This window comes from Bubalus bubalis, chromosome 24 (genome assembly GCF_019923935.1).
Source record: "Bubalus bubalis isolate 160015118507 breed Murrah chromosome 24, NDDB_SH_1, whole genome shotgun sequence".
Lineage (NCBI taxonomy): Eukaryota > Metazoa > Chordata > Mammalia > Artiodactyla > Bovidae > Bubalus > Bubalus bubalis.
Window position 1 is genome coordinate 38634267 of NC_059180.1, and position 111799 is coordinate 38746065.

General features: G+C 58.9%; 4 protein-coding genes and 1 long non-coding RNA gene across 9 annotated transcripts; 3 read left to right on the top strand and 2 right to left on the bottom strand.

Moving 5' to 3' along the window:
* Nucleotides 1–2163: 2163 nt before the first annotated feature.
* LOC102406687 (coronin-7) lies at nucleotides 2164–55094 on the top strand. Of its 2 annotated transcripts, XM_006054875.4 has the most exons (28): nucleotides 2164–2342; nucleotides 4703–4799; nucleotides 5616–5690; nucleotides 9252–9322; nucleotides 9705–9888; nucleotides 13157–13233; nucleotides 21163–21213; nucleotides 26766–26852; nucleotides 27308–27390; nucleotides 47292–47346; nucleotides 47742–47799; nucleotides 47888–48033; nucleotides 48115–48207; nucleotides 48328–48459; nucleotides 48883–49009; nucleotides 49323–49498; nucleotides 49975–50083; nucleotides 50197–50283; nucleotides 50364–50506; nucleotides 50582–50686; nucleotides 50764–50849; nucleotides 51768–51909; nucleotides 52006–52095; nucleotides 52882–52998; nucleotides 53262–53397; nucleotides 53812–53900; nucleotides 54215–54301; nucleotides 54429–54571. In XM_006054875.4, the coding sequence occupies exons 1-28, from the start codon at nucleotides 2283–2285 to the stop codon at nucleotides 54432–54434; spliced, it is 2769 nt and encodes a 922-aa protein (XP_006054937.4). In that variant the 5' UTR covers nucleotides 2164–2282; the 3' UTR covers nucleotides 54435–54571. The 2 variants fall into 2 exon arrangements, with proteins under 2 accessions (XP_006054937.4, XP_025131120.3); XM_025275335.3 differs by lacking the exon at nucleotides 53812–53900 and having other exon boundaries at nucleotides 54429–55094.
* Nucleotides 31427–42046, bottom strand: VASN (vasorin). Its single transcript, XM_025275339.3, has 2 exons — nucleotides 41891–42046; nucleotides 31427–34002 (listed from the first exon to the last, which is right to left on the bottom strand). Exon 2 carries the CDS (start codon nucleotides 33991–33993, stop codon nucleotides 31978–31980), a length of 2016 nt encoding a protein of 671 aa, XP_025131124.3. The 5' UTR covers nucleotides 33994–34002; nucleotides 41891–42046; the 3' UTR covers nucleotides 31427–31977.
* A 2248-nt stretch (nucleotides 55095–57342) lies between the features above and the next one.
* On the top strand, nucleotides 57343–63061 carry PAM16 (presequence translocase associated motor 16). Its single transcript, XM_006054872.4, has 5 exons — nucleotides 57343–57499; nucleotides 61212–61296; nucleotides 62090–62226; nucleotides 62561–62626; nucleotides 62907–63061. The coding sequence occupies exons 1-5, from the start codon at nucleotides 57497–57499 to the stop codon at nucleotides 62991–62993; spliced, it is 378 nt and encodes a 125-aa protein (XP_006054934.3). The 5' UTR covers nucleotides 57343–57496; the 3' UTR covers nucleotides 62994–63061.
* A 621-nt stretch (nucleotides 63062–63682) lies between these two features.
* Nucleotides 63683–84065, bottom strand: GLIS2 (GLIS family zinc finger 2). Its single transcript, XM_025275340.3, has 7 exons — nucleotides 83930–84065; nucleotides 69921–70170; nucleotides 68881–69053; nucleotides 68180–68356; nucleotides 67969–68102; nucleotides 67752–67870; nucleotides 63683–66425 (listed from the first exon to the last, which is right to left on the bottom strand). The coding sequence occupies exons 2-7, from the start codon at nucleotides 70090–70092 to the stop codon at nucleotides 65626–65628; spliced, it is 1575 nt and encodes a 524-aa protein (XP_025131125.1). The 5' UTR covers nucleotides 70093–70170; nucleotides 83930–84065; the 3' UTR covers nucleotides 63683–65625.
* A 7960-nt stretch (nucleotides 84066–92025) lies between these two features.
* LOC112581760 lies at nucleotides 92026–105687 on the top strand. Of its 4 annotated transcripts, none has more exons than XR_003106388.3 (4): nucleotides 92026–98438; nucleotides 101592–101832; nucleotides 103211–103294; nucleotides 105324–105687. It is a non-coding gene; the product is annotated as an uncharacterized LOC112581760 (long non-coding RNA). The 4 variants fall into 4 exon arrangements; XR_006548179.2 differs by having other exon boundaries at nucleotides 101617–101832; XR_006548180.2 differs by having other exon boundaries at nucleotides 101617–101832; nucleotides 103214–103294.
* The last annotated feature ends 6112 nt before the right edge of the window (nucleotides 105688–111799 follow it).

Below are 111799 nucleotides of genomic sequence, written 5' to 3' on the forward strand. Positions count from 1 at the left end.
AGTCTGCAGCAGTCTTCCAGGTCTGAACTCTCTACTAGAATCATTCTCTCCAGCCAGAATGGACCTGGCTACATGTGGGATGGTCACTCTCTGGGCCTTGATGATGTTCCTCTGGCCCTTCCCTCTCCCCTGCTATGGCACTCAAGTTGGTCACTGTGGCAATCGAAAAGTTGACATTCTTCTAGTTTTTTTCCACCAGCCCCTAGTTTGTAGCAAGAGTTACATGACCCAGCACAGCCAGGGTCAGAACTTGAACCCCTAGAGGTAACAAATGGACATGTTTAGTCACTCTGCTGTGTCTGACTCCTTGCCACCCCATGGATGGCAGAACGCCAAGTTTCCCTGTCCTTTACTATCTCCTGGAGTTGCTCAAACTCATATCCATTGAGTCGGTGATGCCATCCAACCATCTCATCCTCTTTTGCCCTCTTCTCCTGTCCTCAATCTCTCCCAGCATCAGGGTCTTTTCCAGTGAGTTGGCTCTTTGCATCAGGTGGCCAGAGTATTGGAGTGTCAGCTTCAGCATCAGTCCTTCCAATGAATATTCAGGATTGATTTTCTTTAGGATTGACTGGTTAGATTTCCTTGCTGTCCAATGGGCTCTCAAGAGTCTTCCCTAGCATCACAGTTTGAAAGCATCAAATGGACATTCCATGGGCTAAATTTGGTCTACAGATATGGGGACCTTACACCAAAGGAAATAAGCCAGTCACAGAGGGATAAATGGTGTAGTATTCACTTAGATTTGGTATCTAAAGTAGTCAAATTCATAGAAACAGGAAGCAGAATGATGGTTACTAGGGGTTGGGGAGAAGGGGAAATGGGGACCTGTTGTCTAATGGCTATAGTTCCAGTGTTGCATGAAAAAGTTTAACACTCCTGAACTGTATAGGTAAAAATTATATTTTTTTTGCCACAATTTTTTTATAAAAAGCACAAGCGATGTCTGCAATAATTGAGCACCACAACCAACCAACTCAAGATTGCACTAATGTTTCCTTTTGCAAAGCTGCTGGAATTCCACTGTCTGAAGAATATGTCGCGGGAAAACTACACTTCGGTGGCTGCCAGCCCGCTCAAAATTCAAAATCCCAGTTCAGTCAACTTAACCTGACAGTCTATGGAGATCAAAGTTCCCTCCTAACTCAGTAATGGCCTCTGAGTGGTCACAGTTTACCTGTGAGAACTGAAAACAAGAACTTGGATTTTAGGGATCCATGCATGCGTGTCGCCAGGCTGAGCTTTCAGAATGACCCTCTAGGCATTCTGCCTCAACTGAAGCTGTTGTCTGCAGCCGGCTGCGGAAAGCGAGTTTTCACAGCAGCTGGCCACTGCGACTGATCATTCGTCTTCCTCAGATCAAAGTCCCCTTTCCAGACACGCCTGAGCAGGTGTTCTGTCTGGTATCAAGCAGAAAGCCTATTCTGGAATCACAGAGTCAATTTTCAAAGCGAAGAGAAAGGCTTGTGGAATGAATGACCCCAGGTTTGTTCGGTAACTAAACAAGAAGCGCTGGTTGGGCAAATTGGCCATTCAAGGGATTCTCCATAGCTCTTATCTACTGCCGTTTCAGCTTATCTGTAATTGATTGATTGCCTACCAGGAGTCTTGGCCCACAGCGCCCAAGGCCTGCGGCCAAGACTTGCCCTTATAAGGGACGCTGAAGGCTCCATTACCCCCTCCTACGGAGCCCACCTGACCTAAGCAGGGTGGGTGAGAAGCGGAGCCTTTAGGTCCCACCGGCAGGGATTTGCATCAGATACGGGCTCTCCTCTGCTGCCATTCATTATCCCTGTGACTCGGTGCCAGCGGCGCCTGAGAGCGTTCCCTGTCTCCGAAATGGAGCTAGTTCATTTCTGCTTTCCCTCCTCCCGGAGAAGGGCGTGCCCCTAACCCTGGAAAGCCTCCCGGGGACAAACCCTGCCCACAAAATCGCAGCCGTGGTCCAGGGTCCTGCACGCCCAACCCGACCGGGGGCGGACAGCTCGCCGCACGTGACCTCTCAGTCCGCGACTCCAACCCTCCGGCATTGGGGCGTGGCCTCGAGGGGCGGTCGAGCGGCGATTGGCCGGAAGGTGGGGCCTGCGGCGTGCGCGCGGAGTGAGAGGGGGATGGGGGTGTGGCCCGACAGACCGGAGAGGGCTGCGATTGGCTTGGGGGCGTGGCCACGGGCGGCAGGCGGCGGGTGGGGCCGGAGGCGGCGGGAGTCCCGGCCGCGAGCCGTGCACCTGAGAGCCGACGCCCGTGTCCCCGAAGCTGCACCCGCTGCTGTCCCCGCCGCCATGAACCGCTTCAAGGTGTCCAAGTTCCGGCACACGGAGGCTCGGCCGCCCCGCCGCGAGGTACGCCCGGCTTCCGTAGCCCCTTGCCCGGCGGCAACCCTTCCCCCGCCCCTGGCCCAGCGCGGGGACCCCCCCCCCCGAGCCCGCCTGCCCCGGGGGCGCCCCCTTAAGGCCCGGGTCAGGCGTCCAGGCCGCCCTGTGGCCGCGCGGCGGTCAGAGCCTGGAGCTCCTGGGACATTCTGGGCTCTCGTTGAACACCGAGGTCCTGCCTCGCAACGGGACCCCCGAGGCGGCGCCGCCCGCCCGGTGGGGCCGAGGCCTGAGGCCTACGAGGCTGCCTGCCTTCCCGGCTTCCGGTCGGCCTCGCCTGGGAGCCACAACCCCTCCTCCCCGCCTCCTCGGTCGCCCCTGCCCGGGGCTGGGGTGCGAGAGAGATGCCCCTTTCTGTCCTGGCCTTGGCGAGTCCGGGTGTGTCATTGGAGAGGGGGAGCTCCTCGACCAGAGACGCGCCCCTCCCTTGGGTTTCCGCCGGCGCTTCCTCTCGCGGCTGGCTTGAGCTCTTCCCCTACTCAGGGTGATGCTGCCAAAGCCTGGGTGGGGCGTGGGAAGCCGAAGCAGGTGGAGGCCAGAGAAAGAGCTGAACCAGGTGGCGGGGGAGTCCCCACGGCCCCCCGGAAAGGCAGGAGGCCTGATGAGGGATGTTCTTCAGAGTCGATGCCAACCCGGGTCTGCAGTGAAACATTATTTGGAAGGCCTGGGAGTGTCTTCCAATAATGAAGAGGAGAAACTGACCTCTGGTGACCCCATCAGAGGCCATCTCACCTCAGGACAACCTGAGGCAGAAGCCTGGTTCTAATCCTCTGGACAGTGTTTCCGGGGCACGTCCCACGTGCCGTGTGCAGCTGCTGGAACCACAGCGGTGAACACAACAGCAATTTCCTCCCTCTCTGGTGCTTACAGGCTCAGGAGAGAGACAGACAGCAAGCATGCAGGCAGGCAAGGGCAATGCAAGATTTAATAAGTGCACTGGGGAACACACACGGTGGCGCTGGGATTAAGATGGAGATGGACCTAGAGGTGGAATTAACCTCAGTAGGGTAGTCCAGGACGTCAGCTGGGAGGAGGTGACATTTAAGCTAAGGCAGGAAGGGTGAGAAGCAGCTGGGCATTCGGGAAGAGGGGTGAGAAGGAGCCAGGTGGAGGAAGGAAAGTGGGGCAGAGTGGTTGGAGGGCAGTGAGAGGGAAGCATGATGTCAGATTAGTGCAGAGTGGGCCTGCAGAGCCCAAGAGCCCCAGGAAGCAGCTGGGTTTTCTACTGAGTGCAGCGGGGAGCCGTCAAAGGGTTGAAGGGGTGGTGGCGGAAAGGTTCTCACATTTGCGTTTAAGACCGTCACTCAGTGTAGTCAGTACACTTGGAGAGGTCTAGAGTGGACTTGAGGGGCTCGAGTGGACTTGTTCCTGGTGGACTTCAGTCCAGCAAGGCAAGCAGGCAGGTGTGGAACTAGAGATAGCAGAGAGAGCTTAACACGGTTTACATGTTAGGGAGATGGGAAGACAGGTGGTCTGTTCTCTTTGTCAAAACTATTGTATTTCCTGTCACTGTATTTGTACAGTAAACACGACTCCAGAGGGAACAATAATAGTGGATGATAACATCCTACCCCAGCAGGTGAACATTGAAATAGAAACTAGGGGAAAAAAAAAAAAGAAACTAGGGTGGTGGGGGTGGTTTCCGGGATGCTGTCAGCGGGTGGGCTGGGACATCTGGGTGCTCGATGATCGTCAGGGATGCTGTGAGGTGCTGATACAAGACATGTTGGGACCTCGCCGAGCTCAGTCTTAGAAAAAGAGTTGCTCTGCTCTTCTGCCGTGGGTGTTAACATTATTGTCTATTCGTGGGGGTGCATCGTTCACCTGACTATAGGACTTCGTGGAAAGGCCTTGACTGTCCCCTTTCTGAGCTTGTGTATTTTCTCCCTCCAGAGCTTGGAGGAGACTCGTACTTGGTGGAGACCTTTAGTAATGCCGTTGAGGAAGTTGAGTCCATCTATCTTAGATGCTCACTTCTCCTTTCTCTGCTTCTCTCTCCCTTTTAACAGAGTCAGTCCCCACCCCCAGCCAACACATACACTGCCCAATTAGCCCCTTGACTTCGTTCAGCCTGAGCTTCCTTCTGACATTTTCCTGCCCCTTATTAGAGAACTTATTTAATACTCAAAATTGACCCCCTTATGACAGGTTGTTGTTTCAAGGACATTTTTTGTATTTTCTAAGGGACTGTGTGTGGGGACAGGGTTTGATCCAAAAGCTGCATCTCTAATGGTGCAGCTTTAAGGTAGAGTCTCCCTCCAGTATGCCCTACTCCCTGCTTTAGGCAGAGCCCTAGCCAACCCTTTTTTTCTGTTGTTCTCTATTTACAGGCCTGGATCAATGACATTCGAGCAGGCACTGCCCCCTCATGTGGGAACCATATCAAAGCCAGCTGCAGCTTAATTGCATTCAACTCTGACCGTCCAGGTAGGGAGGTGAACGTGGATGTGGAGAGTCAAACGTTGTCACCCTACCAAGGGCAGAAGGACAGGCTCGTTGTAGGCCAGAGGCTTGGAGGGACCTCTCGGGGTTCAGAAGTCAGCACCATGAAGGGCCTTAGACGCCTGCAAAGCGGTCAATGTGCAGTAAGCAGATGGACTTCAGTTTGGGCGTTTGACCGCACATGTTGTATAAACGTGTTGGCTGTGGTCTTCAAGAGCTTGGTCTGGGGTGGGGGTGGGGGGCTGTTGCTTTTGTTTCCAACAGTCCCCATATGCAACCCACTCCTCATGTCGGGGCAGCTGAGATCAATAGGGAGGTAAAAGCTCCCTGTGTTAGTTGGGACTCTGAAGGTTGCTAGTGATGACTCAGACTTCAAATTGACTTAAGCAAGAAACAGATAAAACAGATACAATTTGGTTTATATAACTAAATTCCAGGGGGTTCAGGCAAAGCTGTATCTCACTGTATCCTGTCCCTCAGCTCTGCTGCTCTTGGGTGACGGCTTCTTTCTCAAGTAGAATTGGGAAGGTGGCAGCTGGTGGCCCCGAGCTGACTACTAAGGCCAAACAGCACCGTAAAGAGACAGCTGTGTCTTTGCATAGTCGATATCACGGAAGAGTCTTGTGTGGGGCAGGAACCGAACCCGGGCCAACCACTCCGTCCAGAAGGATGTGGTCTTACTGTTGGTGGAGGCTCCGGGAAGGTCCGAGGCCAAGCTTTTGGGTCTCGTGTCCTCTGGGAGCCCTGGGCAGTAGATCCCCCATTAGGCCTGAAGTCAGAGCCCCTGTGTTTGTTTGATAGGTGTACTGGGCATCGTGCCTCTGGAAAGCCAGGGAGAGGACAAGAGACAGGTGACCCACCTGGGCTGCCATTCAGGTGAGTAGAGACTGGACCCAGGAAGCCTGGAACTCACCCCTCCTGCCCTGGGGCCAGGGATTCCTACTCACCTGGTCCTGCACCCCCGTGGTTGGCTGGGCCCCTCCTGTCATCCTCTCTGTGGGAAAGCTGTTGCTGGTTGAGAACTCCAGCCTGGGCAGAGAGGAGGGAAGCTGGTGCTCCAGGTGGTCAGGCTGGAAGGAGGGGGGTGTATGCACTGGCCTGTGGTCCAGGCTGATGATGGCTCCCTGTCACTGTGGAAGACTCAAGCTCGTGTGGTTCTTAGCCCTGTGTGCTCGTCTAGAGCCCAGCAGATCACCTCTCACAGCAGGCATCCTCCCAGCCAGGCAGGCTGCTGAGGGCCCTCCAAGGAGGGGGCGGGTTGGGCTGCAGAGCCAGAGATGGGCCCTCACAAAGAGAGCTTTTGTCCACCCCTGCAGCTGCTCTGGGGGCGCCCAGCAGTCCGCCTGGCAGCCTGCCCGCATCGAGGGAACAGTTTGGTCTTCTCAGGCTGCAGCAGCGCCTCTTCTTTCCCCGTCCAGCTGCAGTGGCCACGGGCCCAGACCCTCTGGCCTGTGTTCCTGGCCGCCTGTTGGGTGGCCTGGGGTGAGAGAAGGGCGCTGATCCTTCATCCCCAGTCTGGGTGTGCAGCTCAGTGTCTCGGTCCTGATGCAGAGGGTGGCGGTTAATAAGATGATGGTAGTGAAGAATGATGGAGCTTTCCGTGGGCGCTCAGTGCTGTCTTCATTTTCTTACCCCATCCTTGTTTAAAACTTAAAACTTTGTCAAGGTATTGTTTACACACTTATAAATATTGCTTGTTTTATATGACGCATTTGATGACTTTTGTTAAAGTAACAGGGTCGGGTATCCCACCATTGAGTTTTAGAGCATTTCCATTATCCTGGAAAGACCCCCCTCATGTCCCTTGGCAGTTAATGTGTTTGCCTCGGGCGCTGAAGCCTCAGGCATTCATGGACCTTTCTGCCTCTGCAGGAGGGGCTGCGAGCTACTGTGTGGCCAGAACTGGCCCGCTGCCTGTCTTTGTAAATAGTTTTATTGGAACACGGCCACGCCTCTTCATTGACTTACGGTCTGTGGCTGCTTTTCCCAACAACTGCAGAGCTAAGGAGATGGGTACCGTATGTCCCTCGAAGTCTGAAATGTTTTCTGTCCCGGCCTTCACAGAAAACGTTGGTTGATTTCTGCTCTGTGGACTGGCCTTCTCTGGACATTTCACATAAATGGATTCACGTTATATGTAGCCTTTCAAATCTGGTCTGTTTCATTCGGCATAATGTCTTTGTGATCCATCTAATGTAGCCCATAGACGAATTCTGCTTTCTCATACCTTTCTGAAGTAGGTTTTTATTTTTATTTTTTATCTGACTGCGCCATACAGTTTGCAGAACCTTAGTTCCCCAACCAGGGATTGAACCTGGAACCATGGCAGTGAAAACACCAGGTCCTAACCACTGGACCACCAGTGAATTCCCAAGAAGTAGGTTTTTAAATAACCGATTTTTCAGCTAAGAAAACCAAGGCTCAGAGGGATTATTAGGAACTTAGTGATGTTGGCATTGCTGCTGGCAGAGCCAGAGTCAGAACCCAGGTATTTTAGGTACAGTGCTGTTGGCTTTGTGATTCTTCTTCACAGGGAAGCAGCCCCAAGTTGGAGCTGCATATAGAGTGGTGAGGGCCCTGTTACTGGAAGCTGGACTGGGCTTTGTTGGTGGATCATAGCCTCTCTGTGGCTCCAGCTTTTCAGCACCTCTGCCCAAGGGAGCAGCCTTGCCCGGAAACTGCTCCTGGGGGCGCTTCACTCCAGCTCCTCAGAATCTACCCTTGGGGCACAGGCACTCCTCTCCCCTTTGGGTGCTGGTTGAGGGTAGGGGGGGACTACAGTGACAGGGGTTTTGGCTGTTTCTCTGACTTTGGGGTGCCCTTCCTTCTGGGACACCTTCTGCCTCTCAGCTCTCAGGTGGCGCTTTGGTCCGGGGAGCAGAAGGCTGGGCAGTATCTGGAGACCATTTCTGCAGGACTGGGCTGGGAAGCAGTGGCCAGCAGCCTGCTCTGATGTGGGAAAGGCCGCGAGCTGTTGTGCTGAGGTTGTAGGTTCTGAAGCTGGGCTGACTGCCTGACCCTCAGCCTGGCCCCTTCTTAGCTGTGCAGCTCTGGGCAAGTTACTTAACCTCTCTGTCCTCGTGTTCTCATCCTCCACTTGGGGATGAGGTCACACTGCCATCCTGAGGGTCATTGTGAGGATTTGGTGAGATGTAGGACCATGGTCAGGCCACGGTCCTACAACCCAGCACAGCTGGGTGCCCAGACTGGCTGCTGCTCATTCCTTTGGGGAGGCCAGAGTCTACACCCAGCCTGGGCCCTGCCCCGTCCTGTCAGGAGCCCACAGGGTTGGGTGGCAGGGATTCTGTGATCAGGAGTCCAGATTGGGATTGTCCCAGGAGTGCCTGTCCCTGTCCACCCCTTCTCTTCCTTGTCTCCAGGGTCCGCTGGCCTGGGATGACAGTGTATCTGCTTGGCCCTGCCAGGGAGGCTGGCAGGAGGGTGGTCGCTGTGCTCCTTGCCTTGGTGACTCAGGCCTGGCTGTCCTGCTCCCATCTCAACCAGCTCTACCCCGCTGAAGCCCCCAGTCTCACTTCCCTTCTGGGCTCTGGCTCGTTCCGTGTGCTCCATCCCCCCTCCTCATCCCCCCAGAGCTCAGCAGTTCAGGTTTTTCAGTTGCAAGGATCTGAGACCAACTCCAGCTTTCATAAGCCACAGAGGGCTTTATTGGGAGACTCTTGGGAAGCTTCCAGAACTGAAGGCGCAACTAGACACACAGGCCTTGGGAGGGTCCTGCTCAGAGCTGACCGCCACCTCCCGGCTGGCTGCTCTCCACCCAGGCCAGTCCCTAAGGTGCCCTGCCATTTGGCCTCCTGTTCCCAGTCTTGTTCCCTTCAGAGAAGCTGGCACCTGGGCTTGGGGAGGGTGAGCTCCTAGGTCGGCAGTGCCACCCCAGCCCCCTCCTGCCCGGTGCCCTGACCTGTGCCACCCTCAGTGTTCTCCCGGGCCCGGTGTGCCCCTCCAGGAAGCCCCCCTCCATGCTCAGCCCTCCTCTGGCTGCATCCGCAGAGAAGTGCATGTCCCTGTGGAGGTGGGGAGGGTCCGTGAGCGCTGAGTGGCCTGTGGTCTGTCCTGTTTGTGATTCCCTTGGGGGCTGACACTTGTGTCTGTTCACCCGAACTGGGCTCTGGATTTCGGGCGAATGCAGGTGCCTGGTGACGTGGGGAGCTTCCTACCCATCCTGCCAGTCTCCTGCTGCTGGGCCCTTGGCCACTGAGGGCAACAGGGCTCTGGGCCTGTGTCTGGCAGGTGGGTACTGTGGTGTTGGCCCACCATCTCTAGAGTGCACTCCCCTTGAGGATTTCCAGCCTGCCATCGTGTGGGCAGAGGGGTCAGCCCAGAGGCCCTGGGCTGTGGTTCCACCTTGGGAGAGGGCACAGTGGATTGGAACAGGACATTCGTCCTCGTCTGGCCATGTCAGCTGTTTCTCTCCCACAGACCTGGTCACGGACTTGGACTTCTCCCCCTTCGATGACTTCCTCCTGGCCACGGCCTCAGCCGACAGGACGGTGAGTAGAGCAGCTGGAAGACCTGTTTGAGGCCTTATGAGGCCCAGGGCCCTGCTGGTTCCCAGTCCAGCCCCTCCTGCTAAGTCCCGCCCCCGCCCAACATCAGCTCTCATGCGCCTCCAGGAACTTGCTCTGAGCCACGGCCATGACCTGTGCCCTGCTGCCCAGCTCCTGCAGACAGGAGGGCCCGGGTGGTGGGAGGCCTGGAGGGAACAGAGCAGAGCACCTGGCTCCCCCACTCCCACATCTTCCTCTCGGCCCCCGAGCCCGCCCCCTCCCTTCCCCTGGGGTGGGGGCACCCCGGACAAGGCTGGATGGAGGCAACGAGACCCCCTCCTGCCCCCTGCCAGCCCTGGGCTTAGAGACTCACTCTTTTCTGCAGGTGAAACTGTGGCGACTGCCGGCGTCTGGCCAGGCACTGCCCTCGGGGCCCGGGCTGCTGCTGGGCCCCGAGGACGCCCAGGTGGAGGTGCTGCAGTTCCACCCCACCGCCGACGGCGTCCTGCTGAGCGCGGCGGGCAGGGCCGCGAAGGTCTGGGACGCCACCAAGCAGCAGCCCCTCACAGGTAGGGCCGCTGCGACGGCCCCTCCCCGGGCAGCCCCGTCTGGCAGCACTTTCTGTCTGTTTGCAATTTTGGTAACGTGAGTTTCAAGACACGTGTTGGGTTTCATATGTGTGTGATATATGTGTGTATGTAGCTACGTGTGTATTTGTTCATCTGTGCATGTATATATAATTTACAAGACTTGTTAACAAGCACCCTGACCCTCCCCACTTTCCATAGACGTCTGTTTTCACCTCATTTGGCTGTTTTTTCTGCTTTCTCTTTCATATGTCTAAATAACTTCCTTATACTGTTATTTCTTGAATTATGTGTCATTTCAGTTTTGAAAGCAGACTGCTAATTTCTCCTGTAGGAGATAAGAATTTTGCTGTCTCCACTACTTGCCCCTCCCCCCTACAGAGCTGCTTCTTCATTTCCCCCAGTGTAGTGTCCTGGTCCATTGGACTGCTACAACAGAATCCCACAGACTGGGATTATAACTGGGTTGTAAGCAACATTGATTTCTCAGTTTCGGAGTCTGGAGGTCTGAGATCCAGGCACTGGAGAGGACCTGGTTCCTGGTTTGCAGGTGGCCGTCTCTTCACACGGAGGCAGGGGTGAGGGAGCTCTCGGGGGTCTCTCTTATAAGAGCACCGAGCCCTTTCATGAGTGTGACCTCATCACCTCCCAGAGGCCCTACTTCCAGATTCCATCCCAGTGGGAGTTAGGTTTCAACCTGTGAATTTGGGGGCACACCAACATTTAGACCACGAATAAGTAGCGACGGCTGTGGGTTAGATTCTTTAGTGTTTGTGTGGTTTTGACCCATCAGCATGACCCACCACGGAGCCTAGGCATTTTCTGTGACAGCATCACCAAATCCTTTCTGTGGAGTCCTCCTGGACAAGCTCATCCCCTTTTTAGGGGAAAGATGTGAAGCTCAGAGAACTGAAGGACAGACTTGCCCTGCAGGGCTGTGCAGACTGTCCAGGGTTGGGCAGGGTCACCGTGGTGGTGTCCCCTCCTCTGGGGCAGGACAAAGGGCCAACAGTATAACGGAGTGTCTGAGGGACCCGCCTTCTGACAGCATCAGTTCCTGAGAAGTCACTCAGTGTTCACCATGGAGCCGTCTTGTGCCCCAAGGGACCTGAAATTCAAGGTGCTCCTCACCCCCAGCGTGCTCCTGGTGCAGCTGAGACCAGCCCGACCTTGCAGTGGAGGTGAAGGCCACCAGGTGGTGTGTCTTCAGGGAGTCGCCGCAGCTGTAACTTCCGTCTCAGGCCCTCCTCGTCTGCCCAGCGCTGTGCCGAGGGCTTCACACAGGGGGCTGTTGCCATTCCCGTGTAGTAGCTATGGTTAAATAACGTGACTGAGGCCGCAGCGCAAGCGGGTGACAGGGCTGGGATTAACTTGGGGATAGACCTTGGCATGGTAGTTACCTTGGGCTGCAGAAAGAGTTACCACCAAACCCAGAGGCTTAAGAGAACTGAAAACATTTATCAGCACCAGGGATTTGGGAGCAGCTTAGCTGGGTGGCTCTGGCTCAGGGTTTCTCATGAGGTCAGGGGTCCCACTGTCAGCCGGGGCTGCTGTCACCTGAAGGCTGGACTGGGCCAGGAGGATCCGCTTTTTAGGTGGTTCACTCTCCCGGTGCAGGCTGTGGGTGGGAGGCCTCAGTTCTCCCCTGTCGGCCTCCCCGAGGGCTGCTTGATCACCCTCACCACCTGGCAGCTGCTTCTCCAGGGGACAGTCCCAGAGAAGCTGCAAGGAGGAGGCCACGGCGCGGTTTATGCCGCAGCTTTGGGAGGTGCACGCCCTCTGCGAAAAGCCAGTCACCAAGTCCTGCTCACACTCAAGAGGAAAGGACTTGGGCTGCACATTTTGTTCATGTATATTTTACATTTGTTTGGCTGCACCAGGGCTTAGTTGTGGCACGTGGGATCTAGTTCCTTGACCAGGGATCGAACCCAGGCCCCCTGCATTAGGAGTGCCCAGTTTTAGTCACTGGACCACCAGGGAAGTCACTGGGCTGCACATTTTGAAAGGAGAAGGTGTTAGTTTCCTAGGGTTGCCATAATAGAATACCACAAATTGAGCAGCCTGAACATAACATTTATTATCTCGCAACTCTGGAGACCAGAGTCTGGAATCAAAGTGTTGGTAAGGTTAATTCCTTCTGAGGCTGCGCAGGAGACTCTGGACCAGGTTCCCCGCCCAGTGCTCCCATGGCTCCCATGCTCCACGGCTTCCGGTGCTCCCATGGCTCCTGTGCTCCATGGCTTGTGGTGCTCCCATGGCCCCAGGCTCCATGGCTTCCAGTGCTCCCATGGCCCCAGGCTCCATGGCTTCCGGTGCCCCGTGGCTCCCGGGCTCTGTGGCTTCTGGTGCTCCTGTAGCTCCTGAGCTTTGCAGCTTCCAGTGCTCCCATGGCTCCCATGCTCCGTGGCTTCCGGGGCTCCCATGGCCCCATGCTCCATGGCTTCTGGTGCCCTGTGGCTCCCGGGCTCTGTGGCTTCTGGTGCTCCCGTGGCTCCTGAGCTTCACAGCTTCCAGTGCTCCCATGGCTCCCATGCTCCATGGCTTCCAGGGCTCCCATGGCTCCCGTGCTCCTTGGCTTCTGGTGCTCCCATGGCTCCCGTGCTCCGTGGCTTCCGGTGCTCCCATGGCCCCTATGTTCCGTGGCCTGTGGATGGCTGTCTTCCCTCTGTTCATGTCTTCTCTCTGTGCATGTTTATTTCTCGGTCTGATTTCACAAGGGCACCATTCATACTGGATCAGAGTCCGTCCTAGAGTTATCATCTTAACTTGATCATCTGCAAAGACCCTATTTCCAAATAAAGTCGCATTCACCTGTGCTGAGGATTGGGACTTTCACATCTTTTGGGGGGGAGACACGATTCAGCCTGTAACTGGAGGGGTGTCAAAGAATTTGTGGACACATTTTAAAACTGTCATGCTATTCGGGGAGGGAGTGAGGAGGGCCCGAGCAGGTGCCCAGGGCAGGGGTGTGTGTGACACTTCCATGGGCTGTGTGGCCCACTGCAGGGGGATAGGGAGGCATGTTGGTGGCGGAGCGAGCGAGGTGACCCAGGATCAGGGAGCTGGCTGGGGACGTGGCCTGAGAAGGGTGGAGCTGAATGAAGCCTCGCCCCCAACCTGGAGGCCCTGCTGCCCTGGCAGAGCTACCCCCAAGCCAGGCCCGCCTGCACCCGCTTCCCTGAGACCTTCACTGCCTGGGACAGAGTGGTGGGACCCTGGACCCCTCCTGACCTTGGCTGCTTCTCTGCAGAGCTGGCGACCCACGGGGACCTGGTGCAGGGTGCCGCCTGGAGCCGGGACGGAGCCCTGCTGGGCACGACATGCAAGGTAAGGGTGGGCGGTGAGACTCGAGAACATGCCTGCCAGGGCCTGAGGCATGCCCGGCTCTGCCAGGGCCGTCGCGTCGCAGAGCCCAGGACCCCAGCAGTACCTGTGAGGCTCCGCGGTACTTGGGGAGCAGCAGAGAACTGAAGCCAGGATGGCTATTCCTCTCTGCTACCCTCACTCCTTGGGCTCATACTTGTCTCTCGAAGCCCCCGCCCCACTAAGGAAAGCCCTGCACTGGCCCTTGGGGGCTCCCTTCATCACCCTCAGCCTGCGCCTCCTGGCTGCTGGCCACTTTGTGACCATGGCGGAGGGTTGTGTCAGGCAGCATCCACAGCGGGGCACTGTGCCCGCCCCTCTCCCCTACGCAGTCAGCAGGCCTTAGGATCCTTGGTGACGTCAGGTCCTGTGCTGGTGGGGGCGGCCCATGTAGGTCCGGGGATCATAGATGAAAAGACAGTTGTGACCCCTGACGGTGACCCAGGCTGTTTAAAGAGGGACCAGAGGTGCTTTGAGTGGTTGGAGAGGCCAGGGAGGCCTGGCCTCCGACTGGGGGCTGGGAGGGGAGGGCTCCTGGTGCAGGGCCGGGGGAGCGGGCTGTGGCGGAGGGCAGAACTGTGAGCACACCGTCACGCTTGTTACTGTAGAAGCAGCTGGAAAGCAGCGGAGTGTTTAAAGCCAGACAGGGTAGGGTGTGAGGGGAGCAGGTCTGCACCGTGAGGCTCCCCGGCCACAGTGTGGACAGGGGAAGGAAGGAGGGGTGTCCAAAGCAGAGGTGGAGCGACCTTCAAGGGAGGGAAGGAGGAGCCTTCTGGGCAGGGGGCGATGCAGGCAAGACAGAGTACCCGTGAGGGCTGGGGGAGTCACGAGGCCGGCTCCCTGGTCGCAGGCTGGAGGAGAGCCTGCCCCCAAGACTGGGGTCGGAGGCCCCTGGGACGTCCCAGTGATGTCCGTTGAGTCCAGGGACTGGGCTTTGGGCAGCGGTCTGAGCTGAAGGTGGGGGCCTGTGTTCATGTGGCACCCTCAGAGGGATGGGAGCCCCGAGTGGGAGGGAAGGGGTGAGAGGAGGGAGAGGGAGCAAGGAGGGACAGAACCTGTGAGGAGACAGGGAGCCCCCAGTGGGGGGAGGACGCATCCGGGGAGAAGTCTGCATGGAAGCAGCTGACAGCGTACCCCGGGACTCGAGTCTTGCACGACCTTCAGGAGCCTGTGGGGTGTCTTCTGCCTGAAGCCGCCCGTGAAAGAAGGAGCCTACACAGGCTCTTATGGGAAGTGTGGCTCAGGCTTCCCAGGGACAGTGAGGTCGGGGCTACCCAGCTGAGGAGGGGACAGGTGTCCGAGGCAGAGGGACTGACCTAGACACAGTCCTCACAGACACCGAAAGAGACAGGGAGGGAGGAGACATGGAGACAAGGAGGGAAGGGGATTGTCACAAAGTGTTTCCTTTTGATCACCCAAATACAGTATTTTGCTGTCACTTCAGTCGTGTCTGACTCTTTATGACCCCATGGACTGTAGCCTGCCAGGATCCTCTGTCCATGGGATTCTCCAGGCAAGAATGCTGGAGTGGGTTGCCATTCCCTTCTCCAGGGGATCTTCCTGACCCAGGGATCAAACCTGCATTGGCAAGCAGGTTCTTTACCACTAGCGCCACCTGGGAAGCCCAAGTATAGTGTTGGGTTGACCAAAACGTTATATCTGGGTTTTTCCATAGCATCTTTTCTCTTTTTTTTTTCCCCCCTTAATATTTATTTATTTATTTGGCTGGGCTGGGTCTTAGTTGTGGCATGTGGGATTTTTAGTTGGGGGCTGTGGAATCTAGTTCCCTGACCAGGGATCGAACCCTGCATTGGGAGTGCAGTCTTAGCCACTGGACCACCAGGAAAGTCCCTCTGTACATAGTATCCACATTAGTCTACCCTGTACTTTTTTTTGTCCAGCATAATAATCATTTTTTCTTTCAGCTTATCAAAAATTTAAGGCGTGTGACAGGAAACATTTTATCACATAGATTCACAGTTTGCTTAGTGGAGCCCTGCTCTCAGAAGTGTGGATCACTTCCACTTTGCCTCACTGTGTAATAAACTGTAACATTTGTATGTATCTCTATAGACCGTTGTTTCCCTGTGTTCTCTGTGACTTCCTTAGCCTGGAGCAGGGGCCGACTTTTTCGGTGAAGAGCCTGGTGGTAGAGACTCCAGGTTCTGCAAGCCAGACTGTCTCCCTCAGTGCCGCCTGGTAACAAAGTGGCAGCCGTGGACAGTACATGTATGACGTGAGAGCTGCAGCCTCGTGGCCAGGCCAGCCTGTGGCCTCTGCCCCACGTCCCCTCGGCTCCAGGCCCCCACCCCAGCCCTAGGCAGGGTGTCTGGGGAGCAGGTGTCCAGGGGCTGGACATGGGTCATTTCCTGTGGAGCAGCCAGAGGTGCTAGCCCTCCCCGGAGCTCATGGCCCAGCTGGGCCTGGTGTGAACCGGACCGCAGTGTGGTTGGAGCCCCCAGAAGGGTCACAAATGAGGCTGCAGAGGGATTAATTGGGAGGCAGGCGTGTCTCCCGGGGATCCTGCCGTGTTCAGAGGCGGCCAGTGAAGGCGTGCGGCCACGGGGAGGGGAGGGTGGGCTGAGGGCAAGTGAGGATGTGTTTTGAAAGGCATTAGGCACCCTGGCTGGGGGCCTAGCGTATGGGGTGACCTGATCAGATGGCGCTGTGGGGGTGGGGTGATGGCGAGGAGCACAGCAGCCTGGGAGGGGGCAGGACAGTGAGGAGTGACTCCCTTGGGAGGGACTGCCGGAGCCCAGGAGAACCTAGAGAAGCCGGGGCGGAGTGAGAGCCTCCGGTCTGGGGCTTGTGTATGGAGTGCTTGGGGGCTGCATGGGAACCGTCCCTGTTGAGACAAGGGGCTCACGTTGTCCCCACGCTGACCGTGTGTGTGGCTGTGGGTGGCGATGTGGGAGGGGTCACCGCTGTGGGCCCTCAGCATCCAGGGCTGAAGGCCCTCACTACCCAGCCTGCGGCCAGGCTGCCCCTGAGGTACCACCCCCAGGGGTTCCCAAGCTCCAGACTGGCCTCCTGCTTTGCCGGGCTGGAGGTAGGGGGATGTTGTCCAGCCCCTTCTCACCAGCAGTCTGAGCTCCATTTAGCATCAAAATTGGGTGCGAACTGGGGCAAGTGGAGAGAGAAGATCCATCTAGTCATAGAGCCCCACTTCCCCATCGGGTCCCAAGGCGATGACTCAGATCCTTGCCTACTTGGTGTCTTCGTGGGGAGGATTGGTGCGGCCATCCAGCTCCGAGTCTGGTGGAACTCTGGCCCTCTGCACCCGGAGCCCAAAGGCGCAGGGACAAGAAGCAGAGATTGCCCAAGGGCATCGCTGGGGTGGTGCCCGGTGGAGGCCCCCCCGCCCCCTCAGTTGCTCTGCCTGTGGGGCTGGCCCGCGCAAGCCCCTTCCTGCTCTCCTCCCAGCTGCTGCTGCCGCGGGAAAGAAAAAGTGGCCGCTAGGGGGCACACTGCCCCCACAGATGGTGGACGTGTCCAGCTAGGCCCCCTCGGCAGGGTGGGCTGGGCCCGTGAGCCCAGCGCTGTGCTGACCCCGCTGCCCAGCCCTGCAGCCCCCACCGGCGCCACCCCAGCCCCCAGTGCCCTGTCTGAACCCTGGTCTGGACCTGACACTGGGATTCTGCACTCCATGGCCCAGCTCCCCAGGTGCCTCTGACCTCTGAGAATTGCTGCCGTCACGCCCAGCCCACCCTGGGTTTTCCCAGGTCACAGAGCACGTGAGTGGTGGAGCTGGCGTCCTAACCCTGGCCCTTTGGTCTCCACGGTGGGGGGAGTGCCCTTTGCTGCCAGGAGGCCTTCTCTCTTGCCTGTCACCTCGAGATCCAGTCCCTGCCACTGCTTAACCCGCCCTCCGTCTGGCTCCTGCTGCTGTCTCTGTCCTCAACCTCCGGTGGTTCTTTCCTGGCCCCCACTGTCTTTTCTGAGTCTATTGCTGTCTCTCTCTGTGTCTCTGTTTTTCCCCATTCTCTCTGTCTCTCACTGTTCTTTCTGCCTCTGTCCTGTGTCCCTCACTGGCCCCGTCTGTCTGATCTCTGTCTCTAAGCAAACTTGTCCCGAACCTGAGACTGTGGAGTGGACAGTGCCTCAAGGTTAATCCCTGGACTGTGCCTGGTGCCCACCTGGCACATAGCAAGGGCTCAGTAAACTACAGCCGCAAGGCTGTGCTGGGCGAGACCCGAGAACCCTGGGACCCTGCCGGGTGTCAGGAAGACGTGGCTTTCAAGGACTTTCCAGGCTGGACCCCCTGCCTTGTCCATCTGTGTGCTTGCCTGGTCCCCCCCATTTATGCCATGCCCTCCCCGCATGACTTTGTCTTCCCTGCACGTCACGTGCCAGCAGACTCCCGTCTCCTCATGTTCGATCATGCTCTGTCCCTTTCCTCGAATGCCTTTCCCTTTCCAGCCCAAGCTCCGCTTGTCCTTTGGGCTCAGGTCAGGTCTGGTTCCTCCCCAGAGTTAACCTGTGACCACCTCTGAGTGGCAGACACCAGCACTGTCTGCATCCCAAGCACCCGGGAGGGACCAGGCAGTCAGGGCCGGGAGTCGTATATCCCCTTCCATCCCCGCTCCATCTTGCATCAATGAGGTGCGCTTGTTACAGTTAAACCAATGTTGCTACAGTAACTAAAGCCCACAGTTTACATTAGGGTTCACTCCACGTACTTCCTGTGGGTTCCCACTAGTGCACGACGTCATGTGTCCCTCCTTACAGCATCACACAGGATAGTTCTGCTCCTCAAAGAAGGTGGGCCGTGCTTAACCCGTTCACGCCTGCCTGCCTCTTCCCAGACCCCCGGCAACCACTGATCTTTCTGCTGTCTCCGTAAGAGATTCGACTTCTCCTGGATGTTGAGTGTCACATAGGTGGAATCATGGAATGTGTAGCCTTTCCAGATTGAATTCTTTCATTTACTTAGTAATATGCATTTATGTATGGGTCTTCCCTACCTTTTTGTGGACTGATAGCTATTTTATAAATGTTGGCATAAAAACATATAAAATTTACTACTGTAACCATTCTAAGTGTACAGTTATCATATTAAGTATCTTACATCGTTTTGAAGTTGAAACTCTGCACCCATTGAACAACTTCTCTTTGCCCCCTTTTCCAGGCCCTCGTAATCATTTTACTTTCCACACCTAGGAATTTGACTACTTTAAATACCTCATATAAGTAGAATCATACACTGTTTGTCTTCCTGTAACTGACTTTATTTAGCATAATGTCCCTCAGTAATGTTAGTCGCTCAGTCGTGTCCGACTCTTTGTGACCCCATGGACTGTAGCCCACCAGGCTCCTCTGTCCATGGAATTCTTCAGGCAAGAATACTGGAGTGGGTTGCCATTTCCTTCTCCAGGGGATCTTCCTGACCCAGGGATTGAACCCAGGTCTCCTGCATTGCAGATAGATTCTTTACTCTGAGCCACCAGGGAAGCCCGTAATGTCCTTAAGCTTTATCTATATTATAGCATGTGACGTAATTTCCTTTTTCATTCTGAATAATGTTTCATTGAATGCGTTTTGTTTATCCATTCATCAGTCAGTGGACCCTTGGATTGCCTCTGGATCTTGGATTTTGTGAATAATGCTGCTATGAACATGGGTGTGCAAATATTTCTTTGTGACCTTGTTCCCAGTTCTTTTGGGTTTATACACAGAAGTGGAATTGCTGGATCATATGGTAATTCTATTTTTAATTTTTTGAGGAACTGCTTGACTGTTTTCCATATCATCTGTACTGTTTTATATTCCCACAAACAGTGCATAAGGGTTCCAACTTTCCACATCCTCACCAACACTTGTTATATTCTGTTTTTTTTTTTTTTTTTTTAATTAATTCATTTATTTTTGGTCACACCCAATGGCATGTGGAACTGGCCCAACTAGGAGTCAAACCCATGCTCCCTGCATCGGAAGGGTAGAGTCTTAAACTCCTGACCACAAGGGAAGTCCTATTCTGGGGTTTTTTGACAGCAGCCATTCCGTTGATGTGAGATGCACAATCTTAACCATGATTTTGATTTCTGTTTCTCTGGGGATTAATCATGTTCAACATCTTTTCACATGCTTGTTGGCCATTTGTGTATGTTTGGAGAAATGTCTATTGAAGTCCTGTGCCCATTTTTAATTGGATTGTTTGTTTTTTGTTGTTGTTGTTGTATGAGTTCTTTATATTGTCAAACGCAAGGTCACCGAGGTTTTCTCATATGCTGTTTTCTAGAGGTTTTATAATAAAGGTTTGCACGTTAATGTTTAAGTCTGTGATCCAGTCTTAGTTGATATTTGTGAAAGACGTAAAGTCCATGCCTAGATTGATTTTTTTGCCTGTGGACACCCAGCTCCAGTGCCATTTGTTGCAAAGACTGTCTTTGCTCCTGTGTTGAAGACCAGCTGGCTGTAGCTAAGGAGGTCTCTCTCTGCTGTGTTCCGTTCCGTTGGTCTGTTTGTCCGTCTTGTGTGGACCCACACTGTCCTGATTCCCAGAGTTCTAGAATATACTCCAGAGCAGCCATCCTCCTCCACCTTTGTTCTCCTCCTTTTCTGCTGTGTCGACATTGTGAGTATCTTCCCTGTCCACATAAAGTTCAGAATCAGTGGGTTGATATTCACAAAGTAACTTGTCGGGATTTTCATTGGGATCGTACTGAATCTGTATGTCAAGTCGGGAAGAACTGATATCTTGACAATACTGAGTGTTCCTGACTGTGAACATGGATTAGCTCTCTGTTTAATTCTGTGATTTCTTTCATCAGAGTTTGGTAGTGTTCCTTGTGTACATCTTATACATATTTTGTTAGATGTATAGCTAAATATTTCTGGGTTTTTTTTGGGGGGTGCTGATATAAGCAGTATTGTTTTTCATTTCGAATTCCAATTGTTCATCGCTGGTTGATTGTTGTTTGAAATAAGAAAATATGAACTGTGCTGATTGAAACAAAGGGGAACCATGCTAAGATGTAAAAAGGAAAAGCTGACCGCCCCTCACCTGCCTCAGCCCTGGTTCCCAGTGTTAACACACGTCCCGTGCCTGTCAAGACCTTTCTCCTTACTCAGCACTCTTGCAAAACATACAGGAATGTGGTCAGACAAAGGGGGGTTTTGTTTATTTTTAACCACAGTAGAATCACACCACCACGAATTACTGGGCATCTTCCCTTTTGCATTTAACAATTCATCACGGCCAAGCCTGTAAACAGTCAGTGGATATAGATTCTGTCCCCCTCCCCCAGTTCTTTATGCATGTGTGTTTGTGTACACGTTCACACACTCACACACGCAGAGAGATTGTTCCACAGAAATAAAGCTGTTTAAAGCATGGGCATTTTATTTTGGTATTTTTTATTTCTTTTTCTATCTGTTCCCATCCCCACCCTTGGGTATTCTGAACCAGTAACTGCATGCTGAGTGGACAGATGTGTAAGCTTGCCATCCTGGTTAGACGCCAGGTTCAGTGTAGAAGTGATGTTGTCCCATGAGCCCCTCTAGCCTGGACAGGCCCAGACACGTGCAGCAGCTGGGAACCTCGAGTTTGGTTCTGGGCTTTGGTTTCTCTGTCTGTGACAGGGTCGTAGAATAGCACAGCTTCGCAAGGTGGTTAGAAAGATGGGGTGAGATCATATGCATAGTAGGTGCTCAGGAAATGTGAACCCTTGTCACTGGGTTCTCTGTCGTGGGTGCTTGGGGCTGGCAAGGGGGCCTGCCCCTTGCTGTGAGGAGGAGGAACCCGGGCTGGAGAAGGGTTGTCTGGTGGGTGATGCCTCACCCTGTGTACTACGGGAGGACCATCAGAGCCTGGGGTTGGGAGAGGCTGGCCTACCGGCCCCCAGAGACCCTCCCTGCCCTAACTGTGCTGTTTTCTCTTCTCGGCTTTTCCAGGACAAGCAGCTGCGGATCTTCGACCCCAGAGCAAAGCCCGAGGCTGCCCAGGTGAGTCGTGTGGGCAGCAGGGCTGGGTTGAGGCTGCAGCAGTGTGGGCAGGGCAGCTGGCCTCTGGCACACAGGTTCTGCCATGCCCATGCCCTGGCCCAGGCCCAGCGGGCACATGAGGGTCACCTGGGTGGTGGTTCCTGCTGCTCAGGCTGCTTCTGGGAAGCGTGTTGGGCCTTGGGAAGGGAAGGTCCAGCTTTGACCACAGGGTGGGGCGCAGCCAGGCTGCCCACAGGCCTTCAGTGGGGCCATCCTGTGGCTTCAGGAAGCTAATTTGAGAGGCCAAGTTCCTCTTCTTTGAGACCCTCATCCCCACCCAGCTTTCCTGGTACTGTCAGCGGAGGTTGGCCACAGAGGAGCAAAGAGACCCAGCCCCTGCTCTCTGCACCCCTCCAGGTCCCGGGCCCTGAGTGTGTTTGGTCCAGTGTCCCAGCCAGCGCTGGGGGGCCTGCCCGACCCACAGGCCGTGGGCCCTGAGCATGTTTGGTTCGTGTCTGGCTGTGCACAGGTGCGTGTGGCCCCTCAAGTTCCAAGAGGGAGGCCGGGCTGCGGGTTCATGCTGCAGGCACCGAGCCACTGGGGACTCGTTCAGTCATTCGAGGGCAGCCCGCTGCCAGGCACGGAGTGTTCCGCAGTGAACAACACAGGGCAGTTGCTGGGGGCTTCTCTTGTGGGAGTGCTTTGACGCTTCCCTGGGGAGCTGGCTCGGGGCAGAGGCTGGGGGCTTCTCTCGGGGCAGAGGCTGGGGTGATGCTGCAGACAGCCTGGGGCAGGACAGGCTGGCCCAGGAGCCCGAGCGAGGGGCCTGTCACCTGTATTGTGGGAGCCGTCGGGGTTATAAGGCAGCAGTGAGGTGGATGGGTTTACATTTTTCAAAGTTTTTCTAGAAGCTGAGGTGCTATCTTTCCCAAGGAAGGTGCAGTGCAGTTCAGGGTCCTGGCACCAGCTGGTGGCAAGAGCTCCCCAGCGAGGCCCCAGGCCCAGCACAGATGCCTCAGCTCCGTATCTAGAGCCTGTTCCCCGCCCGAGGTCAAGGCTGAACCACCAGTCTAACTCCAAGCAGCAGTAGCCAGGGGGCTGTATTCCCTGAGACACACACACACAACACACAGACACACACACACATCCACCAGTCTAAACCCAAGCAGCAGTAGCCATGGGGCTACATGCCCCCGACCCAGTACGTACACACACACACACACACAGTCTAAACCCAAGCAGTAGTAGCCAGGGGGCTACATGCCCCCGACCCAGTACGTACACACACACACACACACACACACACACACCCCTTCACACAGCCAGCTGCAGCTCTTTGCCTAGGACAGGGCGGTCAGCTCCACCTCCAACTGGCCAACCACCTAAAGGAGGCCCCGTCCTGGCAGGTGAGCCAGGCCCAGCAGAAGTGGCTTTGGCCCCACCCTGGCCGTGCTTCCACCCACAAGGCTGGCCCCTGGTCCTTTGGCCCCATCGCCCTGTGACCAGTGGGCCAGCCGTTTGAGCCTCAGGGCAGCCTGAGCAGCTAGCCTCCCTGCAGCTTTCCGCGGCACACCTCCAGTGTTTGCCCGAAGAGAAGGACCCGGCTCAGCTCGAGGAGAGAGACAGGGCACTGTCCGCTCAGCTTTCTCCAGTCGCCCTCTCCTCGCCAGGGTCTGTGCAGGCCCCGGCGCAGGGCACCCCCATCCCAGCCCCAGCCAGGCAGAGCCCCTGGCCCGTCCCCCAGCTGAGCGCTTTCCTCCCCTCCGTCCCCCTCAGTGAGGGGGAGGCGGCAACGGCACTGAGGTGGAGATGCGGTGGCCGCCGTCCAAGGGCTGCAAGTTCAGTGAGGCGGGGGGAGCCCCCCTGAAGGGGGTTTCTGGGCCAAGGAGACCTGGGAAGAGCGTGGGTGGCTGCCACCCCCTCGCCGCTCCTGGGCCCGTGCCTGTGCTCGGCCCCTCAGCCTGCGGGCGCGGGGGCAGCGGGGCCTGGAATGCCGCCCTCCGCCCAGCCCTGCCCCCCGCTTCCGCCGGGGCATCTGGCCCGCACCTGGCTTCCATTAGGAAAACCACTGCTGGCGGCCAGGTTGGCGTGAGCCGAGGGGCCAGCTCGGGGGAGAAGCCTTCTGGGAGCACCTCCTCCCGGGACCCTCCTCGCCCACCAAAGCGGGCACTGCCCTCCCTCCGGCCTCTGCCCCTCCTGCCCCCCGGGCCATCCCTGTGGGCTGGGACCTGGGGGCTCCTCCCCCTACTGTCTTTTCTGGGCCTGGCCCCTGGCAACCAGAGCTTGGAGCAGGAGATGCTTGGGCGGCTCCCTCCTGCTCACGCCCCCTGCTTTGTGTTTTGGGTCCATTGATGACGGATTACTGTGTCCCAGGCCCTTGGTGTGCACAACCTCCTTCCACCCTCCTGAGCATCCTGTCAAGTCAGCCCTTTGGTCACTTTTGTCCCCAGGGTCACAACAGCTCACGGCAGAGGCAGGTTCGGTCCATCTGACTCTGGAGCCCCGGGGCTCCAGAGCCCCTTCACTGTGCCAGGGCCCCAGGGGCTGGGGAGAGGGGATGGCTGAGGCCCTGAAGCCACGGCCATGCCAGGGAAGGTAGCTGCCGTGGTGAGGGGGTGCCCAGGGATGGCGAGGCTTGGGCTGGCCGGTCTGGGCAGAAGCAGCCAAAGGACCCCTGGTGCGGACAGAGGCAGGTCTGGGGGCCGGCATCGTGACTGAGAAGGGGCACGGGTGGGTGATGGGGGGGTCTTACTGCCGGAGGAGGTCCCCTCAGCCCAGACCAGCTCAGGGCTGCTCCTCCAGCCGCCCTGCCCCTCACAGGAAGCGTTGCCGTGGCGACAGAGAGGGGGTTTGGCGGCACTGCAGCAGCTGGAATGCCGGGTATGCGCCCGAGCTGGGCAGGCGCTGCCTGGCCGCAGCCCTCCTGTTCTCTCCTTGGGGCCAGGTGTGGGGGAGACATGGACGGAGGAGGGGGGACTCCTCCGACTGCAGGACACCCAGCCATCTGTGAGAGGGGAACCCCAGGGCCTGGCCCTCAGGCTTGGCTCACCGTCAGGGGCTCCCTGTGACAAGGCTGGGTCCATGCTGCCGCCTGCCCTCTGCCCCAGGAGTAGGAGAACCTGGGGATCCCTAGGGGAGGCTCCTTCTCTCAAGTCCCACTGAGGTCAGCAGAGAACTTGGCAGGTTTGAAAACGAAAGTCACTTCAGACCTCTGGGATAGAGGCCTCTCCTAGTTGCTGGGGCTTCTCGTGGTCCCTGGGCAGACTGAGTCGGGTGTACCCACAGCAGGCGCGCTGGGCCCAGGCTAAGCTCCGACCTGGCCTCTGCTTCCTGAGTGCTGTGCCCTCTGAGGCCCGAGGCGGGGATGGAGAGCCGCGGGGCGAGCCGGATGGGCCTGTCCGCACTGCCCTGCCCGCCGCCGCCTGCTTCCCCGGGGCGGCAGCTGCACACCCGAGCTGCCTGGGGGGCCGGCCTGCCGGGCAGCTCCTGGTCAGCGCTGTTGCCTTTGGTCGAGCCTGTCCCCTCGCCGGTCCCCTGTCCCCTCGCCGGTCCTCCGTCAGCTCCGTCTACTGAGAACAGGAAAGGAGGTGGGCGGGCGGCTGCCCTGCTGGGTCACTGGGGGCAGACAGCTTCCCCTCTCTGTGCCTTTGGTTTCTGCAGGCCTGGAATAGGAAGGTGGGAGACACGGGCCAAGGAACGTTCTGTCCAAACCTGTGCCTCTAGAGGGAAAGGCTCCCCCACTGCCCACAACCTCTGCAGACCCTGGGTGCCACCGCCTCCCCTGAAACCCCCTCCCCTGAGACCCCCGTGCCAGCCGTGCCGGCCTCCTGAGTCTCCGAGGCCCCACCCTTCACAGATGCCAGTCCCCACGCTGGCTCGCGCCCGTCGATCTTTCATATCTTTCAAACCCTAACCCTTTTCTCAACTGTACTTCGTGTGCCCCGTGACCGTGCTTCTGAAAAGCGCACATCGCCGTGTGTTGGACTCACCCCCAAACACTTCTGCCGTAGCAAGTCCGTTACAGTGCTCAGGTCACAAAACTGACCTGCACAGTCAGGTGAGACCCCCCATCAGCCACCCGCGCCCTCCTCAGTCACAGTGCGGCTGTCAGGCACACGCTGCTGGGAGCAGGGCTTTCTCCTAGCCAGTCTGACCCGAAGCTTGCGCCCTAACCTGCTGACGTCGTTGCTTCTCTTTGGTTCACGTGGGCCCTTCAGCCTGCGTGTTCCGAGTGTGGGGACCCTTTTCTGTTTCACTGTGTCCCCAGTGCCCAGTGTCACGTGCAGCTTGGATATTCACGTTACGAAAGAACAGATGAGTGCACAGTCCTGCCTCACCCAGGACGTGAGCGTCCATCTGAGAAGTGTCCAGCCCCACCGCCAGCACCCAGCGTGGTGCCTGGCCAGGGAGAGGGCTGTGGAATGAACGAAGGGTGTGTGAAAGCTGTGCGAGCCGTCTGGCACTCCTTACACGGGATGTTTGCACACTGATGAGAGGGCGAGAGAGCCCAAGTGACGCTGATGACTGACCCTGGGGTGCCGGTTCCGGAACTGACCCTCGCCCCGACCCCTCAGCCCATCTTGCGTGAAGCGAGGGACGTCGGGCCCCAGTTCTCAGGCTTCAGCCTAACTTCCTGTGCCGACTCCAGCCGGGTGGGAAGGGAGCAGTGAGAAAAGCTACTCGAACGACACGGAGCCGTTTCCGACGGGCTCCCACGCCGGGGTCGGCCTCCGCGGGCTGAGGAGGGGGTGCTGGGCCAGCTCTCCTCAGCCGCCTCCCTCCCTCATTCATTCCCAAGGAGATCGTGGGAAGCCTGGAGGAAGCTGGCCACGGTTTGGGGTGAGCTATTTTTGGTAACAGGGTCTTTCGTCTCAGGCTCTAGGGGCCAGGGTGACTGGGAGGGAGCTGTTTGCATTTCCTCTGGCCCCCTTGGCTCCCCCCCACCGCCTGGGCCCCAGGGACAGGGCCGCCCGCAGTGTGAACTTGCCTCCCCTCCCCAGGCCCGGGAAGCCTTCCTACTGGCAGCCCCAGCACCACAGGAGGGCCGTGCTCTGCCCCCTCCAGTGACTGTTCCCTGCGCTGAGCACCAGGCCCTCTCCCCGGCCCCCTGGCAGTGTCAGGAGGCAGCAGTAATTCTTGTAATCCCCCGATTTGCACGCCGCTTTGTGGCAGGCCTGTTCCTATCACATGTGGTCTCAGTTGATCCTCGCGACAGCTCTGGGAAGCAGGCGGCTTGGGCCATGAGCCGGGAAAATGAAGTTCTAGGAGGGCACTGGGTCCCAGAGCCTGAGGACGGTGACCGGCAGAGGTCGGTGACCAGCACCCGAGCGCCCCCTCTGGGGCACCCACAGGGACAGGGATGTGCCACCATCCCGAGCCCCATGGCCGCGTCAAGAGGGGCCTTGGCAGTGCACAGAGCAGCCAGACAGAGACTAATCCCAAGCTTGGTGGCCAGGTCGGCCCTCTGGGTGCAGAGCTGGCCCCAGCTGGCCGCTCCTGCCCTCCAAGGGGCCCTCGGGCGAGTGGACCCCTGAGGAGGGCCCTGGAGCTCAGTGCCGTCTTTCTTCCCCCAGAGCACATCAGCCCATGAGAACAGCAGGGACAGCCGGCTGGTGTGGACGGGCACCCAGGAGCACCTCGTGTCCACTGGCTTCAACCAGGTAGGGCTCCTCGTGGCCAAACTGGACATAAACACCACGAGGGCGGGATGAGCCCCTCTGGGAGGCAGGGGCCGCGGCCGGCTCCAGGCCTGTCCATATACGGCCCTGCCCCGCGTGCAGCTGGGTCTCAGAGCCCCAGGGGACCGACGGCCGCTGAGAACTGGCAGATTCCATTTGCAATAGCTAAGCCTGACCCTGGGAACTGTGATGGACACCCCCAGGGACCAGAGTCCACAGAGGGCCCCGCCCCCTTGTCACCTATGGGTTCTTAAAGGGGCAGGACATGAAAATCCAAATCCTCCCTCCCTGGCGTGCCTCACCGCCCCCCCGCCCCCAACTCCCGTGACTGCCCTCCAAGCTCTGCTCTGGGGCAAGTGCCCCCGTGCCAGCCCGTGTCCTTGGCCCCGGGATTCCTGCACGGGCCCTTCTGAGCCCCTCTCTGCCCCTCCTTGCAGATGCGAGAGCGTGAAGTCAAGCTCTGGGACACCCGGCTCTTCTCCGCTGCCCTCACCTCGCTCACCCTGGACACCTCTCCCAGGTAGGAGCGGCCGGAGCGTCGGGTCGGCTGGCGGGTGTCGAGGGCCCCGTGATGTGTATAAGTGCGCGCCGCTGGTCGGGGGCAGGCTTCTGCACGGGGGCTTGTGCCGGTGTGTTTTGGCCTTCGGGGAGGAGACTGTGATTCCGCAGGTGGGGGATAAGGTACGTGGGGATGCACTTGATTTTCTGTGAGCGCTCTGGTGGGGCTGAGGACTGGGACACCGAGGCTCCGATCGAGAGGTGGACGTGGGGTGACGTGGGGTAACGTGGGGTCTGGAGGCAGGCCTTGGACCCGCAGGCTCAGTGAGACCCCAGCCCAGGCCCCACGCTGTCACTGGTAGTCCTGGCCGGGTCGGGGGTGCGGGCAGTCACTTCATCCTCCCACCCTCCTGCAGGTGCATACAGGAGGGTTTACCATGGCATCCACGGGGTCCTGGCCGAGCCAGCTCGGTGCCGGGACTGCCCAGGCCTGAGGAGGCCGGCTCAGGGGATCAGGTACAGGGGGCTGGGGGAGGAGGAGGTGGAACCTGGTCCCCGAGCTCTGACTCGGGGTGGCTTGCTGAACCCCCTACCCAGGCAGGGACCCGCAGAGCCAGGACAGGGCCTTGGTTCTTGGATGTCCATCCAGCCCCTTTCTCTCCCATTTTACAGCTGGGGAAACAGTCACAGGTGGCGCGGCACTCCGCCCAAGCTCCAGGAGCAGGGTGGACCGTGAGGGGGCAGGCTGAGTGCCCAAGGAGCTCCTGCCAGGGTGGCCCCGCTGAGAGCCCCAGGGAAGGGGAAACGGTTGGGGGGCAGGGACCCTCCACTCATGTCCTCTCTCACGACACAGGGAGAGGACGGGGAGCTGGAAAGGCCCGTTTTGCAGATGAGTGGGGCGAGGGTGAGTGAGGCCCCCCACCTTCCTTTTAAGTGCACAGTGGGCATGAGGCCTCTGCCTGCTCTTGGCCATGGGGATCCCAGGGGGTACTACCAGGACCTCCTCCCTGCACGAGAGGACTTAGGGCTCTCAGGCCTCCTGGCTTCGTGTCCAGCAGCCCCTCCCCCAGCCCTGATGCTGCACTGGTATCTCATCCCCTAGGCCTCCCCAGGCCAGACACCCCCTTCCCTGCGGGCCCCCCAGCAGAGGGAGGGGACTGGCCCAGCCTGGACAAGGGAGTCCGCACTGACCAGCAAGGGCTCATCACCCCACCACTTCCTGCCTTCTAGACTCCGCCCCTGATCTGTGCTGGTTACCCACCCCCACCCCACAGGAGCGGCCCCCGCCCAGCCCCAGCGTGGCCCCTGGGGGAGTTAACGATGCCCAGACCCCATGGTGCCACTGGCCAAGGCTGACCCTGTAATTATAGCAGTTAAGAATAGCCTCGCAGGGCCAGTGAGGCCTGGAATTTCTCAAATCACTCCCAGATGGGCGGCCAGGCCAGTGTCCCGCCCCCTTCATCCCCCAGTCCTGGCCGCTGCCCCACTGGGCCCACGCCCTTGGCAGAGGAGCTGGGACTCTCCAGCCCTCTGCAAAGCTGGTGGACGCCAAGGCTGCATGCCAGCCTCCAGGCTGGCCCGAGAGCTGGTGGGCCCCCTACCCCCAGGCTCCCCAGAAGCCAGAACCCCACAGGGACCCCCTGGGACGTCGGGGGCTGCTGACTGGGCTAAAGGTGGGAATCGTGCAGGGTGTCAGCTGCAGGCATCACCTAGGCCTCCACCGCACCCTCTCATTGTCTTTATCTTACAGATTTTCCATCTTCATTTGGGTAGAACAGTAAGAGCCACAGGAGGCCAGGGAGGGGTCAGGCACATGCCCCTGCCTGCCCCCTCCCAGGGAGGACCCAGGGCCCCACCCTCCCAGGGGTCTCTGTCTCTGCTCTCACCTGTGCCCTTCCCCGGGGGCGGCAGGTCCTATCCCTAAGGCTGGGCCCAGGCAGACGGCCACCCCACACTTCCTGTGCAGGGTGGAGGCGGGGGTTACCGTTGGGGCTGACCTAGCAGCTCACACTCCAGCCCTGGAGAGGCAGAAACACAACCTGTCCCGGGTGCCCTGCCCCTGGGCTGGGTGAACAGTCAGCAGTTACTGGCCCCGGGTGAAGGCTAATGGAGGTTTTTCTCCAGATGTTACCAGTGCATAAAAGCTGAAGCCAGAGAAATCAATTCTCTGTTGAGGTCACCCCGGGAGCCATCCTAAGGGTGGAGACTGGGAGCGTGCTCTGGCCAGAGGCACCCATCCCACATCCCAGCGTGTTCCCTGGAGGCCTGGAGCTTCTGCGGCCCCTCCCAGCTCCTGGAGGCAGGAGGCTGACCGCCCCTTGAGGGCCAGGGAGCAGGTGTTGGCTCTGCGGTGGGCAGCCCGGGAGCCCCTCCTTAGAAGGATTGAAGGGCATGCGTAGCCCCGGGGTCTCGAGGACCCGGTTGGGGACTGGTGTTTCCCCACCCAGGGTCACCCTGGGTCGCGGCTGCCTCCTGGCTGCATACCCCACTCGGTCCCCAGTCCCCCCTTCCTCTCCCAGCCCCTCCTCTGATGGGAGCCCGAAGACCTTTTCTGGGGGGGCTGGCATGAGTGCCCCGCCTGCCTCTTGCAGGCCCTGCCACCCACCCCCCTTGCCGCCCCACTCGCCAGGTTTAGCTTTGCAGCGAAAACATTCCCTCAGCAGCCACTGCGCTGAGCAGCAGCCCACAGGCCCACAAAGGCCCCTTTGACGGGGCCACCAGAGGAGAGGGCCGGCCTTGCCAGAGCCGTTCCCCTAATGGGACCCAGGCCCACAGGAAACCCACCTGGGCCGCCGCCGCCGCCTCAGGGGGAGGGCCCCACCCCAGTCCCTCTGCCCACCGCGGCCCCCCGCCTGCCTCCGCCTTGCTCACGCCAGAACCCTCTGCAGCCGATAATTGAATCCAGAGCCTCGCGTGGCCGGCACTGACATCAACGCCCAGAGCCGCAGGGCCTGCTCTGCAGGCCTGGCCGGGCCGCCTCCTTCCCGCCAGGGTGAGCCCGGGGGCCAGGGGGCCACGACCTGTGTAGGGTGGTGGGCAGGGGCCTGGGGGAAGCTCGCGCGGGCCTCTGCAGGACCTCCGTGGCCCCAGGGCCACCTCCCTTCTCGCCAGAGAGTGACCGGAAAAGGTGGTGGCGTGTGTCTGTGTCTGTGTTGGTTCCTCTCCCCAAGCTCCTAGCGCCTGGTCCAGCCAGGGCTGTGCACAGCCTCCCTGGTCCTGCCCTGTCTCGGCCGGTGGCTTCCAGGAAAACACTCAAAGTCCAGGGTTTCTGGGAAGCCTGGGTACCCCCCTAGTGCAGAGAGTAGAGGGGAGTCTCGGGTCAACAGACCTCCTGCCCGTGGGCGCTGCCCCTCGCAGCCCTGGCTGGGCCCCCGCCTGCTTGCCCACAGGGTTCCTGCCACTCAGGACCTCGCTTTCTCCACCACAGCCTCGTCTCTGTGGCTGGAGCAGAAAGCTGGGCTGGGGTCTCCCTGCCTGAGCCCACATGGAGGGGCCAGGGGGCCATAGGCAGGGCTGACCCCGCCTGGTCCAGGGCCGTCGTGGGCCTGGGGGACACAGCTCAAGGCACCCCTCCCCAGAGGAGGGCAAGCGGTGCGCTGCTGGTCAGACCCATCCCTGAGGAGGGGCCTCTGGGGGTCTGTGTCTGCTGCGAGCCTCTCCCCAGCTTCTCCCAGGAGCCTGGCAGCTCCTGCTGGCAGAAAACTGGGCCTGGGGAGGGGAAGGCTGCCCTCAGCGTTCCCCTGCCCCGAGGCCGAAGTGGCCCCTCTCCCTTCCCTGCTCCCACCTGGTCCCGTCTCCCCGGGAGGCTAGACCGGGCACCTCAGATGAGCTGGACAGCCCAGGGCATGCCGACTGGGGCCCTGCACCTGCTGGGAAGCGGGGTCCCGGCTCCCAGCTCCCCGCTTTAGGCCAGCCCTGCGAGCCCTCACCCCGCCTCCACGCAGGTACCCTGGGGCCGTGCCGAGAAACACACGTACTTCTTTTCATCTTTTATTTTTCTTACAAAAGGCCTTCATATCATCATTTGTCTTTAAAAAAAAAACCAAAGTCCTTGTCTCTGAGTTTGAAAAACATTTTCCCAGAATAAATGGGAAAAGATCTTTTATAAATACATTTAAAAAAAAAAACAAAAGCGAAACTTGTTCCTAAAGCATCTTTCTTTCCAGTTTCTTTTGCTCCTTTGCTCCCCAGGGCCGAGGCAGGATCACCCGCCCCCATCCCCAGACCCACTCTCCCTCTGCTCTCTTTTCCGGGGGCTTCCTTCACGGGCCCCCCAGAGTCTCCTTGGGGTGTGGGGCTTGGCAGCCCCAGGCCTGTGTTACCAGCACACAGCCGGGCCAGCCCCACCCCAGGGGCTGCCCATTGCAGAGGACGAGGTGACACCATTCTCCAGACACTCGGGCAGGGGGACCCTTAGAGGGTCATCCCCTGGGTTCCAGGTCTCACAGAAGAGGAGACCAAGGTTCAGAGACGGACAGGGATGTGCCATGGTCACCCAGCCCGGGTCCTGATGTATCCTCATGGTCCGGATCTGAGAAGCTCCTTGATGTGGCAGCAGGAACCAGACCTCCTGGCTGGTCCCAGCCCTGGTGGTCCGTCCCTCCCAGGCTTAGATGTAGGGCTTGGCTGGGAGGGGCCCCTGTGGGCCAGGCCCCGAGTAGCCCATGAGCGGCACCTCACACTCCAGCCCTCCAGGTGGGGCCTCCCCACCGCCCTCCAACGCCTTGGGGTCTGGCTGCAGGGGGGCCTTCACGCCCTCCAGCTCCAGGGGGCCAGCCCCGGGTCCCCCTTGGCCTTTGCCCTGCGCCACAGCTGCAGCGGCCCGCCCCCGCCGCACACAGAAGGCCGCCCCGACAGCAGCCAGCACCGCCAGGAGCACGGCGGCCAGGGCGGGCGCAATCAGGAGCGGCAGGTTGCCCTCGCGGGCCTGGGTGACCGGTGCGTGGTTGGAGCGGACGGCCGGGGGTGTGCGGGCCTCCCCGCAGGCCTCCTCGCCCTCAGGCACCCTCCCAGCCCCCAGGGCCCGGACGCAGATGGAGTAGGTGGCGTTGGGCCGCAGCTGGGTGACGGTGTACTCTGCGAGCGAGGCGGGCAGCCGCAGTGTCACCGGCCGCTTGTCAGGGCCCGAGAGGTTGCGATAGGTGAGGCGGAGGCTCTTCAGCTGCACGGCGCTGCCCTGCTGGAAGCGCTGGAGCCCCACCCGCAGGGACGTGGGGCTGGCGGGCTCAATGCCCAGGGGCAGGGGCCGCGGCGTGGCCGGGGCGGGGCTGGGCCTGGGTCCCGGCCTCACCCGGCCCTCGCAGTACAGCCCCGTGAAGCCCTGAGGACACAGGCACTCCAGGTGGCCCCGCGCCCCCAGGTGGCAGGTGCCCCCATTGAGGCAGATGGATGCCGGGCAGTCCTGGGGCGGGGGCACAGGCCCCGCAGTGGGGGGCGCGGGGGGCGGCCGGCTCGGGGCCTCAGTGGCCAGCTCTGTGGGGCGGAGCTGGGTGGGAGCTGGGCTGGAAGGTGGGAGCGTGGGCTCCCGCACAGGGGCCCTCGTGGTGGGCACCGTGGCTGTGGTGGTGGTGGCCGGGCAGCCAAAGTCAGCGTAGTCAAGGTCCAGGAGCAGCCGGCCGGCATTCTTGGGCGGGAAGTGGCAGCGCGTCTCCTCGGGGCTGGCCAGGGTCAGGCGGCTCTCCCGGACCCAGGGGCCGAACCAGCTGAGGGGACACACACAGTTGAAGGGGTTGCGGGCAGCCTCCAGGAGCCTCAGGCGGGGGAAGAGGGTGGAGAGCTCGTGAGGCAGGGCCTGCAGGCTCAGGTTGCTCAGGTCCAGCTCCTGCAGGGCTGCCAGGCCGGCCAGGTCCTCCAGCCGCAGCTGGGCGATGCGGGTGTTGCCAGCCAGCCGCAGGCGTGTCAGGCCCCGCAGGCCCCGGACGGCAGGGGGCACGCGCTCCAGCTGGTTGTCGGCCACGTCCAGGTTGTGGAGGTTGCGCAGGCGGCCGAAGAGCCCCTCATCCAGGTGCCGCAGCCCCAGGCCAGCCAGCCGCAGCGTCTCCACATTGGCAGTGTCCAGTACACCGGGCTCCAGGGCCGGGAGGCCGTTGTGGCTGAGGTCCAGCAGCAGCAGGCGGGGCAGGCGCAGCGGGGGCAGTGCCCGCAACTCGTTATCCTGCAGCTTGAGCTCCAGGAGGCGGTCGAGCGCGTCAAAGGCACCAGGCTGGATGTGGCGGATGCGGTTCTTGCCCAGGTAGAGGCGCTCAAGGCGGCGCAGGCCGCGGAAGGTCTCGTTGGTGATCTCCCGGAGCCTGTTGGCAGTCAGGTCCAGGTTGCTGAGGTTGGCCAGTGGCTGGAAGACCCCCCCAGGCAGGCTGGCGATCTGGTTTTGCGACAGGTCCAGGAGCTGCAGCCCCGGTAGGCCAGCAAAGCTGCCCGCGTCGAGCGTGGTGATGCCGTTCTCAAAGACGTACAGGCCCACGGTGTCGGGCGGCACGTCCAGAGGCACGGTGGTCCCCCGGCGGGCGGTGCAGAAGACGGTCCGTGGCTGGTTGCACTGGCAGCCAGATGGGCAGCCTTGCACCCCAGGCCCCAGGGCCAGCAGCAGCAGCAGCAGCAGCAGGCGCAGGGGGGCCCTGGAGCGCATCTCTGGTCCCTGGGAGCAGAGAGGGAAGCGGCAGATCGTGAGTCAGGGGCCCCAGGGGACAGCCACTCCAGGAAGGGTCAGGAGGGGAATTCCCAGCCCCCCTCCTCTCCCCACCCTCAGACCCGACAGCACACAGGAGCTGTGAGTCAGGTCCCTTGAGCCGGGGCCGGGCTCCTGGAGCTGCCCCATCACTCCCTCGCTATGTGACTCTGAGCGGTCACGTGGCCTCGTCATGGTATCAGTTGCCATTTCCTGCACTGACACCAGGGTTCAGTGGGCTGACTGACGCACACAGAGGGGGTCCGGCCCCCAAACGCTCAGAGACCACGAACAGCTGCCCCCCTTCCCCTTAGCTCCAGCCCTCCAGCCTCTCTGCAGCTCAGAGAGAATACGTGTTGGTCAAAAAGCATCAGGCTCTGTGCCCTCCCCCGAAACACCGCCCCCCCCCCCCACAAAAATCTTTGCGGAGGCAGACGGGAAAGGAGGGAGAACACAGGTCCTGGAGCAGCAGCCCCTCCCGCAGCATCCGGGAGAGACGGGCGGGCAGGCGGCCGAGCGCGTAAGTAGAGAAGCTGGCTGCCCCCGGCCGCCGCCGCCACGCTCCGCATCCTGCAAGTGAGGAGAGACCACAGCAGGAAGACCTCATGTGGAAACTATGGGATCGGTGTTTTTCCACTTGTGAAGTCAGACCTGCCCAGGACGCAGCCAGCAGGAGAGTTCCTGGGGAGGGGGAGGCAGGGAACCTCAGCCTCCAGGCGCCCCCATCTCTGAGCCATGATGACAGAACTAAAGGTGGGGGGCTCTGGCCTCCCTGGAGTGGCCCAGGGTGCAGGCTGGGGGATACGGTTTACGTGGTGGCCCCAGAGAGAACACCAAGCCTGGAGATGCTCCAGAGTGGATCCCCCGCCATTTCTCAGGATGCACTCTGGGCCAAGCGTGGCACAGGAGGGGCAGCTGCCGTCCCCACGCGCCAGCGGCACCGAGTGTCACCCAGCAGCTCCTCCAGGTGGGAGCTGTTCTCCGTGCTCCCAGATGACAGAAGAGGGGCTCCTGGAGGCACAGGCACTTGCTGCCTTCACGTCGCCAGGAAATCTGAGCTGGAGCCCAGCTCCTTAACCATGTCCAGGTGCGGCTGGGCCTGCCCTCCTGACGCGGGGCCCAGTCCTGCCCTTGTGGGGGTAGCTCTCCCAGCGGCTCCAGCTCCCACTCGTAGCCGGAACTGCCTGAGACAGGATGGGGCCACAGCACGGGCCCCCTTCACTTAAGCTTCTGCGGGGAGCCGGGGGCCACGCTAGCAGCAGTCCCCCGGCCCCGTAGGCCCCTAGACCCCCTGAGAGGCCAGCACACGTCCCCTCCAGGTGTCTCCAGCTCACACAAGGGCCTTTTGTGCTGAGGCTCAGCCTCCCCTCCCCCACACTGGCCAGCCTTCCAGCCACGCAGGTAACAGGGCCCCCCGGCCGGCGTGCTGCCCACTGCTGTGCATTGGGCTGCCCTCTCTGGGGTCGTGGGCTCCTGGACCTGAGTCCAGAAGGGGCAGGTTGTCCCCCAGAGGCCGCGATGGTGTCGGGCCAGCTCTGGGTAAAAGCCCATCACCAGGTTGGGCCTGCCTAGAGCTGCCCACCTGCAGGGTCCCCTCTGACCCTCGGTCTTTAACGCCGATGACCACCCTCCGGAGGCCTGACCCTGGCCTGTGCCCTGGTCTTTGCTCTCTAGGTCCTGCAGTCCTCTCCCCGAGGGGTGGCCGTGTCGGCTTTTGCTTCCCTGCGTCCCAGAGAACATCTCTGCTGAGTGAACTGCGGGGAAGCTCGGCCAGAACCCAGAGGCCTGGCGCGCCGTGGCCCCGCTGGCGCCATCCCCAGGGGGCTCTGGGCCGCACCCAGCCTCCGCCCCCGCCTGGGCCCGCTCCACCCGTACTGACTCAGAGGGGCGGGTACGGCCTGGCCACCAGATGTGCTGGGAGCGACCCCCGCCCCCTCACCCGCGTCTGGGGTGAGCCGCCTCTCCTTGAAGTTGCCCTCCTGGCAGGGGGCAAGCAGGGTCAGGACGGGAGTAGGCAGGCTCGGGGACAGGGGGGTCCCTACCCACAGCCAGCCCGGCCACCCCTACAGCTTCAGCTCCCCCTGGGCCTTACACAAGGTCACGGCTAAAAGCCCCACACTCCAGTCTGGCAGCCCTGGGTCAGGGGCATTCGAGGTGTGAGGTCACAGGCAGCAGGCTCCTCTCGGCACCCCAGTTTCCCCATCTGTGCACCCGGGCATTTCAGAAAGGACACCTCCCAGGGCTGGGGTGCTTGGCACCAAGAGGCCAGGCATGGTCTCTGGGGGCCTGAGATGCGTATTGGGTGTGTTTCCCATTCTGCATTGAGGAGAGGCCCGGCATGGACTCGGAGCTTCCCTCTATAGTCTGCTGGCCCTTTAATCAGTGAAGTCCTCCTGGGCAGGGGGAGGCAGGGATGCTGGGGGTCTGTCTGGCCGAGCTGGCAGAGGGTAGGGGGTGGCATTCTCTGCTGGGGAGACCCCACAGGCAGCAGCCACCCTGCCTCCCAGCCCTAAGGTGCAGGGCTGAGTGTTTTCACCTGAACCCCACTTCCCCCATCCAGAGAGCGGCTGGCACTGAGGCGTGGGAAGGTGACAGCTCGGGGCAGTCAGCTCTGGGGGCTCTGCCACCAGGAACCAATGAGAGGGCCCCAGAGGGTAAAGGCTGACCATGGAGGGGCAGTGGTGGGGCAGCCGAAGGCCAGTTCCGCCCCATACACGTTCTGAGCTCCCTCCTCACCTGTGGACTGTGTCTCCCCAGCCCTGCTTCACCTGGACTTGGCTCTGAGCACCCAGGGTTGTGGTTCCATGTCCTCCTGTCTGTTTGAAATGGGGAAGTTCCTTTAACAAGTTCTGGGAGCGATTCCGCCCGTCTGGGCGCGTGCTGGCGTGTGTTTGTGCGTTGGGGGCGGGAGCGTCTCCCCGGGGTCACGGCTGCCCTGGCCCTTGCAATTTCAGCAGCTCTGAAGGACCAGGGGCCTGGGCTTTGATATCTGATCTGCTGACTCCAGCAGGGCGGCGGGACCTCGCCCTCTGCAGAGGGTGTGTGGGGGTGCTGGCAACAGCCCTGGGGTGGGGGGCAGAGTGTCCAGGGCCTGCCCACTCCTCATGGACTTGCCTTGGCCTGGCCCCACTACAGGGCCCGCCAGGGGACCGAGCCAGGGTGGGGCTTTGGGGTCCAACTGCCTGTACTGGCCGCCTGGCCCCAGCCCTTCGCCTCAGTTCCCATCTGTGAAGCAGGGGGTGTGGGGTGGGTACAGCCCCTGAGTCTCAGGTCTGTTTAGTTTGTATTTGGAGAACATTCTGAGTGGTTTCTAAATAAGTGGGTCGGTAAACATTACCTACTGAGGGTGTCACCCATGAAACCTCTGCACGTGTGGGGTAGGGGAGCCATGATGCATACATTTCAGCACAGACAAGGCTCCTGTGGGCCCAGGGTGGGGCCTCCACACACGGGCTGCCCACCGGGCTTGGGCATGGAAAAGTGGGAGAAGCTGGAGCAAGCAGGCTGGGGCGGTGCTGGGGGCATCTTTCATTCTAAAAGGAGGTGGGGAAGTGAGCTGTCCTTTGGCCGGCACTTCAGCATGTGATGGGGGGTGGGGAGCAGGAGGAGGGACTCTGTGAGTAAGAATGTGGTCATTTCAGCTCTCAGGGACCCAGAGTGTCCCCACCCACCCCTTAGCATGGGACACACCTGCGGGCACCTACTCACACACAGGCCCTGGGTCAGGCAGGACTGGCGAGCGGGCGGGACCCAGGCTCCAGACCTGAGGCTGAAGCGTCTTCCGTGACTATTCACTGGGCAGGGGTGGGTACAGGCAGACAGCAGTGGGCACATGCCCCTTCCTGCACCCGATGCTTCAGAGTGGGTACCCAGGGTCTGGGCTGTGGCTCTGACCCCGCAGCTCCCAACGCCGGCCGGCTGGGCCTGGCAGTAGCCCAGCCCAGGAGTCTGCCAACCCCCCAGGCAGGCGAGACTGTGCCGGCAGCCAGGACGGCTGGCTCCGGTTTCGCTGACGTGTCTGAGGAGGCTCCGGGTCCGGGTCGGGTCCACCCGCCTCCCCATCCCTAAGCGGGCAGCAGCCCCTGGCCCAGCAGGCGGGGGTCTTGATCCTGGGCTCTGGTGGAAGGGGCCGAGGGAACTGAGCCTCAGGTTCCCCAGAGATAGCCCTTGGGGTGAGGGTGGGGGGGTCCTCGCCCTGCCCTGTGATTAAGCCAGTCAGGGGTGGGCCCACCACTCTTGGTGTCACCACCTCCAGCCGGTTCTGTTCTTGCTGTGCATAGGGCCCGACACACCACACCACGACTTCATCCAGGTCCCTTCCCTTCCTTTCCCTTCCATCTCCCACCTGTAGGGCTTCTCAATTGTAGGGCTCCATATTGAAAATCACCAGGAAGCTTTAGAAAAGTTCTAGTGCTCGGACCCAGCCCTCCCCCAGGCAATTTAGTAAGATTTTCTGGGGTGAACACTGGGCAGAGTTGTGTTTCAGAGCTCTTTGGGTGGGTGGGTCTCCTTGCCTAGCCTGGCCTCAAAGATCCTCGGGCAGAGGGTCGCCGAGGCAGGCAGTCTGTATGGCAGCCTGTCTCCCTGTCCCCGGAAGCCTTGATCCCTGAGCTGGCAGCACCGGAAGAGCCGGGCCAGGCCCCCTCCCTGCCCCACTCCACGGCAGGAGCTGCTGGCTCTGGGTGGGTGCCGTCTGGGGCACTGTGTGTGACTTGGCAGCCGCCGGACCTGTCAGCCCAGGGGAGGGAAACCGGTGACTAAGGGCAGTTGCCAGCTCCAGGAAGCCCTCGGGGCAGCAGGACGCGCCTTCTTGGTCAGTGCAGGTGCCACCCTGCAGGACACCTGCGGCCCAACTCAGAATGGGCTGGTCTAGATGCCACCATCGGCACGTGCCAGTGTGATGCCACCGGGGCTGGGCTCAGAGACGGGGCCTCCTCACCGCCCTGTCACCACCCAGGGCCAAGACACCCATCAGGTAGGGCCCTAACCCTGCAATTAACCCTGAATTTGCCAGGGGAAGACAGACCTTAGTCACTAAGGGAGGCCACCAGCCCCAAGTGAGCTGGGCCCAGGCTGTGTGCAGCCTAGACAGGATGTGAGAAGGAGGTAGAAGCCCCTACCCCAGAGGGATGCTTGCTCTTCTGATGCCCTCATGCCTGGGGCTCTTGGTCACCCTGCCGCAGAGGAGGCCCTCTGCAGGGTCTGTGAGCTGATCGGTGGGCAGGTGGTGTCAGTCGAGGGGCGGGCCACGACCCTGCCTCTCACCTCTCACTGCTGCCCATGTGGGCCCCAGGGCCACCGCAGCCTCTTCTCAGCTCAGGCCAGCTCCCTCCTTCCTCCTTAATTAAATCTCTCAGGCAGCCTCCAAGGAATGTTAGAGCCTTATTGCGTTCCCCGGGAGGAGACTGGTGGGGGCTGTCCCCCACCTTAGGAAAAAACTGGCCCCTCGCCTGCCCCCACTTCCAGTCCTAAGGTGGCCTGGTGCATGTGTGGGGGCGCCCGCTCCAGCCTCCTCATACCCGGGGAGGCTGGAATGAGGAAACGCGGGGGAGGCCCACGGGCCTGGCCGGCCAGGCGGCCCAGCCAGCTGAGAGAAAGCAGTCCGGCTGCCTCTGGAATGTGGAAACCGATAAAAGGAAGGAGGCCGAGCCCCTGCCCCCCCTCAGGGCACCCCTGCCTGCCCCTAAACACAGCCGTGCTCTGGTCACGCTCGCGCGCAGACACATGCCCACGCCAGACACACGCCCACTGGGCTGTGCTTTGAGACACACACACACACACACACACACACACACGCCCTCCCCCTTCTCCAAGAACTCTCAAATTCCACAGCAGTGAGGGGAGCTGGTTTTCTTGGCAGTGCAGAGCCTTGGGCTCCTTGGCCCAGGGAGGGGACTTGGAGGGGGGCTCCAGGAGGGATCATTAACCCCGTAAAGTGGCACTGCTGTCCCTCCCATGAGCTCAGGGCCTGCCAGTGTCAGGGTTGCTTCTGTGGGCAGAGGGCTCACCCAGCCTTCTCTCCGGTCACTTAGAAGAACTGGCTGGCTGGCCTGCTGAGGTGGGAGCTGCCTCCAGGGCCCAGCTGAGACCCTGCCCCCCTGATCCCAGGAGCTGCCCGGCCCAGGGGTGGTGTCCACTTAAAAGTCCCCACAAGGACTCAGCTCTCTTTATCTGGGACTTGACTTAGCTCCCCAACCAGTGGAGGTGGTCAGGACCCCTCTCCTGCCCAGGCCATCTCCCTGGGGACATTTGCCTGGGGCAAGCACAGGTGTGGGCACTGTCTGAGGGACTTTATCATGTTGAACCCCTCCTCCTCCACGTCCAGGGTCTGGAGAACGTGGTGCCATACCAGCTATTGCCCTGGGCCACCCGCCCAAGGTGACCCTCTGGACCCTCAGGTCCCAGTCTGCAGCTGCAGGAGGCCGGGGGAGGTAGGGACAGTCAGTGCCCAGGCCCCCAGCCTGGCACGTGTGTGCTCATCCTCCCTGGGCCGGAGGGGGGGTGGGGGGTCAGATAATGGTCTGGAGGGAATCCAGCTGGGCTGCTCATTACCAGAGCCCTCTTCCTGCCTCTGACACTCTGTTTACAGAAGCTCTGGGGGCTGATTCCCTTGGGAGAAGACCGCAAACTCAGGAGACTGCTCTCCCATCCCCCTGCGCCCGCCTGCTTCAGCCCTCTTGGGCCTTGCCAACAGCTGGGCCCATACTGGGCATCATGGCCCGCTGAACCTGCTGACCCCACTCAGAGGTCACCTGCCCAGCCACCCCTCTGTGTCCCCAATGCCCAAAGTCTAGCCTAGTTGGATGGGACCTCGAGATTTAGTTGAGTCCCCCCCGCCCCCGGCCCTGGAGGCTCTTGGCCTGGAGAGAGGGGGCTCTGGGTCTTGGTGCCACACTCCATCCGGAGCCTCACCTGCCCTTGGTGCAGAAGTTGAGCAGAGTGACCCTCAGGGCCACTTCCTCCTTCCCACCTTTCACACTCCACCCCTCAGCCCCAACGGGAGGGGTAGTCAGCGACCCTGGTGTGGTAATCGTTAACGAATGAGGGTGAGGCAGAATGCTTGGCACCAATCAGCTGGCCTGCCAGTGACCACAGGGGACCTCGCAGCCTTCAGGCCCCAGGGCTGCCAGCCCAGGGACACAATAGATTAGGCTGGCTCCAGGCCACTGGGTTCTCAGCCTGAGCAAAGCCCCTTCCCTGGAAGAGGCAGAGATGGGCCAGCCTAATACCTGGAGTACGACCCCAGCCAGCCAGGCAAGGTCCATACCCGGCTCCAATGGGGCTGCATGCCAGTGGCCCCCATGCTCTGCCCTGAGTGTCAGGGGCCCTCAGCGCCGAGCCCAGGCCGTGGATCTGCACAGGGGGGCGGGGATCGGGGTTAGGGGTTATCTGTGACCAGAACCAGACTGTGTCACTCCAGGAGGTAGAAGTAACCTAAGACTGTCCTAGCCAGCCCCTCAAAGGGGTTTGATTCATAAAACTGGTCATGCCGGAGGGCCCAGCCGTGGGAGGAGGAAGCGAGGGAGGGGGTGTTTATTTCGTCTGCTCGCAGCCCCGCAGGCCGGTGAGCCGCGTACGCGCGCGCGCGCGCCCTCACCCCGGGCTGTGGAGCTGTCGGCGCCCGAGGACTGCCAGATAGGGGGACGGGCTGGGGCACACGGCGAGTTGGCCCAGGTGATCTTGCAAGGACTTGGGGGCCCGCGTGCCCGCCCTGGGTGCGTGTGCGCGCGGCGGACGGGGGTGGTGGAGGGGGGAGGCGGTGGCGGGAGGTCCGCGCGCGTGATCGGCGCGTGTGCACAGCCCGCCCGGGGCGCCCTGCGTTCCCACCCCGCAGCCCCCAAGCCCAGCAGACACTCACCGGGCGGCGGCGGCGGCGGCGGGAGCCGGGCGGGACGCGCCGCGGCCTCAGTGCTTCCCAGCCCGGCTACCGGGGTCCCGAATCGCTAGATCCCGAAGCAGTAGGCGTCCGTGTCTCCCTGCCCCTAGCTCGGGCTGCGGAGTCGCCTGGCCCGAGGCGGGTCCCGCCTTAAGAGCCGGGGGGCGGGGCCGCCGCTGCCGGGGGCGGGGCCGCCCCCAATTGGCCGGGGCGGAGCCGGCGGAGACCCGCCTCCTCTCCTGGCCGAAAGGGTCTTCAGGCCCGGCAGGCTGGTCCTCGCCCGGCCGCCCTCCCGACCCGGCGACCGGGAGAGAGTCATAGGAGTCCCGCGGTCCAGCCCGGTCCAGTTTGCAGACCCCTGTGTTTTGTGGGGGAAAAAAAAAAAAAAGAGCGAATATCGAGTGAGACCAAGCGTCCCAAACCTAGATGAGGTAGGACACACCAGGCAGGTGATTTAAACTCAAGGAATGCCCCCCAACCTGCCCAGAGCCTCTCGAGACCTAGGGAGGGCAGCCCCGATGACCTGTCCCAGCCTGCCAGAACTTGCGATTTTTCAGGGAAAACTGGAAATCTGCATTTTTAGGTGAAATCTCTTTAAGTGTGCTGTTGTTGGTTGCTAATCCCAATTTCAAGAACTTCTGGGAGGCCGCACACACACAGCCTTTCTCCGAGCCTCATAGGCACAACCTCGATATGCCAAATCTGAGTCCTGGGGTCCTTTTGCCCGACCTTTGCTCTGGACCGCTTTCCCTGTGTCTTAGATGGAGGGGCTGAGACACAGGAAGGGAAAGTGACACACCAGCCACAGTTACTGGCAGCGTCAAGGCCAGATGTGCTGGGGGATGCTGGGTTGAAGCGCCAGGTTGGGCCTCACTGTCAGTAGGTGGGGCCTGAGTGCCGCTGACAGTGGCCCTTTGATGGGGCAGAAGGGGAGGGTGCCAGGGGCTGGACTAGTCCAGAAAAATCCCCTGCCTTGGAGGCTTCCAGGAAAACACTCTGCTCTGCCCTCCCCCCGACCCCACCCCCTCGGCACTTGTGGTCAGAATTGTGCCTTGGAGCCTTTAGGGACCAGCTCAGCTCCTGACTTGCAGCCAGGCTCCAGGACACCCACCACCCCATCCAGCCCAGCCTTCAGCCAGCGCCTTTGGCTGGGCCAGCTCAAATCTCGGGGGGCCTGATGGCTTATCCCAGCAGACGGCCACACCAGTTCCGGAGGGAGGCAGTTGAGTGGCTTTTGAAGAACTTGATGGCCCCCAGAAGGCAGGGTGGCCTCCATGTCTAGTCTCTAGCAGGGCTAAGCGGGATTCAGCCACCAACAGTGACCTCCCAGACTTTCTTTTTCAGCTCTGCTCCTCCTCAGGACCTCTCCCCCCACAGGGCCGCCTTCCAGGATGGGCAGAGGTCTGCACCCCTCGTTTTTGCTGTTTTATGTGGATGTGGGCTGTGCCTTGCAAACCCCTGAATGTCTGCTCCTAGGTCAGTGTGCAGGCCCTCAGGTGTATTTCATTTGACTCACGCGGGACTTTTTCAAAGTTGGAAGCTACTGGCCACACTGAAAAGTCCAATGCTTTCACATTAGAATGGAACTTCCCGGCTTGCCTTGAGCGGAAACTGTCAGCCGAGGCTGGGTGGCTGCTGCTCCCTGTGACCAAGGCCCAGACTCACAGGTCGCCCCCGTCCCCGCTGTGCCCCGTCACCCCACCCCAGACTGCTGCACTCCCCCTGCTCCCTTCAGGGTTTGAGTCTGCGGTCGGTACCTTGTGGCTCTGCTCAGACTGTCCCTGTGCCTCTGCCCTTGGGCCCCATGTCCCCCCTAAGGCTCTCAGGGAAGTCCAGCCCGACGCTCCTAAAGGAACAGGACTAACTGACAGGTCCTGGGCTTCTCACCTCTGTGACCTGTTCTTGCTGGTAGTGAGATACCCCCTGCTTAAAGCATCCAGCCCCCTCCCTGATCCCGAGCCTAGGCTCACACTGGCCATGCTCCCGTCCACCCAGAAATTGAAGGAGGTTCCAGGAGACACCACCCCCCAGTTTCTCCATCCTGTCCTCTTTTGGTGTCAAGGCACTACCCTGTCTTAGGGCCTCGTTCTAAGGGAGCAGGGGAGTGGGGGTGGGGGTCAGGGCTTGATTTGGGCAGACCCCACTGGCCAGCCTGGGTGATAAGAACAGAACCAAGGGAGCTGGACTGCTTTGGACCAGTGGCAGTGCCTGGATGTCTAGGTGGTGGGTCTGAGTAGAGTGATGGGCTAGCGGAGAGAACTAGGGGAGGGTTCTTGAAGCTGCTTTTCCTGGCAGGCTCCCTGCAGTCCTTCCTGTGTTATTTGCAGCAGTGTTGGGAAAGCTGGTGGGATTATCAGAGGCTGACCCCTCTCGACTCAATGGACGTTTGAGCAAGTTCCGGGAGATGGTGAAGGACAGGGAAGCCTGGAGTGCTGCAGTCCATGGGGTCACAAAGACTAGGACACGACTTTGCGAGTGAACAACAAGCCCTCCCCCACAGGACCCACTTGACACCACCCTTGTTCTCCCATCTTTTGGGACCTGGGCTCAGAGGTCGGGGGCAGATCCAGGCTTTAGACTTTCCATGGCTTTGAGTCCAGAGCAGACCCCCAGACCCAGGTCAAACCCATTCCTAGTGGCAGTCCCAGATTCCAGCCCTTCCCCCGGTGCCACAGCAGCAGGAGAGATGCCCTCGCCAGCTTTCATGCCCTCTGGCCCCGTGCCAGGCTGGGGCTTGGTTCTGCATTCCAGATCCAGACCTGGCTTGGCTGTCTTTACAAGGCCTGGGGTCAGGCCCGTGCCAGCTGTTGGCCAACCCTCAGGACCGAGTGCCATGACCCCGTTTCCTGGCCTGTGCGACAGCAGGGGCAGGATGCTCCTGCCTGGCGGAGCTGCTCAGGTAGCTCTGCCCAAGGCGAGGAAGACTGGCCTGACCTGTCAGAGAAGCCAGCCCTGCCTTCCATGACTTCCTGCCCCCGCGCCCCTAGCATCTGAGTCAGTGGGCCGGCCAGCCAGGGCCAACGGGGCTGGGGGGGGGGGTGCCAGGTCGAGCCTCTACAGGAGGTTGGTTTAGAGCACCAGTGAGCCACCAATGCCAGGGTGGAACCGGCAGGCCGCTCCCACCATTTCTCGCCATGGCAGCAGCAGGATGGCAAGACTCCCTGCCCAGCCCACTTGCTCTCAGACTCTTGTTTTCATTCCTCCTGCCCGTCTCTACACTGTGATCTCTGCTCTGCACAAATCTAATCCTACCTTTCTCGAGATGTGTCATTTGCTTCTTTGTTGCTCACCTGACGGGAGGAGGCTGAACTCCCTTCCTGATGCCCCAGGCCTTGCTCTGGGTGGCTTCTGCCACCCCACCCTTGGCCTCAGACCCTCCATCACTGCCCAGGCCACCAGCCAGGTCGTCCTACTTCCTGTTCCTCAAACAAGGCCGTGCACCTGCCTGCCACAGGGCCTTCGCACGTGCGAAGTTCCCTTCCTGCCTGGAACTCCCTCCTTAACCTTTGGGTCATATGAAACGCCCCCTCCTCTGTGGCCAGCCAGAGTCAGGCCCTTCTGCCCTCTTGCCATGTGTCCTCAGAAAGCTCTTCCTTCACGTGTTTACCTGTGGAATTGTATCTGCCTATCACCTAGGCTGTGAGCTTTTGAGGACAGAGATGGGGGCCTGTTACACTCACCTTTGGTCACAGCTGACAGCCCAGCTAAGGTCTGGGCACCAACCAGCTCAACCAGGAATGAATGACGTGAGTGAAAGTCCAGTTAGAGCCGCCAAAGGGACCTGCGTCTGCCCTCCCACTGGAGCTGGTGTTAGGGCAGGAGATGTCAGAGATCACATGACCACTTTGTTCCCCTGCTCCCCCTCCCCCCCAACAGCGGGCAGTGGTCAGATCAGGCCAGGAACGGCAGTTCTGAGCCCAGTTCACCCTGCAGAGCCCGAGGTAATTAGAGGCTGTGTTGCTCACAGGTGAGCTCAAGGAAGCTGTTGGAGACACCCAGGGCCCCACCCAGCTTCCCAGTCCTCCCTGGCTCCCTTCCAGTGAGGGCGGGGGCAGGTGGGCAGCTGGCTGGCAGGGGACCGTGTAGGCTGGGCCCTTTGTTGCCTGGGTGAGGGCCGAAGGCAGCTGCCACAGCTGGGCAACCTCTGACCCCTGGGACCACCGCGAGGGCGGTGGGGTTGCATCTGAGGATGAGTGTGTCCGTGTTGAGGTGGGGGTCCAGGCCCGGGGGTCCCCAGGAACGTGACACCAGACCAGAAGCGGGAAACAGATGAAGCCGCCTGTCCGAGTGCTCCTGGGTGTCTCCCCGCCTTCCTCCCCGCAACTCAGGGCCTGGAAGGCGGCACTCACAGGGCTGGTGGGCTGCCGGGGGCTCTGCAGGGCCCAGGAGAAAAAGAGGAGTAAACCCCTGGGCAGTGACAGGCCATTGGCCAAGAGCGGCAGGGACGCCGGGGGCTTCCAGCCTGGCCCCTCTGCCCCCAGCCTCTGCCCTGCCCCAGGGCCCACCTGGGGAATGGGGGGATGGAGAGCACAGAGGCTGGGAAGCAGGGCAGGAAGCAGCCCTTGCCTTCGGCCCCTGGCTCAGGCTCAGGCACGGGCTCACAAGTGCTGCCGAGGCGGGTGCTGGGCCTCTACGAGGCCATCGAGGCCTAGGAGCCGGGTGACCGAAGCGACAGCCCCAAGCCCTAGTGCAGTCCGGGCTGTGCCAGGTAGGGATGGAGGGATGGAGGCAGTCCTCGGTTCCACCCACCTCCCACCTTCCCTGGCCTGGTGTCTAGGCTGTTGGAGTGAGACCACAGACAAAACCTACATTGGGGGTTGGTGGGGGTGGGGTGGTTTCCTGGCACTACTGAGCTTGGGAGGAGATCAGGGCTGAGGTACAGAAAGGGGGGGTGGGGAGCAGCTCCCTTGTGCCCAGGGCCTGGCACAGTCCTGGGAGGAAGCAGCTGGGCAGATGGAAATGGTGTTAGTCACTCTGTAAGGTCTGACTCCGTGACCCCATGGACTGCAGCACACCAGGCTCATCTGCCCATGGGCTTCTCCAGCCAAGAATACTGAAGTGGGTTGCCATTTCCTTCCCACCCAGGGGTCGAACTCTGGTCTCCTGCCTTACAGATGGGTTCTTTACTGAGCCACTAGGGAAGCCCTGGGCAGATGGACCCCAGAAAAGAAAGGCTGGGAAGCGGGGGCATGTCAGGAGCATGGGGAGAGTGGGTGGTTGGAGGGTCCCCGGACACCAGCGTGGATGCCACTGCACCCCTCCGGGCCCTGGTTGAGTTTGGCCTGAGCCCCTGTCTAGGCTTGTGACAGTCTCAGCCCTGCTGCCGCCCCTTGGTCATGGGGACTTGGCTGTATTCCCACGACCTGCTGTCTCTCTCCCCCAGGTCTCTGATGCCCCTGCTGGACCCAGACTCGGGGCTCCTGGTCCTGGCAGGAAAGGTGAGGAGAACCTACCCACGTCAGGCCACAGCTGGACCCGACTGGCAAAGTAGAGAGTGTAGGATGCTCACCGCCCCCACATAGAGGGGGAGCTGGGACAGTGCTGCCTGGGCTCCAGCCCCTGCCAGGGGCTACGGGCACACAGTCAGGGTCACAGCCCAGAGTATGAGCTGCCTGAGGACGAGGCTGGGAATGGAGCAGACGAGCACCCGGCTGTCACTTGTGATACTGATCTCCAGGGCGCGGCACCCCAGCTCGGCTTGGTGCTTAATAGGCATCTGCCATGGTGGTGCTGTTGACTCAGTCCTTGGGGAGGGATGGGGTGGCCAGAGTGGGGCCGGGCAGCCCAGACCGCCAGCACGGTCAGCACGGCGCTTGGGTGGGCTTCGTTACAGGGAGAGAACCAGCTCTACTGCTATGAGGCGGCCCCCCAGCAGCCAGCACTGAGCCCGGGTAAGCCCTGCTTGCCTCCCCCACCCTGCACCATCACCCCCTTCCCTGGCCCGCCCTGACAGTCCTCCGCCCGCCATGTCCCCACCAGTGACCCAGTGCCTCCTGGAGAGCGTGCTGCGGGGGGCGGCCCTCGTGCCCCGGCGGGCGCTGGCCGTCATGGGCTGCGAGGTGCTGCGAGTCCTGCAGCTGAGCGACACGGCCATCGTGCCCATCAGCTACCACGTACCCCGCAAGGTGAGGGGTCCTGCGGGAGGGGCCTTGAGGGCCTGGGGTGGGGGACCCCGAGCTCACCAGCCTGCCCCTGTCTGCCGCCAGACCGTGGAGTTCCACGAAGACCTGTTCCCGGACACCGCAGGCTGTGTGCCCGCCTCCGACTCCCACGCCTGGTGGGCGGGGAGCAACCAGCAGGTAAGGCCGGGGCCTGGCTGACAGCCCCTCCAGCCGTGACTGGCACTCAGCGGCCCAGTGTCCCCCCCACTCCCTGGGCCCCTGCCTCTCCTGCCTCCACTGTTGGACCTCTCCCCACAGGTGCAGAGGGTCAGCCTGCACCCCGCCCGCCGGGCCCACCCCAGCTTCACTTCCTGCCTGGCACCCCCTGCAGAGCTCACCCCTGCCACGGCCCAGCCCGTGGGGACGCCTGTGGGTGACGCAGACCCCAGCGTGAGTATCAGCAGGGGGCAGGGGTCCAGGCGGGCCGCAGTGTGTGGCCTGCCCCACGAGTGTGAGAAACTCGAGAAGCAGAAGTGAAGAACCCCAGCGTTTTCAAAATCATGCAAAACGCCTAGGAAGTGAGACTTTCACACACAAAAAAAATCTAAATTTCTAGCCTCTCTTGAACAATCCTGACCACTCCGGGCCCGCTTTTCCACAAAGTCAGGAGCCGGCAGCTGCCACCCGCTGCCCCGTGCGCTAAAGCTCGGCTCACCCCCATGGTACCCCCTGCCTCGCCAGTGATTGTGTCCCCAACCCCACATCCTGCAGTGGGGATTCCCGCCCACCCGTGTCCCAGGGTGATGACCCCAGACCCTGGCGGACCACCCACCCACAGGGGGCCCGCTGGCTGACCAGATGCTTCTCCCCCAGGAGGGCTTCTCCTCCACACCCAGCTCGCTGACCTCGCCCTCCACGCCCTCCAGCCTGGGGCCCTCGCTCACCAGCACCAGCGGCATCGGCACCAGCCCCAGCCAGCGGTCCCTGCAGAGCCTGCTGGGTGAGCGTGAGCCCCTAGCACGGGTGCCGTGGGCCACCCCCCACCCCAGCCGCCCTCCTCTGCACCCCAGTCCTGACTCCCCTCCTGTACAAGTCACTTCCTTGTGAGGTGAAGTGAGTCTCAATGGCCTGTACTTTCTGAGATCTGGGCGGTTGTGTTGGCTGGACCAGCAGAGGCTGGGGTCCTTTGCCGAGGGGAGCAGGAGGCCCAGATTCAGGGCTGGCCCGGGTGCCCCTGCAGGACTTCCCAGGGTGGGCAGGCTGGGGACCCTCACCTCACGTGGCTCCATGTCCCTGCTGCCCCCTGCACCCAGGCCCCAGTTCCAAGTTCCGGCACGCTCAGGGCAACGTCCTGCACCGAGACAGCCACATCACCAACCTCAAGGGGCTCAACCTCACGACGCCCGGCGAGAGTGACGGCTTCTGCGCCAACCAGCTGCGTGTGGCTGTGCCCCTGCTCAGCAGCGGGGGGCAGGTGGCCGTGCTGGAGGTGAGGGCCAGCCCCACCACTCAGCCCCCATGTCCCCCTGCAGGATGCTGAAGGCGTTGAGTGCCCATGCCAGCTCACCTTCTCTAGGCTGAAACCATGTGCCAGGCACCCCGCCAAGTATCCCGTGCTGGGGGTGCCATTCTTATCCTCGTCTTACAGATGAGAGTGGTGAGGCACAGAGAAGATAAGTGACCCATGGGGTCACATGCTGTGTAAGTGTGGAGCTGGGAATCAAACCCAGGCCCCCTGAGCCCCAAGCCTGAGCTCCTCCCACCACTCCCTCACTTCCTGGGGGCCTCACGGTCTGCACTTGGGGCTCAGAGCACAAGGTGGCTGAGCACAGAGCTTGGGCATCACCCGGGGGGGTCGTCAGCTGCAGACAGTGAGGCCCAGACGTGCCGCTTGCCCTGCAGCCACTGGGACCGGGCTCTCCTGCCTGTTACTGATGGGCCTCGGGGTGGGGGCACCTCCCACAGCTGCGGAAGCCTGGCCGTCTGCCCGACACTGCACTGCCCACGCTGCAGAATGGGGTGGCTGTGACCGATCTGGCCTGGGATCCCTTTGACCCCCACCGCCTCGCCGTGGGTAAAGAGGCTGGGCTGGGCGCTGGGCTTGAGGGAGGGTCCTGGGGCCCCAAATGGGCTCAAGGGAAGCCTGGGGGCCTTGGGCCAGCAGTAACAAGCCTGCTCACCCTGCAGCTGGGGAGGACGCCAGGATCCGGCTGTGGCGGGTGCCCCCCAAGGGCCTGCAGGAGGTGCTCACTATGCCCGAGGCCGTACTCACAGGTGAGGGGGGCCTGGGTGGGGGCTGGGGGGTGGGTAGAGGCTCCCGGGGGGCTCAGTGTCACCCCACACCTCAACCCCAGGTCACACCGAGAAGATCTATTCTCTGCGCTTCCACCCTCTGGCGGCTGATGTACTGGCCTCCTCCTCCTACGATCTCACTGTTCGGATTTGGGACCTCAAGGTTGGAGCTGAGCGGCTGAGGCTACAGGGCCACCGGGATCAGGTAGGATAGTTCTGGGGGGCAGGTGCCCAGCCATGGGGCAAGAGGCTGCTTCTCAACATTTCCACCTGCCCCCAGATCTTTGGCCTGGCCTGGAGCCCCAATGGGCAGCAGCTGGCCACTGTCTGCAAAGACGGGCGCTTGCGGATCTACGAGCCCCGGGGTAGCCCTGAGCCCCTGCAGGTGAGCAGGATGGGCTGGGGGCAGCCCTCAGACCCGGTGGGGGTCCCAGCCGGGCCTTATATGCTGTATCCTAACAGGAAGGCCCAGGGCCTGAGGGGGCCCGTGGAGCCCGCGTTGTGTGGGTGTGTGACGGTCACTATCTCTTGGTGTCAGGCTTTGACAGGTGAGGACTCTGGGATCACCATTCCCATCCCCAGACCTCAGCATCCACCGTGCCCCGTCCCCAAGATACATGTACACCTGTTAGGTGTGCAGAAGCTGTCCCCACCCTCACTTATTGGATGGATAGTTGGGTGGATGGATGGATAGATAGATGGATGGGTGAATGGATGGCTGGGAGGATGAATAGATGGGTGGGTGGGTGGATGGATGTTTGGACAGATGGATGGTTGGGTGGATGGATGGATGGACAGATGGATAGATGGATAGGTAGGTCAGTGGATGGATGGTGGGGTGGATGGATGGTTGGATGGATGGATGGATGGATAGGTAGGTGGATGGATGGATGGATGGATGGATGGTTGGAAGGATGAATGGGTGGGTGGGTGGATGGATGGGTAGGTGGATGGATGGATGGTTGAGTGGATGGATGGGTAGATGGATGGATGGATGGTTGGATGGATAGGTGGATCAGTGGATGGATGGTGGGGTGGATGGATGGACGGGTGGATGAGAGGGAGAGAGATGGGGAGGAATCAACTGGGGGCCCAGAAGGATGAGATCTGTCCCAGGTGTGAGGAGCCCATTCCTGGTGGGGACCAGATGAAGCACAGAAAACAGAACCAAGCCTCCTGGAGAGGTCCAGGGGAGGGGCATTTTGTGCTCTGGGGGGAGGATCGGGGGGTGGGGGGGCCTCCTAAGAGAGGTATCTCTGACCTGGGTCACAAAGGGACTGGTAACCACAGATCCGGAGGAGAGGGCAGTGGACTCTGGGTGGAACGGCCCAGAGGGTGTCAGCCTGGTTGGAGCAAGGGTCCTAGAGCAGAATGTTGGGGAAAAAAGCCCAGACATGCTGTGGAGTCCTTATCATGCCTGCCCCAGGCCCCTCCTGCTCTGAGGACCTGCTTCTGTCCCCTTGCAGCCGAAGCGAGCGCCAGCTCCTTCTGTACTCAGCCAAGGCCCTGGCTGGTGGCCCCTCCGCAGTGCTGGGGCTGGACGTGGCTCCCTCAACCCTGCTGCCCAGCTATGACCCAGACACTGGCCTGGTGCTGCTCACCGGCAAGGTGGGCCGGGGCGCACAGGTGGGGGCTTTGGGCAGGTATGGCGGGGAAGGCACCTGAAGCTAGCCGCTTCACTGCTGCTATACCCCATACCCCTAGGGCGATACCCGTGTGTTCCTGTACGAGCTGCTCCCCGAGGCCCCCTTCTTCCTGGAGTGCAACAGCTTCACATCGCCCGATCCCCACAAGGTGAGCTGGCGCGCGGACTCCCGGTCGTCCCCAGGTAGGACCGCGGGCTCTCCGCCCCCTAGTGGCCATATGGGCAAACTGCACAGGCCCATGGGACCCGCGGGTCGCCGGCTGGCAGGGTGTGCCCGGCAGCCTCAGGACCTGGTTGTTAAACTCACCCATTACTGAAAATTAAACTACATAAGGTTAAGTTTTATGAACCCACAAATAAGTTGCATTAAAGACCAAGGCAATAGATACTTAATTTATCACTTGGCAGTTATTTTATTTGACTTCACTGTTATTTGTGCTGTCGAGGTTACTTAATGTGTGGGCCCTTGTCTGCCAGAGATCTACCACGAGCTGTTACAGCGCTTCTCTTACTGTATCTGCATCCCCCCAGTCACATTGTTGGCGTGAAGTTGGCCAGGCGGGCAGTTTTTACACCATAGAACTAGGCAAATGCTACAAACCAGGACATTTTTCCTCCCAAGAGCTAGTTTTTAAACATTACACCACCATCCAGGGCTAGGCCTTGCTCCTGGAGGTCCTAAGTGAGGGGGTACCGGGGGTCTGGGTGCCAGCGAACTCTGGACTCTAGCGTAGGCTGTGGCTCAGCTGGTAATCAATCTGCCTGCAGTGTGGGAGACCTGGGTTCAATCCCTGGGTTGGAAAGATCCCCTGGAGACGGAAAGGCTATCCACTCCAGTCTTCTGGACTGGAGAATTCCATGAACTGTACAGTCCATGGGGTCGCAAAGAGTCGGACACGACTGAGCGACTTTCTCACACTCCCCTGCCACCCCAGGGATTCATCCTCCTGCCCAAGACAGAGTGTGATGTGCGGGAGGTGGAGTTTGCCCGATGCCTGCGACTTCGCCAGAGCTCCCTGGAGCCTGTCGCCTTCCGGCTGCCCCGAGTCAGGGTGAGTTGGGGATGTAACATGGTAACACCCAGCCCTCCCCGGCCCCTGTCAGGGGCTTTGGGTCCTGGCTAGTCTTGTCACCAGACTGCCCCACCCACTGCTCTGTGGGGCATCTGCGCGCCTTACTCTGCTGACATTCTGAGCCCCGTAGAAACCTCAGATTGGGGTCCTGGGTCTCGCCATAACTGCCTGCCCAGTGGAGGCCTGTGCGCCCTGGGCCTCTGCTCAGTGCCTCAGAGCAGCCCCTTCCTCCATCGCTGCAGAAAGAATTCTTCCAGGACGACGTGTTCCCCGACACCGCCGTGAGCTGGGAGCCGGCACTCAGTGCTGAGGCCTGGCTGGGAGGTGCTAATGGGACGCCTCGGCTTCTCAGCCTGCAGCCCCCCGGCATGACCCCAGGTAGGATGAGGGCCTGGGCGATGGGGGAGGGGAGGATGAAGGGGAGCAGGTAGGGGTTGGAGAAAGGGGCAGAAGGTCCTAGTCTGACCCTCCACCCCTGCTGGCACTCAGGAAGCTCTAGCGTTCCTGGGGACAGGTGGTTATACTTTGGACTTGGTCTCTGAGCCCCTAGAGGGTAGGGCCCAGGGTCTGTGTTTCTGTCAGAAGCCCCCCACCCCAAATATGCATGAGCACATGCACACAGCCTGGTACCGAGGGCAGGCCACGTGAACTGAGGGTTGAGTAGCTGTGAGTGCCACCTCTGGACTCTGTGCCACGGAATCCCCTATGGGCTGGAACCCAGGGGTCGGACCAGGAAGCCTGGTCCCAAGGGGCCTCTCTCCTGTCTGATGCTTGTCCCTGGTCCCGCCCCAGTGAGCCAGGCCCCCCGTGAAGCCCCTGCCCGGCGGGCCCCCTCCTCAGTCTACCTGGAGGAGAAGTCAGACCAGCAGAAGAAAGAAGAGGTAGGCAGGGAGAGGGCTGGCTGCAGGGGTGGAGGGGTCCTGGCTGCACATGGCGCAGCCTTTCAGCTCTCTAGTCCAGCCCCGAGTGGGCCAGGAGCCGGTGTCACCCATCTGTTAGTTGGACAGTTTGATGGGGAGGTCTTCCAAAATTCTGAAACTGACCGTCGTAGTGGGGTGGGGCTCAGGAAGCCAGGGAAGGGCAGGGAGAGGCCCTACCTTGGCCTGGCCCGGCCCAACCCAACCAGACCCAAGTGTACTTGGGACCTCTGTATGCAGAGACCACCATTCACTTCCCACCTCCACCCCGTCCCCAGCTGCTGAGTGCCATGGTGGCAAAGCTGGGGAACCGGGAGGACCCGCTCCCACAGGACTCCTTCGAAGGCGTGGACGAGGACGAGTGGGTGAGTGGACCGGTTGGGGGCCAGCATCCTCTCCCATCCCTCCCCGACTCAGGCCTGCAGCCTGCTCGCCCACCCCCCCGTCCCGGGCCCTCCCAACTCCACCCTGCTTCTTGGTTCATCTCTCCAGGACTAGCCTGTGCACCAGCCGCCTCTAGCCTCGCCCTCCACTGCCGCCTCCAGGAAAGCCTGGTGCCCCCACGCACCTCACGTCTCTCCCTCAAACTGGAAGCCACCTCCTGGCCCTGGCACACCTCATTCCAGAAGCCCCATCTGTCAGTTGACTCAAACTTCCTTTGAGTGTTGGGCATTTCCACAGCCTCTGGGCCCTGCTGCAGTCTCCATGGATTGTCCGCATCTCTGCTCTTTCTGGGACTGGGCACTTCTCCTCACTGCCTGCTAGCATGTGGAGCCAGGGGCATAGGGGTGGGGTGGAGTGAGAGCTCAGGGGCATGTCCCTGGGCAGGCGCTAGGCTCCCTGTCCCCCCTTCCTCTGACCTGGGCTGGTCCCAGCTTGGGCTGGCTTCGCTCAGCACCTTCAGTTATCACATGCCGTCCCATCTTGCCTGCTGCCCCAGTTCCAGTCAAGGGTCTAGGGGGCTGGCCCCCCCACCTGGCCATTTGGAGCAGCTCCAGCCTCAGGGGCCTGGGATCAGTCACCCTGCTCCCCAAACTTGAAGCCAGAAGAAATGGGTGTCACAGAGCTAATAGCCCAATTAAAGGGGGTGTGAGCCCCGCAGGGACTGGCCTGCACGTGTCCTGGATGTTTTCAACAATTAAACTTTTCTAAGCTGGCCACCCTGGTGCCACTGTGGTCTCTGGGCCGGCTGGAAGGGGAAGGGGACAGCGGTAAGGGTGATGGTAGTTTGGCCCTGGGCTCCACCTGGTCCCAGGCCTCACTCTGCTCCTGCTGGGAGTTCATTCATTCATCCGACACAAGGGTACCTGGCCGGGTTCTCTCTGGATGGCAGCTCCGGTCATGAACCGGAGAGACGAGGCTTTTCAAGGCACTTGGCACAGTTTTAGTAGGCAGAGGGGAGCCGGACTATGCTCAAGTTTGCAGATGGACAGTGTGCAGAGAACTGTGAAGTAGATAAACTTCATGAAAGGGAGCCCCTGGGATGCAGGGGGAGACCGTGGTCAGGGTCTGAGAAGTGATGAAGCTAAGAGATAAGACCTAAGGGTCACAGAGCCCTGGAGAGAGCCCTGAGAAGAACGTTTCAGATGAAAGGAAGGGCGCTGAGGAAAGACTGCATTTGGAGACCCAGAGGAAAAGAAAGAAGGGTGGTGGTCCAGAACACGGTAGGAGGCAGCCGGACTCTTGTTCATTCAGCAGGGAATGAAGGACTTCCCTGCTGGCCCAATGGTTAGAAATCCATCTGCCAATGCAGGGGACATGGGTTCATCCCTGGTCTGAGAAGATTCCACGTGCCGTGGAGCAACTAAGCCCGTGCATCACAACTGCTGAGCCCATGCTCCAGAGCCCATGCTCCAGAGCCCACACTCTGCAGCAGGGGAGTAGCTCCGCTCACCCAAACTAAAGAAAACCTGCGTGCGGCAAGAAAGACCCAGTACAGTCGAAAATAAAATTTTTTTTAAAAAGCCACTCTTCCAGGTGTTGATGCCCAAGAGTAGAGAAAAGGAGAAAAGAGGTCTTGCCCACCAGGAATCCACATTCTAGTGGGAGGGAACAGATAAATGGTATAATTTGATAGAATGTGATAAGAGTTTCAGGGAAAAAAAAAATAGGGATCAAGAATGGAGGTTTAAACCAGACACGTGCGTGCATGTTGAGTCGCTTCAGTCATGTCCAACTCTTTGCAACCCTATAGACTGTAGCCCACCAGACTCCTCTGTCCATGGGATTCTCCAGGTAAGAATACAAGAGCAGGTTACCATTTCCTTCTCCAGAGGATCTTCCCACCCTGGGATCAAACCCGCCTTGCTTACATCTCCTGCATTGGCAGGTGGGTCCTTTACCACTAGCACCACCTGGGAAACCCATATAATATGATTCCATTTCTGTAAAACACCCAGAAGAGAACTTCATAGAGAGAGGAGGCAGTGAGTGGTCACCAGGGACTAGGAGAGGGGGAAATAGGTAGTGACTACTCATGAGTGTGGAGTTTTAAGCAGGGAATGAAAATGTTCTGGAACTAGTGGAGATGGTTGCAAACTGTGAGTATACTAAAAAGCATTGAATTGTGACTTTCGAAGGGGCGAATTGTGTGGGGTGTGAATTATCTCCCAATAAAGCTGGTAGTAGAAAAGCAAAGAGGAACTTTCACTCCACCGTTTACACCGCCAAGGCCATGGGTTCAATCCCTGGTGGGGAACTAAGGTCCCCTAGGCTGTGTGATGCAACCGAAAATTTTTGAAAAAGCAAAGGAATGGAGTACAAGTTGCAGCCCTGGTAGGGGGTCAAGGTGGCCTCGCTGAGAAGGTGACATTGGAACAAAGACTTGGAGGAGTGAGAAGAGCCCTCCTTCCTAGACAGAAAGAACCTGGAATGAAACCGATTTTTCTTTTTTTTTAACTACTAGTTATTTTTTTTATAATTTATTTATTTGGCTGTGTCGGGTCTTAGTTGCAGCACATGGGATCTTTTTTGTCATGAGGGCTCAGCAGTTGTTGCCTGGGCCTAGTTGCCCCTGTGGCATGTGGGATCTTAGGTCCTGGACTGGGGGATCGAACCCTTGTCCACTATGCTGCAAGGTGGATTCCTAACCATTGGACCACCAGGGATGTCCCTGAAGCCTTTTTTGAAGTTTTCCTGTCTTAAATATTGGTGAGAATTTAGCATCTTACTCCTTATCACGTTTGTGAAATGTATGTTTATTCTATGTCTTTAAGTCCCAAATACTTTGGCAAAATGAACGGAAGAAGTATCTGCCCCCCCGCCCCGGATAGAACAGGCGTTATTCTTTGTTCCTAGCACCCCAGGGTAGTCACGGGGCCTACGGTGTCCGGTGTGCTAAGCCTCAGGAGGTTTCCCCAGCGTCTGAGGCTGAGGCAGGCCCCGCCCACGGCCCCGCCTACAGACCTTAGGTCTCCGCCTACACCCCGCGCGTCTATGGAGCAACGCGCATGCCCGGCGCATGCGCTCTTCTGAGGCTCCCTTGACCTTTGACCCGCCGGCCGCCCTTGAGCCGGGGCCGCGGGGCCAGGAAGTCGGGCCCCCGAACCTGAGTGGTCGCCATGGTGAGACCGGAGGAGGGGGGCAAGAGGCCGTTTCGAGTCCGGGGGCGGGGGCCGGGTCGAGTAGCTCCAGCCGGGCTGCGGGCGCCGCTCGCCCCGCTGTATGCACGGCGGGAAGCCGGGACTAGGCGGGGGTCGCCACCGGGCGCCCTGCTGCGGGCGCTGGCGACCTCGGGGCCCGAGGGAGAGCCATCTGTCTGGAGAGCGGGGCGGGCCAGGGAATACCAAGCAGATGCGGTCGCCGCGTGCACCAGCTTTGTGTAGGGGTCTTTGCTCGATTCCCGAGCTAGTTGATGGTGTTGCCCCATTATTCCCATTTGAAAGCTGGTTAATCGGGCTCCAGGACTTTTCACGAGCAAGTGGCAGAAGTGGGACTTGACCCTGCGACACCGATAATTGAGCGTATCTGCGGTATCATCCCGAGCCAGCCCACAGATCTGGGCCACCCTAGCAGAGTCAGGTCACCTGGGGATCTTTAACAGTGCAGAGTCCTGAGATCTATCCCCTGACAGAGGATTGTTCCCCAAGTTATTGAGGCAGTGGGTTTGAGGAAGCACTTCTTAATTGATCGTGAGAGCTTTCTAGTGCCAGGCCCGGAGCCCTGGGGCTTATGTAGATTCTCATTTAATTCTTAAGCATATGCCCTCATTGTCCCCATCTTCCAGGTAAACAACCTGGAGCTCCGAGAGTCTGACTTCTCCGGGGTCTCTCGTCCTGGTTTTAACTGATACTACACACTTGGTGGTTGTTCTTGTCTTGTAATAGTCACTGCCATTTTCTGAGGACCACTCCCCACTATCCCCCAACTGGGTCCCTGACAGATGTTCCTGCACGTGACTCAGTCAGCCTTGAGGGACCGAGTAAAACGTGGCCCCCAAGGAGTTTGTACCTTAAAAGAGAAAGCCAACGAATCCATAAAATAGGACAATATATTAATGGGAAAAGAAAGACAGTGCAGGATGGGTTGGTAGAAATGGGGGGAGCCTGGGAAGGTTTCACTCCAGGAAATGGGGGTGATGTGAGTTTTGTCTTTATTTTTGGTGGTGGCACGTGGGATCTCAGTTCCCTGACCAGGGATTGAACCTGTAACCCCCTGCATTGGAAGCATGGTGTCTTAACCACTGGACAGCCAGCTGTGTCCAAGCCAAATCTTGAAGGATGTTGGGGTTTGACAATATTGGCATAGGAAGGAGGGTATTCAGTGGGTTAGTAGGTATGGAGTTTGTTGGGGGTAGGATAATGAAAATGCTATGTGCAGCTCAGTGAATATCCTAAAAAGTGCTGAATTGTGCACTTGAGAACAGTGACCCGAGGTGCATGAATTCAGAGTTACCGAGACTGTGGAGTAAGGAAGTAGGGGAACTAATCTTGGAGTCAGGGAGTAAAGGGCGTGGCTGTAGTGTGTGGGGTGGAGAGTGGTGAGGGAAGATAAAACCAGAAAAGTCCTTTGTAACCAGATGGAGCTGGGGGGTGGACTGTATTGGCTGCAGCAGCAACAGAAGTGGGGAATTGTGTGTGTGTGTGTGTGTGTCTGTTGTGGGAAGGCCAGAGCCCTCCTTCAGCAGAGGGAGGCATTGGGAAGCCCTGTCAAGTGTCTCATTCATTCAAATATGTATTGGGCACCCACTGGTGCCCACCATAGCCCAGACCCTGGATGTGCCCTGGAAGATGTGATGGTCCTGGTCCTGACCTCCTCCTGCCTGGTTGTGATGCCCGCAGCTGTTTGCAGGCGCCCTGGGCGAAGACAGCCTCCTTTCTATCCCAGTGTGTCCTTGACAAGAGGGTGGATCCATGCTGGCTCGGCTCACCAGCCCAAGGAACTGTGCCGTGAAGGGAGCTTTGCACATCAGTCTGTCCGGGTCCAGGTTCCCTTCTTGATGCACTTGACATGGGACAAAGCATATTCCCAAGTGCTCCCCAGCCCCCAACGCCACCTGTGGTCCTTTGCCAGCTGCAGGGCTCTGGTCCCACGTTGGGCTGTGTTGTTCCCCAGACAGGGCAGTGCAGGCGTGTGGTGATGCAGGCTCTCAAGTGTGGCAGCAGGAGGGGAGGTCCGAGGCCTGATGGGAGTTCCTGGCCAAGGGAATCCTCGGAACCACTGGCAGGCCTGTTAGCTTCTCTGTCCCTCAGGCAGGACCAGCTGTCCATCTCAGAGCCTCCTGCCCCACGTGGGCAGGCTTCAGGCAAGCTGGGGTGGGGGAAAGCCAGGTGAGACTCTCCCACCGAAAGCGCATCCTCCTGGGCCTTTTCATCTCAGCACTTGCAGCCTCGCCCCTCCTCTGACCACTGGCGAGTCTTCACAGAGCTTTGCCTTCTGGTGTGAAATATGGGGCTTGTGAAATCCAAACTCACCTCTCCTTTGGCCCGGAACCACACCCACCTCGTCCATCAGGGAGGCCCAGCAAGGCCAATTCTGGAATCCGGGTTCTGCTGGAATCTGACAAGCTCGTCTTCAGCCTCTGAGTTGGGTCCTGCCCTTTTGTTCGGTCGCGCTCCCTGCCGACCCTACGTGAGGTGGGCAGCCTGGGGACACCACAGCTGAGAGCACGGGCTGTGGGTTTTCTGCCCATCTTCCTCCTGGGTGCCAGCTATGTGTCCTCAGGTTGGTCACTAAACACTGTGTTTGCGTGTCTCAAGCTGTCGGGATCAGATGGCACAATAAAATGTGTCTGTCACAGCGCTCGACACCCTGGCTAAGTTCTTGTTGGACACCAACACTTGGAGGCGCCACGTGATTCGTGGTGACCTGCAGCAAGCATTCACCAGTATCCTTTATGCACACGTGTGTACCATTTCACATGCATGTGCTGTCTGTTATCCCTAGTCATAGTAAGGTCTGTATGTTTCCCGTCTCAGCCACCCTACTCGTCTTGCCTCCCAAGTCCCCCAGGCTCTTGGCTGCTCCCAGGCATCCCTTACACTCTCCTAGTCTGGGCTTCACTTTCAGGCTTCACCTGAAAAAGCCCCCGTGTAACCATCATGATCCTACTTGCCCGGGAGAAGTGTCCCCACGTCCTTCCTGAGGGCTTCCCTCCCTCCATTGACCGTGTACACCTCTGGTCCTGCTTGATGCCCCACTCACCTCTGTGGGGCACTGGACCACGTGGTCTCAGAGTGGAAGCCTCCCACTCTGCACAGCAGTGGGGGGATTCCCGCAGGGCTGGGTCCTGTGTGTTTGACGCCCTGGCACTGACTCAGGCGGGGTTTGAGTGAAGCAGTGAGCCGGTGGAGGAACGGGGGCCTAGGGTGGAGGGCATTTGGCTCTCTTGTTGTGTTGAATGGAATGGACTTGAATAACGTGGGGAGAATCAGAATGGCCCTGCATCTCACCACCAGCAGATGAAGGCTGGACCTGCCAAGCTCAGATGCAGAGCTGGCAGTGAGTCTGGGACCAACCCCGAGTTCTGGCTCCCAGGCCATGTTGCGTTCGCTCCTGTCTGCCTTGTCTGAAGGCTGAGAGAGAGCCCTATCTCCCTCTGGGGGACTCTTTCGGGTACCTGCCCCCCAAAACTCAAGACTGTTCTCCTGTGAGCCTCCGATGCCTCCCAGAGCAGATTCTTGTATCAGGCGCTGGGAGGAAGTGGCCTGTGGCTGCTGCGCTGGGGTCCCTCGCCTCAGCCTTCCAGCAGCCTTGCCACTCGGCCAGCACCTCCAGGACTCATCTCCGGGGCCCTGAGAATGCAGTCCACTAACCAGGTGCCTTCCTTGCCCACAGGCCAAGTACCTGGCCCAGATCATTGTGATGGGCGCACAGGTGGTGGGCAGGGCCTTTGCCCGGGCCCTGCGGCAGGAGTTTGCAGGTAAGCTTGGGTTCCTTCTCCCTGCGCTGGGAGATCCTGCTTGGGTCAGATTTTCCCTGTAGCTGTGGGCCCCTTCCTCACGCTGGGCCACCTGTGAATGCAGGGACCCCTTGTGGGCTGGGTTCTGGCAGCTTGGGTAGCCTGGGACACTTCTTCTCGGGGGCAGTGCTTGATCTTGGGACATTCCCAGAGAAGGGAGACCTGATTGACACGATCATCCGGCCAAAAGTGGGCACACTGGCCTGCCTGCCTGCCTGTTTTTGCAAATAAAGTTTTATTGAACAGTCAGCCAGCGTCCAGTAATTGCAACACAGACTGATTGACCTGCAGAATCTAAAATATATTCACTGACGCTTTAAGGAAAATTGTACTGGCTCCTGAATTGAGAGGTCACCCAAGGCGGCCTGCTTCAGTGGCCTCGGTGACCACAGGTCAGCCGGGTCTCATCTGGGCTGCCACCCCTGCCCGCAGCCTCATTCTGCTCCCCTAGCAGCCTAAGCTCCCCGACTTGCTGCGTGCCCGGGGTGAGAGGGTGGGGAAGATGAGGGACAGGGTCATCTCCTGGTCTAGGCTGGAGACCTGATGCCGGGTTTGACCAGCCCCTGCCCCGTCCTCTAGTGGGGAAAACCTGTCCTCACTTGCCTACCCACCCCTGGCCCCTCAAAATCCACTCCTGGAGGACATGCCCCCTGGCCCTGCCCGTCTCCTCCCGCACCCCCTGGCGGGGATGAGCTGCTCCCCAGGACAGCCCTGGGCCGCTGGGAGCTGGGCGCTCACCCACGTATTCACACAGCCAGCCGAGCAGCGGCGGACGCCCGGGGACGCGCAGGACACCAGTCTGCGGCCGCCTCCAACCTCTCAGGCCTCAGCCTCCAGGAGGCACAGCAGATTCTCAACGTCTCCAAGCTGAGCCCCGAGGAGATCCAGAAGGTAAGGCGCCCCCGGCCAGCTCGGAGATAAGCCGCCCATAAATGGGGAGAGGGTGACAGGCTGCCAGCTGGTGGGGGGAGGGGAGGGAGCAGGAGTGGGGGCCCTGAGCACGGCCGGCTGGGACTCGAGGAGGCCACCGTCGTTTGTCGGTGTGCAGGCCGCAGAGGCGGAGGCACAGGCCTTGTCTCATGGGCGCCTGTCCACTTCTCCGCCCCTTAGTGGCTCCCAGCGTTGGAGCGCTCTGAGGGGCGAGCCCTTTCGCTTTCCTTCTTTGTCATCTCCTAGCTTCCCCCGCTTCTGTAACCAGGGACTCACCGTCTCCCCTCCTCTGCAGAACTACGAACACCTATTCAAGGTGAACGATAAATCCGTGGGTGGCTCCTTCTACCTGCAGTCAAAGGTGAGCACGGGGAGGGTGGGCCGGGGCATCCCTCACTTCTGGGCGGTTCAGAGCTTGGCAGGAGAAGGGTGCCCAGGGCTCAGGGGGCCCCCTGAACTGCCTGCGCCCTTTGTCACCCTGGATGGTGGCCCCCAGCAGCCATGGCCTCGAAGAGCCCGGACTGCTAGCTGGCGGAAACTGGAACCAGCTCCCTGACCTGCCCACGGCCCTCCAGGAAGCCAAAGCAGGACCTGGGGAGGGAGGGGGCACCCAGCCTAACTGTTTGTGACCCCCTCCCCAGGTGGTCCGAGCGAAGGAGCGTCTTGAGGAGGAACTCAGAATCCAGGCCCAGGAGGACAGGGAGAGACAGCAGCCGCCCAAAACGTGACCGCTTGGTTCCTCCCGCCCACCCGCCCGCTTCTAATTTATAGCTCCGTAATAAATGTCTTTTCCGCATTTCTTGAGTATGCATGTCCAGATTCCAGAGGCAGGCCGCTCTTCCTGCCAGCTGTGGGGCTGTGCACGGAGGGGAGGCGGTGGTGTTCACCCGCCCATGGTCTGGCCTCTGACACCCGGCGGGGCCGGGGCAGGCAAGGGCTGCTGGTCGTGCCGTCACACACCGGACGGAGGAGCCACTCCCACGCCGCCCTCAGGTCAGCCCTGCCCGCCCCTCTGTGGACGGGGCCCCGGCTCTGCCACAGGCGTCCCTTTGCTGAGCTGGGTTGGGCAGTAGCCCCTCAGTAATCTGGGGAGTCAGCTCCAGGATACAACCGAGGAAGAGGAACCTTTCCAGCCTGATGGCCCCGAGGAGGCCAGGGAGCCCGGCCCCTCCCAGAGCCAAGGTGCTCATGGCGGGTGCAGCTGAACCCACAACATGTGGTCCAGAACCTTCCATCTCAGCACCGCCTGTCCCATCCAGCTCCCAGCAGCAGACGGAGAGCTTGTGGCGCCCACAGGGTTGGGAGGAAGCCCCGGAACAGGGTCTTGGCCTGGGTGGGGGACCCCAGAGCCAGGCATGGGTGGCCGGAGGTGGTCTCCTGTGCGTGGCCCAGCTCCTGGCACATCTAAGACAAAGCATGTTTGTAACGCACTTTTATTTCTTTATAAACTTCCTCTCACATGGAGGAATATATTGTTATAGTCATTAGCTTATCTCTCTTTTCTTTTTTTAAACTCTATGCTAACAGCAATGGAGCCAAGAGGAGGAAAAACAAGCTACGATAGAAAGGCACTTAGAACCTGTTAGAATACTGATATCCTGGAATGTGCAACAACAGACCCACAACAACGACACGTACACCGGCCCCCTCGGGCCTGGTCTATCACCGAGTCACGTGCTGAGCTAATGTCGCCTTCCTATGCCCTGTTCCTCTGCTCCTGGGGCTTGAGTCCAACCCCTCGCCCCAAAGGGGACTTAAGGCCTGGGGCCCTTGTAGGGGTGAGGGGCCTGGGTCCGGGGTGGGGCGCGAGGGAAGGAGACCAGCTCCCTCCTGCTCTGCTTGTGGCCCCTTCAAGGGGCAGAGCCAGCGCTGCAGGCCCATCAGCGGGCCAGGTCAGGGTGACCCCTCTGGGATAGAAGGGCGGTCCAGGAAAGGGCGGGTGAGCAGAGAAGCAGCAGGGAGACTCCGGAACTGCACGGGGGCCAAGGGTCCCCCTGTAGCCCCGCAGCTCCCCTGTCCTGCAGCTGGGACGTGGAGAGTGCAGCCCAGGGCAAGGCCAAGGCCAGGACCCCCCAGACTGAAGCTGGGCCCCCGACAGAAGGGAGCACGAGGGCCCAGGGTGGGGCACGAGATGAGCTGCTGCCCCTTCAGGGCCTGGTGGGGAGAGCCCGGCCACTGGGCTGGGCAGCAGCATGGGCTGCAGGGGCATGTGGAGACCCCGCACCCTGAGCTCCCCTGGTCCCTGGAGGGCAGGAGCTCAGTTCAGAGAAGCCAAAGGAAGCAGGCCACAGGGCCAGCTCTCCCCTCTGGCTTCCCCTGTCCCCCCGGCCTCCGTGGCTGCCTCGCTGCCCCTCATCCCTTGTCAAGCCCAGGTCCTTCATCCATCCATCTGTCCGTGGCCACTGGGACGCTCCCATGCCCAGCACCGGCCCAGAGCCCCCTCCCCTGCACCGGCTCTACCTTGGCGCCCAAAGAACAGAAGCCGTGTTTCGGCCTGGGGTTGTCCCTAGCCAGCCTCCCTGCTCTAACTGCCCTGCAGGCCTCCCCTGTCCCTGGGTGCAGGGTCCCAGGCCAGGCCCAGCCCTGCCTGTTCCCTGAGCTGGGCACCTCTCCCGACTCAGGGCTCCCTGAAAGCAGAGGGATGCGGGGGCAGACGAGTGGCCAGCCAGCGCAGAGCAGGGACCCCCACCTCGGGCAGCGTGCTGGCCACCGCAGACGGCAGGCAGTGGGGGGCAGCTGGTCGAGCGGGCCTCCCTCCCTCAGCCGGGAGGCACCTTGTCATGGGGGGGAGGTGGCTTCTTGCTGTGGCTTAGCCGCGGCCTGCGTCTGTCTTGCTCTCCCTCTGGAGGGTGGACCAGAGGGAGAGGGGTCAGGAGCCTCCAGAGCAGGGGCCCGATGAGTAAGCAGGATGGGATGGGACCTCGATCCCAGGGGGCTCCTCCCAGCTCACCACTGAAGGGGATGGGAGGGCCGAAGCCACCCCCAGCCCCACCCCCACTGCTGGGTCAGGGCTGGCAAGTGGGCAAGGGAGAAAGGGAGACCTGCCCAGCTGGCCACGATATGAAGGAGACAACCAGAGTGGGTGGGGGCCAGGCAGGCATGGGCCGGAGGTGAGCCAGGCCTCAGCTCCCAGGGGCATGCTCTCCCCTGGCTGGCAGACCCGGTTCCCCCCTCAGGAGCCCAGGTGCCCACCATGCCCTTCTAGCACCATCCTTGCTGCCCAGGGGCGCCCCCGGGGCAGGAGGACATTATTGCTATTTCGCAGAAGAGTTTCCGTTCGTCGTCGGGGGCAGGCAGGCAGGCAGGCAGAGCTGGGAGCTGCCAGCTGGGCTGCAGGTGGTCAGCGTCCACCGAGCGGGTTCAGTTCACCACGGCTGGTTTGAGCAGTACGGAGCCTGGCGGGATGACCACCCAGCCAGGGGCGAGCGCCTCTGGGCTGCTGGCGGCAGAGTTGACACCCGTGGACAGGTCCAGCACGGTGCCCGGCAGCAAGGGCAGGCCGTCGGGGCTCGGCCGGGAGCGGCTGCCCTCAGTCCTCTCGAGGGGGGTCTTGCGGCCTTCCGAGCTCAGGGCCCTGGCCGGCACGGCCCCACGCCCCTTCTCCCCCTCAGCCTTGCCGCCAGCGGAGCCAGCGAGGAGGGAGACCACGGGCAGGCCCAGTCCGCCGGCCCCAAAGGGCGAGGGCAGCAGCGGGTTCTTGGCCAGGTTGAGGGGCAGGACGGGACCGGGCAGCCCAGGGCCCATGCCCCCCGCACCCCCGGCGCCCCCGCCATTGCCACAGGCCAGGGCGCTGAGGTCCAGGGGGCCGGGGGCCAGGGGCAGGGGTAGGCCGGGCAAGCCAGGGCCGCCAAAGAGGGCGGCGGGGTTGGGGATGATGATCTGCGCCCCGCTGACGTAGGGGCTGCCGTCGGGGGCGGGCAGCGGGGGCTTGGGGGGCGGGCGGAGCTGCAGGAGCTCGTGCTGCTCGTGGGACACAAAGTGGCCGTGGGCCTTGATGTGCTTGCGCAGCGAGCTGGGGTCCGTGTAGCGCTTGTGGCAGCCGGGCATCTTGCAGTAGTAGGGTTTGTCCACGTAGTGGGTGCGCGTGTGCTTGAAGCGGTCGCTGGAGTTGGAGTAGCGCTTGTTGCAGCCCTCGTAGGGGCACACGTACGGCTTCTCGCCTGCGGGGCGGGGCGGGGCGGGGCGGGGCCTGCGTGAGGGGCTTCCGCCGGCCCAGGCCAGCCCCGCCCACCCACTCAACTCCGGCAGAGACCTGTTTGATTTGGGGCGGCCGTGTCCCCAGCACCTACACAAGCTCTGACTCCAGTGGCCTGGCTGTATGTACCCTCGGCCTTGGGCCTATGCTTCAGGCTGTGATGACAGCGACCCCTTTCACAAGTAATGACACACAGGCCCTGCTGGTGCCTAGCTCACAGTGAGCGCACAGGGGTGCCCTTGACCCTGACTTAGCAGTGGCTCCAGGCTTACACCAGGGCTTCCCTGGTGGCACAGACAGAAAAGAATCCGCCTGCAATGCAGGAGACCGGGGGTTCAATCCCTGGGTGAGGAAGATCCCCCAGTGAAGGGCTTGGCAACCCACTCCAGTATTCTTGTCCGGAAAATCCCATGGACAGAGGAGCCTGGTGGGCTACAGTCCCACAGTCCCCATGGGGGTCCCAGAGTTGGTCACGACTGAGTGACTAACACTTTCACTTCACTTTCACCAGTGGCTCCAGATTTACTAAAGGGCTGTCCCCGCCAACCAGGGCCGGCCAGAACCCCACAAGGCTGTGAGCTTTTAAAAGTGCCTCGAGTATGAAATATACACCAGAGGGACTTCCCTGGTGGTCCAGTGGTTAAGAACCAACCTTGCAATGCAGGGGACATGGTTTCGATCCCTGGTTGGGGAACTAAGATTCCCACATGTCTCAGAGCAACTAAGCCTGCGTGCCATGGCTACAAAGTCCGTGTGCCGGCAACGAACGATCTCTCACGATGTAACTGAGATCCGAGGCAGTCAAATAAATAAATAAAATACACCCTGGAGTCCGCAGACTTTGTGGGAAAAGAAGAATTTCAGTGTCCCGTTGATGTTTTAATATTAAAATGATTGCATTTTGAATATACTGGGCTCAAGAAAATGTATCATTGTATTAATAACTCATCTCACCATGTATTTCTTTGTACTTTTTTTTTTTTTTTGCAGTGAGGGTGATTAGGAAATTTAAAATTAGGCGTGTGGCTCTGCTGGCCAGTGCTGGCCCTATTGTGCGTGCCAGGGTCCGTGAGGGGCGAGCGGACACGCCACAGTCAGAGGGGGAACAAGTCAACAACCACACGAACACAGTGCTGAGCGCGACACAGGAAGACACATCTGTGCCCCGAGAGCAGGTGGGGCGACTCTCCCCCCCACAGGACAGGCCCACCCCCCACAGCATGTGGTGCTTGGGAAGGGACGGCCACACAGTGGGGTGCGTGTCCATCCCCTGGCTGCCGGGGGTCCTCACCTGTGTGTGACCGGTTGTGAATCTTCAGGTTCTCCAGGCGGGAGAAGCTCTTGCTGCAGGTGGGGCAGCGGTGTGGCTTCTCGTTGGTGTGAGTGCGAATGTGGATAAGCATCTTGTACCTGCTCCGAGGGGGGAGGTGGGGGGGAAGGGGGGTGGGGAGCACGGCTCAGCCGCTGGACACTCGGGCCCCCCTTCCTGCCCCCTCGCCCCCCCTCACCTGGCGTTGAAGCCGCGGCCGTGGCGGGCGCAGCCCTCCCAGTGGCAGCAGTAGCCTGCGTCCTTCTCAGGCTTCACGTGGTAGTCGTTGACGTGGTCTACCAGGTCTTGGAGGAGCTCGAAGGGCTGGTTACACTGCGAGGCCAGGAGCGTGCTGAGCCCGCGAGGGGGCCGCCCACCCCAGACCCTGGCCCGCCCAGCTCCCCGCTCACCTTGGCCCAGCGACACACCAGCTGCTTGGGCAGGGGCAGCTCTGGCGAGAGGCACTTGTCCTTGGGAGGGGTGAGGAAGGAAGAAGCAGGCAGATGCAGGGCCCCCCCAGAGCCCAGCGGCAGGAAGAACTGGAAGGAGCTGGGGACACCGTCCAGGTAGCGCAGAGGCTGGAGGTCCTGGGGGAAGCAGGGGGCAGAGTGGGTCAGCAGCTGCCCGCGGGCCCGCTGGCCCAGACCCCTGCCTGCCTGGCCCATCTCCCTCTGTCCAGGAGCTGAGCGGTGCCCCACACAGGACATGTCCCAACCCCAAACTCTGGTACCTGTGCACAGGACCTCTGTGGAAAGAGTCCGTGCAGATGTAAGTTTAGAGAAGGTCAGGCTGCCTGGGGACCCTAAACCCAGTGAACAGTGTCTCCACAAGAGAAAGAGGAAGATTTGGAGACACACACAGAGGGGAGGAGGCCATGTGATGACAGGCAGAGAAACTGGAGTGACGTGGCCACAAGGCAAGTGGCCAGAAGCGGCCAGGAAAGAGCCCTCCAGAGCCTCGAGAGGGCACCCAGCCCCATCAGCACGGTGATTCTGGACTTCAGCTTCCAGAATACACTTCTGCCACTTTAAACCACGCAGTTTGTCGTCCTTTGTAACAGTGGCCCCAGGAGGTAAGTGCACCATCTTGAGAACGCGTGCCTCCCCCTTACCGGGCCGGCGGACGCTGTGGGCAGGTCCCCGTTGCCCTGGCGCTCCGGGGACAGCGAGCTGCTGCCGTTGGGGGAATCCAGCCCAGACGGTGGCGACAAGCTGAGGTCCACCAGGGGGGCTGCCGAAAAGCGTCCCTCCACCTTCTCAGGGAACTTGGGGTTCAGCAGGAAGCCTAGGGCAAAGGCAGGATTTTGGGGTACTGGAGCCAGGAGTCCCGGCGGGCCAGGCCCTCCTGCCCATGACTCCTCCGCTGTGACTCGGAGCAGACGCCAGCCATGGCGCCCCCATCCCCGGCCACCCCAGAACCCAGGAATCGAAGCCTCCACAGCCAACAGGTGTGACGTCTGCCAAGGTGGGAGGCCTGGGCATTGGTTAAGACAGGAAGTACTCATTCTTCAGATGGGGGTGGGCTGGCACACAGGGTAAGTAACTGAACAGGAACTTGAATCCAGGGCCCATGGCTCCCGTCACAATGTCAGGTTAAGGACTTTACTCACTTTCCCTCCAAGTCCCTTTCTGCTTCAGTGCCCACTTCTGTAACATGAAAGGTTTGGGCTGAGTGGCCCAGCTCAGATATGGTAGATCCAGTTTTCAGGGTCCACATTCAGAAATGGAGTGGAAGACCTGGGCCTCAAGTAACCCCCCACCCAGAGAAGCACCTGCTGGGCTTGATCCCCCGTCTGCCTGGCTGGCCGACCACACTGCCTCAGAGCGTAGACACAGGGCCACAAGGCCTTCTGTTACTACCTGTGCATCCCCTGCTGCCCCTTAAAGCTCCCCCAAATCCACCCAGAGGCCTCAGTCTGAATACTAGCTCTGCCGAGCCAGCTTCAGGAGCTGGGCTGGTCAGTCCCCTCCTCCCAGGGACAGTGATGAACACGCAGAGATGAACTGCTGGGAGGGTGGGTAGACAGTGTCGGGGGGGGCACCCTAAGTGAGGCTGTGAGGGGCCGCGACTGTGTCCAGGTGAGCCCATCGGGGGACGTTTTTCCTATCACCAGGGCTCCAAGATCGCTGCTCTGCCCCAGGCATGCAGTACCTGATGGCGGGGAGCCCGGGGAGCCGGGCGTGGGGCTGTCGTCCGCCAGACCGAGCTCCCTGTGCAGGGTTCGGTGCCGGGCTGTGCTCAGCGTCCTCTCCCGCTTCTCTCTCGCCGCCCGGAGCTTGGTGATGCTCAGCTTCAGGTCGAGCGGCTCGTCCAAGGAGTGCATGGTGGTGGGGGCCGGGGGGTGGGGGCGGCAGCAGCGGCAGACAGCGAAGGGCTCCGGAGCTGGTATTCAGGCAGGAACCTGAGAGCAAGCAGGAGCTGTGCTGTGACACTAGGACCCCAGACTCGTCCTCAGGCTGCCCCCACTAAAGCCCAAAGGAGCAGAGAGGCAGTGTGTGCAGGGCAGTGTGAAGGCTGTCTCCTGGGCACAGAGACCCTCTCGGTGGCCCCAGACAGCAGGTATATCAGAGAGAGCCAACCACTGACCCAAATCTAACGCATTCATCTCCCGCAAGGCTTTCTGGGAAGCAAAGCTCACAGGGTCCAAGCCTGCCACAAACCGAGCTTTAGCGACGGCCTCAAGCTGCAGAACTAGGCAGTAGCACAGCCTTCAGATTCAAGGCCAGATCTTCTCCCTGGAACTGGCCGGGCAAGTCCCAAAGGTCATTTCTGACCGGGTGGGAGGTCATGCCTGGGACACATGCCTGATTTGAGCCAGAAGACCCAGAACCAGGCCAGAAGGGCAATGAGTGTCCTCCCAGATAGCCCTCAAAGGGCCTAGCTACTGACCAATGAGCCAACCCCTCTAGGCAGCCCCCAAAACTCCAAGGGAATGAGGCCCAGAGCCTGTCCCAGGCAAGTCTTGCAAAGCACGGCCTGGTTCCAAGGGTTGGGCGGACAGACGGGTGGCCTTGCGTTCCAGGACGGAGGGCCCCACCGGCTGGGGAGCCAGAGGCTCTGGGCCACCACCAGGGGGCAGCTGGGGACTATGGCCCAGCCAAGACCAGCATAGGGGAAAGTGATCAGCTGTCTAGTGGTTAGTAAAACACAGACATACATAATTTTTTAAATAGTGATGATACTCTTATTTTGAGTGGTATATTTTCACCACTTCCTTAGAATTTCTCAACGGCATAACATTCTTCACATGTAAAAAAACCCAAGAGCAAGATCAACTATTCATTCCAAATTCAAAGATCATTTTTCATGGCAGCAAACTTCACATGCGGGGAAACACTGTTTCCTTGTGTTTGTTCATTGAGATGATTGCATCCTGACAATCTATGTGCCAAAGAAGATAATCCCTGCCGTTCACCGACTCCAGCTCTTCACAATTTTATACAGAACATCCCCAAGACCACCACCTGGTAAAAGACTCTGTATATTTCACTAGTGTATGTGCTTGCTGAGCTGCCTGGAGCTTTCCATGGAGGGTGGGGACCCATGTTCCCAGTCATCTTCTCCAGGACAAGCCCTGAGGCAACACTAAACCAGCCTTGCCCCAGCTCCAAGCCTCCTCTCATCCATCTCCCAGACAAGACCCTGTGTGCACACAGGTCACAAAGTCCTCACTTAGGGCCCTCTGCTTCTGAAGACACATCCCAAGACCCCAGCACATGGCGAAACAACGCTGGAGTCTCTAAGCCTGGGGAGGGGGCTGCATTATCACGGTATTGGTGGTTGCACTTGACCGTGGGACCGAAATCTGTAACTTGACTTGTTCCTACATCAGGTGGGAGCTGGCAGATCCGTTTGGATGAACCCGCACGCAGGGCATGCACAGGTGGGGAGTTCTCAGTGACACCGAGGGCTGGGACCACACTGCCACCTTGTCCCCTTAGGAGTTCCAGCCCTAGACAGGCAGGTGGGTGGGTGAGAGTGATAAATGGACCTGGGCCCCCTCCACTCTCCCTCTGTCTGGGCAGGGAGCTGCCCTCTGCCTGACCCACCCCCCAGTGATGTCTGTCTGTCTGTGTGTCTGCCTGTCCCTCCACCTGTTTATTTTTAGACACAGGCCCAGTCCAACCTCCCTGAAGCTCCTCTGTGCTGGGAGTCTGGAAGGGGAGGAAGGAAGTAAATATTTATGCTGATTAAGAATTCAGGAGCCAGGAAGGGCTGGTGGCCTGGTCCTTCAGCTGGCCTAGGGCCACAGGCCTCCCCACAGCCTATCCCCCGCCCCCTACCCGATCTCGTGGAGGAGACCACAAGGGCAGGATGGTTTGGGAACTGGGAATTCAGACTGACATTGACTTAACAGCAACACTGCTCAAGTAACGTCCTTTGGCACCTGCCTACTGCACCCCACCTCACCCCAGGTCCCCGCCAGAGGGGAATCAGGGAGGAACCATGGGTCACCTGGTTTGGAGACTTGCAGGAGACACTGCTTCAGCTCAGAAAGAGGGAGGACCCCAAAAGGAGCTAGTCTCCCAGGGTGAAGCTGGGACTCCAGCACCCCCTCAATCAGCAGACCCAGTCCCCAGAGACCCCACCCTAAGCCCTCTACTTCCTGCCACTGGTCCTGCCCTGGGAACAGGGGTTCATTCTGATGGAGCCAGAGCAAAGCCAGGAGACCAAAACTGGTCACTCCTAGAAAAGAAGGAAGGATCAGCCACCAAAACCCACAGTTCCCAGCACTCCCCCACCCCAGGCTGTCCCCATCCATCCAAGGGTAAGAGGCCTGTGACCCTCCTTCCTGCTTTGACTGTGGTCAACCTGGAAGTGTCCCCTTTTACTCCCCACAGGCAGGGAGGTGGCCAGTTCTGGGCTCGGGCTCTGCTCTTTGTTCCCGGGTTGGATGAAGGGGGGCAGGCGAGAGCCAGTGTCACTTCTCTTGGGCCTCAGAGGCCCTGAGCGGGACTGGCGCGGCAATCACCCCCCTGGAGGCCGGCTAGCCAGCCATCACCGGATTGATTTTCGGGGGTGGGCGGGTGGACATTCGGTGTTTGTTTTCGGGATAAGGACAGGGACCCGCCTCGCCGAGAGCAGAAGCAAGTTTCTTAGGCAGCGCGGAGCCCAGAGAGGGCCGGTGCCCAGCAGGTGCCGCCCGGAGCCTGGCTGCAGAAGCCCCGGCCCAGTTTCTCGCTAGTCGCGAGGTGACCCCACGAGCGCCCTGCTACCGCGGGGTTGTGCGATTCCCCGATCGCTGAAGGGGGCGGTTAGGGAGGTGGCGCCGAGGTGGCCGCGCGGCCGGGCGCCGCTGCTCCAGCTGCGAAAGGAACTAATTAGGGCGGAGGGAGCGGGAGCGCGCGGGGACCACCGGGGCGGCGGGGGCGGGGCGGGGTCACCCCGAGGGTGGGCCGCGCTGTCCCTCGGGGGCCCGGCCCCCGCCCCACCGCGCCCGCCCGCCTGGCGCAGACAATGGCCGCTATTGTGCGCCCGCCCGCCGCGCGCAGACGGCCCCCAGCTGCAGCTCCCGCAGCGGCCGGCCGGCCCTACCTGGCGGCTCTGCCGGCCCCCGGCGGAGGGGCGGGGCGAGCGCGCGGCGGGGCCGGCCCCCGGGGAAACTGAGACCCGGAGGAGGCCCCGCCTCCGCCAGGTCCCGCGGCGAGGGGCGGAGCGCGGACCCTCAAGGGGGTCGGTGGGCGATGTCTTTATCTACCACGTTCCCACCATGTGCCGGGAACCATCTGTGCGCCCCGAACCCTCTAAAGCCGCTTCTGCTGAGCACAGATGAGGAAACTGAGGCTCAAGGTCACCAGGCTAATAAGAGCCGCTGGCAGGAATCTGTCCTGGAGAAAGCCCCTCGTCACTGCTTGGGAGAGGCCCGCTGGCTGGCCCCGAGCCGGGAGAAGTGCGGGTGTGGATGGAGGTGTCGAGCTCGGCACACCCCACTGAGAGGCACTCGGGATCTCCTTGGCAAAAATAGAGGACAGGGCCCACTGTAAGATGGCTCCCCACCGTCCCACCCACCCCACAGCTGCGAGGACCCAGGTGAGTGGAAGCCAAGATAGCAGTGTTGTCAGGCAACAAAAGGCACACCCCTTATTCCCAGGTGATGGGGGTGTAGGGTGTGGGGGCGTAGTCCTGACTCTGCCCTTTGGTCAGCCATGACCTGTCCAGCCTAGGACTTGGGGACAAGGGCCCAGGAGGCACTTCTCAAAAGTCCACGTGGCTTTCTTGCTATGGAATGAAAGCAGAAGCAAGTCCCTGGCTTCCCCTGTGCCCATCAGCTCCCACCTGCTCAGAGGATGCCCTTTGCGTCTGGTACAGGGACCAAAACCATCAGTACACAGGTCCTATGGGGGGAAGCTGAGGGCCGGGAAGGGACACCGCTCACCCGCATTGCACAAGTGGGTGGCAAGCCTGGGACTGGAAGCCAAGGACGAATATCACCACCATCCACCAGCTGTTGATAGTCGGGCAATGTACCAGCACCTGTTTAAGTCAGGTGCTGTTTCATCCCCATTTTACAGATGCAAAAACTGAAGCTCAGGGAAATGAAGTGAACTGTCCCAGGTCACACAGCTCGTCTCTGGCAGAGCTGAGTTTCAAGCCCAGGTGACCCCAGAAGCCATGTTCACCCATCGGTACCCCTGGGGCCCCTGGATGTGGGAAGGGGCAGGCAAAGGGGCTCTGGCTTCCCACTCCCGCCCTGCCCAGGGGTTTGTGGGAGCTGCGTGCCAAACCCCGGAGGGGCAGCAGGCAGTGAGTGGGCGCTGGAGGGGCCGACTGTTGGGGGTCCCACAGGGAGGCTTGGAGAGCTGAGGGCAGATGTGCTGCCAAAGCAAAGGGCCGCACAGCCCCGCATTCCTGGGAACCGCTGCTGTGCCCTGCTCCGGCCAAGGGCTCCGCCCTCCTCAGGCACCCAGCGGCAGGAGCCAGAGATAGGCGCAGGCCTCATCTCCTCCGACCCGCTTCCTGAGCAGGCTGCAGAGCAGGGCTCCAGTATGGGTCAGACCACCCAGTCTCCAATTTGGCTCTGCCACGTCCTGCCCACGTGAGTCAGGGCAAGTCACCTCCCAGTCTGGGTCTCATTGTCCTTATCTCTAAATTAAGATGATGATAATACTGCAGGGAATGGCACCCCACTCCAGTATTCCTGCCTGGGAAATCCCATGGACAGAGGAGCCTAGTGTGCTACATACAGTCCATGGGGGTTGCAAAGAGTCGAACATGACTGAGCGACTAAACACACACACAATAGTGTAAGACGCCCCCCTCCATTGGATTTTGGGGAGAAATCAATATGATGATGCCCATCCAATGATTACTCTAGTGTTTCCCCGTTATATAATGTTCAGCACCTAGAACAGTGCCGGGTGCATAGTAGGTGTGTAATTAAACTTGTAAATAAAGTGTCACCAGCACTTGAGTGCCCCAAGTCTTTGGCCAGTTGGGGGGCTGTGAGGACAGAGGGGACCAGCCCTCCTGCTGTACCCACAGACCTAGAGCCTCGGCCTCACCTGGGACCACCCCTGCTTCAGCTGAGGACACAACCAAACAAGCTTGCGCCCTCGACAGGGAGGGCTTCAGGCCCTGCTGTCCCACAGGGTGGCCCCAGCTGGCCCCAGTCTGCTTCCAGAACCTGACTGCATCAAAGAGAGAGCGCTGGGAGGTCCCGGACAGTCTCTGAGCAGCCTGGAAGAAACAGGCCTCCTCCCAGGACCCAGGGAGGGGCTTATCCTGAGGGCTTGCCCGTGCACGTCCCAGGAGAGGGCCCAGTGTGGGGAGGACAGTACTTCCTGGAAGTGTGGGGTTTCGCCTTTCCCGGGAACCTCCAGATGGGAAAGCAGACCCTGCCCTCACCCCAAGATGGGCGCTCAGCCAGCACACAGATTGGAGGGGGGACAGCTTCTCCAGGTCCCCTGGAGGCTAGACCCTGCCCAAGTGGGAACCAACGGCCCCCAGGTGACACAGCCAGGGCCAAGCTCTCTGCTCAGCCATAAATGGGAAAGCTCCCAGCTGGGCAGCACCTGAGCAAGGGTGCAGGCTGGCAGTCCCAACTTGGGAGCATACCCAGAGTCAGCTGGAGCAGGGCATGGCAACCCACTCCAGTATTCCTACCTGGAGGATTCCATGGACAGAGGAGCCTGGCAGGTTAGTGTCTATGGGGTCCCAGAGTCAGACACACACACACCCTTGCATGCCCCTGTGGTTCTTGCTAGTGGCTTATGGACCTTAGGGACCCAGAGTCTAGATATCAGGTCCCAGTCTCCCAGCCACCCCTCTGCAACTTGGTTTCCTCATCAGGAACACAGGCGCCATGGATAAGGTGCCAGCTCACGGGGCAAGCTTGCCTGGCACCTGGCACACAGGCGGTGCCAGCAACTGGTAGCCCTGAGGATTCTTGTTGCCAACCCTGAGCTGGGTGGGGGGGGGCCCACACAGTAACTCCAGGGTCACCCCGATGGGTCAGGCAGCACTGCTGCTGGAAGGCCAGCAGCTGGCTCACCCACACCCCTCCCCAGCTCCAGCTCCCTAGGATCCACACGTCCCTCCCCAACGCCAGTCGGGTGACTCCAGGATGGGGTGGGGGGTGCAGCTCAAACACAGACACACACACCCGTCCAGCTGCAGGGCCCAGCCTGGCACAGAGGCCTCCCCTGCCCGGTGGCTCCAGACCCATCAAGGCGGGCCCCCGCCCCCTGCTGCCTGCCTGCCTGCAGCCACCTTTGCACAACTATGTCTGGTATTTTCCTGTCTGCCCAGCTTGGGGGGGAGGTGGTGCGTGGGGCTGTGAGCACTGCCCGCACCTGGGCCTGGGCCAGAGGGGAGCCCGCCAAGCAGCCCCTACGCCCAGGGCTGGGGCCGGGGAAGAGGGCGGGGGGCGGGTGGAGAGGGAAGGGCTGGGCCCTGGGCCGCCCAGATCCCGGGGAGGGGCCAGCAGCAGGGGAGCCAGACGGAGACACACACCCCGAGGCAAGGCTCAGGCACGGCCCTGGACCCTGCCAGGCAGCGCCGCTCACAGTAGGCAGGCAGCGCTGGGCGCTCGGCCAGTGCTCTTGAGGGCCTGTAGAGGCATTGGCCAGCATCCCACAGGACATGGATGGGCACCCCCAGACATAGAGGCACACGCATATGTGTCACACCTGTGCACGCGGGACACGGCAGGTAACCAGCGTCAGGGTCCTGGACCCAGGACTCTGGGGCTTGTGGGTGGGAGCACGGGTGAGGTCCAGTCCCCACTGAGGAGGAAACACTGCGCTTCCCACACCGACCCTGGCTGCAGGATGAGCCCAGGAGTGCCTCCCGCGTCCTGGGAGGGCAAACCCTCCCCCCCTAACAGCCCCAGGATAGGGATCAGGCCCACTGGGAACAGCACCCGCCAACTCACAGGGCAGGAGGCAGTCAGCAGGTTCTGGACTTCGGCCCTTCCCTGCGCCTCATTTACCAACTACTCAGTTATGCATTCCAACACCAGGCCCTCCGCTCGGTCCTGGGGGCCCACAAATGAATGAGAATGAAGGTCACCCAGCCTGCACAGAGGCGAACAGTGTCAGGAGTGGGCTGCTAAGATCCACGTCGGCCACATGGACAGGGGGTGACAGGCTAGGGGCCTCAGGCGTGCGGCAGGCCAGGAATGGCCAGCGTGCCTCCTGTGCGCCATCTTTGTCCATCCTCAGGACCCTGAGAGTTAGGTGCTGTCCTCTCCACTTTCCAGATGGGGAGATCAAGGCTCAGAGTGGTTCCACTATCTGCCAAAATCACAGAGCTTATCAATAGCACAACTGGGATTTACCTCCAGGCTCCAAAGCCCAGTCTGCACCCAACACAGCAGAGGCCTGGAGGTGTGGCCCCAACTGACCCACAGCAAGTCTCCCTATCATTCAGCAAAGGAGGAAGCCCAAGAGAAAGGCCAGGCCAGTGGGCAGTGACCTGGAGGGCACTGGGGATCCACAGAGTACTCTATACAGAAGACTGCTGTCTTCCTTTCCAGCCCATCTTCCAGCCCAGACTCTCCCCTTCAGCACCTCGTTTCTCAGGATTCCCTGCCTCTTGCCAGCCTGATGCTCCCCCCTCGGGTGCTAGCTCCTACTCCACAACCTTCCACACTTCCATATTCCTCCTCCAGCTGTTACCCTCCTCTGACCTCCAGCAAGTCTCCCTGGATTCACCCTCTCTGATCTTTGCCTTCTGCAGCCACACGTGGGCTGTTCTTCCACGTGCCTCAGAGTTACAAGGGGCCTGCCTCTGTCCCTACAATGCTGAAGGCAGCCTCCCTGGCCTGCAGTGCCTTGTGTTGCCTGGCACAGGTGCCCTGGTCCAAGTCCTCACTAACGCCACTCCTTCAACCAGAGGGAACTGAGCAGCAGTTGAAGTGCTGCTGGGGACTCAGACCCAGAGAACCAGGCCTGCTCCTAATTTGATGTGGACAGGGCTCTGGGCTTCTGTTCCCCCATCAGTGAAAGGCGGGGGCCAGCTGAGAGTAGGACCAGAGCTTGAACTTCCAAACCATCCCTCTAAGGGCACCATCATACCTGCCCTTCACTTTTCTCGAACACCTGGTACTGAGTTTGCTGAGGGGATGAATCCATTGGTGGCACCTACCAGCCGGGTGAGGTGTGGAAGGGCTTAAGGCCCAAAGAGGGAAGTGGCTTACCCACAGAAGTTTGGGGCGAGGGACCCAGGAGCAGATTTGGGTGGTGAGGGTAAGGTGTAACCCTGGTGGGTTAAGATGACCAGAAGGGTCCAGTTCCCCCAGCTTCATCTCCTGCCACCGCCCCCCCATCCCCCCAGCCTTGGCACAGAGCCTCCCCAGAACAGCTGGCTTAGACCAGGCCCAGCAGGGGCTCCAGCGTGAACTCTGGACTCCACCCCCTGCGCCCTCTTCCCAGCCACCCTGCCCCGCCCCTGCTCCCACTCTGGGCAGGAAAGCAAGTCCAGAAGCCAGGGGCTGTCTCTAAACCCAAAGGAAACACCCACTGGGTGGGGCCGTACCAGGCCTGGCCTGTTTCAAGCTCTTGGGGCCCAGGGCCCACAGAATCACTCAGGGTATCCACTAGGTGTCCTGAACCGGGGATTTGGGGGCTCGGCCTGGAGGAGGAGATAGCCAGCAGCACTGGAGTGGGGAGCACTTTGGAGCAGGCCGGACAATGGGGGGCCCCACAGCCTTGTGGGGAGAGGGACATCACAGCTCTGGGTCAGTCAGCTTAGGAGTGTGGTGACAGGGGTTGGGTGGGGGCTGGGGGGTCCTGGACACAGGAAAGAGTGGCCCTGGGGAGAAATGGCTCAGGCAGGCTGGGACTTGCCAGGCAGACCCAGGTGGACTGTGGGGGGAAGGGAGAGAGGCTTCCTCCGGACACAGCTGCCCCCACACTGTGCAGAGGACGGGGGGCAGCAGAGAAGCAGGAGGGGCTCTGGACTGAACTGACATTTCAGGGGCCAGGGCCATGCAGTCCAAGGCTCTGGCTCCCCTCTGGCCCTCTCTGACCCCAAGTGACCTTGGGCCAGGCCCTCAAATCTCCAAGCCTCAGTGTCTGCCTCCCACCTCCTTGCGGCCAGAGTCCCAGTGGAATGCTAGCCTGTGACCCTCAGTCAGCCAGGCAGGAACGTCTTCCTGGAGGCTCCCAGGGCTGAGTCAGGCAGCTCAGCAGTCTCCTGGGGCCTCCGCAGGTTCCCACCCGCCCTTGGCCGAGACTGGAGGAGGGGGGGCGGGGGCCGGGGGCCGGGGGCCGGGCCTGAGCCCTTCTGCAGACAGCCATCTGCCAGGACTGGAGTTCCGCGGACACACGCAGGTCACACGCCAGGCCCACCCTTTGCAGGGGACTACCTGGCTGTCTAGCAGGAAGACAAAGGACCTTCGGAAGCTCCAGCCAACCACCCCCCACCCCCAACAGTTATGTCCCTGGAAGAGTCTCAGCTCCCGCAGCCCATCCCCCACCAGGGGCACGTGGAGCAGATGGAAGCCCTCCCCCATTGGAATCACCTCCCATCTCTGTGCCCGGGAGGCCCCTCTCCGCCTGGCTACCAGTTAACCAGACCCTCCATCCATCAGAGGGGGGGGGGGGGCGGTGCGGAGAGCCAGAGCTCCCTGCCCCTCAAGGTGCCCAGAGCCAGGGCCTCTACTGGGCCCAGCCTGAGGAAGCTTGAAGAGACATGTCCCAGGCAGAAGGTAGGTCAGACCCCAGGGAGAGGGGCTGCCCGGAGCTCCCTGGGAGGGGTCCCACAGCCCCAGAGCTGGAATGGGAAAAAGGACCAGGGTCCCCTGCAGCCCTGGGCTGGGCCTCGGCTCCCCCATGGAGAAGTCTGGAGCTGAGGCCAGGAGGATCAGTGCCAGGGAAAGGATGGAGGCGTGGGGCCCAGTGCACGCAGCTGCTAGGGCCAGCTCGGGCTCCTCTCTTGTGCCAGGCTGGGAAAGTGGCCACCAGACCCCACCGCCACCCTCAAGAGCCATGGCAGACCCAGGAACTCAGGCCCAGATGCCCATCAGCCCTCCTCCATCCCGGTGCCTCTGTTTCCACCAAAAACGGCTCAGTGGGTCTCTCTCAAGAAGCTCATGTAGCAACTTCAGCTGACGGGTGTCAACGCCTGTGATGGCCACCGGCAGGCATCCTGCGGATTTTCTCAGGAGCTGTCAGAGGTGTCCCCCAACTGCTGCTCCATCCTCTGACCCACTTCACCTCCCCACCCTCACCTCACCCCACTCCCCCGGGACCTTACCCTGGCATTTTTACTAGTTGGAGAGACAGCAGGGGTTTGTAGGGCCAAGTTGGAGCCTGAAGACAAATCTGGGTCTACATCAGACTGTGCCACTACATAAGACACCCCCCGACCCAAGTAAGTCCTTTCCTGTCCAGGTGTCAGGGTCACCCCTACCATGGCTGATGAGCAAAGCACGAGTGTCCTGGTTGAAAGTGCAGGTCCCTGCCCCCAGAGAGGGGCTAAGGCAGCCACCTGGGAAACCTCGGGGGCAGCTGTGTCTGAAGGGCCTTGCAAAAGCTGTAATCTCTCCCACCCAGGGCTGGCCCAGGCATTCTCAGAGAGCTCAGCCCCCAGACTCATGTCTGGGCTGCGGCCCATCTCTAGGACCCTTTCACAAGCCCAGAGAGGGGAGGCGATTTGGGTTGGAGGAGATCAGCATCTTTTGGCTGGCCCCAGAGATCCCCCTCACCAGCCATGGAAACCTCCCACCTCTGAAAAGGGTGCTTATCGAGATGAAGGGAGGACCAGCCAGCATCTTCCAGGGGTCACCCCTCTGGCCTCACTGTGAAATGTAAAATAACAATAACCCCAACAGAGGAAGACCCAGCCCCATTGCGTCCAGCTCAGGGCTTCTCCACTGCAATCTGAATTTCCCACTTGGGTAAGGGGCTTCCTCAGCACCGCCTGGGACATGGAACCTGGGGAAGCGTAGGGCACTGGAGACAGCCCCCACCACCAGCGTGCCTCTCAGCGCCAGGGTGCGGGGGCCCACCCCATACGCCTCCCAGAGAGCTCAGCTGCATGCCCCAGTCCCACATCTGGTCCCCCGGCCACAGCTGTCGCCACCCTTGCCCATCCTGGGATTGCCCCAAACTCTGCCTGGCACCCGTCCCCGCCCTCTCGCCCAAGTGGGAAACTCGGATGCCTGGCGAGCTGAGCCGGGGTAGATGGAAACGCACATGGGAAAATGTTGTCAGGAAAAACACATTCTTCCTTCTGTACTGCAGCTCAGACCCTGGGAGGATTAGGTGGTCGATGACACTCCCACCACCTGGGCCAAGGCCAAGCCAGGCAAGGAGGGAAGAGGGATCCACAGGGTGGGGCTGAGAGGGGTGCAGGCCCTCTGACACGCCCCAGGGAGGGGCCCTGGCAGAGCTCTGTCTTCCCCAGGCCAGGGTGCACCGTGTCGTCCTGTCACCCTCCGTGGGCGGGCGCTCCCAGCAAGGCGGGGAGCCCAGGCAGGAGAAGACATCTCTGTGGCTACCCATTTGCAGTTGGGCTTTTCAGAAACAACAAAAGCCTGAGGAGGGGGGGGGGGGGCGGGACTCAGTTCACACGATTGTTTAAAATGAGGTTTCTGGATGTCTGTGGCATTCAGTTATTCATCCTGGCTCCACCCACAGATAATTGAGAGTTGGCTTTTGTTGGCCTTAGCCCCCCTCTCAGCACCCCCCCGACCCCCAGGTCTTCTAGTGGACTCTGCAGTTCTGGAAGATCACCTTGTACAACTCTTTGGTTTTACAGATGAGGAAACTGAGACCCAGAAAGGGGAAGAGCCTGGCTTGGCCAAGGACCCCTGGGAGTTGGTGGCGCAGCCAGAAGTCAAATCCAGGACGTCAGACGCCCAGGCCAGGGGCTTTTCCCAATCACCCTCCAGGCTGTGGCCCAGTTCCAGCAAATCCCCCAAAGCCACTGACCCCAAAAGCAGTGGTGCCTGGAACTGGGGTGACTCACTGTCTGGCTTCCTGGGGCACCACCTCCCCACCAGTGAGGGAGAGACTGGCAGGTGTCCCTATGTAGAGAGCCAGGAGCAGGGAGAGGGCGCACCCCCCAGAGGTCCTACACCAGGGTCACTTAGGGGCCAAAGAGCCCCAGCTGGAGGGATTTAACATCAAAGGTCAAAGGTCACAGACAGGGAAGGGCGGGCTGGCATAGGGGTCAGAGGGTCAGCGCTAATGGCAGCTCCGGAAAGAAGGGGGAGGGGAAGTAGCTAAGGAAAACAGGGCCGCTCCCAAGGGGTCCTCAACTCCCATAAACGGTGCCCAAGCCCCTGGCACTGTCTCCAGCTCAGATGACTGCAGACGGGGCCAAGCCAAGCTGGGCTGGAGCTCAGAAAGGGGTGTCCCCAGGAGGGGGGTCCCCAGGTGCAGCCCTTCCCCCAGTGCAGGCCAGAGCCAGCTGGGAGGCCCAGCCTGGGCCCAGAAGGCAGAAGGAGCAAAGGGGAGGCTCAGAGGTCGTGGAGAGGATGTGTGAGTGGGGCTGGAACAGATGTGGCGGGTGGGCACACTGAATCCCCTTCCCCGAGCTTCTTCCAAAGCTGCCCGTGAAGCCCCACTCTCCCTCCTGGATGCCAGAACCAGGCATGCTGGATATTCACATGGCCGCCTCCAAGGACCACAGCTCAGGCCCTGTCCCTGGCCTAGACCAAGAACCATGGGAGCCCAGGCCTTGGCCAGGTCCCCAGCTGGCCTGGCTGCCCCCTCAGTGTCAAGCGCTCCCTCCAGAGCCAAGATCCTGGGCTGTGATGGCTGGGGGCCCAGGGCTCCTCCCAGGATCCCTTCCCGCTTCCCAGGCCCCAGGGTAGGGCTGGGCAGCTCCCTGCAACCATCCCTGCCCAGGGTGGCCAGCCAGGCAGGCCCTCCTGGACAGGCCTATGGGCGGCAAGCTGCCCTGCTGTGGCCTGAGTACCCGGCTGGGCAGGGCAATGTGCCAAGGCCTCCAGGTGCCAGCCTGGATTCCAGCCCCATCCCAGGGGGCCTTTGGGGAAGCAGGGCGCAGGCATCTCCCTCCTTCGGGATGCACCTGCCTCGCCCCTTCCTCCCGCCCCCTCCGGACCCTCCCTCAGGCGGGCTGGAAACCCCTGCCCTCCCTACTCAGCCCGGCCCTCCTACGAGCACGCGGACAGCAGGGGGGAACAAGTGCTGGACAGGACGCCAGCTCCCAGTCCTGACCCTCGGCCCGAGGGAGGCCAGGGCGAGCCAGGGGCAGCAGGGGGAGGCTTCCCTGGACCCGGGAGGAGACACCTCTCAACTCCCGTCCTAGGAACAGCCCCGCCGTGGGAAGGGGCGGCTTCCCGGCTGCCCCAGACAACTTCGTGCCCGGCCTTGGGGTGGGGGGGGCCCTCTCACCCCGCAGCGCGTCCCCCGTCGCGGCCGCCCAACTTCCCTGCCGAAGTTTGCTCCCTCCTGGGGCCCGGCCGCGGCTCTGCCCAGCCTCCGGACGGACGGAGGTAAGGAAGGAGGAGAGAGCGACGGAGGGACGCGGCCGGGGGAGCCGGCGAGGGAGGGAGCGCGCGAGCCAGCGAGCGAGGGAGCGAGCGCTGGGGCCCCGGCGAGGGCTCACAATGGCCCGGGGCGAGGCGCGGACTCGCGGGGGAGGCGACCCCCGGGTCCCGCAGCCCCCGCCAACAGGCCGGCCCCTCCCGCCGGTCCCCTTCCCCACGGCGCGATGCCCGGGGGGGCGGGGGGGGCGCTTCTTACCTCGGCGGCGGGGGGCGGTCGGGCTCCCGGCTGCGGGCTCCGGCGGTCGGGGACGGCGGGGGAGCGAGCGGGGGAGGGGGCCGGGCGGGCGGGGGCCGGGGCGCGAGGCTCACGGGGCGCGGGCTCCCCTGGCACGGCCGCCCGGCGCCCGGCCGCTCCGCCACATCTGCAGCTCCGGCAGGGAAGGTGGCCGCGGCGGCCGGGCCGTGCGGGGATGTCTTAGAGAGGGAGGGAGGAGGGAGCCGGGAGGAGGGACCGGCGGGCCGCGGAGGAGGGGGAGGAGGAGGGGCGCGGGGGGCGGCCTCCCCCCCGCCTCCCTCCCCCGCTGCTTCCCTCCCAGCAAACCCCTCTAGCCGCCGCGGCCCCAGGCCCGGGGCGCCAGCTGCCAGGCGGGGCGTGCGCGTCGGGGGGAGGGGGCGGCCGGGAGCCGGCGCTGGGCCGGGGGAGGGGCGGAGGGGAGGAAGGGAGGGTGGCGCGGCCCCGGGGAGCGGGAACCGGGAGGGAGGGGGCGCCGGGCCGCGGCAGGGCCGCGCGCGCGTCCTCTTCTGCCCCATCCTCGGGTCCCCCACCCCCCCGCGGCCCCGCCCCCGGCCCGAGGGCAGCGCTAGGACACTGCCTGGGAGGTGGCCTGGGGGTGGCGGGCGGGCGGGCGGGGTGGTTGGCGGGGAGGGACGTCCCGCCCTCGGGGAAGCCCGGAGAGGGGGCGGCGTGCGGAGGAGGACCGGCGGGAGGGCGTGTGGGCCCAGAGGAAAAGACCCGAAGACCGGGAAGATGGAGGAGGTCGCGGCGGCCGAGGGGGCGGGGGCCCCTCGTCTGCCTCCCGCGGGGTCACCTTGGCCAGGCCCCCAGCGGCCCGGGGCGGCGGGGAGGGCGGCGGCAGTGCCTCTCCGCGGGCCCTGATTTCTCCGCCCAGCCCAGTTCCAGGAACGCGCGGGCAGCGCCCGGCGGGTAGCGGCCCGGGCTCCGGATTTGGGGCGGCGCAAGCGAGGGTTCGAGGCTGGTCTCAGCCCCTCCTTCCCGTCCGACGTCGGGCTGCTGGTCCTCGCTTTGTCCTCGGCCTCAGTTTCCCTCTCGGTGGAATAGGGAGGAGTCCCCACCGCGGTCTTGGTGCCAGCAGTTGGGGACAACCTGCATCGTCAGCGCGAGCGCCTGCGAGGGTCGTTGGTCGCGCCTGGACCCTCAGCGCCCAGCGCGATGCGGGCGATTAGGAAGTGCAAGGAGAAATCAGCTGCAGCAGGCTAAGCTGATTTCCACCTCCTGAGATTGAATCCCAGACTCGAATTCTTTAAGTGTGTTTTGTTTGGGTCAACCCGGAGACCCCGCCCAATTATCTTCTTGCTGTCTGGTGGCAAATCTTGGTTCAAAAACAAACCCTCCTGGTGTTGGCCAGAGCTGCCAGTTGGCCTTGAGGAGTCCGGGAGAGGAAAACCATGCACTCTAAGCGAGGCGTCTTGATTCTGGGTGTAATTTTGCCTTCATTCGTGCGCTTGGTGCCAGGCCAGAACCTGAGAGGAGCAGGTCTTCATCACTCAGCGTCCTCAGTGCCCGGCCCCATGCTCCCGCACATAGTAGGTGCTCAGGATATGTTTCTCGGATGGACACAGAGCAGGTGCTCATTCCATCTTAAGTGGTCAGGTAGGTATAGTAGTGCTCACGACTGTTGGGTGAATGGGCACATAATTGGTGCTGTGAGCTGTTATGTGGGCAGGTAGTAAATGCTCATTACATTTCCAGCAAACGGATACATAATAGGTTGCATAAATGGACAAGTAATAGGTACTCATGACTGTTGCATGAACAGACAAGAGGCTGTTGGGTGATACATGAGAGGCCAGTAGGCCCGCACCATTTGGAGGTGACCTCCCCTGTCCCCACCCCACCCCAGTTTCCCTGTGTGAATAATGTGGAGTGAGGCCGGGTTAAACATTAGCCGGCAGATGGTCCCGAGGGAAGGCCAGCTTCGGGACCTAGCACCTCCTAGGAGGGGGCTGTTAAGGGCCGACGCTCTGGGTTCTGGGTCCGCTGACCAGTCAGTGCGTGGGGAGGGGCAGGGGCCGAGGGCCGCAGAGCGCCCCCTTCCGGCCTCCCGGATTTGGCCCTCGGGGGCCCTGCAGCCTGGGGCCTCACTTCGTTCCAATTGGCCCTGCAGGCTCCAGCGGCGAGGGAATGCAGGTGGATGGTAATAAAAGGTACACAAGGGGCTAGTTTTAAATCTGTTAAAACTGCTTATGGAATGCTTACAGGATGCCAGCGACAGTGGGGACAGATAGTGAACAATCCCAGCCATCCTTGCCCTTCGAGGTCTCACAGTTCAGCTGCAACTGATTCAAGTGAAATCCACAGGTCTCCACACTATGAGGGGACCTGACCACAAGAAACTTTAACCCGTGAGGACTTTCTCATTTGTTTTTCTGCTCCCCTGTGTTTTCATGGACAAGCACGTTGCTCCCAGTGAGAACTCTGACTTAGGATTCCCACATTTGGATGGTAAATAATAGTATCTCCTTTCTGAGGTTGTTATGGGAATTAAATGAGGTATATTCTCAATACACGTTAGCAATCACTACTAGGAATCAAGAGGCTTCCCAGATGGCGTTAGTGGTAAAGGACTTGCCTACCAATGCAGGAGACATAAGAGACCCAGGTTTGATCCCTGGGTCAAGAAGATCCCCGGGAGGAGAGGGTGAGGGAACAGCAACCCACTCCAGTATTCATGCCTGGAGAATCCCATGGACAGAGCCCTGGCAGGCTACAATCTATAGGGTCACAGAAGTCAGACACAACCGAAGCAACTTGGCACATATGTACACCCACAGCAGGTAGCATTAAGCCTGACCCACTGCTTTTCAATTCCAGGACCCAGTTGGTGTCCCCTTAGCTGCAAACAAACCCCTAAATTTGGCACCTGCAAACCCAACAAGAATGAGGAACTCTATATATAATTTTGGTGGAGTCGACCCAACCAGAAACCCTCAATTCTCAGCCAGACCAGTTCTTTCTCTGAATGAGATGCTTTACTTTCATTATATTCACAATAACTCTGAGGGTGGGTCCTATGATTATTCCCATTTTGCAGAGAAAGAAACTAAGGCAGAGATTAAGTGACATGGCCAAGGTCTTAGAAGATAGAAGGAGGCATAGACCAAGTTGTGGTCTCAATCAGTCTGAGTCCAAAGCATTTGTTATAATTGCTGCCTCCCTGGGGCATCAGCTAAGTGGTGGGATGGAGTGTGGGACATTTCAGAGGGCCAGTCTCAGAGAGGGTTTTTCATGGTATGCTTTTCTGGGAGGCAGCATTTGTTATGGCAGTCAGGCCAAGTGTGGCTTCTTCCTTCTAAGTGCAAGATGGGTGAACAGGGATGTCTTCTTTCCCTAGTAAGACATTAGAGTTCCTCCTTCCAGGAGCCCTTATACTGAGTACCCATCCTTTGCCACCTGCTCCCCCCCATGTGTTATGTACTGTCTCTTCTGTTAGAGCATAAATTTCCCAAGAAGTAGAAGAGGGGACAGTATCTGCTTTGTCACCCCCCTTACAGGGTCCTGCCCAGGGCCTGGCATCATCATAAATATTGCTGTTAGAGACTGAAGGTTTGTGTCCTCCTCTGTATTCATATGCTGAAGCCCTACCCCCAACCCTGAGGGGATAATATTTGCACATGGGGCCCTTAGGAGGTAATTAGGTTTAAATAAGTTCATGCAGTCCCCATGATGTGATCGGTGCCCTTATAAGAAGAGGAAGAAAGTTGGAGATCTCTCTTTCCCTCCCTTTCTTCCTCTCATGTGAGGACACAGCAAGAAGGTGGCTGTCTACAAGCAAGGATACGAGCCCTCACCAGGAACTGAGTCTGTAAGCACTTTGATCATGGACTTCCAGCCTTCAGAAGTGTGAGAAATAATGGTTGGTTAAGCCACCCAGCCTGTGTATTTTGTTATAGCCACTGGAACTAAGATAATTGCTAAATATATTTGGGGGCTGAATATTGTCCCTTATCGTTCATCAATGAACATTTTTTTTTTCCCCATGCTGTGTGGCTTGCAAGATCTTAGTTCCCCAACCAGGAATCATACCCAGGCCGCCCCATCCCCACCCCCGCCCCGGCAGTGAAATCACCAGGCCCTAACCACTGGACCACCAGGGAATTCCCAATAAATATTTATTGAACATCTCCTAGGTTCCCGTACATTCAACAGATGCCTATTAAACTGTTATCACGTGTTCATTCAACAACATTTATTGAGGGTATGCTGCGTGCTGGGCTAGCAAACTCATCCAGGTTTCCAAGGGGATCGCTCAGTCTAGGGTGGGCTCCTTACCCAGTACCCAGAGGGGACATGGCTCACTCATTCACACACATGTACCTGCCCACTTAGTACATGGCTCTTTGGTTAACACATGATGAGTTTCAGTCCAGCAGAAACTCAGCTGTATAAATATGGTTCTTCTCTTTCCAGAGCCTTTAATCTATTCAAGGGACTGAAATTGAATAATACAAGACAACATGTGAGCCTGAATGTTTCAGATGTAGGAGAGGTAATAGGAACCAGGATAGATGAATGGTATCTATCAAACCCCAAACTCTAGCCCTTAACCTCAGCCAAGTCATCAACTCTCTCCTAATTTCCCTCTCTGGGAAACCATGATCCTCATGCCTGCTATGGGGCTCTATGAGGCTCTACTAAGAGAGAACACAAAGGGCTGGAAGGGAGAAACAGCGCAGCAAATAGTAGCTGCGCTATTATTATTAATGAAGCCTGCAACCCACTGTGAGTGGGGCCCAGGCACAAGGATGGAGCTGTGGCAAGAAGTGAGATCAGGGTGACTTATTAACCTTGAGCAGTCAGCCTGGAGAGCTCTCTCCCCGTTGGTGCTGGCTTGCCATGGCTGCAAGGCTGGGGCTGACTATGGGTGGGGTGTTTATTTTGGGAATCAGCCCTGACTGTTCCTCACTTTCAGCTCCAGAGAGAAAGAAGGGCTTTGAGTCAGAACTGAGGGCCCTGCTGGGCCCAGCATGTATGACCCAGCACACCTGCCAGCAGGGCCCCTGACTGAGAACACCCAGGAGGCACAGCCCCCAGGACCAGTAGGGTCTTTTGGGTTTGCCACACACTCTCCCACTGGAGACACACCTGACCCCTAGAGGGCCTGAAGCACTCAGCTTTTGGAGTTTTGGAGGCTGAGCTCTAGACGTCAGCCTGGAGTGAGGTTCCTGGGCAGGGAGGGACAGACACTGGAGGTGGGGGTGTCCATGCTGGCTCTTCTGCCCCTGTAAGTGCCCCCAGCTCCTTCATCAGGGCTCTATGGACATTCACCTGTTCAGTCGCACAAACCTGACACTTATCAGGGCTCATCCACCACCAAGGGTGATTTGGGGCTTCCCTGGTAGCTTAATTGGTGAAGAATCTGCCTGCACTGCAGGAGACTCCGGGTTCAATACCTGGGTCGGGAAGATCCCCTGGAGAAGGAAATGGCAACCCGCTCCAGTATTCTTGCCTGGAAAATCCTAGGGACAGAAGAATCTTGCAGGTTACAGTCCATGGGGTCGCAAGAGTCAGACACGACTTGACGACTAAACCACCACCATACTTCACTGAATGTTCTGCCTTCACCATCTTGGGATTATTAATAATTTTGAACAGACCCAGTGCGTTTTCATTTTTCCACTGGATCGGGTCCATTGTGCAGCCTGTCCTGCCCCCCTGCTTTGTTTTTTCCCCCCAGTCTTCCCCAAGTGAAGGAGGTTTTCAGATTCACTCCTCAGCCACGCCCAGCCAGCCTGGAGTGCCTTAAGTAATAAGCCCATTTCTTGAAAGGGGCGGGGGTGAGCACCTGCCACTTCAGCCTAACTGTACCAACCTTTCCGGAAAAAAGCCCAAGGAGTGGGGCTGTGTGGTGGTGGGTAAGTCACTCAACTTTCTGATCTTTTGATTATTGAGACAGTGTTTTATTTAGCTGAGTTGGACTACTGGGAGGATTCAAGAGGTAGTTCATATAACACACAGTGCTTGGTGGAGTAAGCGCTCAATCCATTAGAACTATTATCAATATCGTTTTTAAAAAGGAGGATTCTTACAGGCGCTAACTTGAAGAGAGGGAGGGAGGGAGTGAGGGAAGGGTCAGCCCCATCCCTACGGACCTGCCCCGGGAAGGAGGAGCCGCCCCTCCCCCGCCCCCGCCCCGCTGTCTTCCGAGGGAGGAGACCCCACCGTGGTAGGGACGAGGGGGCGGGGGAGCGGGAGCGACACATTTTTGAGTCGTGACCAAGTGGAAACTCCCTCCCAGAGGCGGAAGCCGGGGGCGCCCCAATGGGGCCGGAGCCTCCGCCGAAGCGGGATCCGCGGCCTGGGGGCGGGGCGGGGCGCCGCGGGGTGGGGCTGGGGGACCTGGGACCCGCCCCTCGCCTCATGAATATAAACGAGCCGGCGGAGGAGAGCGGAAGTGCGAGGCAGCCCTGCCCCTGCTGGCCCCGCCTTCGCCGCGGGCCCGCGGCCGGAGGGGCGTGGCCTTGCCGCAGACGCCCCGCCCCTCCCGCCCTGCGCGCGGGGCCTGCTTCCGGCCGGCGCGCCCCGGACGTGACCTCGCGGGGGCGCGCGCCGGAACCGCCCTGGGGGAGGTACCCGCGCCCCTATCGCAGGTAGGGCAGCCTTTTGTCTCCGGCGCCGGCCCCAGGGGCCTGGGTTTCCACCACCCGCCCGGCCCGAGGCCCCAGTGCTCGCTGCTCCTCTAGCTCAGACCCGGCCTGGCGGCCCCCAGGGCGCGATCTGGTCCCTGAGTCAGGCTCGCAGTCGCGCCCGCAACCCGGAAGGCGCGACAGGAACCCATTCACTCCAGCGCGGGCTCCCCGGGTACAGAAGGCTGCAAAAGCCCTGCACCTCACGGGGTTTGTGTTCCAGAGCGAGAGAGGCCGGCGGGTGCATCAGTAGAACGTCCAGTATGTCGGATGAGTGTCAGGGTGAGAACAAAAGCACGGGATGGGCACCACCCAGGTCGCTGGGGGGGCCCTGGAGAAGGTGACTTTTGAGCGAAGACCCGGAGGAAGCGAGGAAACAGGCCGGTGCCTGGGAGTGTCGGGGGCAGCCGGCCATTGAGGCTGGTGTGGCTGGAATGGAGACAGGCAGAAGGAAGGGATGGAATCATGATAATAATGGCTCAGTGTTGAGCAGGTGTCCTGCAAAGTGTTAGGTGCTCTATGTATATTATTTTTTTTAAGCCTCAGGACAGCCCAGACCTGGGCGCTAACATTATCTGAGAGGAAATCAGTCTCAGGCAGGCTAAATAACTTGCCCAAGGACACACAGCATTGGAGCCCAAGGAGACTGGCATCATTGCCCGATACACCCAGGAGACCCAGAATAGGGTGACTTTGACCCAGTCAGGTTCTTGTGCTGTACCTCAATTTCCTCCCAAAGTGCTGGAGGGAGAGGGTGTGACTGACCCCCCGAAGGGAAGGACGGGCAGGCAGGGCCCTTTAGCTTAACAATCTTCACCAAAGCCAGTCTGCTGTAATTCATACCCAGCCCTGAAATCCAGCCTGAAATCTACACAGGAGGAGGATGTAGCAGGAGTCTTCGAGGATGTCCGCCTACCCAGGAGAGGCTTTTATTGCCTGGGAGGCATTTGTCACCCCTCCAGGCTCTGGAGCAGGTACAAGTGGGCTTGGGAAGGGAGGACAGAAGGCCCAGAGGCTGGAAGAGACTGTTTGGAGGCAGGGGGAGGCTGGGGAGAGCCCTGGGAGCCTCAGTGCTCCAGAGCAGTAACAAAGGCGGAGTCAACCAGACAGGCAGGCTCTGTGTGCGTGCAACCAGCAAGTGCAGAACAAGCAGAATCCCCCAAACATCCCTGGGAGCCTGGAGAGGTTAACACACACACACACACATGAAACGAAACCCACCCGTGTCTGCACCTGCAGCGCATTCTTTGGCCACTGCTTAAACCAGAGGGCGGAGAAGGCAATGGCACCCCACTCCAGTACTCTTGCCTGGAAAATCCCATGGACGGAGGAGCCTAGAAGGCTGCAGTCCATGGGGTCGCTGAAGGTCAGACACGACTGAGGGACTTAGCTTTCGCTTTTCACTTTCATGCATTGGAGAAGGAAATGGCAACCCACTCCAGTATTCTTGCCTGGAGAATCCCAGGGATGGCGGAGCCTGGTGGGCTGCCATCTGTGGGGTCACACAAACTGTGGGGTCGGACACGACTGAAGCGACTTAGCAGCAGCAGACCAGAGGGAAAGGGCCTCGGTGCTTCCTATCTGGGCTTGGCTGGCCACGCTGACCGCTCTCTGCTGTGGGAAGGGGCAATCTCCTGTGAAGATTTGCTTATGCCTCTGATCCTGAGAGTTTCTAACAGGGCAAGGGTGGTGAATCTTCAGTTTTGCCCCTCCTCTAGCCGGGCACAGCCTCCAGCCTCGGCCTCTGGGCCGTGGTGTAAAATGTGGCACTGGGAGGATTCGGCATGTGCCCCATTCCTCTGTGTTGGAGCACAGTCCTGGTAGTGCAGGACCACAGTGGAACTTACCATCAGGCCCGTTTGGTAGGTGCTCAGAGAGGTTAAGTGGTTGGCCTGAGCGTGCACAGCAGTCAAGGAGCAGAGGGGACTTCCTTGGTGGTCTAGTGGCCAAGACTCCTGGCTCCCAGTCCAGGGCCCTGGGTTTGATCCCCGGTCAGGGAACTAGATGCCACATGCTGCGACTAAGAGTTCAAATGCCACAACCAGAGATCTCGCATGCTGCAACAAAGATTGAAGATCCCGTGTACCCCAACTAAGACCCAGTGTAGCCAAATAATTTTGTTTTTTTAAAGGACCAGAGGTGGGATCCTAGTCCAAATCATTTGACTCCAGAGCCCTGCCCCTCAGGGAGCTGATTCACTCTGTAGAGGAGATATATTTCGTGTTTGGCCTGGAGACACCCTCCCACCCCCGCCACCCGCCCCCCCCACACACATATACTCTGTGGAGTTGTAGGGGTGGCAGAGGGGACAATGACCAAAGGGGATGGAGACACTTTCTGCTCTTCTTTCTTCTCAGCCACACAGTCTCCAGGCCTTTGCATCTGGGTCAGATAGGTCAGTCCCTTCTCAGGGTGGGAGTGCTTCAGGTGGGGCCAGAGGCACCCCTGGGGGCACCCGCCAGGCAGAGGGCTTCCCCAGGAGAATGACTCATCCTACCTGGGCTCCTGGGACCTTCCGTACACCCTGGCCTTGAACTGAGGGGATGGCTGAAGCTCTGGCCGCTGACCAGGTAGGCTGAGAGTATGGGAGTGTCCGGGTGGAGGGGGAGAGGTCTGAGCTGTCACATTTGAGTCCTGCAAGTCACAGGGATGAACCTGGAGAGAATGCCCGAACCAGCTGAGAGCTGGTCCCCTCAGATCAGTCTCTGTGTTGTCTGTCGCCTACTGAGCTGGAGAGCTTCTGAGCCTTACAGCCCCAGTGGTTCTCAAACTGAGAGACTTACTGAGGGTGTGGCCCAGGGATACACATTTCTAACAAGCTCCCAAGCAGTTAAGATGCATGTGGTCCTCTGACTAAACCTGGAAAACCACTGTCCTGGACCTCCCAGCCAGGCAGCCGTGAGAAACCCCTTCTGGAGCCTTCTAGCAGATCCAGAGCCTGGTGTGTGTGTAAATGTTTTCCACGACTGGATTTAAGTGCATTCCACTCTGCGTTGGGGTGCTGTCATCAGCTGAGCTTCTTCCCTGTTTAAAATAAATGATGGCGTCTCAAGTGATAGCTCTGCCTCGATCCATCCCTGGCTGTTTCCCCCAAAGAGCAGGCTGCCCCATCACCCGCTTACGCTGAGCCGCTTACCGCCGGGCTGTCCTGAGCCTTCCCCCTGGGCACACCTCCTCCCAGCTGTCCTTCCCTAAGCCCTCCGGGGTCTGCACCGCCTGCCTGCCTGTGAGCCCCTAAAACTGGGTATTGCCTAGGATTCCCTCCTTGGTCCTTTTTTGTCTGATGCCTTTCCTCAGTTAAAGAGGCAAAAGTGAGGGGGAGGGGTTTCCCTGGCTGTTCAGTGGCTAAGACTCTGTGCTCCCAGTTAAAGGGGTCTGGGTTCAGTCCCTGGTTGGGGAACTAGGTCCCACGTGCTGTGACTAAAGGATCCTATATGCCCTAAGGAAGATTTCTCTTGCTGCAACTAAGACCCAGCGCAGCCAAATAAATAAATGGATTTTTCTTAAAGTGAGAGAGGAACCCCATCTCTATTCAGGAGAGTCCCCCCAATGCTACCCAGCTTCTGAGGTGCATCAGCCCGACATTTTCAGGGGCGAGCTTGATATCTCCCCTCGGCTAACCCCATGGAGCTCTTCGATACAGGCTCTGACTTGAGGGGAGTCTGTCCACACCTGTCACCCTGAGGGGGGTCCACCCACCGTGGATTCCTCGATCCTCCTTCCAAGCTGTACTCCTGACAGGAAAGAGTGCCTATCCCAGTAGCCAGGCTTCCTGCTGGAAACTTCTGACTTATTTCTGCTTTCCCTGTTAAAAGTCAGTGCCCTTTCACCTTCCAGACCCCTGATTGCACACACACCCCCACCCACCACACGGGTGTCTGTCCTGGTGTCCCAGGCTAGGGGTCTCTTTGTATTAATACCTTTTCTTTTATTCCCGCCCCCCGCCCCCCATCACACATCCCTTAAGTCCCTTCATCTGGCCACTGCAGTTAGGGGCCTTTGAACTCCCCAGTGGCCCCCTCACTTTCTGAGAGCTTGACTCAGCCCAGGGGCGTCAGCTGAGCTGGACTACTTGGAGGCTGCCTGGCTTTTCCCCATCTGTGTCAGGGGCCACGTGGCGCTGAGTCAGTGCCCCTGCCTGGAGTCGGGGTCTTCATTCAGATCCTGGCTTTGCCCTTCCTGGCCTTTAGCCTGGACAGATTCCTTGAGCCCCCCAAATTCCCATTTCCTTGTCTATAATGGCAAAGCAGGTATTAATAACAGTCTTATCTCACAAAGCACTTGTGAGGATTGATGATATGTGACCTTGTGTCTAGAATTCCTTGGCACATTTAATTTAGTTTAAACACTGCTTGGCGCATTTAATCCTCAAAACCATGCTGTCAGAGACTTCGTTGCTAGTCAGGTGGTTAACAGTCAGCCTGCCAATGCAGGGGACTCAGGTTCGATCCTTGGTCTGGGAAGATCCCACGTGCTGCAGGGCAACTAAGCCCGTGTGCCACAACTGTTGAGCCCGATTGCACCTGGAACCCGTGCTCCACAATGAAAGAAGCCGCCGCAGTGAGACTCCCGCACGTGGCAGCTGGAGAGAGCCAAGCCTGTGCTGCAGCAAAGCCCCATGCAGCCAAAAATAAAAAATAAATCTTAAAAAAAATGCTGTCAGGTAGAAAGTCACTGTCAGGCCCAATTTGTAGATGGTGAGGGAGGCTCAAAGAAGCCAGGAAGTTGGGCACGCAGCTGTAAAGCAGCAGAGGTGGGCTTCAGTGGAAAACAGTTCACCCCAGAGCCTGAGCTTCTAACCGCCAATCCTGACTCTGGGTTCTCTTTCTTCACCTTCTGTTCGTTCGTTCACCCATTCGGCAGTTATTTATGGTGTGCCTACTATCCAGGGCCGTGGCATGAAGGAACAGGTGAAACCCCACTTTGTGAAGGTGCAGAGAGGAAGGCCTCAGTTCCTGCAGGAACTCCTGGAGGCAAGTTCCCAGGCTCCTCTTGCACACTCGCTTCCTTGGAGGCACAGGCCAGGATGCCCATCTCTCGTCTCCATTCCTCCTCATACCTGAAGGTCTGCAGGCGCTGGACTGGATTAAGGTTTGACCCTTGTGGAGGAGGAGGTGGATCACAGCAAGACCTGTTGTAGGGCTTGGAAACACTGGAATCCTCAGGGAGTGGGACAGTGCAGTCACGAAAGGAATGGGAGTGCAGCTTGGTACCCCAGTGAGGTACCACTTCACCCAGCAGACGGCAGTCACAAAAAAGGAGGGGCAACAGCTAGTGTTGAGGAAGAGAGGGAGGAATTGGAACGTTCTCCCACTGCTAGTGGGCACGTTGGGCATATCAGGTGGTGCGGCCACTGGCAGTTCCTCAGGATAGAGACCATTTGACCTGGCGACTTCACTCCCAGGTGTGCACCCAAGAGAAAACACATGTCCACGAAAAACCTGTACACAGATGTTCACAGCAGCGTTATTCACAACAGTCAAAAGGTAGAAACAGCCCGAAGGTCCATCAATGGATGAATGGATAAACAAACTGGAATATTACTCAGCCAGGAAAAAGACAAGTACTGACACAGGCTACCATGTGGATGAATGACATCACTTCTTTCAGCAAAAGAAGCCAGACACAAAAGACCACATACTGTATGATTCCTTTGCTCTGAAATGTTCAGAATAGGCCAATCCATAGATAGTTAATAGGTGAGTGGTTGCCAGAGGCTTGGGGCAGGGGCTGGGGTGGCATGGGTAAGTGGTAAGCAGGGCAGGGTTTCTTTGAGGGTGATGAAAATATTCTAAAATGGATTGTGGTTGGAGAAGGAAAGGGCAACCCACTCCAGTGTTCTTGCCTGGAGAATCCCAGAGACCAGGGAGCCTGGTGAGCTGCTGTCTATGGGGTCACACACAGTCAGACACGACTGAAGCGACTTAGCAGCAGCAGCAGGGATAACAACAAGTGTGACGGGAAACGTAGAGGTTCAGAGGATGACCAGCTCCTTACTGAGCTTGTTTTACAGAAAAAACACATATTATAAGCAGACTGAAGGACTTCTGGGATGGACTGGACTGGTATTTCTCTTAGGACTTAAACGTTTCCATTCTTGGCCCTTCTCTGGTCCTGCAGAAACAAGAACAAGCTCAATAGAAAAAATCAAGTTCACTCTAAGTAGCAGTAGCACGTTATGCAGTATGTCCAAGGCCATGCTTAAAATCATCATCTTTAGAGTTAGCCGGGTTACAGGTTAGCCTGTCACAGGCTTTTCCTTGTAGCTCAGTTGGCAAAGAATCTGCCTGCAGTGCAGGAGATCCTGGTTTGATCCCTGGGTCAGGAAGATCCCCTGGAGAAGGAAATAGCAACCCATTCCAGTATCCTTGCCTAGAAAATCTCATGGGCAGAAGAGCCTGGTGGGCTGCAGTCCACGGGGTCGCAAAGAGTCAGGCACAACTGGGCAACTAACCCTTCCTTCCTTATTTTCTGTCCAGTTCATCCACGTTTCAGCTGGGTGACTGTGCAAATTACTGAACCTCTCTGAGCCTTAGTTTACTTCTCTATTGTGTGGGACTGGAGATACTACCTCGAAGGTTGAGAAGATAAAAAAAATAAATGAAAGTGCTTAGCCTGCTGTCCAGTATAAATGAAGTGGCCAAATAATAGTCATGATTATTACTAATTTAAAATAAATAAGAATAAAACTGAAAAAAATAAAATAAAATGGATTGTGGTGAGGGTTGCACCACATTGAAATACTGAAAAATCACTGAATTGTATACATTAAAATGGTAAGTTATATACTATGTGACTTATATTGCAATAAAGCTTTTATTTAAAAAAAAAAACTAGCCAGGAGCCTTCGCTGGGGGGACAGTGGTTAACACACTGCGTTTCCAGTGCCGGGGACTCGAGTTTGCTCCCTGGTTGGGAAACTAAGATCCCACATGCCACACAACATGGTCAAAAAAAAAAAGAATAATTAGCCAGACTTCCCTGCATCAATGCTGACAGAAGGCACGAACACAAGAACTCAAAAACTTTCTGAGGAATCGAGAGACATTCTTTGGGGTTGCTTTGCTGTAGTTCTCGGGACATAGAGAAGTGACTGTAGATAAGGTTTCCGTTCATCCTTCAGATCTCAGCTTACACGTGACTCCTGAGAGAGACCCTCCCTTTGTTACATGTCCTCTGTCTCAGCCTCTTCTTTCTTTCTTAAAGAGTTCTTCCTGCACTTGGAATTGTTGTCTGTCTGTGGAGCTAATTCTGACTCTTGCTGGGTCTGGTTCCAGCCAGTCAGGGGCTTGCCTCTCTCTTGCTTGCCCCATAGTAGGTGCTCAGTAAATTCCTGCAGCGTGAATGAACAGCAAGTACTGATAACAGCCGGGGCGCCGGGCTGGGCTGGGGTCTGCACTCCCTGCAGGGGAGAGAGCCAGCAGGGCGGGTCGGGGTGCCTCCCAGCCCCAGTGGCTTTCTTTTTCTCTGTTCCAGTTCCAGGAGAATGTCTCTGGAAAGGAAGCCCAAAGCCCGGTTTGGCTGGGAAGAGGCGGGCAGGGAGGGGAGCAGGGGCCGGGCGGGCCTGGGGAGGAAGTCTGCAGCCCTAGGCTGCCGAGGGCGCGGCGTCTGTGTTCGCACCTTTGGAATGTGGCTGATTCACTCTGAGGGGAGGCAGGCAGCCACTGCTGCCGCCGGCCGCCGCCTCCGACTCGGATCCGACATCTGGAGGCTGGATTCCAGGAGGAGAGATGGAGTCTTGCAGGCAGATGTCAGCTTTGAAGGTCAAAGCGAGCAAGGGAGCCAAGGAGGAAGAGGCTGCCAGGGTCCCACGCTTCCCCACCCAGGATTCTGGAAGAGAGGTGAGGCCCCGTCCCTAGCCTTGTCCCACCCCTTCAGCCACCAGAGCCCCTAAGGGGGCAGGATAGCCTGGGGCCCTCCTTCAAAGACCAGTTGCTTAAGAGCTCATGTAACTGCAAAGGCTGAGGGCCTAGCTCGTCCCTGCTGTCAGTGGCCTTGGGACGCGGGCTTGCATCTCCCGGCCCAGTGTCTGGTGTGGCTTCACTCAAGCCGTCGCTCCCCAAGGCCTGCGAACTCCCAGCTTGCCTCTCCCTGGGGCTCCAGCGAGACCCTCGGCTTGCCCCTCCTTGGCTCAGCTGGGCCCAGCTCATGTTGGACACTTGGATGGGACAGGTCTGGGTCAGGAGCTCGCTCCAGTGCATGGCTGACACCCTGAGAGCCACACAGAGAAGGTGGGATTTGGGGGTGGTCCCCCAAAGGAGCCAGTGCCAGAGGATAGGCAGAAGCCACTCCGTGAGCTGCCTCCACAGGACTGGCATCTGGCAATTCTGCCAGGCAATGCACTCGGCCTTATGACCCTCACCTACTGGGGTGTCCCACTGGCTAGATTCCCTAAGCTCTCAAAAGCTCATTTTCTTCATCTATGAAATCTCATGGGATTCTTTTTGGGATTGACTGAGACCATGCCTGCAGATCCTCTGGCACCTGTCTGGCCCGGAGAAGACACAGAGCTAAGTGACCTTGGTGCCTTGCTCTGTCCTGAATCTAGGTGCTCTGTGATCTGCCCTGTGGGCTGAAAGAATGGTGTGTGCATGTGTGTGTGTGTATGTGGGAGTGAGCATGCAGGCTTCTTTCTGTTCTCCAAGGAATTTTGTACTGTCTGGCTTCTCCCTGGGTTAGGGACTACAGCGGGCAGAGGGTGGAGGCAGGAGGGACAGGAAAGAGCTGGGGGGAAAAGTGGGTGGGCATCACCTGCAGGCCTGCAGGCTCAGGCCTGCCCCTGGGAGTCTCCTCCCTGTGCCCTCAGCTCCACCAGGGCTGGAGGAGGGGCCCAGGCTCACTCCTGGGAGTGACGGTCTGTCCCTCCCTGCGCAGCATAAGCCTGCCTGGTCATTTGACCGGGGTGGTGTGTGTGTGTGTGTGTGTGAAGGGAGGGACCCAGGCTCACCCGTCTCCTATCCTGTCTCTCCTGGAACCCGGGGACCTGGGGGAGGGGGTGGCTCAGAAGGGGAACCCAGGCCTCAGAAAAGGAAACCCGGTGCCCAGAGTGGTCGGAACCTCTTGGAGGCTTCAAGAGAAACCTGGAGGTTCTGGGAGGGTGGAGGGCCGGCCTCCTGTAAGCTTTTTGCAGCTATTTGTGAAGTGCAGCCCCTCCCAGAATCTGCTGGCTCACAGGACATGCTCCACAGAGTGTGCCCCCACCCCACCCCACCCTGGGTTCAGCACCCTCCACTCCTGCCAGCCCTGCCTCCCAGCATCCCTCTGGGATGCAACACATCTGGGCGTCTGCTCATCCCCACCAAACCACCCACATCCTCCGACTTAAGGACTTGAGTCCAAATGCTACCTCCTCAGATCCCTGCCAGCCTCCCGCACTCACGGTTATTCTCCTCTGGACATGGTGGGCGTGGTACTCCTGTGTGGAGCTTATCACCACATCAGCCTCCTTGGCGATGGGGGGGCTCCCGCATCCATCCCTTGTCCACATCCTACATGCCCTGAGCCTGACTCTAGGACAGGCATCCTAGACTGCTGGGACCACGCTGCCTGGCTCTCTTCTCTAAGATTTTTCAACGTGTTCATCTGTCTCTTTCATTAGACGACGGACTCTCTGAAGTTGAAGGACATAGTAACGAGAGCTACGTTTTCTGAGCTCTTACTAAGTGCTTTTTAAAAACTGAGGTATAATTCACATACCTTAAAAGTCACCCCTTTAAGATGGACAATCCAGGACTTCCCTGGTGGCACAGTGGATAAAGAATCCACCTGCTAATGCAGGGGACACAGATTCGATCCCTGGTCCAAGAAGATTCCACATGCCATGGAGCAACTGGGCTGCAACTACTGAAGCCCTCGTTCCCTAAGAGCCAGCAAGTCGCAGCTACTGAGCCCGTGTGCACCTAGAGCCTGTGCTCCACAATAAGAGAAGCCACTGTGATGAGAAGCCCGCACACTGCAATTAGAGAGTAGCCCACCCCCTGCAACTACAGAAAAGCCTGCACAGCAACAAAACCCAGCACAGCCAAAAATAAATAAATAAAGCAGTTTGTACACATAAAAAAATAAAATTTACAATCCGGTGGATTTTAATGTATTCACGGAGTTGTGCATCCGTCTCCAGCATCTAATTCCAGAACATTTTTATCATCCCCCCAAAGGAAGCCCAGCAGATTCATCAACTGTAAGATGTGTACCATTTGTGTGGGGATTGATCACAGGGGAGGCTTTGCACATATTGGGGCAGGGAGTAAGTGGAAAGTCTCTGAATCTTTGCTCAATATTGCTGTGAACTTAAAACTAGTTTTTTATTTATTTATTATTATTATTTTTTTTGATTTTGGGAATTTTCTGGTGGTCCAGTGATTGGGGCTCTGTGCTTTCACTGCACAGAGCCTGGGGTCAGTCTCCGGTTTGGGAACTAAGATCCTGCTAGCTGCATGGCACAACCCGCCCCTACATTGATTTAAAACAAAACAGAACCCTGAATGCATTAGCAGTCACTCCCCATTCCTCTCCTTCCCCACCCCCAACCACTGGCAATCATTAGTCTGCTTTCTGACTCTACAGATGCTGGGGGGCTCCAGCATCCGTCCCTTGTCCACATCCTACGTGCCCTGAGCCTGACTCTAGGACAGGCATCCCAGACTGCTGGGACCACGCTGCCTGGCCCTGGCCTGTTTTGGACATTTCATATAAGCAGAGTCCTATAATATGTGGTCCTTTGTATCTAGCTTCTTTCACTGAGCACCATGTTTTCAAGGTTCATCCACCTCATTCCTTTTTTATGGGTGAATAATATTCCACTGTCTGAATTGATCAGCATTGGTTTATCCATCTGTCCATCAGAGGACATTCAGGTTGATTGCACTTTTCGTGAATAATGCTGCTAGGAACAGGCATGTACAAATTTTTGTAAAGATGAGGTTTTTCCAGTCTAAGTGTTTTTTTTTTTAACAAACACCTCATTTAATCCTCAAAGCAGCCCTCTGTTTCAGTGCTGACAGGATCCCCCTCCTGCAGGTGAGGAAGCCGAGGCTCAGAGAGGTGAGCCAAGGTCACGTCACAGCTGGAAGCCATGGAGCCAGGACCCTCCTGCCTCCTGGTCAACAGACCCTCGTGTTTCTTCCTGTATTTAGCAGAGCTTTGCCCACTGTTACTGCACAGTAGGTGCTGCTGACTCTTCAAACAAGGGCCATGCACACCCGAAGTCCCAGAAGTCCTCTGTGATCTGTCAAGGTGAGTGGGTCACCTGCTCGGTGGTGATCCAGCGGCTCCAAGGGATGTGCGTTAGGGGGTTACGAGAGGTCCCTGTGGCCATAGCATCGTCATCCATGGATCCAGGCTGGACCAGACCCGGTCCTGCTCCCTCCAGATGCCGTTTGCACCACCTCCGGGAGTACAAGCCCCAAACATTGCTGCCCCTTTCATTCACCTGCAGCCTCTTTCCTGGGGTTCCCAGGCTGCCTTACATCTCTTGCTTTCTTGGATTTGGCATGCAGCCCCGGGTCACCTTCTGGTGGGTTTTGTTCCTTTCTCCTTCCCAGGAGCGTGGCATGGTGGGTAACTGCTGTCAGATATCCCAGGTTTGAGTCAGCTTTGCCACTCTGGCTGTGTGGCTTTGGGCACATTCCTGAGCTTCTCTGAGCTTCCATCTGCTCATCTGTGATGGGGGTCACAATAATAGACCCGCCGAAACTCTGTGGGACTGACTAAGGGCAGGGAGATGAGCAGCTCGCGCTGTCCCCAGCACCTCGCACAGGCCTGGGAAGAACTCGAGGTCGGTCCTCAGGGCAGAGGCAGGCTGGCAGTGGGCTGGGGAGGGGGCAGGGAGCTTCATGTATCTCCCATGACTCAGTCCTGTTCAAGGAGTGGGGAGTCAAGGCCAGGCCTCTGAGGTCGGGCGCCTAGGGACCTCCCGTCCTCCTCTTGCCTACTCTGCCCTCGGCCTGCTCCCCACCCAGCGCTTCCGGCAGTGCCGGGCAGGGCCTCACGCATTCTCCGCTGGCCGCCTGGGCACGCCCTCCAGCCTTCCCCAGATCCACAGCCGGGATCTGCAGCCCCGTGGCCCAAGGGCTCGGACGCTGGCCCGCTGTGGACCACCTTGAGTGGGCGCCACAGCCCACAGCCTAAGGCAGAGGGGCGGTGATGCAGAGAGGGGATGGGGTCGGAGGGAGGGCCTTTTCTGACCGCTGGAGCGGAGCTGCAGCTCCTGCCAGGGAAACCCTCTCTCCTCTCTGCCGCCAAGCCTTTCCCAGCCCTGCCCCTCTCCCCTCTGCTTCTCAAATTTCAGCTTCTGCATTACTGGCATCACAGCCTGCCGCTGTGGTCACTGCACCAGACAGACGTTAACCCCCAGTGTGCTGGTGGGAGCAGCACGTGGGCGCACGGTCTGGAGAGGCCGAGGGAGGAGACCGCCACCGGGAAACCTTCCTTCGCTCCAGCCAGCTTCCCCTCCAGGGAGCTTGCTCGCCCTCTTTCTCCCTGTCCGCCCAGACTTGAAGCCAAAGCCCTCCCTGACCCTTAGGAGTTGCTCCTTCCCTTGGCTGTCTGGCCCTGACTCTCATCCACAGCACGTGGGTCCTATATCACCGTGAACCTGGCCTTGTTGTTTCAGCAGATGGAGTTCTTGCCCTACACATCCTTCAGCTTCCCTCTTGCACCTGGCCTTACCTGGGCAGGGCTGGGCCCCTGGGACCAGGTGAGTGAGTTCTCAGCCTGATGGCTATTCTGGGGACGATCACAGCAAGGTTGTTGAGAGGAGCCTGAAGGGAGCCAGGCACTGGTACAGACTGGCCATGTGACCCTGGCAAGTCCCCGGGAAATAACAGGATTGGGGGTCCATAGTGAGGATGAAATGGGGGATGCAGATAAAGCCGCCAGAGCAGCAGGTGTCAGGCACACGTGTGGCCCAGACTTCTCGTGCCCATATACACAGGGGCCTCCTGGCACGCTGAGCCCCCCTCCCCAGGGAGAGCTCCTCCCGTTTCCCATCAGCTTCCCCCCTCGAAGCCCACCCAGGTCTGCTTTCTCATCAGAGCAGGCATCCGTCCCTCCCCTGGCCTGGCCGATCCCATCCTCAGATGGGGCTGGACGTCCTGCCTTCTGTCCCCATCCCTGTCTCCTTCAGAGGAAAGCCTGCAGCTCAGAGGGAGACTGGACAGCCTCTTGAGCTCAGCAGCACCCCTCTAGTCCTCCTCCCTGATTCTCCTGCTTCCTGCTTTCCTTCTGAACCCCAAATGCTCCCTCCCGGTTTCCAGTGGCGCCTCTGCTAACCCTTCGTCCCCTCCAGCCACAGTTCCCTTGGTGCCTTGACCGACTTAGCCTCCTTTATATTGACCGGAGGCCCAGAGGCCCCGTCCTTCCCTCTCCCTGCACCCCTGGTCCCCCTTTACTGCTATGCTGAGACTCAGGCTCCTGGTGGGATTGTTGTAACTGCCCTGACGGCTTACAACCAACTGAGGGAGTGGTCAGCCAGCCATTGCTGTCTAAAATGGAAAGTCCAGCCAGGATGGCCATTCACTGAGTTTTTATAATGGGGATGCACCCAATCGAAGCGACAGCCTGGCTCCTCCTAGTTGACATGTTGCAAAGCAGCAGAGGAACATTTCGCAGGGTTGGGGAGTAGGGGGGCCTGGACAGGGCGAGCTGCTGGAGGAAGAGAAGAGAAGCCAGGAGGCTCCCCACCATGGGCTGCAGTGTCGGGCCTGGAAACACGGAGTGGGAGGGTGGGACCAGAGAGAGGGGACAGGGGACACGTCACAGGTGGGCTCCAGCCCCCTTGTCAAGGGCTCACTTGTGAGCAAAGTGAATCAGATCAGCCTGTTAGAAGGAAGCGGGCATCTGGAGATCGGGGTCTGGTGCCCGGGGGTTTGAGGCCCTGGGGATGTGGGAAGCTGGGTGGTCAGAGCTTCCACCCTGGTATGTGTAGTTGGGTTTCCCAGATGTACTCAGGGTGAGCCTGGACAAAAAACATTGTGTGTGCTGGTCGCCCCCTAGTGGTTGGGGGATCCCAGTCTTGTTGGCCCAGGACTCTCCCTGTGGTTAGAGTAGGAAAGGGGACCAGGGCATTGGTGGGTATTGCGATTTGCTCCAAACTCCAACAGAGGCGTCTGACCCCCATTCTGCCTTCCTGGGAGCATTTAGGACCATCTCCCAGGCAAGGGCTTTATGCTTCTATGGGGCCTCATCCTTGCTCCCATAGCTGGTATCCACACCCCTCAACCCCAAGAAGGCTGGGATTCCCCGTGTGCACGTGAGCATGCTGGGGCCTAAAACATCAGCCGGAGCCCGAAAGGCCATCTTGTCCATCCACCCGCTGCTCCTGTCACGTTTGTGTAGAGGATAAAGCTTCAGATTAGGGTTGGGGCCCCCGTTTCTGCTTCAGGCTCCATCTCCAATTCTCCTTACTTCCTGAGGGCATTTCCTTAACTTTCTCTGTACCTCCTTCATGGTCTTCCCTCTGTGGCAGCAGAATTCTCCTATGATCCCCAATGACCTTTGTTCTCGTGAACTCACTACATTGGGTGTGGGTGGAACCTGTGACCCTGGCATCATTCCCGTGATTAGGTTATAAGTTGCCTAAGAGATAGGTTATCCAAGTGGGCCTGACCTAATCACTCAAAGCCATTTAAAAAAAAGAGTTTTCTCCAGCTGCTTGTGGAAGAGGAGATTAGAGAGATTCAAAGCCAGAGAGGGAATTGATGTGTGGGACCCCCTCTGTTCCCCAGATGGAGGGACCACAGGATAAGAGCCTGAGAATGGTCTACAGGAGCCAACAACCCACGACGATGGGACCTCAGTCCTACAGCCACAGGAACTGAATCCTGCTGACAACCAGTGAGTTTGGAAAACCATCCAAGGCCCTGATGAGATTGTAGACCTGCCAACGCCTCAGTTTCACTCGGCAGGACTTTGAGCTGAGAGCCCAGCCATACCACGTCTGGCAATGATAAATGGTACTGTTTCAAGCCAATGCTGCTGCTGCTAAGTCGCTTCAGTCGTGTCCGACTCTGTGACCCCATAGACGGCAGCCCACCAGGCTCCTCCGTCCCTGGGATTCTCCAGGCGAGAACACTGGAGTGGGTTGCCATTTCCTTCTCCAATGCATGAAAGTGAAAAGTGAAAGTGAAGTTGCTCAGTCATATCCGACTCTTCGCGGCCCCATGGACTGCAGCCTACCAGGCTCCTCCATCCATGGGATTTTCCAGGCAAGAGTACTGGAGTCGGGTACCATCACCTTCTCCATTTCAAGCCAATACATTGACGGAAATCTTATGTGGCAACAGGGAATAAGTCCATCATCATTCCAAAGAGGAGAACAGTATTCTAGATGCAAATGTAGGATAAAAGTTTAAAACTGAGAAAAACCCATCCCCTGCTCCTCGGGCGCTATGTAGAGTGGAAACCTGCCACAGCCTCTGTGCTGATGGTCCCCACTCCCACCTTCCTGGCTGCAGTTTAAATCCATGGTCTTAGGGCTCACGTCTCTCGCCTGAGCTTACAACCAGCCTCAGAGGAGGGCAAGTGTGTTCTGGGAGGGGTAGCGCTGATGGCACCTTGAGGGCAGCCATATCCCACTTTGGCTGAAGAAAGATGCTCTGGAACCCTTTGCTGTAGGGGATCCCTGAGGTTTCTGGGGCTCCTGGAAATCTTCAGGGTCAACAAAGCTATTTTTTTAAAGAAATACGGTTGTTTAATATAATAGCTTTATTATATATAATTCACCCATCTAAAGTGTAAAATTAAGTGGGTTTTTTTTAATACAACCAGTTTTGTAACCATCACCACAATCGATTGAGAAGATTTTATCACTCCCCCCAAAGAAACTCTGTACCCTAGCACCCATCCTCCATTTCCCCCTGACTCCCCCACATTCCCTTCAGTTCAGTTCAGTCGCTCAGTCGTGTCTGACTCTTTTCGACCCCATGGACTGCAGCACGCCAGGCCTCCCTGTCCATCACCAACTCCCAGAGTTTACTCAAATTCATGTTTGAGTTGGCGATGACATCCAACCATCTCATCCTCTGTCATACCCTTCTCCTCCTGCCTTCGATCTTTCCCAGCATCAGGGTCTTTTCAAATGAGTCAGTTCTTCACATCAGGTGGCCAAAGTTTTGGAGTTTCAGCTTCAACATCAGTCCTTCCTATGGATATTCAGGACTGATTTCCTTTAGGATGGACTGGTTGGATCTCCTTGCAGTCCAAGGGACTCTCAAGAGTCTTCCCCAATACCACAGTTCAAAAGCATCAATTCTTTGGCACTCAGCTTTCTTTATAGTCCAACTCTCACATCCATACATGACTACCAGAAAAACCATAGCCTTGACTATATAGACCTTTGTTGGCAAAGTAATGTCTCTGCCTCATTCCCTGGCAACCACTAATCCACTTTCTACCTCTGTGGATTTGCCTATTCCGGACACTTCATAGAAATGGAATCCTACAATATGCAGCCTTTTATGTCTGGCTTCTCTCACTGGTCGTCACGTTGTCAAAGTTCATCCACCTTGTGCCATGTATCAGTACTTCATCCCTTTACAATGCTGAGCAATTCTTCACTGGGTGAATAGACCATGGCTTCTGTATCCAGTCATCAATAGAGCCTGTTGCTCATCACTCTTCCTACCTGGAATCTGGGAGTGGGGCTGGGGGAAAGGCAGCAAAGGGGAATGGGGGGAAGTGGGCTGATTGGGCTTGGGTTTGACAACATAGAGGAAGGAGGGAGGGGTTCTGCGGTGTCCTAGGCCACACTGTGGCCCCTGGCTCTTTCCCCTAGGCTGAGTCAGTCCGGTCCCCTCACCTGTTCTCCAAAGCATTGTCTGCCCCAGGGTCTCCAGCCCCAGAGCCCTGCTGCAGGTGGGCTGGCTGTCTGTCAGCTCTGTAATCTGCATTTCTGATCATCTGCGTTTCTAACACCTATTGTCCACCGGCAGTTATTTGATGACAGTCTTCACAGAGACTTTCCTTTTAAAGGGCAAACTGTCTGCAGGCCAGTTTTCACACCAGATCCTACCTGTAAGTGTCTTTACTATAAAGCCGGTGAGCACCACGATCAACAGAAAAGAAACTTGCAACATGCTTCCTTCCTTTCACTGTGACAAGTTTTGTTTTTTTTTTTTTTTTGGCTGTGCCACAAAGCATATGGGGTCTTAGTTCCCCAGTCAGGGATTGAGTCCGTACCCCCTGCATTGAAAGTGCAGAGTTTTAACCACTGAACTGCCAGGGAAGTCTCATTACTGTGACAAGTTTGAGCAGGGGAAGGGGAAAGCTGGGCCCCTCCTCTGTCCCTCCCCTGTTCTCCCTGGCCAGCTACCTCTGGCCACTGTCACCCATGGCAACCCAGTGATACCAGGAAATACCGCTTATTAATGCTATGACAAGCCAGGTGTGCCAGTGACTTCTTGTGACAGTCAGCCTGCAAGCTAGGTACTATAGGGCTTCTGTTTTACAGACCAGGAAGCTGATTCAGGTTAAGGAACTTGACTGCGGTCACCCTGATAACACCAGGAGCTGGGGTTGGGGCAGAACCTCCTGGATTCTGAATCACACTGCATGGCCTCGAGTCCTTTCTGGAAACTCTGTGGTCCAAAGAGTGGGGAGTGTGTGTAGACAGAGATGAGGTCTGAAGACTATAGCCCCCGGATATCTCAGATGCCAAGCAGAAAAGAGCTTCAAGAAGGTCATTTAGGGACTTCCCTGGTGGTTCAATGCTTAGGATTCCTTGCTTCCATTGCAGGGGGGGCCCGGGTTCGATCCCTGAACAGGGGAACTGAAAAAAAAAAAAGTTAGATACAGTGAAGACAGGAAACAGAGCTCCTTGGAGTCACCAGTGAGAGCAGTTTTCATGGAGTCCTGGCTCTGGATGGAGTGAACAGGATGAGAAAGTGGGCATAGACAGCCACTTCAGGGAGCTTTGCAGTCAAGAGGGTAGCTGGAAGGGGATGTATGATTGTCTGATTTTTTTTTTTTTCCTTTTTGACCAAACTACGGGGCTGATGGGATCTTAGTTCCCTGATCAGGGATTGAACCCAGCCCCATGGCAGTGAAAGCTGGACCACCAGGGACTCCACCGTTTTTAAATGGGAATAAAAATGGCTTGTTCTCCACATGGGAATGAGCCAGTAGCGGGCAGGAGGGAAGGATGCAGGAGTGGGGGACAGTTGCTGGAGAGAATACACGTGGAGGTGTTCTCCAGGCACCAACAGAACATGGACCCACATTTAGGTGCTGGCTGGTTAGCAGATTTCAGGTACCAGCGGGGAGGCAGAGAAGCCTTGGGAAGGGAGGGAGGAGGGATCAGGGCCATACGAGGGGATGGCCAGCTATGCAAAGGATCCACTTGAGCATCTTGGTCCAGCATTTAAAAGTAAGATGGTGGGATTTCCTTTTCCCAGCGCTGTTCAGATCCAGGGGTGGGGGCAGGGGGGAGGACAGGTGGAGGGCTGGACCCAGGAGGGAGCGTGCATGCAAGATGATTAGATTGCTGGGCTGTGAAACCTAAACTGGAGAAGGAGCAAAGGGAGAAGAGAAGGGGCTTGCGGTAGCCCCCTCCCCTCACCTATGGAGTCAGGCAAACTATAGCCCACTAGTCAAATCCAGACCACTGACCTTTTTTATTTTTTTGGTTAACTTTTTAAAAAACTGTGGTAAAATGCATATAACATAAAATTTGCCATTTTTAAATTTTTGTGTGTTCACCTGAATGGTAACTTTGCTGTTTTCAAGTGCACGATTCAGTCCCATTAATTGCATTTATGATATTGCGCAACCACCACCACTATTTCCAAAAGTTTCCATCACCCGAAACAGAAACTCTATACCCATTATTAAGCAATAACTCCTCATCTCCCCTCCCCCTCCCCCGCCCTTGGTAACCTCTAATCTACTTTCTGTCTCAATGTGTTTGCCTATTGTAGATCATTCATAGAAGTGGAGTCATACGACGTGTGACTTTTTGTATCTGACTTTCACTTAGCATCGTGTTTTCAAGGTTCAGCCAGGCTGTAGCATATATCAGAACTTCATTCCTTTTTAAGGCTGAATAATACGCAGTTGTTTGAATAGATCAGAGTTTGTTTATCCATTGATCCATTGATGGTTTTCACCTTTTGGCTGTTGTGAATAATGCTTCTGTGAATACTGGTATATGATCATGTGTTTGAGTCCCTGGTTTCACTTTTTGGGGGATGTGTACCTAGGAGTGAAATTGATGGAGCATACTGTAACCTCTGCCAGGTTTTGTATGAACTGAGATTGTACGGTAGATGGAAAAATGACCTCCTCAAGATGTTCATGTCCTAATCTGTGGAACCTGTGAATAAGTTACCTTCTATGGCAAAAGGGACTTTGAAGATATAATTAAGTTAAGGATCTTGAGATGGGGAAATTATTCCTGATTATCTGCTTGGGCCCAAGGTCATCAATAAGGGAGTGGTGGGGGGGGCAGTCAGAGTTGCATAAGGAGATGTGATGACTGAAGAAGTTGGAGTGATGCATTCTGAAGATAGAAGGGGCTGGGAGCCAAGAAGGGGTGGGCAACCACGAGAAGCTGGAAAAGTAAGGAAATGGATTCCCCTTCCTAACCTAGAGCCTTCAGAAGGAATGCAGCCCTGCTGACACCTTGGTTTTAGCCAAATACAACCCATTTGGACATCTGACCTCCAGAAAGTGTGTGTATATAAATATATATATATATATATATATATATTTTTTTTTTTTTTCTAATTGGCTGCACCATGTAGCTTGTGTGATCTCAGTCCCCCTGACCAGGAACCCGGGATTGAACTCGGGCCATGGCCATGAATGTGCAGATTCTAACCACTGGACCAGCAGGTAACTCCCTTGTGCTGTTTTAAGTCACTAAGTTTGTGGTAATTTGTTATAGTAGCAATAGGAAGCTTATACAAATATTAAAAAAAATTTTTTTGTTGAAGTGTAGTTGATTTACAACGTTGTATTAATTTTTGCTGTACAGCGAAGTGATTGAGTTTTTAATATATATATATTTATATTCTTTTCCATTATGGTTTATCGCAGGATATTGAATACTGTGCTATACACTAGAACCTTGTTGTTTATCCATCCTATATATAATAGTTTTCATCTGTTAATCCCGAACTCCCACTCCATTCCTCCTCCCTCTTTGGCAACCATGAGTCTGTTCTGTCTGTGTTTCTGTTTCTTAGATATGGTCATTTGTGTCATATTTTAGATTCCACGTGCAAATAACTTTTACATTCCCTTTAAAGAAAGTTTGCTGATGCCTAATTTAGAGTAAGAAGGGGAGGGGGAAGGTCCAAGGATCAAAGTAATTTTGCGGAACAGCCTCTGAGAACTCTAGAGGGCACAGTGGCCCAGATTTAGGAGTCAGGAAGGAAATAAGAAAGGGTCAGAGGTAGGGGGGGGGGTCTACAGAGTCTCCTGGGAATGAAAGATAACCTGGAGGAACTTCTTTGGTGGTCCAGTGGTAAAGAATTCGCCTTTCAATGCAAGGGACACAGGTTTGACCCTTGGTCAGGCAACTAAGCTGAGGTACCACAACTAGAGAAGCCCACTGGCTGCGACAAAGACTCAACACACCCAAAAAGAAAAAAACCAGCCTGGAGTGTGGGGACTTCTCATGCTACTGTCATGAAGGAGGTGACAGGAAAGAGTTGGGTGGGTGCTGAGGGCAGTGGTATTTCAGGTGTTGGTGCAGCTGAGCCAGGGGTGTGGGTTTGTGCCAGGGGGTGTGGTTTTGTGCATTGGAGACAAGACAGGGCCCTAGAAGAGAAGGTGCCTTTGGCAGAAATGGGGAGGCCAGTTGGAGTGACAGTGTGCCCAGGGAACCAGGCTCCGGCTGGGTCAAGGGATTTCTGAAGAAGACAGAGTGAGGGGTGGACGCACTTCCCCCAGCTCTCCTTCATTCATTCACCAGGCACTGTGGACACTGCTCAGTGTACACAGTTAAGTGGCCCTGTATCCTCTATTGTCCCCGATGTCATCCTTCCTGCTCCCGCAGTGAAGCCTCCCAGGGATCCCCGATGTTACCCAACAGCTGACTTGAAGGATTGCAAAACATTCAGGCAAAACTGCCAGGCCTCTATAAGGGGCTCCGAATATCTAAAAACAATAACATTTCCTAATTATAACAGTAATCCTTGTTATTAAGAGGGTTTCAATCTGGAGGCGCGATCTGGGCGGGAACCAGAAAGGCGGATGGGAT

What these genes read in the sequence shown, in the direction of transcription:
- LOC102406687 (XM_025275335.3), top strand. Translation starts at nt 2,283, where the DNA reads ATGAACCGCTTCAAGGTGTCCAAGTTCCGGCACACGGAGGCTCGGCCG. An exon ending in CTCGGCCGCCCCGCCGCGAG is followed by an intron (nt 2,343 to 4,702) that starts GTACGCCCGGCT and finishes CTCTATTTACAG; the next exon opens with GCCTGGATCAATGACATTCG. An exon ending in GGGCGGGGAGCAACCAGCAG is followed by an intron (nt 48,208 to 48,327) that starts GTAAGGCCGGGG and finishes CTCTCCCCACAG; the next exon opens with GTGCAGAGGGTCAGCCTGCA.
- VASN (XM_025275339.3), bottom strand. Translation starts at nt 33,993, where the DNA reads ATGCGCTCCAGGGCCCCCCTGCGCCTGCTGCTGCTGCTGCTGCTGCTG.
- PAM16 (XM_006054872.4), top strand. An exon ending in CCTGCGGCAGGAGTTTGCAG is followed by an intron (nt 61,297 to 62,089) that starts GTAAGCTTGGGT and finishes GTATTCACACAG; the next exon opens with CCAGCCGAGCAGCGGCGGAC. An exon ending in GCCCCGAGGAGATCCAGAAG is followed by an intron (nt 62,227 to 62,560) that starts GTAAGGCGCCCC and finishes CCTCCTCTGCAG; the next exon opens with AACTACGAACACCTATTCAA.
- GLIS2 (XM_025275340.3), bottom strand. Translation starts at nt 70,092, where the DNA reads ATGCACTCCTTGGACGAGCCGCTCGACCTGAAGCTGAGCATCACCAAG. An exon ending in GGCCGCGGCTTCAACGCCAG is followed by an intron (nt 67,871 to 67,968) that starts GTGAGGGGGGGC and finishes CCCTCGGAGCAG; the next exon opens with GTACAAGATGCTTATCCACA. An exon ending in TCACAACCGGTCACACACAG is followed by an intron (nt 66,426 to 67,751) that starts GTGAGGACCCCC and finishes CCCGCCCCGCAG; the next exon opens with GCGAGAAGCCGTACGTGTGC.